Source organism: Vitis vinifera, chromosome 1, assembly GCF_030704535.1.
Source record: "Vitis vinifera cultivar Pinot Noir 40024 chromosome 1, ASM3070453v1".
Lineage (NCBI taxonomy): Eukaryota > Viridiplantae > Streptophyta > Magnoliopsida > Vitales > Vitaceae > Vitis > Vitis vinifera.
In genome coordinates, this window is record NC_081805.1 from 3,369,504 (window position 1) to 3,512,356 (window position 142,853).

At 35.4% G+C, this 142,853-nt stretch overlaps 12 protein-coding genes, 1 long non-coding RNA gene and 1 pseudogene across 17 annotated transcripts; 7 read left to right on the forward strand and 7 right to left on the reverse strand.

Moving 5' to 3' along the window:
• The first annotated feature begins 2,156 nt into the window (after positions 1–2,156).
• Positions 2,157–3,045, forward strand: LOC100266460 (uncharacterized). Its single transcript, XM_003631171.4, has one exon. The coding sequence runs from the start codon at positions 2,331–2,333 to the stop codon at positions 2,826–2,828; it is 498 nt and encodes a 165-aa protein (XP_003631219.1). The 5' UTR covers positions 2,157–2,330; the 3' UTR covers positions 2,829–3,045.
• A 1,144-nt stretch (positions 3,046–4,189) lies between these two features.
• Positions 4,190–5,791, forward strand: LOC104877915 (uncharacterized). Its single transcript, XR_784888.3, has 3 exons — positions 4,190–5,105; positions 5,191–5,315; positions 5,398–5,791. It is a non-coding gene; the product is annotated as an uncharacterized LOC104877915 (long non-coding RNA).
• Positions 5,792–10,528: 4,737 nt separating this feature from the next.
• Positions 10,529–11,730, reverse strand: LOC100245810 (zinc finger protein 6-like). The gene has a single exon (XM_002283587.5). It carries the CDS (start codon positions 11,452–11,454, stop codon positions 10,672–10,674), a length of 783 nt encoding a protein of 260 aa, XP_002283623.2. The 5' UTR covers positions 11,455–11,730; the 3' UTR covers positions 10,529–10,671.
• Positions 11,731–17,462: 5,732 nt separating this feature from the next.
• LOC100252578 (chaperone protein dnaJ 15-like) lies at positions 17,463–29,886 on the reverse strand. 2 transcript variants are annotated; one of them, XM_059738396.1, is made up of 12 exons: positions 29,740–29,886; positions 29,021–29,229; positions 28,356–28,479; positions 24,513–24,595; positions 24,329–24,440; positions 24,146–24,250; positions 23,948–23,998; positions 19,238–19,327; positions 19,043–19,151; positions 18,790–18,938; positions 18,637–18,690; positions 17,463–18,092 (listed from the first exon to the last, which is right to left on the reverse strand). In XM_059738396.1, the coding sequence occupies exons 2-12, from the start codon at positions 29,143–29,145 to the stop codon at positions 17,847–17,849; spliced, it is 1,248 nt and encodes a 415-aa protein (XP_059594379.1). In that variant the 5' UTR covers positions 29,146–29,229; positions 29,740–29,886; the 3' UTR covers positions 17,463–17,846. The 2 variants fall into 2 exon arrangements, with proteins under 2 accessions (XP_059594379.1, XP_002283449.1); XM_002283413.4 differs by lacking the exon at positions 29,740–29,886 and adding an exon at positions 29,418–29,545.
• A 217-nt stretch (positions 29,887–30,103) lies between these two features.
• LOC100261252 (rust resistance kinase Lr10) lies at positions 30,104–35,149 on the reverse strand. The gene is made up of 3 exons (XM_059738380.1): positions 32,520–35,149; positions 31,795–31,826; positions 30,104–31,452 (listed from the first exon to the last, which is right to left on the reverse strand). The coding sequence occupies exons 1-3, from the start codon at positions 33,431–33,433 to the stop codon at positions 30,287–30,289; spliced, it is 2,112 nt and encodes a 703-aa protein (XP_059594363.1). The 5' UTR covers positions 33,434–35,149; the 3' UTR covers positions 30,104–30,286.
• Positions 35,150–35,208: 59 nt separating this feature from the next.
• LOC100852497 (rust resistance kinase Lr10-like) lies at positions 35,209–38,159 on the reverse strand (annotated as a pseudogene).
• Positions 38,160–38,783: 624 nt separating this feature from the next.
• LOC100255880 (zinc finger protein BRUTUS) lies at positions 38,784–61,519 on the reverse strand. Its single transcript, XM_002279499.5, has 14 exons — positions 60,983–61,519; positions 59,375–59,584; positions 56,988–57,182; positions 56,545–56,894; positions 55,905–56,130; positions 55,480–55,648; positions 54,142–55,371; positions 53,788–53,959; positions 53,485–53,706; positions 53,271–53,408; positions 44,141–44,375; positions 43,957–44,016; positions 39,417–39,488; positions 38,784–39,325 (listed from the first exon to the last, which is right to left on the reverse strand). The coding sequence occupies exons 1-14, from the start codon at positions 61,274–61,276 to the stop codon at positions 39,185–39,187; spliced, it is 3,714 nt and encodes a 1,237-aa protein (XP_002279535.1). The 5' UTR covers positions 61,277–61,519; the 3' UTR covers positions 38,784–39,184.
• Positions 61,520–73,544: 12,025 nt separating this feature from the next.
• LOC100247470 (uncharacterized) lies at positions 73,545–101,534 on the forward strand. Of its 3 annotated transcripts, XM_002282910.5 has the most exons (13): positions 73,547–73,909; positions 74,156–74,303; positions 75,877–76,031; positions 81,211–81,393; positions 81,746–81,821; positions 83,301–83,378; positions 84,177–84,262; positions 86,023–86,096; positions 87,001–87,046; positions 98,934–99,043; positions 99,410–99,584; positions 100,832–100,912; positions 101,137–101,252. In XM_002282910.5, the coding sequence occupies exons 1-12, from the start codon at positions 73,649–73,651 to the stop codon at positions 100,904–100,906; spliced, it is 1,467 nt and encodes a 488-aa protein (XP_002282946.1). In that variant the 5' UTR covers positions 73,547–73,648; the 3' UTR covers positions 100,907–100,912; positions 101,137–101,252. The 3 variants fall into 3 exon arrangements, with proteins under 3 accessions (XP_059594395.1, XP_010645055.1, XP_002282946.1); XM_010646753.3 differs by lacking the exon at positions 100,832–100,912 and having other exon boundaries at positions 73,546–73,909; positions 101,137–101,534; XM_059738412.1 differs by lacking the exons at positions 87,001–87,046; positions 98,934–99,043; positions 100,832–100,912 and having other exon boundaries at positions 73,545–73,909; positions 101,137–101,534.
• Positions 101,535–101,645: 111 nt separating this feature from the next.
• On the forward strand, positions 101,646–103,870 carry LOC100250702 (glycosyltransferase BC10). Its single transcript, XM_002279515.4, has 2 exons — positions 101,646–102,846; positions 102,922–103,870. The coding sequence occupies exons 1-2, from the start codon at positions 102,208–102,210 to the stop codon at positions 103,564–103,566; spliced, it is 1,284 nt and encodes a 427-aa protein (XP_002279551.2). The 5' UTR covers positions 101,646–102,207; the 3' UTR covers positions 103,567–103,870.
• Positions 103,871–107,852: 3,982 nt separating this feature from the next.
• Positions 107,853–110,410, forward strand: LOC100245576 (glycosyltransferase BC10). Its single transcript, XM_010646511.3, has 2 exons — positions 107,853–108,948; positions 109,599–110,410. Exons 1-2 carry the CDS (start codon positions 108,376–108,378, stop codon positions 110,241–110,243), a joined length of 1,218 nt encoding a protein of 405 aa, XP_010644813.1. The 5' UTR covers positions 107,853–108,375; the 3' UTR covers positions 110,244–110,410.
• A 958-nt stretch (positions 110,411–111,368) lies between these two features.
• LOC100267893 (probable leucine-rich repeat receptor-like protein kinase At1g68400) lies at positions 111,369–114,266 on the reverse strand. Its single transcript, XM_002279544.4, has 2 exons — positions 112,788–114,266; positions 111,369–112,292 (listed from the first exon to the last, which is right to left on the reverse strand). The coding sequence occupies exons 1-2, from the start codon at positions 114,136–114,138 to the stop codon at positions 111,628–111,630; spliced, it is 2,016 nt and encodes a 671-aa protein (XP_002279580.1). The 5' UTR covers positions 114,139–114,266; the 3' UTR covers positions 111,369–111,627.
• A 5,225-nt stretch (positions 114,267–119,491) lies between these two features.
• LOC100262743 (delta(7)-sterol-C5(6)-desaturase) lies at positions 119,492–121,637 on the forward strand. The gene is made up of 3 exons (XM_002279566.4): positions 119,492–119,761; positions 120,089–120,394; positions 121,202–121,637. Exons 1-3 carry the CDS (start codon positions 119,500–119,502, stop codon positions 121,492–121,494), a joined length of 861 nt encoding a protein of 286 aa, XP_002279602.4. The 5' UTR covers positions 119,492–119,499; the 3' UTR covers positions 121,495–121,637.
• A 12,494-nt stretch (positions 121,638–134,131) lies between these two features.
• On the forward strand, positions 134,132–136,539 carry LOC100257622 (delta(7)-sterol-C5(6)-desaturase). 2 transcript variants are annotated; one of them, XM_010646295.3, is made up of 3 exons: positions 134,132–134,858; positions 135,293–135,601; positions 136,015–136,539. In XM_010646295.3, the coding sequence occupies exons 1-3, from the start codon at positions 134,642–134,644 to the stop codon at positions 136,305–136,307; spliced, it is 819 nt and encodes a 272-aa protein (XP_010644597.1). In that variant the 5' UTR covers positions 134,132–134,641; the 3' UTR covers positions 136,308–136,539. The 2 variants fall into 2 exon arrangements, with proteins under 2 accessions (XP_010644597.1, XP_002279615.1); XM_002279579.4 differs by having other exon boundaries at positions 134,135–134,858; positions 135,296–135,601.
• Positions 136,540–137,429: 890 nt separating this feature from the next.
• On the reverse strand, positions 137,430–141,005 carry LOC100247375 (LEAF RUST 10 DISEASE-RESISTANCE LOCUS RECEPTOR-LIKE PROTEIN KINASE-like 2.1). The gene is made up of 3 exons (XM_002279598.5): positions 140,144–141,005; positions 139,589–139,624; positions 137,430–138,665 (listed from the first exon to the last, which is right to left on the reverse strand). Exons 1-3 carry the CDS (start codon positions 141,000–141,002, stop codon positions 137,581–137,583), a joined length of 1,980 nt encoding a protein of 659 aa, XP_002279634.4. The 5' UTR covers positions 141,003–141,005; the 3' UTR covers positions 137,430–137,580.
• Between the last annotated feature and the right edge of the window lie 1,848 nt (positions 141,006–142,853).

Sequence of the window (142,853 nt, forward strand, 5' to 3'; positions counted from 1 at the left end):
TTTTAGAAACAAAACTTTAAAAGTTTATTTTAGTCATGTACATGAAAATTGACATTAAAAAGAAATTGATTTATATAAACATCAAATGTGGGACGGTTGACATGGTGTTCAACTATTCAGTATTATGTTAGCTAGACTTAATGAGTGTATGATAAACCAATTTAATAACTTAAAGCAACTTAATAATTTAATTTAAGTAATTAAGTAAATTAAGTATGCTTAGTAAAATAACTTAATGATATGACTTCAAGTAAAAAATAATTTTAAGTAATAAGTAAAGATAATTAACTTATTATGAAATTCATATCTTTTTATCTCATATGTCTTAATTACTTGCACGATTTCTTTTAATATTTTCGATATTCTCTATCACTCAACTTTCCTTATCATAATTATAATTTATGAGAATAAATACGTCAAATGTGATAATTTAAAATATGTTTCAAATTAATTTTACAAACAATCTCAATACTTAAAAATCAAAATTAAATAATAAGTTTTAAGTTAATAACTTTACAAGAATAATTTAATTTATAACCAATTTAAATAATTAAATAATAAATATTAAGTTTTACCATTATAGAGTTAAAAAAGGTTGAAACGGTAAGCGTGAAAAATGTTATACATTTTCTACCAAGTGAATGCTCTTGATTTCATGTATTTTCATATGATGAAAGCCCTTGTATCACCCTATCCCGGCTGCTCAATTATCCACACTCCTTTTTCAAATTTTAATCATCTCTTGAGAGACGTGGTCGAATGGCTACAAATCTTGGATGAGGCCAAGAGGGGGCGGTGGCCAAAATTGATTGGCCCAACTAATGGATAGAGAAAAGGGCTTCCCATGATTTTTAATAGTTTTAACTCTTTATGATTATTGACCAGAGGAGCAACGCCGTTTCTAAATTCCAAGCTCAAACTTCATAAGGTGGGGTTACATACGGACGGCTGGGGCCAAGTGTACAATAAACAAGCGGTGGGGAGCATAGCATATGATCATGGCCGCCATACCCATCATAGAAATTACTGAAATACATATATGATGATTTAATGATGTGCCTTTTGATTGATTGATTCCTGGGTTTTCTTTTACTAAAAATTTGATTGATGCCTCAGTTTCTTCAACAGCCCATTAAAGCATCTCACGAAAAATGTAAAAACTGAAAGTTCATTTCCTTACCCAAAAGAGCAGAATGATTAAAGACGAAGAAAACCCCTAGCCTTTTGGGCCAATTCCATGTAGCACGTGCCAACTGCCCAAACACCACCTCCGTACACAAAGAATACAACGCTATGAATAATGTACGTACCTTCAAATTAGGTTAAAGAATTTTATAGCTATTGTATTGCTGCAAAACCCTTCTAAATGTGGTCCTTCTTTGACTATTCGGGTGATTAGTCAATCTTTTTTTAAGTATTACATCCTTTATTGATGAATGTTTTGGTTATTTAGGGAAAGGATCTTCATATCTCTTGTACGTTTTCTTCGTTTATACATTTTTCAAACCAAATCTTGATTTATAGAATTAATCAACATTCCTTTAGAAAAATAACATATCAAGAGTCAGAAGTGAAAAATTGCATAACGCTTATAATTAATTGATTAGATTTGTGTTCAACAATGTATGACTAACCTTTTTTTTATACTTTCTGTTAATGTGATAGAACAGAGTTTTCCTTTAGGATTTGTTTTTCATACATGTCCTATTGTCGCTCTCGATATTCATGCCACATGATTCGTATTGGCGATCGAACAACTTCTTCCCGATGATCTATCTTGGAGTTTTTGATCGGTTAGGATGAACTTTTAGATAATTAAAGGTTCAAGCAAAAACTTGAGGACTTCTTGACCAAAATACGATATTTGGCCGATACTATATCCAACCGATGCTACATCAGAGTACCATTTTTCGGTAGAATCTAACACCTCCTAGGAGACAGCTATTGTAGTGAAATCTACCATAATAATAATAATAATAAAAAAAAAAAAAAAAGAAAAAAAGAAAAAAGAAAAAGTGAAGAGCAACAAAATTTGAATGACCCACTCGTTCAAACTTGAAACCAAAGGAGGAAGGAAACCCACGCCCAACGGCTACCTGCAGGTTCCCCATATAATAAGTTAGGTCCAGAACGCCACCGACCATACCCTTTTTACAGCTTGGCTTAGCTCCTCTCCACCACTAAGACCAGATGCTACTTTTTGTTCCATTAAATCCCCCTCCCTCACATACAGAACCCCTACCTAAACCCCATCTAACCTTTCTGCAACTGCATCAGAATTACTCTACCCAATTGTTCCTATTTCCTTTTCACCCATTTTTCCAGGAAAAATGCCCAAAAAGAGGTCGCCTATTTTCCAGAAAGTTTCAAATCTGCTGAGAATCTCCATTTTCGTTGGCAAAATGGGAAAGCCCATAAGTTCAAATCTGATCGTCTTTCTCAGGAAATCAAGAAAGCCCAAGGATTTCAAGCTTCTCAAGCATTACAACTATGGCAACACCGAAGAATACCAGTTCTCTCCTTCCAGCACTCCTCTCTTTCAGTACCGCGGGAAGACACTCAAGAATGGCGGTGCTCGAGACATGTGTTCCATGTTCTTTCTGTGTAGATGTTTGGGTAGCTTCAGAGCTGACCCAGGAGATGGAGACTATGCATTGGAGGCTCTCCCAGCTGTGGAAGATGCAAATGCAGGTGAATCGTGGGGACCGTTGGATTGGGGTGATGAAGAAGACTCGGTTGATCAGAGGGCTGAGAGGTTCATCGAAAGGTTCTACGAAGAAATGAGAATGCAGAGACAGGATTCAGCTTTGCAAATCACAGCCCAATAAAATGCTTGACATGGGAATCTACTTCATTTTTCCGATACTAGCTGTTGTCTTTTTAAATTGAAATTTTATTTTATTTATTGTTCTCCTTCCACAACCGTTTTTAAAGACCGTGGAGATAGGCTTAATAATTTTTTAATTGATTTGTTGTACTTTACTTGATGCTCTTGTATTAGTCTAATCCAAAGTTCATATTCTAATATATGTTCAACGTATTGAAGTCTATTAAATATGTATTTCCCCCTGCAATTGATCACGTTTGTTTGAATTTTTGGACGTGATTAGAAATTTAGAACCATCGGTTCATGGTTTCAGAGCGAGGGTGCCCCACCCAATGAACAAGCAGACAATGGAGAAGATAAAATGGCAGTCAGTTGTTTTGTTCACATGGATCACCTTATCATAAATTACCCACTTTATGCCCATTTCATAATCAACATTTATTAAACAAAATTGTCAATTAACCATTATATGGTTAGAAGCTATAGAGACAATTTCTAATTCTATTGTATCATCGGAGTTATGTTACAATATAATTTTTATTTTTCTGTAATTGTTACCATTTGCAAAAATAAATTTATATTATTATAATATCACCTCAAATTTTAATTATTCAAGACTTGATATTGTGTGAAAAAAGTTAGTAAATTAATAAATGTCGAGACCCATCTAACCAGAAATTATATAAAATATATTTTATTATAGATTTATATTATACATAAAAAGAAGTTATAAAGTTTGAAAGAAAATTTGAAGGAAATAAAATAGATAGAAAAATTAGGAAGACAAAAAAAATAAAGAATAAAAAATAAATTTAAAGTTAATAAATTAATTTTATATATTATTTCAAAATTTTTTCACTTATTTAATTCTTTTATATAAAGATCAAACAATTTAACATAGCAATATTTTGACATGAATTTTGTGTCCAGCATATATTTCATGATTCTTCTCTTCTTTCCTAATTTTTTGGTTTAAACTTTAAGGTGATTATTGGTGATATCTCAGTTGATTTTGCTATGTTTTATTTCCAAGATGCTTAATTTGTGGTGGCTGATATCTTGATTTTGCCCAACTAGCTGTTTTTACCAAGAATATCTTCATGACATGACTGATCTTCAAGGTCTGTCTCCCTCCCTCCTGCCCATCAGCTACATGTTTCTGATCTTATGGACCAGAGCAAGGCCATGATAGCTCAGGTTTTCTTCATTCTACTATATCTATATCACAGCATGGAAGCTGGTGAAGGGGTTGCTATTGGTTCACAATTTGCCTTATTTCGTATTCTTCTTTGCAAAGCCCAGTAAACCAAGTCGGGACAGCCCATGGGCCCTGAAGGACCAGGATGTCACATGGGCTGCAGAGCTACAAGGGCACATTATCTGACCCTCAAATTTAATCATATAATAATGTATATGAACTGTTATTATTGCAATCTCTTATGACACTATGTTGCCATGTGGTAGATCAATACATTGGCTCCTCTCCTTAACCAGTTGACGAGTTCACATCCATTTCTGTTATTTCTGCTGGATTCACATCCATCTTTTTCCACGGAGAGTAACTTGGTTTGTTGCCCTCCTTGATTTTGGGCTCAGTTGGTTTGTGAATTTTTCTGCAGAACCAATCAATCTAACTGGGTTCCCCCACTTTCCAAGAAATTCCTGGAATCATTCTGATTGAATCAATATTTATTGCTTCTTGGTTTTTTCTCAATGAATCATTCTGGTTGAATATATATATATATATTTTGCAGTTGGCTTGGGTCCTACTGTTACTTCTCATATACGAATCAACTTGACCTCTGGGTGTTCTATCATTAGCCTTTTGGTTATTCTAGAAAAAAAAATGATTAAAATTTCCTGGAAATTGTTGATTGGGGTTTAATGGCATTTTCCTGCATTGATCTGGTGCGGTTGTCCCAAAACTCCCTTCCACTGTGCTATAAATTTACGTACAAGCATAGAAATAGCAAGTTAGCAACCAATACCATTCACAGATGTTCTAAGTTTATTTCTATTCTGATCTCCTTTCTGGTTGTTAAGACCTTAGGAGACTGTGAAGATGCCTTATCACCATTTCGAGAAGGAAGCCTCAAGGAGGAAACAGAGCCAAATAGCCAAACTGCTGAGATCACTCCTGCTACACTAGACTGCAATCAATATGCTACAAATTGATTTCCAAACAAAAATTTCTGATGACTTACACACTTCACATATTGGGAATGCTGCTGTTCAAGAGGCCCTGAGATCTATAAATAGTTATCTGAACAAACTCAAGGTATGCATTCTGAAGGGGCTCCAACATGGGGTTCTGTCTCTGCTATGGAAATAACATAAGCTCATCTTTTTGTTATTTTTTCTAGAAAAAGCAGCAGAAGCAACAACAATGAGCAGCGACCCAGTCCTTAATTGAAATAGAAAACGAAGTCAAGGAGGTTCTGAATGTTCTGGAATTGTTGTTGACTTTGGCCTATTATGAGATGATGAGGTTTTCAGTTTGCCATGTTCAAATCTAAAGACAAATCTTGTGTTGGATGAAATTCATTGAGTACAAATATGGCATTTTTCAGGGAAAAGGTTTTGCAGCACTTGAAAGATAAGGTATTCAAGAGAGGAGGTGGTGAAAGATAATGTGTTCCATCTTATTGAAGAGAGAGCACTAGCAAGGATAAACAAGGATTTCTTGAAGGGTTGGCTGCTGAGGGCATTGCACTCATGGATGTAGGCAAGGCAAAAATCTAGGGGGCCTTCTGTTCCAGTTGAACAAGAAAAGCAGGCACAATCCTCTTTAGCTTAATGGTGGGCAACCTTATTCCAGATCTAACTCGATACTTTCCACTGAAGTACGGTTTGATTCTAAAATTTCTTGTTTGAGACTAAAAATTCTATACAAGTTTTCATCTAGATGCTAACTTATGTTGACATATGGGAGATTTTCAGTTCTTATAACCCTGTCAAGCTGTGATCAAGAAGTAGGACCTGCTTCTCTACTTGTGAAGCAGTTTATTGTACAGGGTTGAGTAATTCAAATCAAGACTTCTAAGTCGTAAAACCATTTACTTACTTCTTTACTTCTACTTCCATGACAGGATTCAGAATGTACCAGAAAATAGGTCTTGTTAAGTGAAGTAATTTTTTTAATGCTTCTGCCAAGCAAATTGATTTAGGCTCTTTGGGCTGGTTCGTAATTGAATCCTTGTTTACATTATTTTCCCCCTTTATCAGGCGCTTTAATCCTAATCTAGTACAACTGTTATACCTAACTTTGCCAAAGCATTAACCACCCTGTTGGCTTATCCTAACATGCCTACAGGTGGCTTTCTCAAAATTTTAATTTTTTTTAAAAATATTATAGTAATAACTGATGCACTAGGCCAGAAATAGTTAAAACTTATATGGGATTATCTTCTGAGTCATTCTCCACTTCCAGGAATTTGATTTCTTAGCTGACAGATTTACCTGGCAATTCCTTCCACAACAAAAATGAACACGTTACCAGTGTATTTTGCTCCTGCCATTAGGATTCTTCCATCAAATGCCTGCCTTGCGGATAATGGATCACAATCTTTAGTTTTTCCAGAATAATTTGGATGTTGAATAAGATACATGATCTGATAATTTAACACTGAAAATCAGTCTCTATTCAACTCTTGCGTCATCTTTGATGAGTTAAACGGGCAGGTGTGCAATGACGTGGGAGCTTCTCTATCAGAAGCCAATTCTATAGTTACGCTTGGAACAGCCGACAACTCCATGACCATAAACAAGTCCAAGCAACTGCTGCATTCACATGATGGGCAGGACTTAAAAACCATGGGGGTCACACAGTATGTGGAGCTTTTTCATTCAAATTTTACCCGAACTTAAGAGTCCCGATTTCGCTTTCAAGTTCAGTTTCAATACCTGTGGAAAGTCTCATGTCAATCATGATAGGTGATCCCAATAATCTGAGATGATTGCCTAGTGCCAACAAAGAAATATAGGAGTGAAGTGAAGGACCCCACTATGCCCCTTTGGGGCCATCCAAAAAACATTGTGGCGCCTTATCCAAGTTTGGGTTGTCCTTGTTTCACCTCTGTCTGGTGTAGAACCCATGACACCCAAAGTATTTACCCCACTGGGAGTTTCCGCTAAAAAAGAAAAAAAGAAAAAAAAAAAAAGGAGGGACGGAGAAGTGAAGCTGCATTTTATTTGTTCATTCGAGTTTCATTTTAGAACAGTTTTGTTGGGCCCACAAGCAGCCTGGGCGTGATAACCCAGTTATAATGGGTTTGGGCTAAAAGAGAAGGAAAAGTCCAAATCATTTGAACAAAGCTCACTACAACTATCTGGGGTCCATTTCATATGTGGGCTTGCTTCCGCAGAGCTGCTTGAGATTTCCAAACGGTGCCAAACGGCTCAAGCCGGGTGGCTTGAACATCATTTGGGTGATAGAAAATGGAGTGACTCTGTTTTCCCAAACATAAAATACTTTAATATCTGGATGATGTATAATTATTGAATTCAAACACCTTGAAGTAGATACACGGATATGGTACAATTTTAATGAAAACAAAAAGGAGTGGGACCATGGGGGGAGTTGGAAACTAGGTTATTGGGCCCCAGAATCCCACCTTGCTTCTTTTATTTGGTCGGACCTTATGTCAGGGGATGAGTGATGGTCCAGTTTTGGTTGGACTTTTGTGGGTTTCCTCAAGAAAAAGGTTACTATGACAGTGCTCTTTGGTTTTTCTTTAGGGTCATGGATAACTTTTTGTCCATATCCTAGAGTTTTTAATGCGTAATATGTGGAGTACAGAGTGGTGTATGGTAAAATTGGAACTCCAATGAGTAACCATTAAGTTAAACCACTGATAAGTCATATGCAATTTTCCTGATCCATCTAATTGAAGGATGGTGCCTACACAAAAAGGTTGAGCCTGAGGACCCACTATAACCCCTAAACTGAAGGGATCTTGAGAAAAATTTGGGGACTTTTTGAAGTTCACCTGCCTTCTTCATTGCAGTTGGTTGAAAGCTTCTGTAGACATGAAGCTTAGCACTGCACATAGGCTACACACTGAAAAAGGAGGGCTTGTGTAGGGATTTTCAGATTCCTTAAAAAGGGGATGGGGTTGGAGAATCGTCCTTACAAAAAGTGCACATTACATCTGTAAAGAATGACAGGAGAGAGCCCCAAGTGAAAGATATTAATGGGAAAAGCTAGCTCTGTCATGGGTACCCTTGAGCTCTCCAACTCATGTGCTGGGCTCTTCCTTTGATAAAGCTCCGAGCTGGTCACAATCTAGCACAATAGATCAGTGTCCTAACAACTAAGCTGCCTCACTGTAGGGCAGCTACATCCTCTCCAATTGAATTTCAGATACGTGGAGAACAAATAGGATTGAAAGCAGCCTGGAGTTGTGAATTGCCATGGCATCACCCACTTCTCCTTCCTGAAATGGGATTGACCAATGGCGGCAAAGGCTACACCTACATATATGCAACAATAAGAATTCATTGGCATAGGCACCAATACAACCTTGATGGTAAAGAGTCCTTCAATATTATCAGCAAAAGGGACCATCACATCAGCCTATCCTGCGGATCCATCCATGCAATCTAATTGGACAATTCTAAAGCGCGGGTTTCTTCTTTAAATTAGTACAAGCCATGTATATTTGCTTACTTCTTTAATTTATTCTTGATAGTGAAGCCATAACCAATTGGGAGGCTTACAGATACGTCTCCTGAAGGGTTGCCAAACTCAATTTTGTTCCTATACATGGGCAATCAACAAGTGGATGCCTTGAGTTTGGGGTGATGCTATGTTTCCAAATAGTTTCATCAATTTACCTCTCCCCCAATCAATGCTTGACTACTTTTAATCTCGTATTTGGAAAAAATTCCTTGAAGTTTGCTGTGAGAACAAAGTAGCATGGTCCCCTCAGGCAGGTTGCTGTCTCACCCAATAGGGTTTGAACACACAGAAGCAGAGAGCTTCCATGGAAACCCACTGGATCATAGTGGTTGTGCCCTGAGTGCATGTGGGTTGTTTGTTTTTTTTTTAGTTTTTTTTTATGCATAGATGGGAACTTCGCTGGAGGGGTGGAGGGTGACTCCACCAGTGCCCAAGTGGAGAGAGAGGGAAGAAAACGAATTAAGTGGCTGTCCGCATCAGTTTATTGCATTGATGAAGGAAGATATTGGGTCCCAAACCACAGCTAGTATTTTGTTCTAGGCAAAAGTTGTGGGAACAGGTTTGATTTTCTCACTTGTGCCTCACCAAACAATAAGAGATATTTTGTAATACCCCATATGTCAAAAGGCTCTAAAGAAAGAAGAAACTTTTTCAAGTGCACAAGTTTTCAAATCTATGATCATTGCTTGCACACATGACCCACCCTCCCTCCTCTATTTCTTTCTATAACTCCAGATCAACCCAATCATCCAATTTTCAACAAACAAAAAAGAGGGAAAATAGAGGGACACTATCCAATCTAAACCTCTTGTATTTTATTCCCTGCCTCCACCGTCATTCGACCCCACTGGAGCCATCATTAATATTCTTGTATCATTAATAAGTATTCTAGGCCTTTTGATTTAAGAGGCCAACCTTGGCCCTGGGCACCCATGAGGTCACTTAAGAGCTGCCCATAGCGCCGACCTCTATTTATATATATTCACACACCCACACACCCATTGGGGCTGCACTTTGCACCGAAAAAAGGATGCCCATTTGAGGGTGCCATCTGCCCTTTTGACCGTTTCAAGCTTTTCTTTTTCTTTATCATTATTATTTTTTTTTAAAAAAGGAAAACATATGCATTAGGTGCAATTGGCATGCATTATCTTATCTTCGTGCTTACACGTAAGCTTTGTTCTGCACACAAAACTCTAGTTGCTGAACACTTCAGAGCCCCGCAATTCTGAGATGAATCCATTTCCCATTCTAGATGTCCAGCTGATTTTATGCATATATATAAATGTTTGGACAGCAACCTATTAAACACTGAGAATATGCCGTTGAAGTTACGGGGGGAAGACATTGAAAGATGGTAGAACTTGACTCAAACATCTGTCATCCAATGAGACTAGCGATTTCAAACTTAGGGGAATTGTTTTGCATGTGATAGGCCCCACATGTCATCACCCTCTAGTCAAGCCCGGAGGGTGATTAGAAGGGACCGAACCAATTATATCAAGGGGGTTTTGGTTGGAGTTTTCCACACTTCAATTTCTGCAATGAAATCTCACCTTCCAAACTTAAAAGGGAAATTGTCTTTTGCTTCCACTTACAAGTCTAGCTACTTCTTTATACTCTTTAAATTTCTTATTATTTGGTGTTAGTGTTCCAAAAATGAGGTGGAGGCCCCACATTCATTTGGACATTTTAGTTTGATTTCGGATGAGATAATTATTAATGGTAACCAGCCCACATCATGCTGGTTTAAGTGGAAGCAGTTCGATAGATCTAGGCTTGTGAGATTTGGTTTACCATTTTTATGGCAATCCCAATAGTATGACTAGAAAAATGCTTTGAAGGGTTTGCAAAATTATACATTTTGATTTTTAGAAGCATGCACTTTAAGTTATTTTATTTTGTCTCACTAACCTAAGTTACCTAACCAATCTCTCTTTATATCAACTTTAATAATGGAGCCATAATCGTGTCATCCCAATTTTGTATGTTTTTTTTGTTGAAGTGTTAGGAAAATGGAATGAAGGAAGAAAAAAAAAATTAATAAATAGATTTGAAAATTTACATGATCTGGCTGGGGAAATAAACATCAGCTTTTGAGTTAAGTCCAGTGGAGCCAGGAGAACAAAGCAGAGCCATATAACTAAAGAAGCCAAGCCAAAAGTCAAGGCGCAGCTGGGGCGAGGCTAAGATGCAAATCCAAGCCGAATGCATCATCAAAAGTGGGGCCACCGTCGCCTCTAGAGAACCTGCTCAATGAAGGCGCATCCACTCTTCCATGAGCTCTAGACTGTGGAGCCGACGTCGTTAGTGTTGACTCCCCGACACCGCCGGCATACGATAGCGTAGCGGCACCTCTCCCACTAGATGAAGGGAATACACACCCGTGAGACACGTGGAACGGCGGCGGCCCACGTGGAACGTACACCCAGGAAGCCGACTGCGGCGCCGCCCCCGCCGGAACCACCACAGGCCCCGCCGGAGCCAGGAGATGGGGGGGCGGCGCGAACGCAGATATCATGGGGTTTCGGATGTAGGAAGTGGCGGCGTTTCGGGTGGCTTGCATTTGAGCGCGCTTGAGCTGCTGTCTCTCTTTCTTGTGAGCGTTTTGGTGACCACCTAATGCTTGTGAGTTGGCAAATTCACGGCAACAGTACTGGCACTCGTATTTCCGGTCACCAGTTGCTGGAAAACCCCCTGATTCTGGTGACCCAGATGGAGTTTTGGATGACTCTACGTCTTCGTCCTCTGATACGTTAAAGCCAAAGATCTTTAAGCGTCCATTTGTGGGAGCACTGGTTGCTTTAGCTTGGTAGTCGATTTCTGCCATGAGAGAGAGATGGGTTATGCAGAAAAAAAAATCAGAGCAAGCAGAAGGGAGAGTGAGAGAAAGAGAGAGAGAGAGAGAGAGAGAGTTGTGAATCGGTGTGTAAGAGAGTTGCTGCATGTGTGAGGGTATTTATACAAGATTATAAAAAAGGGGAGGGTTCGTAATTTTGTGTACACTAGAGAGAGAGAGAATAATATGAGAGAGAGAGAGAGAGAGATGGTTGCGGACATCCCAAGGAGAAGAAAGTGTGTAATTGGGAACACGACCCAAGAACACTCGGGGACCCAAAGGATTGCACTTGTCTCGGCAACCTCCTCCATTTTCTCTTTTTCAAGTACCTTCAAATTACGACAATATCCTTGCAATTAAACAAATAATAAACCCCATTACTTGATTATTACATTTATGGGTGGAAGTATTATTCATTTCTCCTCCATTTTGTCCCTTTTTTTTTTCTTTAATCAACTTTGAGATGAGGAATGTGATGCATGTGAATGTTGGATGGTGGTTGAACTATCAAATGATTGAGTTTCCTAATTCCTGCACTGTTTTGAGCAAACTTCATCATTTAATTTCATACTAAATGACACTTCCACAGTTTCACATAGCTCCCATCAAATATTCCATGCCCACCCCCATTGAATTTGTGGACCTAATTATCATTATGGCCTGGAAGAATCTTGTATCTCACACTCCATCCCCACTCTTTCATCTATCGTCTCCTAACTCACAACTCCCATGGACATGAGGTCCTCCATCGTTACCAAGCATTCCGGCATTCAGTTCCATATACTTGCCAAAAACCTTTGAAATTTTTGTTGACTGGAGCTGTTCTCTCAGTTGTTGTCCTTGCATGCATCTAGATACCATTCAGCTCTCACAGCATGGAATCTGAACTGGATTGGAATTTAGCCACAACACGAGAAACTTACATTAAAACCACTGGGTTAGAAAACGAGATGGCAAACAATAAAGCAAGTTGTTTTGTTCCTAGTTGAAATTATTATGAATCCAAAGCTAGCAACCCCATCATGCGGTTCAAATACCAGGTTTCGATCAATGTCTTGGACCACCTGCTTTTTCCTCATGGAGAGGCAAAAAAAATATGGTACAGCCTCCAATCCAAAATTCATAAAACTGTATCATCACTTCAAACAGCGTTTGCCCACAAAAGTCCCCACAAAACCAGTAAGAGGCAGGCGCAGGTCCTTATTTACTCCAACTGTGACTGCCCTCACTTACATATGGCCAAAAGTACTGGCTACAAGGAATCATGGATAACACAAAATTTTTCTCTTTAATTACAACAATTTGGTTACTATAGTAATTTCAAGACCTGAAATTCAGATGTAGTGGAACGAGCCCCAAGGAGCTACCGTGAAGCCCATGTCTCTGTTACCTGACTCAGACTGCCATCACAGCCGCTAGAAAATGCCCAAAGCCTCCAAACCTTCTTACATTCACTATCCTCACAGTCCTCTGAGTCTAAACTTAATTTAATATATCTTTTGAGCTTGAAGCTAGCTGTTCCATGGATCCATGTCTTTTTCTGGCATATACTTCTCACACTCCTCGCTGCCCAGGCTTAATCTCAGGAGCCGACACCACCCACCACCAATCTCTCTCTCACTGTCTGAAGAAAATGGGCAAAAAAATAAAAAAAAAAGTCAAAACATGAATCCATGCATGCAAATCCTTGAAAGCTTCCATGTTCTTCACAAGATTATCTACGTAACCACATCTAAACCTAGATACGCTGTACATCTAAGACCATCAGTCCCACTAATCACTTGACCATGTCCCACGTGTCACAATCGCATCCATTGCGCATATCCAGAAGGAGATACGCGTGTTTCACATTACAAATAACCTTTTTCCCTTTTTTTTTGTTTGGTTTTTGGTGATATATATAATGGGAAGCTGGGTTGTCTGAAAGGGGCATGAATGTTCAGGTGTTACAAACTAAGGGTGGACCCACCCATTACGTGTTGATGATGAATAATTGTTTAGGATGTTTGCGTGATTGACGTTGAAATCTATAATAATATGGTTTTCTTTCAAACCACAAGATCTCTCCGAATCTTACTAACTACAAAGCAGGAGAGAGAGAGAGAGAGAGAGTGAGAGAGAGAGAGAAAGAGGGTGATCACTTATAAAGCATATATATAATGTATCATTCAAAAGCTCTTTCCAAAGTCTTCACCACAACTCCAAACATGACCCACCCTGTTTCCTTCTTTCTCTATTCAAAAACACCTCCTCTCACTTGGTCAAATTTTCCCATATAAGAAAAATCTCATCCCCATGATTTGATTGTCTTTTGAAGAAAGCTTACATTCTTTTCGACCGTTGGATATGATGATGATTCATGATTACTACGATAAAAGATGAATAAATTAATTTAAGGTGGGTACTGCAGGAAGGTGGTGATTAGCCATCCCTAATTGCATAATATCATGATCTGGTTAATCTAAAGTCAAACCTAGTTAACACGTATAATTAACGAATCTGACAGGCGTGGATTATTTTTTTCCTCCCGCTCTCCTTTTTTTCGCCAAAATCTTCTGATAGGTAGATTCTGAGTCCATGACATGAAATAATGGTCACAAAGATTAGGATCCTTAAGTTTAGAAATGGTCTATTTTTTTTTTTTTTTCCTTAACCCAACCACCTTTTTGCTTTATTGTGTGGATCCAATGATTTTTGTCTTTGGGTCTTTCTACGTCTTGGGAAGGTTAGAAACTGGGGTTGGGCCACTATCACCCACTATGGGGCTCAAGGAGTCGGTCTCACTCAATAAAGAAATGTATTGAAGTGACCTTCTCAAATAAATGTGAGTAGTCATACTCATAAAGGTTAAGAGTTCACATAGAGTTGTTGGGACTAGTTGAGCCAAGTGAAACTTGTACTAATTCTTGGCTTCACCTGGTCTTTCAAGGGTTTTTCATCTGTAGGTAGGGTCCAATGAATCAAGAAATGGCATCGTGACCACGGTGGCCCAGAAAGTAGGGTACCCCGCGAACAAACACCTTGGACGCTATGAAAGTTGAAAAGAAACCCTAGTTAACTTAGGTTTTCTTTGGGACCAGCAAACCCTATGCGCTTTGAATATTTCTGGGGTTTTGGTAGCCGTAGTCCTGTAATGAAAAAGAAAACCAAACCTATTCAAATTTTAAACATATATATATACACACAAGTAGAAACATGGTAGGGTGCAGGGGCTGGAGCAACGGCTCATGATCAGTTTGAGAGAGAGAGAGTCTGTGGGGAAGAATATAGCGAATTGAAAGAGGGGTTTCGCCATTGATGTAGGGCAAGACATGTGAGGTTGCATCAAGTTGGGGGTGATGGGTCTCACTGGTTGAACAATCTTTGGCAGCAGTGGCGCACATTGAGGCAGCTAGGGACCACATGTACAAGTTTTGAAGCACTGGCTCCACATGGACAGGCCTCTCTATCTCTCTCTTTCAATTGAAGTGTAGTAGGGGATGGAGTTGTACAACCAATCACACTTTTCCAAGCTCGTTGATTCATCAACAACTGTCCTCTTAATAATGGTGGAGGTTTTTTTTTTTTTTTTTTTTTTTAAATAAAAATTTTCTCCCCTTGTTGTAATGGTTTCCACCATCGAATATAAAACACTTTTAGGGGACCCTAATCATGCTTTCCTTTGTTGTTGATTGAAGTGATGCCGATATTATCGTTTTAAGATCGCCCAAATCGAGAGTTGGCCCACCAAGTTGTGCTTATCAAGGACAATTCAACCAATCAGGCTTTAAAAATAAATATAACATAAGATTATTTCAGACATGATCCTATCATAATAGAACTCCATTAGCTTTCTAATCATCTTTGTTTCTTTTCGCAACCATTACTTTGGAAGGATCCAAAAAGGATAAAAAGATAACCCAATGTGACTTAGTTTTCAAGTTGAAATCCCTTTTATGGATATGTTCAAAGCATTTTTAAGCAATCTAAAAGTCCAAACAATGTGGGTATGACTCAATAAGCCTCTCCATGTATTCCAAGTGACACTACCTACTACTTTTAAAATAAAAAGGTAGGGGTTGGGTGGAGTTAGCTTTAAGTCATGTGAAGTGACCCTCTCTCTCACACCCCCCATAAAATAATTTAGTAAATATTAAGTACATTATTTAACATGGGAGCTAACCCTAGATTGCAGTCTAGAATGTCTAGATTTTTAAAAGCATTTGCAATGAATTCCCATCAAGCTTTTTTGAGTTTAAAATAAACCAATAGAAGTCCCGTGAATTAGGTTGTGAGTCGTGAGTTGTGGGTTGTGAGGAGGGGAGATTTGGTCAATCAATGAGACAAAATAAATGTGCTTGGGTTGCCAATAAAGTAGACACTTAGACGGCTACACTTACACCACATAACATGAAACACATCTACATTCAATGGGAGACATCTGCACATGCCAAGCTTTAAATATTATGCAGAGGATTCTATATTTACAATTATAGAATTGGGTTCCCTTAGGTACATGACGGAAGGGGTTTTTTTTTTCCTTTCTTTGCCACGTGGAGCGGGTGGTTCAATTTCCCACTTCACACCACCACTCCTTTTCGTGCCACGTGTTGGACTGCTTTCTTCCACGTCAGCCTAGCCTCTCATGTATTTTTTTAAGCTTTTGTGCCTCAACAAAGGAAGCAAACGAAAATGGGTTCCCTTTTGTCACCTTTCTTAAGTGCAATTGGCTTATCATGTGGGAGGGAGGTGCCCGCAAACTCAGCTGCCACATGTTAAAAACAATGGCACAACTGATTCTCATACCTATACTCTCTGATTCTACGGGGGGAATCCATCTTTAATACAATATTAATACAACTCCAACTTGGCCATGAGGAAAAGGGGTTGGGCATTTTCCTAATCTGCATGATATGCTTTTATTTTAAGAAAGAGGTAGCCTTGATTAAGGTAGCCAACCTCTGAATTCTAGAGGTGTTGGTCACTGAAAAGGAAAAAGAAAATCCTAGCAGATGCAAAATGATCTTAGACTTAACCATAAAAATGTGGGGTTCAACAGAGGTCAAGCCAATAAAAGAAATGATGTAGTTCAAGTAAACCAAGTCATCTTCTTTTTTTATATTTTAAAGATGAATTGGTGGGTCTACTGTTTTGGCTAAACTGGTCCCTGAACAGATGGCCTAAGATGGAGTTTTCTAGACTACTAGGAAAACTATTATTGCAAGTTTATTTATTTATTATCTTTCTACAGCTATGTCTTCTGTCAGTGTGCAAACCAATCAAATTGGTGATCATGGAGATTATACACAGTGGGTCAGGAAGACCTTAAACCTGAGTTGATAGATAATGGGACCTCGTACACATCTTCTTTCTTCTTTTGATTGAAATGGAAACTTACGTGGGAAATTTCTAATTAACAGCTGTTTTTTGGATGCGTGGTCATGTGTATATGGAAAATGGATGGGTAGGGCCATCAGATTCAGTCAAGTTTGCAGCCAATAATCTCTTCGCAGCAACCAACTTCTACTGGTGGGCCAAAGCCTCCTCGTCTGGTTTGAAATCTTAATGAAAACCACCTTGCTTTCAGATCCATATAAGGTTAAAGAATGATAATATATCATCGTTCCGTGATTGGGTCGAAGTCTGTGCCTAGGGTAGGATTGTGATGGCAAAATTGTTCTCAGTATTGATGGAAATAAATTATTATTATCACAATAACATTAAAGCATTATCAATATTAGAATATACTGATCAGTGGAATATCAAACAGGTAATGGCAACGTCCCTGTCCATGCTCTACACGGCGCGACGCGTTTGGTGGTCCTTAATTGTTACAACCAAGGGCAGAAAGCAGAAACCATGTCCAACAAATATCCATTTATTCAATCAGATCAACCAAATATAAATCAAATGAGAACAATTAGATCAGGGATTCAGGGGGAATTCATAATAATCACAACCCAACCTACCTGCATTGCCTAGAGATTTAAAGAGGGGGTTTCACAGAACAATTGCGCGACAATAAAACCTTCACATGAGTGTTCGTCCTCATCCAAATATTTGAGGGAATTTTACAGTATTTCTTCATCATCAGGTTCTTTTGACCAAATGAGATTCAAGATGTCCTTGCCAGCAGATAAGGTTCCTTTGTTCAGCGAACAAAGAAAAAAGTGTCGAATTCGTTCTTATAACAACCAAACCAATGGATCTTTTATTACAGTTTCAAAACACTATATGCTTGGGTTGCTACATTAACTCCGCAGATGAGGACCAAATCTATGAGTGTGAAGATGACTGTACGAATACAAATACACATACCTTAAAATTTTGTGATGTCTAGTAGGGACTGTACTGTAACATGCCACACTGAACAAGCTAGGAAAACCCCGGGAGGAAGAAACGAATGAAACAAGGTATACAAGGGGAGCCTTGAAGCAGCAAGCTGGTGGCCAACGCATTTCAGTGTAAGAATGGAAAACTAAAACCATTCAAATAATACAAATCCATCACAACACTCCTTGTCAACCAGACTTTTTATCAGATCCCTTCAGGTTGAGATTGAACCATTTCTTTTTGCTTGATTTATCCTTTCCTTCCGAGCTTACATCTTCCCCTGGACTCTCAACCTTCAAATCATCATTAGGAATTTTACTACTACTTCCATTACTCATATTACTACCACTTCCACTAATAATACTATTATTAGCTGTCTTGGTTACGGTGAATGAACAGTGGATACTGTCCCGCTGTTTCAGCAGCTCATCTACCTGTTTTCCACAAGCACAATAACAAGGGGTTAGAGAAACAAACAAGATGTTAATCCATAAATATTGTCAGAATAAAATGAGATGGGACCAGATAAGTGGCACATAAATTGTTTAACAAGCAGAAAATGGAAAAAGAGAGAATAGTGAGGGCAGATGATGTGCGGGAGTTTTTGCCAATTTTTCATCCATTTGTGGAGCATAAATATTCAACTTTAGATCCATAATTTAAAAAGGATTAAAAATAAAAAGGAAGGGAGAACATAGAGAGTCACAATGATTTTATAACATAGGAGGGGGAGGAACATAAAAGTTACTATGATTTTATAAAATAGGAAACTTTCTGCTGGACGGTCTGATCAGTTGCCTGCAGTTGCTTAGTTCAGAAAGAATTTATAGGCAGCCAATCCACTATGTGGATACATGCTATTGGATCCTCAACCATATCTCATCTATAGCAACTGCATGAAACCATCTACGCAATAAACTGGTGGTAATTCAGAATATCCACATTATACTTGCTAGGTTATGAACAAACAAAACATACACACTGCTTTTCCTGGCCGTATCTGTTGGTCACTTCTTGAAAGCGTGCCAATGCCTGCAAATCATCACAAAAAGTAATATAAGAACCCAAAAAGAAAGCCAGATATAACCAAAAACCAAAAGTAATCCTCATCAAGAAAACAACAAGCAACACCTTTCTGTATTCTGTCTCAAATTGGCGTAGCTCAGTTCTCTTCCTTAAAATCTGGGCCTCAATATCCTTAAGCTTCTCAGTTGTATCCTCATATGACTTAGCACAAAGTGCCTCAATTGTATAAGAAGCAGTTTTAAAAAAATTATCCCCTGATCAAAATCCAGTAAAAGTCAACAAAATATGCAAGCAATTTCCATTAAATCATTAGCCTCATAAATCAGAAGTACAAAGGGATTTAGTAAAAAGTTCCGACCATAAACAGCGAATATGTGAGTGCCAGCTTTTAGTTCTGAGACCTCACAAGGTTGAAGACCTTCCAACCTTTTGAAGAAAGCAGCTTCAGGGTCCTTAGCCATCGCTAACTGCACCATCACAAAAATGAATTCATCACTTATTAAAGCTGTGATGACCAAAGATGAGAACTACAGAAATAACGGAACTCACATACCGCATTCAAAGTTGAATCCATTCTGTACACTTGAAAATGTAAGAAATACATCCCTGCAGATGTCACCTTGCCAGTTTTCTCACTATCTTCCTGAAGACAGGAACAACAATCAATTGATTACATGCATGAGTTCCATAACTCCAAAACCTTGACAGAAAAGACTTGGAGGTGTTAGCACATAGATTTTATTGACTCAACCAAAAGGTCAAAGAGCACGTCCAATAAAATAAACAATTCCTTAATCCAGTAAGAAGCAGTGCACAAATCCTAAATTGGAAACTAACAACTATATCACCCGCACCTCATTCTTCTCTACCAAACAAACGACAATGGCACTTCATGAACATCAAAAATCAACAAAAATTAGCAAAAAAATCATTGGAAAATCATGAAAAAATGTATAACTGAACAACACCTTTATTTATTTTGTGTAAGGATGTGACATCCTTGAGCAACCAGCTGCTTATAAATGGTTCTTTATTCTATATTACCAAAAGCAAAACAAGAAAAAAAGAGGGAAAAAAAATCCTTCTCAACAAACACATGCTAAAACTGTAATCATCGTCATGGGTAACTTGACCAACATTTTTACAAGCAGTAAGCAGGCTCAGATGCAGGAGAAGGAAGTACTTGTTTCTCATAAGCTTCAAAGGTTTAGAACCTGAAGGAAGAGATATGAATTAACCATGTAAGAGAGGGCATCAATTTCCTAATTTACTACTACCCTTGCCCTTTTTAAGAGAGTCCATATCCAAAGTTTCAATTCATCCTATTCAGAACTTTGTCCAACCAATTAAAAAAAAATGCAAGATATTGCAAGCTAACTTTTAGCTTGCAAAGCTTCACATTCTGGAATGAAAGTGTACTGCCTTTTTTATCACATGATCTGGATTATGAACCATTAATCTCATATGAAACTCTGAATACCACCTTCTAAGTAGGTAGAAGCTTTAGCCTTATTGATATGGAACCTTCTGGATATTTCTAATTTGGTCCGAGAATTTAATCAATCAGACAACACCATCAAGCCCAAACACCTTCAATCTGGAATTAGCATTGTTAGTCCACTCTACATTGTTAGCCCATTACAACTTAAAGTTATCCTAATATGCATTGTTGGTCATTACCTAAAGCATCATTTGAAGATCTCCCCACAATTTATATAAGTAATTTTTATTTCTTTATTAATAATACTAATAATCAAAATATTCAAAATTTTATAAATAAATAGTATTACATTTTCAAACCCAAGATTTAATTTTTTTTTTAATTAAATTTTTTTTAATTAAATTTTTTTGTTTCACAAAGTAAGTAATATGAAAAATAAAATAAAATTTCAAAATACAAAAGCAAAATAGAAGAGAATAGATGAGAAAAAAAAATTATTAAATCTCATGCATAAAAGATATGAAAAAAGGGTGGATATGTCATCTCACCTTTTATTTTATCTCATTCTCAACCAACCATAAAAATGAATAAGAGGTGAGATAACATATTGTATCCCATTGTTAACCAAACATGGGTTATCCCATTTATATATAGCACACCAAACAGAGCCTAAGGGTCTAGTTGAGTCTTAGCAGTTTTAACTCTTTTAGTTGATGTAAATAATGCAACTACTAAATAGCCCTTGGCCTTATCTTTCACAAGAAAATCTTGAGCCACATCAGGAAAAAAAACCAAGAGGGGAGGCAAATGTCTCCTGAATGATTGAAGAAAAAAAAAATACAAAAGCGGAAAGGACAAAAATAAATATTTTTTTAAAAAGGGGTCTCTAATGTGGCAACTATGGATGAAAAAATCCGGATATATTGCTGATTTTTCGTTGATATATTTGGGTATCGAGCAGGCCTGACATGATATGTGGAAGGATATTTCCTTGGACCGAAATTTCCAATTCCATCTGCATTTATTGTGGATTTTTCGATGACATATTGATATTATGTCGACATTTCGGTAACATTGCTGATTAAATCGATGCAACATCAACACCATTTCTTTAAAAATTTAAGTAGTCAAAATTCAAGCCTAACAAAGAAATTCCACTCATAGCCCAATTGAGAAAGCCCACTCAACCCACCATATGTTGTGGCTCATCATGGCAGGTTCCTCAATAAATTCACTATTTTTCCCCTTCCCACTTCGAATGTGGGATAGCTTCTTAAGCTAAGAGAAATAAAATTAAAGAGCACCAATCACCACGACGCCAAGGATTGAACCTGGGTTGCTACTGCATGAGCTTGGTTAGCTGGAACCACTAGACCATCTCTCTTATTGTGTAATATATACACATGCAAATCTATATATATATATATATATATAATTTAATTAAAATAAAATTATTATAAATATATCAATTTTAATAATCTTACTATGTTTTCTATATAATATTTAAATATAAAACAAATACAAATTTATAAATAAAATTATCAAAGTTTTTAGATAAAAAAACCTTATTTCAAACTTAATTTATTATAATTTTAAATTTAATGTGTTTTTAAATTCAGTATGTTATTACAAAATGTCACAAAATATATTATACATACTGAATTAAACTTTAATGTATATCAGCAATTTAATGTGCTTTCCAAACATCTCATAAACCTTTTAGGGCAACACAAGGTGATTCTGACATATTTATTATTGCTTCTAATTGAAACATAGCAACACCAATGTGGATGCACATTTGTCGTGTCAGAGCTATGATAAGGGAATGAGAGAATTTTATAGAGACCTCAGACCACTGCATGTCACAATAATCTGATGTGGAATATGAAAAAAGTTTTCTTAAATGGTGGAATTGTGGGAAAACATTGTCTAGTAATCAAGAATAAAATTGTGCCCAATATAAACCACAGGAAGATTATTCAGGGTAGAATCATATCTTACTTCTTTTTTAACCTTGGGAAGAAAAAATTCAAAAAAGTCTCTCATTTATGCATTTTAAAGAAATGAAGGAGGGTAGTGTCCCCCACCCCACTTCTAAATGGAATCACACTCCCCTCAGATACTCAATTTAACTTTTTGATTAGTGCTCTTTAAGAAATTCAGATCAAACAGATATTGGGGACATTTTTACAGACCATTTAGAAGAAACAAAGTTGGCTTTCTCTAATATGAAAGGTTTCAGAAATGATGCAAAGGAAGAAGCTCTTGGCCTTAAAGATGCTAATGGTATGGGCTCTGAAGATTCTAGTGGATGCTTTGGACAACACTTGGTTGCTTTGAAGTCAATATATAGTATGAGAGGGTAGAGAGGCTTCCTAAAATGATTTACATATAAATGGGTTCCAACATGTGCAACAAAAGGGCTGAAGCTTAAAGGGAATTTTGATGCTCGAGAAATTTAGGGGGAATTTTTACTTCCCTTGAATGTCAGATCTCTCCATAGGTTTGAGGTGTCCATTTCCCCTTGTCATGGATTTGTTTATTTGTATATCTTGCTTGAATAACTCCTGCATTCCTCTTTCTCTTTTCAATAGATCTTCATTGTTTTAGAAGATGACGGTCTTATTAATTTAATGGACAGCTGGAAATGGACACTTTCAAGAGTGGCTTAGTATCAATTTTAGGTTCCATGGCAACTAGTGATGGAAGGCTAGAGTAACAACATAGGAAGTGAAAAATATTGGAGGGGTGTGGATTAAAAGATGGGCCTAAAATTTGAGTTGATTTGATTTTGAAACCATGATATGACAAGCATTGATTGTTCATTTCAGGGCTTGTTTAAGAAGATGGCAATATAAACATTTTTTGCACCAACCAGAAATTAATGATAGGAATTCAGTAGCAGACTACAAGAGAGGTAGGAGGGTTCTGATACAGTACAGAGGGAACAACAGGGAAGGGATTGGAAAAGCTCCAGTGCTCTCTCAACTATAGAGGGAGGCAAGAGAGAGTGAAAGAAGTAACTCTGGTTAGAAGGAGAAGGGTCAGAACAATTCCCCCAGGAATCTTCTAACATTATCACAGATCTTGAACAAGATGGAGAGCTTGACATAATGGCATGACAAAAACCTAGGGTTTCAAAATCATGGCATGACAAAGACCGTTTGATTCCTAGAAGAAATGCTCAATCTAGGCTAGAAATCATGTTACAGGCATCTTGCCCTCTTTAAAGTGTGCAACATGACACAACAAAACATGTAAAACCAAGAGAGTACCAAGAGTGTTTGCACCAAGCATATTTTTACGCTATCATCAGCAATAAATAAAACTACTACGTTTTTTATACTGATAAAGTAGCATAATCATATAGACTTACTTTTTTTTCTCCCCCTTTCTGATAACATAATCATATAAATTCTTTTTTTTTTTGTTGATAGGTAAATTTTTTTGTCCACATTGGCAGTTGAACCTAGAACCTCCCACAAATCCTTCCCAACCCTTAACCACTTGAGCCAAGCCTCAAGGACCATAATCATATAGACTAATCAACTGGGTTTTCAAAATGAATAAATTTCTAGTTTACTAGATTTTATATTGGTCTAGCTAATGAAAAGGGGGTTTGGTTAGAAAGGATTGGTTCTATGGAATCAGAACATCACCAAAACAAAATATGTATTCATCTACTCTTTAACATTTTCTCATACAAGTAATCCAGATCAATTACAACATTCACTATGAACACAACAAGTAGCAGGTAACTGTCAGAACTCAGAGAAGTGTGAGAGGGTAAAACATTAGAGAAAAGAGAGCAATGTATCATACCTGTAAAGCTAAGCCATAACCACCATTGGCATCTTGTTCAAAATAAAGTAGCTGAAAAGTTGGGTCAATGAACATGAAATTTTGTTAAAAAATGCTTACAGTTAAAAAAACAAATTGAAGGAGAAGTGACGGGGAATGTGAGTTTGTTTGTTGGAAATAATGTCATGTGTCAATGAAAGCTTCTGTATATAGATATACCTTAAATTTGCTTTGTGAAGATGAAGTAACTCTAACTACAATCCCTGCTTGGGCTTGTTCCTCATTTATTGTTACGCCAAAGAAGTGGGCACATTGTTTGTCTACCTGCAGGGGTATGTAAATAAGTGGAAGGAATACACCTTAAATAGTAGGAACCCAAATGGATGCAAACCAGGCAAGCACCTTTCCACTGACTGATGTTCCAACTGGAAGTGGTCTGACTGTGACAGTTCCATTTAAAGCTTCTTCAAGAACATTTGCAGAAACTGTAGTCTTAATAGGGACACCCAGCTTGCTAAACAAGTACAACAGAAGATTAAAAGGGGCTAGATATTAGCAAAGACAAAAGCTTCAACTAAAATATCACCTGAATAATGCTGCAAACATTGTATTGACAGTTCCAAGGTTGGACAAGTCAATTTCCATGTCCATGCTATCAGAATCCAGAGCCTGAAATTTTATCATCAAATGTCACAATCAGAAGAAAGAAAAAAAGACTTTTATTTCATAAATAAAGAATAAAACACCAATCTGTCCAGGGTTACCCATCGAACATCTGCCAAAGTTTAACTTTACTGAATCTACTAAAGGGGGCAACCAGTCAATCATTGCCTTCTTTTTCAAACTCAAGCACTCTTCCAAACTAGCATTAAAATACAATGGAACATTTGCTAAAGGCTTGGTAACTGACACCCATAGGGAAGAGAAAAAGAAAATTGAGTCCCAAATGGCATTCACTAATCTCCATCTATCCTCGAAAGTCCATGCATTCCTCTCCAACCAAGATGAGGAAAGACTAAGAGATCTTTATAGAAGGAGCTCATAGAGAAATGTCTTGAGGGAGTCAATGGCCAAACTCTTTGATCTGAAAGGAAGGTGATATATACACACGAAGCAGGGATAAAAGAAGGCTAGTTAGTTCCTCGATCTTTGAATAAAAAAGGTTTCGACAAAAATTGAAATTCCAGATAAATGGACTGATCTACAACAAAGGAAACAAATGTAATTCTAGTCCTTGGAACTTTGAAAAGGTGTGACCACCTAATTATAAGTTTGGCATCCTAGCCATTGGAGTGTAATCCATAGATACTTAGAATGACCTCTATGCAAAAAAGTGTTGCTCTCTAGGAATCCTCCACAACCACTTACCTAGAAGGGCCTTATTCGTCAAGAAGATCTTCCCTAACCCGAATCCTCCTTCCCTTTTGATTTGCACTCAAGATCCCACCCGACTAGGTGATCTTTTTTCCTTCCCCCAAAACTTGACCAAAGAAAGTCTCTTTGCAATTTCTCATTCCTATAAACCATTTTAATGGAACCTTAAAAATTGAAAGGAAAAAAGTGGGATAAGTGAAACAAGATTGCACAAGGGTTATTCTACCTCCCAAGGATAGAAAGCTTTCTTCCAACTATCTAAACAACAAGAAATCCTATCTAATACTGGATCCCAAAAAGTTCCTCTAGGATTTCCCCTTAAAGAGATGCTTAAATAGGATTAGAGACTCTAAATTCCAATATTCCTCACTCAAATTAATGCCCACCAAAGAGCTTATTTCTATATTAATGCGTCCAAATACTCATAAGATGAGCTTAAGGCTTTGCAACTCCTCACAATTGGCTTTTAAGAAAACAATTGTATCATCTACAAACTTAGGAAGAGACACACTAGTCCTATCCTTCCCTAACAAAAAACCTTCCAAAACACCATGCTCTTCAACTCTAACAACCATCTTAATCAAAACATTTGTGGCAATGGTGAAGAGAAAAGGGGATAGAGGGCACCCTTGTCCTAGACCTCTAGAGCCCTTAAAACATCCTTTGATCCATTCACTAGAATGGCAAAACTAGCTAAAGATAAACACCCACAAATCTACAGCTCCCACTTTAGGCTAAAACCTTTCCTCTCTAAAGCATGATCCAAGAAATCCCAATTCACATGGTCACAAGCCTTTTTGAAAATCTATCTTGAAGACAGCTCCTGATTTTTTAGAACATCTCTCATCTACCAGTTCATTTGCCACTAAGACCAATGAATGGTCCCAGGCAAGACCTTTAAAATGCAGTAAGAAAGCACTTTTGCTATGAACTTAGACATGCTAGTCGTCAAACTTATGGTCTAAAACCAGCAACTATTGATATATGATTTCTCTTGGGGACTAAAGCTATAAAAGTAGTATTGGTGCTCTTATTTATGACTTCGTTGTTGTAGGATTCTGAGAAAACCTTCAACATATCTTCCTTAATGGTGACCTAACATTCAAGGCTAAGGTAAAACCATCAGGACATGAAGCTTTTTCATTGTTGATCTGAAGAATAGCTCATCAATTCTCCTTCTGTAAAAGAATATTCTAATCAACTGGCACACTTCTCAGAAATTAGAGACCAATCCAATCCTTCTATCATGCAATTCAATCCTTCACTCCTCATAAATACTTGCTAATTACCAGTGGCATTTCAATTACATCTCAATGAAAGCTCCCATTTAACAGTTACATGAAGAGCTAAAACAACACTTATGCATGGCAACTCACAAAATATAAAATCATTTTTTAATAAATTGAAAAGTCAGATTTTAGAGCACCAATTTAGAATTTAAGGATGAAAAACCATCCCAAATGACAGACACAACCAATAGTTAACTGTAGCAAACAAACCAATAATAAAATTGGAATAACCAAAACATCAGCAAATGACCTTTGATCCCTAAACCAAATAACATAAATATAGGTTGATAGAAATGCAAGGACAGCAGTCCAGCAAATTATTTTCCAGTTCGGACAGCCCCATTGATTTTATATCTTTATTTTGTGTCTTTTTTTTAGAAAAAGTACAACCATAATAAGTAGCACTTCATGTGTCTTGCAAACCCTGCTCTATCATGCCAGTTTGTTGGAAACCTTGTAAGAATTGAAGTATGAGATTCTCAATTTCTCGTGCCCCGCCCAGTGCATCCTTTCAAGCTCTTAACTAGTACTAGATCAGTCCTTCTCATTGGTGCTGTCATATTTCCTCTTTGAATGGATGTAAGTTTATCAGGGTCACTAGCTAATATCATAGTTAGAATCCCTTATTATTTTCAATGAGGCTGCATTATGTTAATATAATTGGAATCCTACAATAGACAAGTAGGATACAATGGAATCTAGTTTTTTCAGTTCAACAGAATATGAATTCCAAATCAGATCCAGTTTTACAAAGCCAAATGCAACCTAAATGTTTTTGTCTCTATGTTTAGGTTTGGAAGCCAGCAGAATTTAAATTAACACTCAAAAGCTTGGGAACTAGTGTTTTGCTAGAAAAAGTGTAATTCCAATGAAGGACATGGTCATCAACCCAAGATCATTCCTACAAGAATTGGCAACAATACTTTAGTTTGCTGAATGTCAACCAACAAAGTTCAGAGTCCTCATAGTGACAAGTTTTGATCTCTATCTACTAACCCCTCAATGTGATTTCTTTTGGCATCTTGAGTTCAAAAGTGACATCAAAGGCACAAGTTATCCGTACCATATCTGGTAATTCTAACCACTATTCTAGAGAATCTAGACAATTACCTCAATTTTCTTCCAAATCAACTGTGTTTGTAGTACTTTCTTTATCAAAGGAGGACCATAAGGATTAAAAGGTGCCCAAGTTCCTTGTCAGAGACATGAAACATTTAGTTCTCATGCAATTAGGCATTTTGAAAGGAAGTGTATGTTTCAGTGTGATGAGATTATACTTAGACAACCCTCCTCTTGGAAAGGTATAAAAACAGCTAATTAAAGGTGCCCTCTTCATGGGGCAAGAAAATAAGCTAGTAAAGCCCACATATATAAGATAAGAAAGTGACCCCCCCTTTTTACACTATATGAACTAGAAGGCTATAACGGCAAAAAAGAATTTGATAACCAAAACTGTAAGAAATAGAAGGCCCTGACTCAACCTCTAAGGATAACTCAATGTGTCACTAATCCTACATGTATCAACACCAAGTCTGAACTATAAATAAAGTTAGCATGAACTTAGGTATCAATACCAAGTATGCAACACCCGCCCCTGCCTTTTTTGTGACAATAATACTCCATGGAACCTCATTCTTCGTTCCCACCAAAGCAAACGTTTTCAGGAAATTATATAATACTGAAAATGAATCCAAATTGAGGTAATTACACTAACATGAAACTCTTTAAAACAACATCTAGAGAAAAAAGAGAAATAAGCAAAGCACCTCAAACCCTGCACTGTCATATTGTCTTCTTTTCTCTGGGTCAGATAAGATGTTATAAGAATATGCAACCTCCTTGAAAAGTTCTGATGCTTCAGGATTACTGGCGTTTTTGTCAGGATGATACCTGTCCAACATTTGGATTAAGTAATGCAAAAAATGTATCTATTAACCCTTAGAAATTCTGTTTTGTACACCCTCCATTCCAGATTTTTTCCGCTTTTCAAACAAGAAAAAACAAGTAACAGCAATGACGACTCACAAACAATTGTAATCTGCATGTAACATTTAAGCCCAAAACATATTCACACCCAATGATACCCCATCTTTTACCAAAAGGATAGACACAACACAATTAACTATCAATTCATGGATGCCTTATTCAAACCATATCATTACTGCCATGGGTCCAACAAAGCTACATTCCCTTCCCTATATTACACTTATTTGAAGTTTTCCCATCCAAAAAATGCAACATCGCCACATCAAAATTCCATTCTTGAAAAACCTATTTTTCATAATTGACATGAACAATACTCTCATTCAGCTAAAATTAAGCTGTAAACCATTTCAGTTGAGCATATTATACAATCGCAGGAATTAACAAAACCAATTAAAAGATGGCATCAAAATGGGGAAAATTGCATCGAACTGGAAATGGAACTCACTTAAGAGCAAGCTTTCTGTAAGCAGTCTTAATTTCCTGATCTGTTGAATCTCTGGATACGCTCAACACCTCATACGGGTCCCGACGAACTGCTGGTGCCGAAGGCCCTTCCAACTTCGAACCCATCCCACCTCTCCCGCTTTCTCTCTCTCACCTTCGATCCTCACAATAGCATCCGCCCAATCCCCTCCACGAATCGAAAATCCAAATCTACCACACACAGAATTCAAACACGAAATAATGAGAAAAAAATAATAATAATCCAAAACGAACAATCAATACTTTGACGAAATGCACAACATTCAAAGCGTTGGATCACTCCTTTTCTCGGGAAAATGAGAAGGAAATACTATAAAGAAACAAACAACGGAGTCAAGAGATTCAGAAAAAGGAAAAACCTCCAAGATCTAAATCTCAGGCACCAGATTTTACCCTAACCGACCCTCTAGGGTTTTCAACTCTCCCTCCCCTTCTTCTTCGTCACCTCCCCGTGACGACAGAACCGTAATTTCATCAATAAGAAAATATGTTTATATATTTTATATTATATATTTTTCGTTGCCTTTAATTTCTCTTTATTTCTTTTCTTCTCAAAAAAAAATCTATTTATATATTTTGATATAATTTTTTTTGCCTTCAATTTAAGAATAAAATAAAATAAAATAAAATAAAACCTGAAAAACTAAAGTAATAAATTGATCATGAGAATGGCTTGATTACCTGGAAAAGAGACGGATAAAAGCTGGGAGACGTATTTGGTTCAGGGGCTTAGCTGTTTCCAAGTCTAACGCGCTGCGTTTTGGAATGTGGTGCGGTGGTTACACTTGAGAATAGCGTGATGATGTAAATCATTTGGCATTTATGGTCAATATGGAGAGAGAATTTTTCATGAAAAATTAGCCATTTAAAGAAATAAATTATCTGCTGACCAATTAGGATTAAAATGTTGTTATAATGATTTTATGATTTGTATCCACTTTTGTGCCACCTGGGATTAATTATTCTTGAATGTTAAAGTGGTCTAAAGTTTTGAATGGTTAGTACTAATTTTTTTTGAAAAATTCAACTGAAAAAACAAAAAAAATTGTTACTTCTTCAATTGATCACTATTAAACCCTCTTATTTAAGTCTTTAAGTGTCGTCTACAATCATGAATGGCCCTGTCCTTGACCGTCATTGATAACATTATGCGAATGTGTAATATATGAATATGGATCTCATCGAGTCATTCCACCTCCCTTCGCTTTCTTCCCCTGTATGTGGACCGTCACCCCTGACTTTGAGAACTCTCAAACAAGGGAAGTGAGGCACCTGTATCACTTTCAGAGTAGGTAATTTCCTGCTCAAAATGGGCAGGAGAAGATGAAGAGAAAAAGGGCTTTGGAGGCATTTGAATGGCTTCCGCACTTCCATTTAGCATTTCCACTACTCTTGCCATTGAGGGACGATCTCTAGGATCCATTTGGATGCACCATGAACCCACCATAATCATCTTCTTTGCTATGCCCACTTCCTCTTCTGCTACGGAAAAGATGGGCTCCTCCATCCCCTCCTCTTCCATGACCTTGTCATGAATCCAATCAGGAAAGTATGATTCACTTGAGGCCATCATTTTTGATACAACATGCTTCTTCCCACCAACCATGTCTAATAGGAGCATTCCATAGCTGTAAACATCGGACTTGTGAGAAGGACTCCCAACGTTTCTCATGAAAATCTCAGGAGCTATATACCCAATGGTTCCCCTTGCGCAGGTCACTGAGACAGCACTTCGATCTCGAGAGTATACCTTTGCCAATCCAAAATCTGAAATTTTGGGATTCAAGTTGTGGTCTAGCAGGATATTTTGAGGTTTTATATCAAGATGCAAGATTCGTGATTCACAACCGTTGTGCAGGTACTCTATACCATGTGCTACTCCGATGGCGATTTCAAGAAGCCTCGCCAAACCTAGTGAGAGTCTCGCCCCCTCTTTGGACATCAAGTCCCCCAGTGATCCATTGGGCATGTACTCATAGATAAGAGCTTGTTTTGAGCCGTCCCAACAGAAACCCAACAAGCGTATGACGTTAACATGGTGAATCCTACCAATGCTGGCTACTTCATTAACGAAATCGTGGCTAATTTCATGGTTGGACTTCTCCAGCATCTTCATGGCAATTAGGCGACCATCCAGCATTTTTCCCAAGTAGACGTTGCCAAACCCTCCTTGGCCTAACTTATCTTTGAAGCCACTGCTCATCTTCTTCATGTCATTGTATGAATAGTTGGTCAATACGGCTGATTGATATTCCTTAATGAACTGCTCTGCATTTCTTCCACCTCCCACAGTTTGGGTCTTTCTTGAATAGGATTTCTTGATTCTCTTCTTGAATTCGAAAATGGACAGCACAACAGCCGCGACTACAATGAAAGAGCCCCCAGCCGCAACACCTACACATCTCAAGATCAGTGAAAAGCACGAGGAAATAGATGCATAATAGAAGGTCCAAAACAGCCTTTGATCAAGTTTGAAAATGATGAGTAATGGGAATGATATCTGATTGGCAAAAATGTTTCATGAAGAACAACATTGTTAAGATTCCTGCAAACAACGGCAGCTCACTAGAATTCAATTGATGATGAGTACGAGTACTCAAGTTGTCATAATTTTTCCAAACTAAATAAAGTAGGATCTAATTCTAACTGATATTATTATAGCTTTAGATAGGAGTCAGTTTTCCGATTAATATAGATCAACATTTTTGTCAAGTTGGTATAAGAATGAGCTCACACCTACAATAAGCTTCCGTTGGGATTGTTGGTGCCTGCACGCAAGGTCAGGGGAAAAGGCATATTAATAAACATTCTCACAAGAGAGAAGGGAAATGATAACCACATCTGAAGAAATTGCGATATAATGCCCACCAGTTGACCATTTCTCAGGGTTGAGAAATGACATCATTGAAAGAAGCAATAATATCAGCTAATTCCCAAATGCATATCTGTATGAGCCATAAGTAATCTTGTTGTAATGTTCAACCAATGTTGAATATACAAATGCAATTTTTGTGAGATGAAGAGGACTAAGGTTTGGTGATGGAAAATTAACAACTGCTACCTTGAAATTAAGGATACTTCAACTTGACTCTCAAAACATTGCCTATACTCTAAATGGGGACTCCTTTAATTCGGCTATGTTTTATGGAGTTGAAACGAGGCTAACACGTCAATGGAACAAGTGAAAACAAAATGTTAATAATGGACTAGGGTGGTACAAATACTAGAAAAGATTTGAAGTGAACAATTAAAGGAACCTTGCTACTTAGGGAGGGGTGAATAAGAGTAGCCACGGTTTTTATCTAGTCTCTGCAAAGCAAACTGCAGTTCACCTGGGAACGCCACGGCAGTTAGGAAAGTGTTAGTGAAGTCTAATACTCAGAAAAAATTATTGGTCATGGCTCCATGCTAGGCGGCCGCCACCATATATGACCAGCAATAGGGAGGAAATGAATTGTTACCGGAGTTGTTGGCAGTGGCCGGCTTCACAGAAACAATCTACTTTCCCCAATATGCTATCATACCCACATCGTCCACCCTTGTTCTTGCAACTCTCGCAAACGCCAAAACTGGACCACTGTAATGGAAACCCATCACGCAACACGTGAAGCAGCTGCTCCAGCTCCATGTGCGCCTTCAGCACCATCCTATTCTCACCGTCGCTGCTATTCAACAACCCATACCTAGTCAAGCTAGCACGAGATACAGGCAACGACACTAACCCACAACCGCTCGGGATCAGCACTGGGCTGAGTGGAGGCGAGTCGAGTCGACTCTCATTCCCACGAACCTCCCGCAAAAGGTGTAGCGCGTACCCCTCTTGACAATTATAAGTGAAATTATTCACGAGTGTATCGAGAAAATCCTGGGGAAGAGGTAGCCGAGTGGAACACTGAAAGAATGTGAGGTCGACGCCCCAGGAGGGAAGCTTGAGCGGTGCAACAGCATTGGTGGGGATGGAGAGGTTCCCAAGGGAAACACAAGAGCCGGAGCTCAGATCGTTGATTAGCGGGTGGTCCACCACGGTGATGAAGTTTGAGGATTGCTGTTCATGGTGTGGTGATAGATAGAGTTGTTTGACTTGGTAAAATCTATCGGAGAGCATGAGGCGGGGATTGGAAGATGATTCGCAGAAGATTTGGTATCCGGGAAGGCCGCAGTCCCGTGGGCCAAAGCCAAAATCTGCACCTAGGGAGAAGGGAAAGCTGAAGGTGATGTTGCCGCAATCGAAGGGCTTGCAGAGATTGTAGTAGGAAGTGTCGCTCTGTGAATGGATGAGTGTGAGAAATGTGGATATGAAGAAGATGAGGAATGGTAGAGATGTGATCTCCATTGTTGGAATTGGACTGGAGTTTCTTGGGATGTAATTCAACATTTTAAGGTCTTCCTGCCCAGATACTCCATCCTTTTCCACTCGTGAGCCAGCAAGTTTGACAAAAGGCAGGGACTCGCCAGTGCGGCGAACTAAAAACAAAATTTAAGATTACGCTGAAATAAAATTTAAGATTCAAAAAGCATAATAACAAAAAATAAATATGTTCTTAAAAACAGTTATCAGTAACTTATTTAAGCTAAAATAAAATTTAAGTTACAAAAACACAATCAAAATCATGTTGATAACCCCTCCACCCACAATTTTCCAAAAGAAATTTTTGACTTGATCACCTTGATTTGCACCTCCATTAATTTGTGCCCACATAAATTGATAAATAAATAAAAAGAACCCATTAAAAGACCCCCTCATAAACAAGAAAAATGGGAAAGTAACCAAAGGAGACTTTTCCGTTGTCTAGAGTGTTTGGTATCCATCTTTCACTAGCTTTATTTGACTGAGAGAAAGATATTTGCTTTAGATCAAATAAGGCCAAAAGAAAAGTCATAAAATAATGATTGTTCTATTTCTACATTATCGTGTAGGTTAAAATTTAATCAAGTTTTAAATAGGAGGAAAGGTAAAATCGTTTTCCCTTATTAACATGATTTTCTCTTATCTATAAATTGGTTAAAACAAGAATCTATATATTTTTTTTATCCTTATTCTGTAACAAAGTTGTATTAAAATTTTTATTTACAACAAATTAAGATCAAACCAACGGTGGAAAATTTTGAGGAAACCAAAGTTCAAGAATTTATCTAAAGTCATGTTAGAGAATTCTTAAAATAAGTCAAGTGAATGGTTCAAAGTCAATGTTGCAAAAAATGTTTATTGAAGGTTGAATGTAAATATGATGCAAATATTTGTACCAAGTTAGATATAAATATGATTTTGAAAAGAAAAAAAAAAGAAAATTAAAGATAAGAGAAGCACAAAGACACCACAAAAGGGATTTTAATTGAATTGGAGTCATTGTGATATATTAGGCATGCACTTTATGAATTTGGAATAAGCCCTTATACACTAATGAGTTTTGAAGATGGAAATGTTAAAAGCATCTAAATGATGTGATTCTAATATTCTTGATAAACAAGAGAGTCGATCATAACATAAAGTAAGAATTTAAAAGATCACTAACATAGATCTAAGATTAAAAATGATGGATGCTTTTTATATTTAAGTTTATTCAAAAGTCAAGTTTCTAATAGATACAAATCATAAAAATAAAAAATAAAAAACAAATTCAAATAAAAGACATTGCATATCTACTTGATCCTAAGGTATGAAGGAAGTCAATCTATATTACTAAAAGCACTTGCATATATGACATTTGTATCATGGAAGGATTCTATGGAGAGATAGAAAAATGGTTTTTTTTTTTAATTAATGAGATAAAAAAGTAGGTCCTTTTAATTAATCTAGGTTATTAAAAGAAAAAATAATAAGATCAAGGAGTATCTAATTAAAAACTATTCTAAAAATATAATAGATATAAAGAAGAATAAGACATACCAACCGAAATAAAGTTTTGAGTCAAAAGATATTAAAAATAAGCAATTGCCTGAAATTATTTCAGAGCATTAAGATTGGTATTTAAGTTCTATTTCTCATGTTACTTTTTTTTTATTATTATATATCAAATTGATTTTCTCTTAGTTATAAATATTACTAAATTCGCATTGGTTTGTATTTTTCGGCGACTTTATCCATCTTCTTGTTGCACAATTGTTGACATCATAATATATAATATACATATGGTATTGACTCTTGATCAATAAAGAAAATCATTTTATGAATATCATTTGTAAGAATCTCCATCTTCCTCCTTTAGATTTCCTCTGTATTTGCAACAACTAATTATACATGAGATCTGTCCTCTTGGATGACGAGGGAAGTGGAATCGCTATCACTTTTAGAGTAAGTAATTTCTTGCTCAAAATCTTCACGAGGAGGAGAAAAGAAGAAGGGTTTGGGTGGCGTTTGAATGGCCTCCACACTCCCATTTAACATTTCCACTACTCTCGTCATTGAGGGCCGATCTCTAGGATCCACTTGGATGCACCATAAACCCACCACAACCATCTTCTTTGCTATGCCTACTTCCTCTTCTACTATTGAATCAATAGCCTCCATCTCCTCCTCTTCCATGAGCTTATCATAAATCCAATCAGGAAAGTACTTTTCACTTGAGGTGCTCATTTCTGGTGGCACATGCTTCTTCCCACCAACCATGTCTAATAGCAGCATTCCATAGCTATAAACATCTGATTTGTGAGAAGGATTTCCTAAATTTCTCATGAAAATCTCCGGAGCTATATAACCAATGGTTCCCCTTGCATTTGTCATTGAGATGGCGCTTCGATCTCGAGAGTACAATTTTGCCAATCCAAAATCTGAAATTTTGGGATTCAAATTCTGGTCTAGCAAAACATTTTGAGGTTTTATATCAAGATGCAAGATTCGTGACTCACAACCAAAGTGCAGGTATTCTATTCCATGTGCAACTCCTATGGCAATTTCAAGAAGCCTTGCCAACCCTAATGAAAGACTTACCCCATCTTGGGATAGGAAGTCCCCTAGTGATCCATTGGGCATGTACTCGTATACGAGAGCTTGTTTTCCGCCGTCCCAACAGAAACCCAATAAGCGTATGACATTAAGATGGTGAATCCTACCGATGGTGACTACTTCATTCACGAAATTCTGGTTCATATCATGGTTGGACCTCTCCAGAATTTTGATGGCAATTAGGCGACCATCTGGCATTTTGCCCTTGTAGACATTGCCGAAACCTCCTTCACCTAACTTGTCTTTGAAGCCACCGGACATCTTCTTAAGATCATGGTATGAATACTTGGTCAATATGGTTGATTGATACTCTTTAATGAACTGCTGGGCATTTCTTCCATCTTCTGTGCTTCGGCGGTTCTTTCTAAAATTGAATGCCCTGAAGAATGGAGAGGTTCCCTTTTTGTATTTGAAAATGAGAAAGAAGATTACAGTGACCAAAATAACAGAGCTCCCACTTGCAACACCTGTACATCAGTCAAAAATTAATCAAAGAGAGGCATATGGAAGAATCAAGAATCAGGTCTGAAGGTAATCAGGAGAGAAGTGAGAAAAAAAAAATAGTAGTCTCACCCAAGAACTACATTGTCAAGATTTTGACAAGGTTCCTATTTTGTTATGAAAAAGGGGTTCTGGGTATGACCGGAACAACCACTTCTCACAGGGTACCGGCCCGTCCATTTAAACAAAAATGAATTTTGGAACAGGGATCCTAAGAGTTGAAGAGTTCCACAAACAGCTTCTACTAGAATTAGATATTAACCAAGACTCAGTTTGCCTCATTTTTTCCCAAGTATAACTGATATTACAGCTTTAGGTGTGGTTTCCTGTTCAACATATATCTTTACTTTTCATGTTTGTATGGGAATGAATCCATACCTACAATAAGCTTCCATTTGGACCGTTTGTGCCTGCAGATGAAGGAAAAGCATATGTCAATGAACATCATGAGAACCTACTTGAGAAATTAAGAAGATTAGAAGTTCAACCACATGGTCAGAAGTTGTGATAATGGCTAAAAAGTTATGAGTTCCCATGTAATCAAGGTCAGCAAGTGACAATGTTCTTAAATAAGAAGTCAGACCAAACAACAGTTATAGTTTATAGTTCTCTGAATCAGTTTTTTATCTCTTTCCACATCCCCACTTTTCCTTTTCCTCCTACTTTTCTCTCAAACTTCCCAATATTCAAATCAAGCGTCAATAGACTTAATTAGAAACCAAAGGAAAAGAACTTACAAGACTTGTTGGCAGCTACCGGTTCTACAGAAACAAACAACCTCCCTCGAGCTAATATCATATCCACAGCGTCCACCCTTGCTCTTACAACTCTCACAAACGCCTACAGTGGGCCACTCCAAGGGAAACCCTTCTCGCAACACAGGAATCAGTTCGCTTGCTTCGAAAGACGGGTTCAGCAAAATCCCATTCTCCCCACCGCTGCTATTCAAAAACGTGCGAGATACCGGCAACGAAAAAAACTGACAACCAGTAGGGGGGGGGGGGGCAGCACCGGGCTGAGACGAGGAGGGTCGAATTGAGTATCATTCCAACGAACCTCCCGCGCAAGATGAAGCTTATCCCCGTCTTGGCAGGTGTAAGAGAAATTATTTAATAGTGTAGAGAGAAACTGCTGCTGCTGGGAGAGAGAAAGTCCCGAGGGGCAGCGATAGAGCGTGAGGTTGACGCCCCACGAAGGAAGCGTGAGAGGAGCAACATCAAAGGTGGAAATGGAAAGGTTTCGTAGGGACTCGCATGAGCGGGAGCTCAGATCTGTGATGAGCTGGTGATCAACCACGGTGATGGAATTGAAATCTGCTGAGAGGGAGAGCTGTTTCACCGAGTAAAGTCTACCAGAGAGCTCGATGGCAGGGCCAGAGTCGCAGGCAATTTGGTAGCGAGGGAGGCCGCAGTCGAGTGGACCAAGACCGAATTCTGAGGTGGGGGAGAAGGGGAAGCTGAAGGTGATATTGCCGCATGGGAAGGGCTTGCATAGATCGTAGTAGTCTGAAGTCTTATTTTGTGAACAGATATGGTTTGGGAAGGTGGCTACGAGGAAGATGATGGATACCATAGATACCTTCCCCATTTTTACATTCGATGTTGTTTTTCCTCCCACATACACATTTTCATGTCTCGGCGACCCCGAAGACTTTTCCCACTTTCATATTATTTTATTATTTTATTATTTAAAGCACGTTTGGCAAAATTCTCCCTCAAAAATAAATATTCATTTTCTATAAATAATTAACTTTTCTAAGTCTATCTCATTAATATTGAAAATTGAAACATAGAGAGTGTTTAACAAAGTTTACTATTTTTTATTTAATAATTTAAATTGACTTATAAAGTAAATTATTATAATGTTTTATACTCAAAGCTACATGTTGGTATAGACAAAAATGTGTCATGACTGTGAATACTGACCGGTCAATCTATTTGACCTATAATGGCCACTTGAAAGAAGCAATTATTGCTAATGATTGATTAAATAGTTGAATAAAGAATCACTAGTTGGTTGATATCCAAACTTGTTTTCTTGTGTCAAAATTTAAATAAATAAAAATCATATTAATTTGTTTTTTTATTGACAAATAATTAAGACAATTTTCTAAATTGGCCTCGAATGATGGAGAAAAAGTATTTGGGATTACAAGGAGTTCACATGGTGCTATCACTTGCATGATTCCTTGCAGCTGAAATGGGCACAACAGTCATTGATTGTTCTACCATCTTAAGTCAATAACAAACAGTATACGGAATCTCAAGAATAGAACTACTCATCATCCAATGCAAGCATAATATTGAAATTAGGTGAGGAGCAACTCACCACAAGAAGATAAGTGACAGAAATTGCTGAAAAACAAAACAGATTACCTATAAAACCACTTGGGTAGTAATTTCCTGTTCAATACAGGCATAATTCTGTCTTCAATTCCTCTATGGTTTCCCCAGCAATGTTTTGTTTCTGGATGAAAAAATTAGCCACCAAGAAGTAATATGCAGGATGACCAGCTTCATTCATTGGTAATGGTGATGACAATATTGACAAAAATTTTCCAAAATTTTTGGAATATTTGAATTGACTACTGTAATGGCAGGTGATTTACAAAGCCATGTATAGGTGTGTAGGCACAAAGATATTTACACGCCCAAATCAACTGCAAAGAGGCCAGATTGCCCCCTAGTTTGATGTTGAGCAGTCCAAATTTGTCGAGTCAACCTTGATTACCCTGGTATTATAAGATCCACAAAACCTGCATTTGTGGTACAGCCAGTGAAAAGGCGAGGTTCCCTTCTTACCACAGTCATTGCACAGTACGTCCTGATTACCAAAATTAGAGGTCATTTAATATTCAGTAGACAAAAACAAAGGAATCAATGAGTTTAAAGTATATGTAAAATGGTTTGTTTACCTGACAGCGATCCCTGTATTCTTCAGGAAGCGCCTCAGAAGCTAATAATGCATCAAGCATACCAAAGTAAACCTGAATAGGATATGAAAACAGGAACCTTAATGAAAAATCCAGACCTATCATTTTAATCTCTTCTGATAATAAAAGATAATACCAGCTACGGCACAAGGACCTTCACCCTGGAAAAGCATGAGTTTTTTTTATTTTATTTTATTGTTTCTTTTTTTTCATAGAGTGCAAAACATAAAGTGGGCATAAAGTCTGATGCTGACTGACTAGAAAGAGGCAAAAAGCCAAGCAAACTTTGGCTGGACCAGGTTAATATTCATGTTTCCAGTATTCAACTATCCATTAAGTCAGACATCAGAATTTTCAAGGGTGGAAAATGTGAATCAAACTGATTGAATTTGAATCCTGACTCTTTTGAATAGACTCAATTTGGTTTAGGTTCCATGCTTGGAGTGGGTGACCAACTGAACGAACTGGAATCAAACCAGCAATGTCCAGCTTGTACCAAGTATCTAAGGTGAGTTTTAAGAATCAAATATGATTTAAGATTGTTACAAACAATGACCAGCCCTCAACCTGATGTCAACCTCTATGTATCAACACCAAATTTACGAAAACTAGTTGCTGGACTCATTGCAGCTCGGTTAAGGATTTAGTATATTGCATGTGGAGGCAAGGCAACATCACAACTCAGTCCTACTGGACCACATACCTATGTGATTATCACTATGACTACATGGTTGCATATGATCCCACCAAACCACAAATCAAGTAAACATGCTTCCTAGGACATGGCACCACAACTTGACAATCTATGGACATGTTGTACAATGACCAAAAACAAAATGGCATTCAAAGCAAGGTCATCAATATGAAGAGGGAAAAATTATGATCAGGGTCCATTGCACCCTATATTTAAATCAATGGAAACAATATGCTAACAGCAGCTTGGTAGCTTGGGTCCCACCAGATAATATCCTAACGAAACCATCAAACACTGTGGCACAAGATTCTAGAAAAACCATGCATCAAGGGAACATGGCAAACTGAAACACTGCCAAAAGACATGTCAAAGCAATGTGATAACATGGTTGTGTCATGTCATACATTGAAACAAGGTAATGTCTATACTACATAAAGTACAATACCCCATTTGGTATCCCTACCTTGGGATAACCTAACAGCAGCATGGTAGCTTGGTTCCTACAGGATAATATCTTAAGGAAACCAACAAACGTTGTAGCACAAGGTTCTAGTAAAACCATGCATCAAGGGAACATGGCAAACCAAAACACTACCAAAATACATGTTAAAGCAACCAGATAACATGGCCATGTCATGTCACACATCAAAACAAGGTAATGTTTATCTACACTACATAAAGTCAAGACCCCATATGGTATCAATACCTTGGGATGTATCTTATAAAATTATTCCCTTCTTGCATATTGGCACAAAAGCAGTTAAGCAGAGTAAATACAGCATACTAAACAGTGCATTCATCTGCAAAATTAGTTAGGCCATTTTCTGTTTCCAACTTTGAAAGGCCCTCTCATGCAAAAAGTTGGTTAAGTTCATTAAAAATAAAATAATAAAATCATTTTGTTCGTTTGGTCAAACGATATCTCATTTTTGTTCTCTCTCTTTTTTTTTTTTTTGATAAGTAAGAGTATTATATATGAAAAGGCACTAAAATGGCAACTTAAGATGACCAAGAAAGAGACACTCACCCCCTTACAGCTGAAACAAAAAAACTGTCCAACAAGATATACAAAAAACAACCCTTCCCTCAACAGGAACCCATCCAATCAATGAAATCAATTGGCATCGAAGGACCATCTTTTATAAACAATTTAGACTCCGACCAAAGTAAATATACAAAAAACGCTTTCAGCTTTTGCATGGACAGCGCACTGCCTTTAAAGGCAATTATGTTCCTTGTCTTCCAAATTAACCAAAACAAACATAAAGGGCCCACATTCCAAATTGTCCTACGCTTCTTACCCAAAAAAGACCCTTTCCACCCCAAAAGGGTTTTCCATAACCGAGGAAGGAAACACCCAATACACTCCAAACAAAGTAAAGAACAGCTTCCATACTTCCCTTGTCTTTTCACAATGGAGAATAAGATGGTCTATGGACTCCTCATGCACTTGGCACAAATAACATCTATTTGCTAAAGCCCAACCCCTCTTCTGAACTTGGTCCAAAGTTAGAACTTTTCCCCATGACGCACTTCCCTAGCAACAAAGCTTAATTTTGGTTGTACACTAAAATTATCTTCATTGGGAAACACCTAGTTGAATCCGGCTCTAAGGCTTTGAAAGAGACTTTACCAAAAATTTTCCATCCTTCGATTCTGTCCACCTCACCCGATCTTCCTCATCCACAATCACTCTCTTCCCATTCAAACACAACAAGTTTTCCACCTCATCCAACTCTCAATCATTAAAAGGCCTAGAGAAACGAGGGTTCCAACTCCCCACCTCCTTTTCCTCACTATCTGGAACAAACCAAACATTTTTCACCCAAGCCTCTTTGGAAGTAGCTAAGGCAAATAAGGACGGAAAATATTCGCATAAAGGTGTAGTTTCACACCACTTGTCCTTCCAGAAACTCACCCTCTACCCATTTCCCACCACAAAAGAAATTCTAAAGCTAACAAGGCACCCAAACTTCCTAATTTCTTTCCACAAGCCTACACCATATCCCTCCCTAACTTCTTGAGAACACCACCCACCACATTCCTCCCCATATTTCCCCCTTATTACTTGATTTCAAAATACCTCTTTTTCATTTGCATAGTGTCAACTTCATTTACCAAGGAGAGTCTTATTGAGTGTAGCAAGGCTCTTCACCCCCAACTCCCCTTTTCTTTTATCTAGGCAAACTATCATCCACCTTACTAAATGAGGTTTTCTCTCTAGAGCCCCACCTCCCTACAAAAAATCCCTTTGAATCTACTTCAATCTCATTCTAACCACTCTTGGCAAATGGAGAATAGACATAAAATAAATTGGCAAACTAGAAAAAATGTTTCGTATCAAGGTGATTCCCCGGGCCTTAGAGATATATTGACGCTTCCACATCGCCAATCTCTTATAGAATCTTTCCTCAATTCCATCCTAAACTACCACAGATTTAAAAAGAGCACCCAACGGCATCCCTAAATAAGTGAATAGAAGACTTCCCACCTTACAACCAATTTCTGCAACCAGATCTTCCACATTTTCCACCCTTCCCACCAGAATCAGCTCACTTTTATCCATATTAACTCTCAGTCCAGAGATTGCCTCAAACCACATCAACAACCACCATAAGAACATCATCTGCTCCTCCCACGCCTCACAGAAAATCAGAGTATCATCAACAAATAGCAAGTGGGAAACCTTCACCCCTTCATCCCCTTTACCCCGCAATTGGCAGGATGATAAAAAGCCTCCACATACTTCTCTCTTTAGAAGAAAGCTAAGGGCTTCTATTGCAATCACAAACAGGTAAGGCGAAAGCGGATCTCTCTGCCTTAGGCTCCTAGAGCTTTGAAAGAAACCGGAGAGGGTTCCGTTAATCAAAACAAAAAAACTAGTTGCGGATAAACACCATTTAATCCACCTTAACCACTTCTCCCCAAACCCCATTTTCTCCATAACTAGAAGCAAAAATGACCACTCAACATGGTCATAAGCTTTCTCAATGTCTAGCTTGTTCTTTTTTATGTCTCCACTTTCTAAAACCATTGCCCTTTATACTCCCACCAACGTTGTTAGCTAGTGTGGGGAATCTGTATCATTATGTACACCAACTTATTCTCTCTTTGTGGATACCTTCATTAATGACCTCATTTCTTAAAAAGACAACATAATAAAATAATCACATTAGAACTAATTCATTATACCTCCTTGTTCCCTTTATCATCTATCTTTCCAACTACTATGAACAATAACTATGTTGAGAAAGTATCTTTTTCACATTTTTATGTCATAAACCCTATTTGTAATGAAAGTTGTACAAGGTTGTATTCCAAAGAAGCAACTGCCTGAATGTGAACCAAATTTGTATCACAAGAGAAGCAACTTGTATTTGGGTCCTATCATCCATGAAAACTTAGCTTGTTGAATCATAATGAAGTTTGGAAATCTGCAGCCCTAAAAGTTTTTATTGTGTAAACAGAGTAATCTGCTTGAAGGTCCCTTCTTAGTAGTTCAGACTTAAGCCATCTAAATGCACATTGAAATTTTCTTCCTTTTTAATCATGAACATGAGATATACCTCGACATTTTGGGGTGAAGTTGGGGTAGATTCATCAGTAGAAATCACCAAAAGTATAAAGAAGATGAAAAGTTCAACATAAAATTATAAAACTACTTCATTTTAAATACATGTCAACCAGACAATGGCTAATTTAAACACTATGAAAATAACAGTAAATAATTTCAATTTAGTGCCATGTCCAACTGCCTTGTGCTGAATACAGAATAGCATTATAAATGAGCATAAAAGCTAAAAAGAAAGGGGAAAGGATTTTTCTTACTGCCATATCTCCCAAGGATTTGCTACAAATTGGACAAATATAGTGACTGCAAGTGTATGCCTGACACAATGAAAGAGGAAGAGGATTTAGTAACAATAGTTCCACTAAACATTTTTTCCTTATAACAAGGCAACAGAAGGAAAAATGAAAAAAATAAGCAAACTAGAATCAAATAAAGGGAGACCTGGAAGCAAGCTGAATGCATGAAATGGCCACAAGGAAGAGCTCGTACAACCGCACTTGATGAGAACATGTCATCACAGCAGATGGGGCAGTTTGTTTCTAAGCCTTTCTCCCGGCACTTGTGGTCAGCCAACTTCATGGCCAGACAACAATTGCATGTCATGCAATGAAAGAAGTCAACACCAAGTCCCTTCCCAACACGGCACAAGTTGCAAAATGGGCAATGATAAACTGTCCTGAAGTGACAAGTGGAGTCAAAAAGTTTAAAAATAAGATATCAAGAAATCTTACTTCCAAAGAAGTTATATCCACATAGTTATCAGATAATTGAAGTTGCAAGCAATTGAAACTAAATATTAAATTCATCAGAGCTTCCAGATTTTCCTCAATAGTAAGAACCGAAATTAGTACTGGTTGGATACCCATTATTCTTTGTTTATAACAGGTTTTTTTGTGAAGCAAGCAGGCCACAAGAATGTTAAGGCATTTTACTTCAAGGGGAAAGCAAAGCAAAGTGTGAGGTGAGAGGATTGGAATAAAACTATGATACCCCAATTCTTTAACTGTATTCAGTATACCATGTCAATACAATACAACATGGGAGTGCATATAGGATCTTCATTGGAGCCCTTGAGGCCCGGCTCAAGTGGTAAAGGGATGGGGGTTTGTGTGAGGTTTGAGGTTCACGTCCCAATGGGGACAAAATTTACCTATAAAAAAAAAAGGGGATCTTCATTGGATACACTTATTTTGCTTCAAAAATGGCTATTTGATTTTTAATTAATTTTTCCCCCGACTTCATTATTACATAGTTACATTGAAGAAATAGAAGAGTTTGCCAAAATTGAATTTATATAAGAATATTTCAGAATAAGAGAGAAATGAAATGAAGTCTTAATCAAGAATAACATTACTTTTTTTTTTTTTCTTTATTATGTTCTATCCAACTAATAGTATCATTATTGAGATCCTCTTCAACTTGCGGAGTTGTATCTTAAAATTTTGGGGTGTGAAGGAACAAGAACTTAGGCACCTACCTACACTAACACCTTGATGGGGAATGATATTCCACAAAAATAGCTTTAATAATCTTAGTATTTCATAGTCTTAATTGGAGTCTTTCTTTTTCTTTTTTTTTTAAATAAGCAAATCATACAATTTTTTATAAACAAGCACCAAAGAGATGATGCACCATAGTACACAAGGCATATACAATGAGCACCAAAGGTCTTTTTGTTACAATGAGCACAAAGTAGCAATCAACTAGATGCAATAGTAAATGGATGATAATACATGTAATCTCACAACCTTAGAAGGGGCACCAACACTCTAGTTGCCATGAGATGGTTGTAGGTACCTCCTTGCAGTAATTGGAAAAAGAAGCAAAAGACATCCATTAGAGTGGCACTAGCCTCTACAACTAACAGGCATCTAGCAGAACATCTTAAGGCACTAGCATTGGCAATAGGAAGCAATGTAACAGTAGTAGGACCACAAATGACATGGCTTCTGAGAATTTATCCATTAGTAACACATCCTGTGCATCATAATGGTCATATGGTGTATGTCAGTAAATCCATAATATGAAACTGGTTCAAATCGACTGGTATTCAGTGTGTAAATCAAAAGGGTTGGGTTGGCCAGGACAGGAGCATTGATTAGGTCTCTTTTGGAAGAAAAAGTTCATCTAATATTGGAGCAATGAGATGTTCTTTTTGTAAATTCCCATGTGGTACTAAGGTATAGGTCTACTTAGCATATTGGAGGTTTCAATCATATTTTTTAATCAGCTGCTTGTATTTTAGGGAGGATTCCTCATCCTTCTTATGTGTTTCTTTATCCATAGTTAATACATTTTTGTTTCTGATGATAAAGAATAATAATAATATGAAACTAGTTATCACAATCTTATTGTGAATATATGAAAAATTAAAAACAAAAAATGACAAAGTCAAGCCGTCTAGTTCTTCCTTTTTCTTCTTCAACAAAGTAAAATAGAAATGAGTATGCTAGCAATTCATGTTATACACCCTCAAAAGAAGTTCCTTTAGTACAAATATAAAAGGATAAGTATGCATTTATTCACTAATAAAAAATATTACAAAATGAAACAACATTGGCAAGCGCATATCTAGTATAAGTTGCTAAATATGCAAAGTCATCATTCCTAAAAAAGGAGGGATAGAAGAACTAAAACATTTTAGGCATATCAGCTTAATTGGAGGATCATATAAAGTTGTGGCAAAAGTCTTAGCAAACAAATTAAAGAAGGTAGTAAGAAAAGTGATTTCTAAGTTTCAAAACGTTTTTGTTTAAGGCAAACAAATTTTAAACGTGGCTTTGATAACAATTGAAGAGCTTGAGTGGAAGGGTGGTGTGCATATTGGATATTGAAAAAGCCTATAATTATGTAAAATGGAATTTTCTATTGTCGGTATTAGAAAGAAAAGGTTTTGGCCAAGGATGGATTTATTGTATAAGATTTTGCATCTCTATGGAGAGATTTTCTATGTTAGTCAATGAATCTCCAACTTTCTTTTTCCAAAGTTTTGGGGCTTGAAACAAGGTGATCCCCTCTCGTCGTATCTTTTTGAGTTGTTGATGAAGGCTCAAAGCTACTTTCTTTCTAAGGCAGAGGAAGGAGGTTTCATCTCAGATTTTAAGGTGACAAGACATGTGGAGAGGTTATGGAGATTATTCATGTACTTTTTGTTGATGACACGTTTGTTTCTATGAGGCTTCCACAAAGCAAATAACTTATTTCAGGTGGTCTCTTTTCTAGTTTGAGGCAGTATCAAGGTTGAGCATCATCAACTTGGAGAAAAAGTGAGTTAATCCTAGGAAGTGAGATCCTTAATTTGGCCGACTTAGGCTACTTGATAGATTGCGGGATTAGAAAATTGCCTTCTATCTATCTAAGCCTCCCATTGAGTGCTCCCTTTAAGGCTTCTTCAAATTGGAATGTCAAAGCGGAGGGATTTCTTAAGAAGTTGGCTTTTTGAAAATGTTAGCATCTTTTTTTTTTTATTGGAAACGACACAAAGATATATTGATAGAAAAAGAAGTACAATAAGAAGGATGAGAAATCCTCCCGCCAAAGACAACTAAATTACAGGAAAATACACAGAAAACAAACAAACTCTCTATAAAGGACCAATCCTTATGGAGTACACACCGCTAACCAATCAAGTTGAATCACATTAAGGGGAGTCCCCTTAAATGCCTTGGAACAGAAAGCCCAAAGAGAAGCAAGGAAAACAATAGGGTCCCAAAAAAACTCTAAATTCATTGCTTTATCCTCGAAAATCCTCGCGTTTGTTTCCCACCACACAACCCGAATTAGAGCGATGCTCGCAGCTTGCCACAAAACTATCCCCCTCTTAGAAGTACCAAAACCTTTAAATTTGATGGACATCATGTCAGATATGCTCCTCGGGGGAACCCAATCCATCTTAGCTAACTGAAATAACCTGTGCCACAACCCAATCGTCAAGGAACAATAAAGAAAAAGATGATCTACTGATTCCCCATGCTTCATGCACAAAATACAAATATCAGGACTAAGGGCTTTGTAGGGTCTTCTCACTTGTAACATGTCATTAGTATTCACCTTCTTATGTGCCACTAACCAGCCAAAGGACTTCACTTTGAAAGGAACTTGAGAATTCCAAACGAACTTTGAAAGGAAGTCCTAAGGAGATCCAGAAAATTGAGATAATGTTAGAAAGAAGGATTTGACTGAAAAAAGCCCTGAAGAGGATAATGGCCAAAATCTGGCATCTGGGACCTAAGGAGATAGATGCAATTCATCAAGTGACTGCATGAGGCCTTCTAAGTCCTCTATCTCAGAATCTAACAGGTTACGACGGAAATTTAAATTTCAAGAGAAAGGACGAGTAGGACTGAGAACTGAAGAAATAGGAATGTTTTTATAAACGACTACTCTAAATAGTCTTGGATATTGGGTTCCCAAAGGTTGGTCCCTCCACCACAAATCTTCCCAGAAACGAATTCTTTCCCCGTTTCCTACCACATACCAAGTAAACAAAGAAAACTCCTGAAAGACTTGTGCAATAGCCTTCCAAGGACAGCGATGTGACCATCTTACTAAAGTGTAAGCATCCCAACCATTGGAGTGTGAACCATAAATGCTTAAAATGACCTGATGCCAAAGAGTTGAACCCTCTCTAGGATACCTCCACAACCATTTCCCTAGAAGAGCGAGATTCCTCAAAGAAATATTCTCAAAACCCAAACCCCCTATTACCTTTGGTTTGCACACAACATCCCACCTCACTAAATGATCTCTTTTGCCTTCCCCAATCCCTGACCATAAAAAATCCCTTTGCAACCTCTCGATTTTTGCAGCCACTGAAGCAGGTAGCTTAAATAAGGAAAGGAAGTAACATGGCATATGGGTAAGGCAAGATTGGATAAGAGTTATCCTCCCCCCGAAGGATAAGTAGGCCTTTTGCCACCCATCTAATCTACTTGAGATTCTCTCAATCACTAGATCCCAAAAGCCACACGCCTTAGGGTTTCCACCCAAAGGAAGACCCAGATAGAGTATAGGCTAATCGGACGCCTTGCAATCAAGCATCTTAGCCAATCTTGAAAGATGAGCCTGATCAAGATTGATGCCATAAATACTACTCTTGTCAAGGTTGACCTTAAGCCCAGAAATGTGCCCAAACACTAACAAAAGACTCTTGAGAGTCTGCAACTCTTCCTCCCTTGTGTTAGAAAAGAAGATGGTATCATCAGCAAATTGCAAATGGGACACCCTAGTTCTGTTTCTACCCACCCTGAAACCCTCCAACATATTCTTTCCTTTGCTCTCATAAGCATCCTACTCAGTACATCTGAGACTAAAGTAAACAAAAAATTGGATAAAGGGTCACCTTGTCTTAATCCTCTCGATGCCTTAACCCACCCTTTAACGCTACCATTCACCAAAATTGCATAAGATACCGAGGATAAACATCCACACATCCATTTCCTCCATCTAGGACTGAACCCCTTCTTCTCTAACACATGATCCAAAAAATCCCACTTCACGTGATCGTAGGCCTTTTCAAAGTCTATTTTGAAGACGACACCTTTCTCCCCTGATCGTCTTCTCTCGTCCACTATCTCATTCGCTATAAGAACCGCATCCAATATTTGTCTCCCTTGAACAAAAGCGCCTTGAGTATAGTGGATGGTCTCATGTAGAACCCCTCTTAGACGCCCTGAGAGCACCTTGGCTATTATCTTGTAGAGACTAGTGATCAAACTAATGGGTCTAAAATCTGATATTTTCTTTGTCAAACTCTTTTTGGGTAATAGAACAATGAAAGAGGCATTAGTGCTTTGATTGATAATTCCACTCCTAAATTCTACGAACACTCTCACCAAATCCTCCTTAATTACATCCCAACAGTCTTGGAATACTGCAATAGTAAAGCCATCAGGCCCCGGAGCCTTGTCCCTATCCAGCTAAAAAATGGCCTTAGAAATCTCTTCTTCAATGAAGGGGGAATCCAACCTTAACGCGCTCTCTTCCGAAATAGGGGACCAATCTAATCCTTCAACACCCCAAGACTCTCCTGTAGGGCTCGCGTAAAGCTTTTCAAAAGTAAAGTAAGATCTCCTCTGTGATACTCTCGGCATTCTTCAACACTAAACCCCTCTCATTCTCCAACTCCTTGATATATTTCCTATTTCGCCAGCCATTAGCCACTTTATGATAAAACTTAGAGTTGTAATCCCCTTCCTTAACCCATTTCATCCTAGCTTTTTGTCTCCAATGGATTTCCTCCCTCAAAATTAATTCCTCTAACTCCCCTTTTCTTGAGGCTCTTTGACTTAACAATTCAAAAGTGAGACCCCCTACCTGCTCAATGGTATCAAAGTTAGCTAAATCATTGAGGATACTTTTTTTCTTTTCATTAAGCTCTCCAAAATAAAACTTATTCTTAGTATCTTTTTAAGGGTGGAAGATTAACATTTTTAAAGAATTCTTTGTTGAGCTTATCTATTTGCTTCATATCCCTCCTTCTCATCCCAAAAAAGGTGAGTTTAAGATTGGAAAAGATTCAAAGGGACTTCCTTTTAAGGGGTAGTGCTTTGGAGACGAAATCTCATTTAGTTAAGTAGTCGTCTATTTGCATGGACAAAAGTAGGGGTGTGTTAGGTATCAAAAATTTGTCTATGCTCAATAAGGCCCCTTCTTGGAAAATGGTGTTAGAGATTTGTTACAAAGAGGGGTAGTTTCTGGAGATGGCAGATATCAACTAAGTTTGGTAAAAGGATGTGTGTGTGTGTGTGTTTGTGTGTTGTTCTTGTGAAGGGAAGGGTAGGTATGAGGTGGGGTTGTGGAAAGCCATGAAGAGAGGATGGATTTCAAGCCAGGACCAAATTTGAAGTAGGTGATGGTAGGAGGATTAGGTTGTGGCATGACCAATGATGTGGCTATTCTTCTCTAAAAGCCTTGTTTCATGCTTTGTACTCCATTGCCAATTCTAAGGATGCTTGGACAGCAAAAGTTTGGAAGTAGGTGGGAGGTGTTCGATCTTGGAGCCTTTGTTTTTTCATCAATGTTCAAAATTGGGAGGTAGAAATTGTTGAATCTTTATTTAGTAGATCCAAAACATGATGGTTAAAAGAGTGTGAGAACAAGCTACTTTAGAAATTAAATAGGGATGAAAATCCTCTATAAAATCCCACTAAAGTTCTTTGGAGTCGATTTCTAGATATCCTTTTCCAGGTTCTCAGACCCTCCAAAGGTGAGTTTCTTTGTTTGGGAAGGAGAAAAATTATTACATTAGACCCACTAAGGAGGGGAGGAAGGGTTATAGTTATGTAGTGTCATTTGTGCAAAAGCAACAAACTAATCATATTCTTATTCATTATGGAGCAGCTCATGGTATTTGGTACCTATTACTCTCACTCTTTATTATGTTATAGTTGTTGCCTCATATGGTGAAAGATGTCTTGCTAGGATGCCATGAGGTTTTTTGGGGAAAACACATAGAAAATCTTGGAGGTTAGCCCCATTTTGTTAATTATTGATAATTTGGTACAAGAGAAACCAAAGAACTTTTGAAGGCATGAAAAAATAAATTCAATTGTTAAAGGATTCTTTTGTTCAAACATTGTTTTCTTGGTTCAGATTTAGTAAGGGAGTGGAATTAAGAAGTCTAGGTTTGGCAGGCTCCTCCAAAGGTGGGTTTCTTTGTTTGGACAAAAAATTCAGGCATTAGACCAGACAAGGAGAAGAGGAAAGGCTATAAATAACTGGTGTTGTTTGCGCAAGAGCAATGAGGAATTGACCAATTATATTCTATTCATTGCAGGGTACCTTTTAATATATATATATATAGACAAGTACAAAGTATATGAGAGAACAGTGCCCAACAAAAAGTGATACATCCAATGTACACAAGAGGATAATCTTTGGTACCTATTATTCTCACTCTTTAATGTGTTACAGATGTTGTCTTATGCGGTGAAATTTGTCTTGCTATGATGGCATGGGAATTTTTTGGGGAAAAGGCACAAAAACACTTGGATCTTGGTCCTGTTATGTTTGATATGGACAATTTGGAAAAAGAGAAATAAAAGAATTTCTAAAGGCCCTGAGAAATCAATTCAATTGTTAAAGGATTCTTTAATTCAAACATTCTTTTCTTGGTTCAGATTTTGTGTTGGAGTGGAATGCTCATCCCTTTATGATTATGTGGATTGGATGAGGTCACACTAGTGTATTTCCTTTTTTTGTTTCTTGCCCTTTGACAACCTCTATATCATTCCTATGTTCTTAGATTCTGTCCCCTATTTGATTGACATTTTTAATAAATTGTTCTTTTGCCCATCAAAAGAGAAAAAAGAAAACAGCTATCCTCTTAGTAGGGTTTGTGTCCAAAATGCCAATGGATAAAAATTATCATCTAATGAAACGACACTAGCAATCATATATCTATCATATATTTTTAAATATGCAGCATCATCTCCTTAGTGAGGCTCTTCTCAAAAAGGCCAATTTTCTTCATATGTTGTGTTTTGTTTTTTGGGAGTTGTAAAAAGATTCTAAACAAATGACGACATGAATATTGCCCCCTTTGTGTTTTAGTGCATTTGGAAAGATTGAAATTATAGGATTTTTTTAAGGCGTGAAACATTTCTTAGAATTAAACAATGTCTTCTTAAACTCTTCATCTGTTTGGCCAAAGGGTCCACCAAAGGTTAGAAATTGAATTTTCTTTATTCTGCATATAGCATGAGAAATATAGGCATGGTTCTGACCTTCAGTGTTTTACTTTCTTTGCTTTTAAGCTTTTTCTGGCATGTGCTTCTCCTCATATTTCCTGGGGATTGGGATGCATCCCCCTTTTGTTAGGCTCATTTTTTAGTATATCTATTGGTCAACTACATAAAAAATTATGTTTTTTGGGGGGATGGGTGCATAATCATGTACTTGCACCTAGGATTGTGCTACTTGCATCCACAAGTCCAATTCCTGCTTAGGTTAACAAGCACCATTTTTTATTAACTTCAAATCCATTTTGATGTGTTCATTACTTTATATCATCTAATACATTGAAGCTAGAAATAAGTTGTTTGTCTTGTAGGACATGGAAACCTACTGCCCCCTTTAAGGCCACTCTGCTTGAATCCACTTTTTCTATTAGTTTCAAGAGTGTATGAAATGCATCCTTGTTAATTTTTTTGATAGTTGTTATTGTGTCCATTAGTTTATAAAATATAATGTTTTGAAGCTAAAAACTGGTATATGCTTATAATGTTCGCAAATGGTCGATATTATTATTGAATCAACTTCATAAATTAGTAACCATGCACACAAAATCAAGCACAATCAAGCATGGGCACACACACCTACCCATACACAGGCACACAAATACAAGCCGCATAACCTTGTATAGATATTATAGCAAAGCCCTGGTTTCCATGTCACAGCAGGCACCCATACCCTTATTTATTCCATTAATTTAAAATAAGCTCAAATTTAAATATTCTGTTCATCTTTATACCGGATATTCTGAATTCCAGTAAACTTTATACTTATAAAATATTTGCATCAATAAATACTAAGTACAGCAAAAGAGAAGTTCCAATGAAAGTTCTTTTACCTCTCATCATCAAAAAATTTGCAGATGCTGCAATAATATTTTGCCATCAACAATCCACCACAGGAAGGTGTTGTGCAAATTGGTCCAATAGGCTGGATTCTTAGGCAGAACATACACATCATTTCAGATGTAGCCTTCCTGCAAAAAAAATTAATATAACACGAATAAGTAAATATTATATATATATAAGCAAAAGGAGTTTCCATAAAGTTACCTATCCATTGAATGATCGCTGACTTTATCATGGCAAAACCTGCAAGCAAACAACTTGCCACAGCATGAAGCACGGAGTTTGCAGTTCCTCTTGTAATGCTCACACCCAAATATTTGCTTATCTGGATCTCGAAATGATGGAATGCATCCAAGCACATTCTCACCATTTGAAGTTTCAACTGTCCTTGCTTGAGGTAACTTTTGCTGAGCAGCTATCCAGCGACTAAGAAAACCCATATGTTGATAAGAATATGAAGCAAATAGAAGCCAACTAGGATTAAATACATAAATAACAGGAACAAACCTTGTCATAAGATTTTGAATAAGATAATCTTTTCTCCTTGGATCAAGAGTTGAATCCCGAGAAACTTTTCTTATCTCTGATTCAAGCTCATTTTCATTCATCCGAAAAATATCTTTCCAGCCAGGCTTGAAAGTATGATCACTGTGGTCCAGGCTTTCATGAACATTGATGCCTAAAAGTGAAATTTTCACAATGAATGAACATCAAATATTTGCATGATACAAGAAGCAAGGGTCAAGTCAACAAGCCTGAATTTATTTCAACTCTGCAGCAAGTTGCAATATGAACCAGAACCACACAAGTGAAACATGAATAAGTACACAATTGCAGCACTAAAAAAGGCATGGCACAAACCTTGTGAAATCTTATTTTCTGATGTAAAGGCCAGTGGAGATGCAGCAGCAGTTCCTTCCCACCATTCATTAAGCCACTCACTAAACATTGTGTTCTTTGTTGCCTGCTTCCATGTGTCCATCATTTTGTTCTGCTCTTCCTCAGTAAGAACAGATGTAACCCATGGCAACATCGATTGGAGCACCTCTGCACCTGTAGTACCAATAATACGGCCAACAATTTTGTCTTGTTCCTCCACAGAAAAATGTTTGTCAAACAATGGCCAAAGCTCAAGTTCTTCCCTGTAAACATGTTGATCCAGTGTCACTCTAATGGATTTGCACATGCCCTGAAGCTTTGTAGCAAGTTCATTGTACTTTCTGATACTGTCATTATGATGAGAAGAATCTAGATTAATTCTAGTTGACTCTTCAGGCATATTTGCACTGTTCAAACTCTCATGAAGCAGAGTAAGGTCAGAGAGCACAGATGAAATGTCTTCAAATAGTTTTTCTTCCTGCTTGTGGTCCAAAGTGTAAGAGTGGCTAACATTATGAAGAGTCTCTCTAGATTCTAATGCTGGGAAGACAATATCATCCTCAGCATTACTGTGAGCCCTATATAAGCCCCATAACAAACGAAACCTACCACTGAACTGCCTAAGGAAAGTATCATTACAATCATTAAGTCTCCCAGATTCAACATCCAAATACTCCAAATCTTTGCGGATGGCTTTATGAAATTTGAATATGTTATCAATAGGTCGCGTCGCACTCCCAATATCAGGAGAGCTTACATCTGTTTCCCAATTAAAAAGACTGGAGTTGAGGGAAGGAGCACAAGGAATAAAAGATAAGGAGCGCAAAGATTTTGCTGAAGCAAGAGAACCCGTTCCTAGATTACTGTTATTCACTCCTAACTCAGGGACACAGCAAGACTGATTACTACAAGCTAATTTCTGTATGTTTACAGTTCTTCTAGGGTCACAAGCATTACTGTCTTCCCATGAAGTACAGTTTCCACGCTTAACTGGCCTTTCATCATCATCCAAGTGATCTGATGTAGAATTTTCCTTAGCAGAAAACAAAGGGGTGCATGCACAAAAAGACTGATCAGGATCTCCTGTGGTTGTGGTCAGTATTTTGGCAAGACAGCAACCAACTGCACCAGAAGACAAGCATGCATCCCTAGAGCGGCCTTTGCATGCCCAGCCAGAAAAAAGTGTAACAAGTGCATTATCTGAAGCTGGAGCTGCATCAGAATATTACGCATAAGTAGCCAGCAAGAGAAGACCATAATTTCTTTAGATAAATTAGCAACACGTTGTAATAAACCAAAAGCTGAGAATTGATAGAGAACCTGCCAAATGCATATTTTGAAGAAAAGACCTTGCTGCTTCTTCATCAAGGGATCCAACCAACCATGGCAGGACACACTCAATCAATCTTAAGGGCATCACACATAGGCTTTGATACAGAAGTTCACGCTGTCTTTTGGGGCTAAAATGCTTTCGAGCAAGTGGAAGAACCTACAAATGCAACATGCCAGGTAAACATTCTTAAGGGACAACAAAGTGATGTCTGCCTTGCAAGTTTCAATGCTGATTAAAATAGATATGATAAAAACCAGAAAATAGGCAATTGCATGTTCCAGCCCATAGGCAGAACAAGCTCCCACTAATATGCTATCCAGCAATGGTTGACTCATGTATAATTAATAGAAGGATGTGTCTTTGGTAAGACTTGATACTAGCCATCAATTTATTTCTTCAGCAAAATCCTAACCTGAACTTCTTCATTGTGAAAGTGCTTCTGTATCGTATCCATTATTTGATCAGCCTGTGAGCATAACTTTGTATAAAATTCAGCAGAAGATGAGTTGGCTCCGGCACTTTGTATGCTTTCTATCAAGCACCTAAGTTTATCAAATTGGCTTTCTTCTTCTGCATGCTCCTGGGCAAAAGAGAGTTCTGCATCTACGGCAGGGAATATAACTTTGTCTTCAGCAATACTGCAGTCAGATTGACAAAGAAGCACATTTCACAACATAGAAACAAAACACGACTAAAAAAACTGGGACACAATGATCTCCATCATGCCCTATTACCCTTTACTACAGGAAAAAATAATCATAATAGAGAGCTGTGTAGTCACTTTGATAAGGAGGAAATTTCAGGTAGGACAACAGGCTTCAAGGACTAAATTATTATAAATTTTGGAGCAACATCAGGTTGAAATCCATTCTTCATGTTCAAGCCAAGGGCTTTGAGGAGGTCCGATTTTTCATAGTTGATTTCCCTTCCCAAGGGTCTAAGTACATTAACCAATCCACTGTTGAAGTTTAGGATGCAGCATTATATTCAGACGAAACCATGTTTGCCAGAAAAAACTACTTCAAATAAAAATGTAGAGAAGAGTACAATACCTGTGAAAAATACAAACTTCTGCAATAAACAACAGCCTCTTGTTGAAAGCAGATAAATCAGAGAAATCTCCAAAAAGTTGTATCTTCCTTGCTGCCTCTGCTATATCATTCAACTCTCTTTTTATTGCTTTATGCCAATGCAATATTTCATCTATTGGACATGCCAGAGTTGAAGCAGTTGTAACATTATTGGGCTCCAAATATTTCCTTTTACCAGTTTTCAAAGATTCACATGCACATTGCCAGTTCTTAGTTCGACTGATTAAGGTTCTGGCCCCAGAATCAGGACCTCTGTCATTAGGATTATCTTCACAACTTTTCTGAATATTTTCCATCCAGGTGAAAATAACCTTCATTCAACCCGAGTAGAAAGTCAACCAAAAATTTCAATAGAAGTCCATCACAAAACATAATCCATAAATACAATTAAACAAAACATTTACCTGTTGAAGAAGCTTCTCTTCTGGGACTATCTTGCACAAGCATTTATGCATATCTTGATGTTCATCAGATGAAATAGAGGAAGAAAGCCACGGAAGGAACTCTGCCATCATATTAACAGGAATGCTGCACAGAAACTGCCAAATCAATGATGCCTGCTCTTCAAAAGAAAACTTCTCAATCAGCAAGGGGAACACCTGCCACAATTGAAAGAAAGATGGTGACCTAGATATAAATTTTCACTCTGAATATCAAACTATGGTTGGGGAAGTATAAAGGCTAACTTGAGAGACATGAGCTTCATCACATGAATTGTCTGAAAGATAGAGACCAATGTAACATAAAAGAGCATCACATGTGACCAGAGAACACTATTGCTGCCTGAGAATACGTGTGTGTGTGTGTGTGTGTGTGTTTGTGTATTATCAGATATGCCTCACAATATATATATATATATATATATATATATATATATATTTTGATAGGCAAACAGGAAAAAACAAGTATTAAAGGTGCCTAAAAGGAGGAGTAGCAAAGTACACACGAAGTATACAAAAAATGCCTACAAGTGTCCAGGAACGTGCCTCACAATATTCTTTTGGAAGAATGTCAAACATTTCTTAAAGCTAGCATTTCAGCCAGCATTATTCCTGGAAAGCTCTAATGGCGTTTCCATCAAATGATGAGCATTAGAGACTTGTTTATCTCAATTTTAAAAGAAACCTATTAAGCTGGAACTGGATATGCAGGAGAACATGGGTGCTCCTCTTTAATAACATGAATGACATCTAGAGATGAAGAGTCTCAAAAACCAGGAGATTCAATTCCATGTTCAATTGGACCAGTTCATAAAACACCGTATGGATAAAGCACATGACTTTTTTCATATGACATATATGAAACAACTGAGGAAGATCCCTATTCTTAACTACAATTATTCTTGAAGCCTATGCCAGAGAAAAGTGGGAGTCCACCAAGGGAACAATGACCACCATGGATCAGCTTCCAAATGGTTCAATCCTTCCTTCTCTCAACCGACAAAGTAGATACCACCATGAATTATCAATATGTTTGAGCAAAAGAAACAGCCAAAGAGTCAAATGCCAGAAATATCCCAGCAGTCAATGTGCTGAAGCCTAGTGCCACCACAACACAATCTTATTGCCATTATAAGCACCACTTAAAAATTAAGATCAAAAGAACAATAAGAAAGGAAAATAATGAAAAAATAAAATAAAAAGAACTATAGATTATCATTTTGACAACTAATTCATATGGAGATATTTGATAGATTTAGAGGGTGTTAGGTAAAATTTAATATTTATCACTTAATGACTTAAGTAGACTTCAAATTAAATTATTCTTAAGTTGTTGCTTAAAACTTATTACTTGATTTTAACTTTAAGTATTAAGATTGTTTGATAAAGTTAACTTAAAAATTATTCTAAATCGTTTTTTTTCTAATGAGTGAAGCAAAAGTATATTATAAGCAAAGACGCCAAAACAACGTTCCAAAGTACATGGGGGGTGTATACAACAAATGCTTAAAAGCGCAAAAAAGGAAAAGGACCAAACAAAAACTACGTCGTCCTCAAAAAAAATCCACAAAATCTACAGCCGAAGAAGGACCAAAAAATAAAAACAACCTAGACCAATCCCAAAGATTACAAAGGAAAGTGTGTTTTAGTCCTTGAATGGACCATTCCTCATTCTAGAAAGCTCTTCTATTTCTTTCCTTCCAAACAATCCAAAATAAGCAAAGAGGAGCTACCTACCACACCTTTTTCCATCATTTACCAACAAAAGAACCATGTCACCCTAAAAGCATGTCTCTAACAAAAGAAGGAAGCGTCCAAAGCACACCAAACACGGAGAACACAAGATTCCATAACACTCTTAGTTTTAATTAATATTTATAATCATTTGTTTTAACTAATATTTATTTTCATTAATCTTAAGTAGTAAATTTGTTTGTAAAATATTCATATTTAAAGTATAGTAGATACATAAGATAACCGCAAAATATTTACTATAAAAAATAAGTCATGGATGTGAAGACATGGTTCTAAATATATTCTCATTAGATGTGGGCAAATGCAGCAAAAAAAAATTGAGATTAAGAATAAGTTAACCAATTTGACTTCATGCTTAAAGTTATTTTTAAATTTTAGTTGTAATATTAAGTTATTTTACCAAATATGCTTAATCTACTTAATAACTTAAATTAAATTATTACGTTACATTAAACCATTAAGTTGATTTGCTAAATACCGTCTTAGTTCCAACTTAATTTTAACTCTAATGTAATAATACTGGGAAAACTATGTTCCATGCCATGATTTGAAGAAAACTCAAAGCTGCACATCACAAAAACAAAACAAATCAATACTTGTTCCTCTTCCTTGGACATGTGCTGACTAATTGAAGTTTGAAGAGCTCCGGTGCATAAGGCTAACTCTCTCCGATAGCTTTCTTCGTTTTGAGTTTTTGAATTCAACAGCTCGAATAGTTGATCAAAAAGGGCACTTTCTCCCTCATGTTCAAGGGAGTAAGTCCGTGCAACATTCTTCACACGTCTATCAAGAGCTGGAAATATGACCTGCAGTTCCAAAGGAATACTCTTAGATCATGTCCACGTTTGCTTATAGTTTAAGAACAAAAGAAATGGACTGTTATCATCATTAACCACTGGATTTAAGGATGTTAGCATGTATCTCACTGATGGACTCACCATTCTTTGATCCATTAGTGAGTGAATACCCAACCAATCAAGATTCAAGACAATAATTTTTAGATCACCTCTCTCAAAGCCCATATACTTTGCCAGAAACACACAACCGCTTTTACATATGTCACACATCTCCAATTTTCCGGAGGTGGACAAACTATCTAACGCAACCCTTCATTCCATTTTATTATCATTTTTGAAATATCTTAAGACAGACTAAGCCCCAAGCATAAATAACAAGACAAGATACTTGGTTTCAAATTATTAGTTCTTGCCAATTACTTATTACTGCAAGAGTTAGCTTAATATGAAACTTTTCATTAGGCCTTTCCAGATTATTTCAACTTTTTTTTCTTTTGGTATGTACAAGTTTCAACTGTATCAATATTTCAGTATGCCAGGTTTCCAAGAATTAATGTGTTAAAACACAGAACATATCAATGATAACAACTTAGCCAAATATACCATCTTAAACAACCACTCAACAGAAAATTAACATAATAAACAATGTAAAATAAACAGAAAACAAATTCTCCAAGAAAAAGAAAAAAAAAATGAAGGATATATAGTGACGCAATAATCTGTGCCAATAAAAGTAGAGGTTGCCCATTTTACTATAATCCAGATCGTTCGTATGACAGCAATATGGTAAAACATGGGTATAAAGAATATAAATATGATTATTTATATGATAGTTAAGGTCATACCAAACCAATTTTTTTCTGAAGAGTAGTTGCAAGTTGGGACCTGTTCATAATTAGGCCCCAGTAGGACCAAATTCGAAAGTTTTCCATGCTAGCTAAGCTTACGTGATAAATGTAATGTATAACAAAAGATAAAACCAAGGCAATGTGATAGTTAAGGTGCTACCAAAACAAAACCGGAGGTAACTGTCTACCAAAGCAATGCGAAATTTTCACAGTAGACTGCAAACGACGCATCAAAATAATACTGAACTTCAAGATCAATAGGCAATTTAACAGGAGAAGTATGAAACAAGTCTACCTAGAAGTTCAAGTTCCTACCAATCCCTATGAGGAAAAGGTGAATAAACACAATTTTCTCAACCAGAAAAATATTTGATATGATTCCCCTTTTTTAGTTTTCCAAACGAAACAAGAGGAAAAGGGACAGAAGATTTGGTAATCCAGGAAAAGAATCACAAAGAACAAAAAATTCTAAAACTGAATCAGAGAGAAATGCCACAAACATCCAAAATTTCAATCTCAATCAGATTCAACACTGCAAAAGAAATAAGAACGAGCCCACCTCGTCCTCAGCATTACAGTGGTGCTTGTAGATTGCGCGAAAAAAGTGGTAGCGTTCCAACAAAGGATTAATATCACTGTCCTGATTAGTAGCAAAATCCATGGCCGCACGATGCAGGCCATCGAGCTCCGAACGGATGGCCTTGTGGAAGAACAAGAAGATGAGAATAGGAGACTTGAGAGCTGAGCTCTTCAAGCAACTCTTCGAAGGAGAAGAATCCATTTGGTTGGCAGGCCCCGCCATCAGACCCAAACCTCCATCTCTATGTTGAAGCCCTGTCAATGGCGTCGCCATTTTATAGACGGCAAACAGTCCAAAAAAGAGGCCAGCAGATCCTTAGTCTCGAAACCCTAGGTTTTCCAAATCCACGAGATTTTCATTTCTGTGCGCTCCTCTCTCTCTCTCTCTCTCTGGAACTGAACCGGGGAGAACGAACGAAACTCAGAGGCCTCAATGCGGTAGATAGAAAAGGGGAAACAAGTTAATTTTTCTAGCAGCGACACGTGGCGGTAACCGGCATGGTGGAACGTTGGCAAAGTCACATTCTGTGAACGGAGGCAACTAGAAGTAAGGGATCCCGTGCCGCGTGTGAGAAGCACGTGAGAGTGGAGATCCAGCACGGACTTATCCCTGGTGTTTTTGGAGCCTTGGTGCGCTGGTCTGTCCACGTAAGCATCCACCGGATTGGGGTGATTCGGAAGACTGATGACATGTGATGGCTGATTTGGTGACGTTGACACATAGTGAGGACATTGTGATAATTTTAGAATCCAATTTATTCAAAATGGTCTAATAAACGAGATTGACACAAAACGTATGACAGCAATTTGTTCAATCATCTCATTAACTCTAGCCGGGCAAGTGGAAAAGTGGCTATTAAACGGAACCAGGAACGAAGCTAATCAAAACAAATTCCGTTCGAAAAAATATTTTAAAAATTTAGGATTGAAATTTTCTTTTCAAAAGAGTCGTTTCAAGATAAATTAAAAATTTTATTTTGAGAAGATAATTATTTGATTTTTCTCATTTATGGATTAAAAATATTTTTTTAATTGTCATCTTTTTAAAAACATCATGATTTTAAAATATGTTATTATATACAAATATTATTGTTTTATTTGAAAAATGTTTTTAAAAATAATTCTAAAAAATCGTAGTTTAAAAATAGTGTGTAAAAATTGTTTTTTAATATTTTATAAAATACAATTCTATTTAAAAACCTAAAATATTATTAATATGTTTTTTATATTTTTAAAAACAACCTTTATATTTGTTTTTTTAATTTTAATCAAACCTAAAAAACGAGTGAAAAATACTACATAAAAGTTGAAAGATGTTTTCTAAAAATATCTTGTTTTCCTTTTTGTAAGTTGAAAATTATTTTATGTTTTTAAGAGCATAAAATTATTTTTTATTTTTGTTTTAAAAAATAATTATCAAATTGACTTATTTTTCTATTTTAGCTCATTACATCAAATAACGTGCATGTGGTTGATGCTATTTTTAACTTTGTTTTTGAAATTAAATTCTTAAGAAAATAACATAAAAAATGGGAAATTCAATTTTACTTTTTATCTTCAAATATAAAAGTAAAAGAAAAAAGGTGTATAATAAAATAAAATAATTAAAAAAACATAATTATGCCTTTTATATTCCAATTAATAAAATAAAATAAGGATTATTTTGGTCAAAAAGGGTCAAGATATTCCAAAGTAACTCCGGCTAACTCAAGTGGTTAAAAATATCTTTTATTTTATTTTGTAAAAAACATTTTAATATATATTCCTTGTTCACACTCCTTGATCCATGTTTTTTCGTATGTTAATTGTATTCTTTATATTATAGTCACATTTTCTATACGTTTAGTAGATCATAATTTTTACATAGTATATTATTTTTATTTTATTTTATTTTATCTACTAAGTAATTTTAGTTTACCAATAACTTTTAAGCTTATTCTTTGATTTTTGAAAAATTATCGAAGTAAACAGGTGATAAGGAGTCTTTTCTCTTTACTTTAATTATTTGGGATTTATAACTTATTCGAGGCGAAAAATAAATATTTCCTTATTAAAAATCTAACTCCATGTCTTTGGATTTTTTATCCTAATCCAATTTGCCTATCCCATCTCCTCCTCCAATATTAGAAATTTTGCTAATAATATCCATTATAGGATTCTCATCTTTAGTTAGTATATTAATAGAGAAATTCTCAATTCTTGACATAATGCATATACAAATATCGTTTATACAAACGTAGGGTTAATCATTTGATGAGACATTTCAAATAGTGAATTTCTTCCATTTGACTTTAAAAATATTTGTTCAATTTTATTTTATCTTATTTTATATTATTCATATTTTGTTTCATTGATGAAGTGACCTATGGTCTCGATAAGAAAATGATTTTATTTATTGCTAACATTAGGAAATGAAATAATTAAGAATCTTAAGTAACTAGCCAAGCTGCAAAAGTAGCTAAAGTGATTATAAATCCCATGAATAAAATGGGTCCCACAACAAGCCATTTATTTCTAATTTTCGATTAAAAAAATTTTGATCTAAAAATATGAAAGAAAATAGTTTATACACTAATATTTGTCATAAAATGGTCCAACCATAAATGAGAAGTTATACAATTCAACTTCAACATAATCAGTCTAATATAGTTGACCTCTTTTAGGTACTTTAATATGTCTCTTAAGCCATTCATAATTAATTTTACCAATTTTAGTCTTTATAGTACATTTATTACTATAGTATCCTATTTTTACACAATTATAACATATATATATATATATATATATATATATATGCTTTTTTTTGTCCTTTTAATCCACCTAACCTTTTGTACATGCTCGCTTGTTCCTTCAAATAAATTTCTTCTATAAGCTTCGAAAATTTTATTCTTTTAGCTTCTTTCCTTTATATAGCTTTATATAGGGAGCATACCTATTAATATTACTTTTCCACTTTCTTTTATTCTCATTCTCTAAGGTAATGTACTCATATTATTCAAAGATTTTTCGCATAACTTTTTCCTTAGTTGTCTTTTCCTTCCTTAATTGGATTTTATTCCAATTGTGGATTTTAAGACAGATTTTAATATCTTTTTGAAGTTATCTCCCACGTGTTTATCTTTCATATAGAATTTTTTTTTTCCTTACATTTCTCTCTCTTTTCTGTATATATTTAAAAGGTATTTAGTAAAACTTAATATTTATTACTTAATGACTTAAATTAATTTAAGTTAAATGATACTTAAGTCATTGATTTAAAGCTTATTACTTAATTTTTACTTTAAGTATTAAGATTGTTTAATAAAATAAACTTAAAACTTATTTTAAATTATCAAATCAACATATTTATTCTTATAAATTACCATTAGTATAAATGAAGTCGAGTAATAGTAAACTCTATGGAGTAACAAAGGAGATAACAGAGGTAAGTAGAGCAAATGAAGGCAAAAAAATAAAAATAAAACGAAGATGCGAATATAAAAATAAAAATAATTATTTTTATTTATTATTTAAAGTTATTTTTTACTTTAAGTTATACCATTTAATTGTTTTATTAAATATACTTAATGACTTAAATTAAGTAATTGTTCCAAAAGCTATTGAATTGCTGCTATATTATTTTATGTGACCTATTTTTCTAAGGTTATGTTTGGTTGACAATACATATTAAGAAAAAAAAAATACTAAAAAATTGATTTTTTTATATTTAGTTTCATTAAAAATATATATATAATTAAATTTAATTAAAAATTTGTAAATTTTTTAAATAAAATGAATTCAAATTACTATATAAAAATAATATATTCACTTTAAGTTTGTTTTTCTTAATCTTTTTTCACTTTTTCTCCCTTTCTATTTTTTTTTCCTCTTGTATTCTCCCTCAAATTTTTTTTGTGTTTTTTATTCTCAAATATATTTAATTATCGAAATATATTAATTTTTAAAATTTTTGACATTGAGTTTGTTTGTCATACACCCCCAACTTTCTTTCATGAAAATTATAGTAAATGTAAAAATAATAAAAATAAAATAAAATAAAATTATAAGGTGTGTGAAATTTGACTGTCGGTGCCGTGTTTATAATTGGCAAGAATAGAGGGGGTAGAATGATAATTTTGGGGCGATCCAGGTTGGATAGATGAAAGAGATGGAGATAAGCCATTAAATAAATTTGCAGGGTGTGCTAATTGCCAGCAGGCACGAGATATGTCCGTGCTGTCACGAGTAAATTCTCCCTTAGCTTGGGAGATCCTCATCCAATCCATGGGACCATGGTCCATGCAACTGTGACCTTGACGGCTGCTCCTAATTAGATTACGAATTGCGAATTGCGAATTGCGATGGGTTGTCCTCTTCTACTGGGCTACTGGTTACGCTACACAAAACAGTGACGCATTCAGCTTATTAGAAATATACTTCTCTATTGCGCTCTGAAACAGGGCCAGTCTTCTGCCATGTGGCAAAATTCTTTATTCTTCTTCGCTCGTCCTTAAGATGATAACTTTAAAAGTGGAACACGGCACTTAGCAGTCAAGCTTGGCTGGCCATTCATGACTATGGTGTAAATGCTAAAGCAAATATAAATATGCTCAAAACTTTAATAATATATATCAAATATGAAATTAAAGAAAAATCGAAAACCTCTAATCATTGGTGGTTTGAGAATCCAAAAATCAAATTTGATATGATTAAGGTGCATCTAAATCCTTAGCCAATCTCAAATGAACCTAACCACAAAATCTCTATTCATATTCATCATAAAATCAATGTCATAATTTATGGTTGTTAACGATGATAAAAAAGAAAAACTGAATTAACGGAAATCTTAAATATTATGGATCAGATATTGGGACACATTCAAGAAAGTCTAGTATTATTCTCAAAATTGATGAAAGATTATCGATCAGATTTCTGTATCATTTAGGAAAATCTAACATAAGGCTCAGGTGACGTTGATAGTCGAATGAGTTTGAGGCACGGTAGCAGGACATGGGCGCTGGTGGGGTGGGGTCGAGCCGGCCGTGAATGCCATCGCTGTCTTCTTTGGAATCTGCTTTCTCCTTTTAATAATCGATCAGGATTTGGAAACAAATGTTACGGTGGGCAGCAGACAGTGTATCTGGAAAGCCAGTCCACAGAATAGACGCATTCCCCATCGGCACTTGTATCCTGATTAACATTTCACATTCTCTTTAAGAGCTTTGGTGGATAATAATCGAGCAAGTGAGGGTTGCCACTTGAGTCAATTTCGTGGCAAGTAATCAGCCATCAATCCCATTCCCACGCCAAGGTTGACTGACAAGATGGCACTAGGGGACAACCCATGTTTAACAACATTAAATCATACAAAAATTTGGACCCAAGATTAATTGAATAGAGCGGAAAGGGTTGTTTGGGAGATTCCAAGTATGGATCGATTGACTCCATTAATGCCCAGCCTCTGGACCCACCCCATGAAGATAAAATTAGTTCAAATATTAGAAAATCAAACATACCCTTACTACATTGAATTATTTTTAGCATTCAAGTCTACCTTCCCTTTTAAAAAACAGAGTAGGTTCTTCAACAGTTTCCATTCACCTAACTCGTTTGTATATTTATTTAGCTTTCACATTCATTCCCCCTTATAGTTTACCTTAAACTTTATATAGTCAAGAATTAAATACATTAATAAATCCAACAACTAGAGAATCGAATCAAAAACAGGATTCTCGTTACAGGACGCATCACATAATGAATGGACTTTCAGGAAAATTAAATTGAATGAATAAAAGACACATGGGTTTATCAGATGGAATTAAGTCATTGCTAGTTTTAAAAACACTTTCTTGAACACCATGTTGGCATAGGCGGTTGAAGAATATCTCAAGCCCCATGCCATGCCTGTGACGTTGGCAGTGACAAGTCAAGAATTGTTACAGGTACATCGATGTTGAAATGTCAATAACTAGAAAATATAATAATTCAAGATTTTATGTACAAACCTTAATGTTTATAATAAATCACTGGAGTGTAATTTGTTGACCATTATTGGTACCGTAGATATGATCTAGAGGGTATTTATTTTTTTTTTGGTCTTTGCTTAAAATAATTTATTTTCAGAATTTAGGTTATTTGTTTTTTTATTTTTTTATGACTTATTATAAACTTTTTACTAAATAAAAAAAGTTAAAATATGTAACCTTTTTTAAATAAAAAAATAATATATTGATTTTTCTTTACTTTTTAATACTTAATAGAAATAAAATATTATAAAAACAAATAATATAATATTTAATACTATTAAACATTAAGGTTCTATTTAAAATTAAGTAAAAAAACAAACATCATCTTAATCTTTTGTGCCTCAGCCCATAAACATGTCTATAATTAAAACGGATATAATTAGAGTAAAATGATAAAAAAAAAGAAAGTAATATGATATGCCACGTGGGATGAATTTTTTTTCTTTCTAATATATATAAATTCTTTTATAATTATATATGTGTTTTAATGGTTTGAAATTCCATATTTAATTATTATTTTAATATAATTTAATAATATTTTGCTTTTATTTTTTTAAAAAAATAACATTTACCACTCTTAGATTTTAAAAAATAATTAAGATATTGCAAACTAAATTGTAAATAAACACCTTAGGTCATGTTTGAAATAGTGAAATAGAGAATAAGAATATAAATTTTTAAGTATTTTTAGTTTTAATGGTATTTTTAATTTTTTAAAATTATTATTTTATTGTTGTTCAGTATTTATGTTTATTTTTGGAGAGAAAAAAAAACCCAAATCAAGTATCATGTAAAAAAAAAATTCATGTGTTATCGGGATAATAAATAAAAAGGTTATTTGAAGAAATAATTATGTAATTTATGAAAAAATGTATATATTTTAAAAAATATTTAAATTAATAAAAATAAAATTAATTTATAAAATTTGAGGTTCTCTTTTCAAGAGAGAGAGAGAGAGTGAAGTTCTTTTTTCAAGAGAGAGAAGAAAAACTAAACCAATAGTTATTTTCTTAATTATCTAATTTATGAAAAAAAATTATATATTTTAAAATATTTTTAAATTAATAAAAATAAAATTAATTTATAAAATTTGAGGCTCTTTTTTCAAGAGAGTGAGATTCTCTTTTTAAGAGAGAGAGAAGAAAAGGTAAACCAATAATTATACACCCACAACAAAACATCATGAGCATCCATGACAAGAAAATGGGGGCATCTTCCCTTTAATGATTCAAGGTTGTTGCCCTGCTTGCCAGTCATATCCTAAGGTAGTATATAGGAATCCAAGGATAGTTAAGCTTGAAAATAATTTTAAAAAACAAATTTTTAAAATAGATTTTGAAAACTGTTTTAAAAAACAGTTATCAAATTCAACCTAACTTTCCATGTTTGTTAAATTACTCGTGTTCTGTAACAGGACCTACAAGAATAACACAGCAATAAAAGGAAGATGATTATAGGAACTGGCATGAGACTATGAGCCACTTCATTCCATTATTCTGCTAGATTTTGTTAAAAGATTTACCATATGGCAGCTTTACTAAAGTTCACAACACCAATAGAACTCAGAAGCCTCTGATAACGTTGAACCTAAAGAAATCTAAAAAAGTGAAAAAAATAAAATAAAAATCTCTTTAGTAGATTCACAAGGTAGCCATTTGTTTACCGGCACAACAGATTACTTAGTGGGTGAGTGAGGACTGCAAATATTTTCAAATAAAAAAATGGGTGAGTGTGGCATGCTTGTGCTTGCCAAACATTCCTCAATTAAAAATTTTACAATTCCAACTATGGGTAATCCATTAGAGATTCAAGTTGCCACCAATATTTGTTGAGATGAACTCGTCATTTTCTCAACTTTTTGATTTGTATTGGGTTGAACATGTCCCTTTTGAATGAGTAATTTTCTACAACTATGATAAGTTAATGAGCGTATTGAAGATAGATGGAATCCCACATCCGCATGACTTGAATGAGTGGACAACGATCTCCGTATAGAAAGGGTGTGTCCACTAACCATAATTCCATTACTTAAAAAAAAAAACCTCCAATGGCATCCACGTCTATCCTCTATATTATAATGTTATGGACCAAGTTCATGGTTAGTGGGAGAGACTTCTAAACCTCCTATATGATCCTAAAAGCCAAATTCTCTTTTCCCAATCTTATCCACAAAACCCCATAAATGTATATTTGATATTGAAGGAACTAGAATTCATGACGTATGTCTAAGTGTAATGTATAATGTGATGAATAGATTCACCCTCGAGAGGTCGACCCTTATTATCGTTGCATTCGATTTGACACTCATTTATTTAGGTGATTGAGAGTAAGTCATTTGTCTTTTATTCCTTCTCTTGCAAGCTAGATAGGTGTCTAAATTTTTTTCCTTTGTTCGGTTTCATGCAAAAAAAGAACGCATACCTATCACGATCTTATTTCACAAGGATGTGTATAGAATTAAAATATTTTCATCACGTGGAGACTATTAATAGATACTTTTCAATGGTATTCACAATCTCAAGAGGGAAGTCTAGATGTCAAAGATCCATTGAGGTTCCCCTTGCTATATGGTAGCCCTAAACTTGGTTAAGCATGAGTTTTGATGATAACAAAATAAAACTTGGATCATTTAATTTTAAGTGTGATAGATAAAAAGATTTCCTTTGATTAATCAATAAGAAATTGCATAAAGTTACATAGTTCAATACTATAATGTTAATGAGGAAAACAAGAGAATGTTCTTTTCAAGATTAATTTTAGGACCTTAAAATTGTAAAGTTGAGGTCCACTAAGCTAAAATGCATGAAAATTATATAAGACATCAAACATTTCTATTTTTGATTGAAAACTCATCAAATTAAACCTTAATTGTTTGAAAATTTTCAAAAATTTGATAAAGTACTTTTCACATGAAAACCAACTTTAATAATTGCAATTCATGCTTAAAAGGAAAAATCTACTAAGGTTCCCTTCCTTGACTTGAGGCGAACCATATCCTTTTCCTCCTTAGAATTGATAGGGGAATGAAGAGTTACAAAGCACTAAAGTTGTGCTAGACTAAAATTCAATAAAATACATTTCACATGAAAACCAATTTTAATAATGGTAATTCGTGCTTAATTTTTTTTTAAAAATTGACTAAAGTTCCTTGATCCCCTTCTCAACCTGGGGTGGACCATATCATCTTTTTTTCTTGGAAATGATAGGGGAACAAAAAATTGTGAAGCACCAAAGTTGTGCTAAGTTATGCTTGACCCTAAGTAAGACCCACTTTTGGAGAGTTGAAAGGACTTAGGGAACCAATTCACAATGGTTGTCCTTTGTGTCATGATAGGGCAAAAGAAGGAGATTAAGCACTAGAAGTTTCCCCATCATTTTTTTTTCTTTTTATCCCTTATTAGAAAAAAGGTTTCATTCTCGTTATTGCTCCTAAAGTTCTCGATATGGTTCAAGAGTCAAGGCATGTCTCCCTACTGCTCAGATTCAAGTTCAAGTTAGGGTCGGTCTTTTAAGTAGATTTTTTTTTTTTTTTTTGGCATTTTTCAAAGCTCACCCCTCTCGTTTTTCCCATTTGTCTCAATCAACCACTTTATCATTTTCTCCATTTATTCCCCATCTGCCTTGTTGTACCTTAGGAGATTTAATAGTGACAATCCAATCCTAAAAAGAAATTTCTTAGGTCGACATTTAGGAATATTATATGCTGTACAATATGATAGATTATCCATTTTTGAATACTTTCAATAGCAACCAAGTTTTCAAACTTCATTTCATTGGCTAGGTTGTCAAAGACCATGTTAAGTTTATCAAAATCCATCCTATCCATATAGTAGACTATATTGCTCTATTCATTGAAGCAAAGGTTTGGATGTTGAGACTAAGTCATTGTTGCCATCTATCCATCCTCTCGTAGGACAACTATGTATCTCAATTTTCATCTTTTATTTAAAATTTAAAGTAGAACTGACATTTATTTAACTAGTATTATACTTCACAAAGTCTTGTATTATGATATCTCATATTGGATAGGGGAAAAAGGTTCTTGACGCTATATATATATATATATATATATATATATATATATATATATATATATATATATACGAACTCCTCTTAATTGCATAGACATATTTTAAAATCATGAGGGCCTATTAGGCTTAGAGAGCATGTTGTATAAATGACATCAAAGTCGATTCTCAACTTCGTTGTAAGAGTTTGTTTGACCCTATAATCTTATGAGACACAACAATGATATTGTATTTGCATGGAGAGAGAGGAGATAAGAGAGTTATTATGATATCCAACTTTGAAAAGAGGAAAAAGTTCTTGAGATTATATATATATGAGCTCATTTTAACCATGTAAACATGTTTTCAAACTTGAAGACTCTCTGAATTAGAGTGGACAATATCTATACAATTGGGAGTGAGTCATCACACATGTAGAATTAAGAAACTACCGTTGTGTGTAGAATTAAAAAACTACCATCAAATGAGGGCCATGGGTAGACACGTGTTAATAGTATTCATCGTCTTAGAGGGAAGGTTCTTGTATGAAGGTCCTACCATCGTATATGTAAGGTTAGCTTAAGGCCAACACAAGACACATCTATTATCTTGAACCTTCATTTTCTTTATCATTCCTCTATTTTTCTTATTTTACAACTTTAGACCATGTTTGTTATGAGAAATGAAAATGAATATTTTGTTTCCATTCCTATCTCTCATTGAATAATAATGAATTTGATAATTTCAATTCTTGTGTTTGAATATAAATAAGAATAGAAGGTTGAAATGATTATTTATTTTTATTTCAATGTTTGGTAAGGAATATGAATAAAAGAAAAAAAAACGATAATAATACTCTTATATATAGTTTAGAATAATTTTTTATTTTTATTTTAAAAGAACATTGTTTATGAGTTTTTTTTTGCCTAAATAATAAGATTAAGAAAAATAGTATTTGCTTAATAAATAAAAATTAATTACAAAAATCGATAAAAACACGATAAAATATAATAGTAACATTACTTTTAAGATATTATAGATCATTTCTTATAATAAAGGAATCAAAATAACACATTTTGTAAATCACTGAAATATCATTTATGAATGACATTTTATTCTTATCAAAATAATTTTGTCATTGTCGTTTAAATTATCCAAACATAAGAATAAATGAGAAAAGAAATGAGATCTTCATTCTCGCTCTTCATTCCACCATACCATACATGACCTTATTGCTAAGTGATAAGTTTTCCATATCTAGTATTCCCCTTTGCTTACAAGTTATAAGAAGCGTGAGCTAGTTGATGGACGGATTGTTAACAATTTGCCAGTAGAGTTGTAGAACGAAGATTTGGAAAGGAGGGTTTATTGGAAGATTCTTCTCCAACGTTGGCTTAATAAAATTCCTTTACCTCATATAGGGATGGGTAAATGAGTTTTAAAACTAATGGACAACATGGAGCACTGGCTTCTCAACAATATTTTCCTCCTCAGGCCTGATTGCAAAACTGGGTGGTAATTCTAGAGTAAAAACATGCAGGTGATCAGACAACATGGAGCAAGTGTGGTACACCTTTGAGATCATTGGGAAGCAAGTGAGACCAAGTGGGATAACACCAAATTGGCTGTGTACTGCCACCCAACCTCACTATGGTGCGTGTGGCCTGTGATTCTACATCCACTTGGGTAAGGTAGGACAAATTTATGTAATGGACCACCATCTTACATCATCTTCTGGTGGCCCTTTTCTTGGAACTATTCCAAACATGGAAGGTGCTCATGGACAACTACACCAACTTGCTTCTTGTGACTTTTCAGGCAAATTGATCACATTAAAAAGAAATCCTGGATTTAATTTATGAAAAAGGCTTCATAGGTAAGCCTTGAGTTTATGAAAAAGAAATGAATTTAGGGGGTGTTTGGTAAAATTTAATATTTATTATTTAATGATTTAAGTTGATTTTAAGTTAAATTATACTTAAATTATTAACTTAAAATTTATTACTTAATTCTTACTTTAAATATTAAGATTGTTTAATAAGATTAATTTAAAACTTATTCTAAATCATTAAATTGATATATTTATCTTTATAAATTATAATTAAAGTAAAAGATGTTAAGTAATAATAGAGGTTGTGGAATAGAAAAAAGAGATGATGAAGGAAATTATGATAAATAAAGATAAAAATGTATACCATTAAGTTATATTACTAGCCATATTTAATAACTTAAATTAAATTATTAAATCACTTTAAGTTATTAAATTGATTTACCAAATACCTTATTGATTTTCATTTAAAATGAGAATATATATATAATAAATTAATAAAGTTGAGATTTTTATTAATCTAGAATGGTGGCGGCCTTTTGTTGGAAGCCCAAATAATTTTGTCGGCTTTGTTAGGCCTAGGTGTATGCTGATTTGTTGTTCTGGGCCACTCGAGAAGCCCAAGTTGGGCCCAAAAGCTTACACCACTCCAACTGAAGGATGTTGCACACTTTTTGTGGGGTCCGCCATAGGGAACATTGTTCAACGGTCACATTTAAATTCCCACGAAATTAAAACCCCAAAAAGATTCGACGCAAACGCTTCTTCCTCAACACCAAATCCCCTAATTCCGTACTTGAATCTCAATGGCAATCCACAAGCTTGCGGCGATCATCAAGAACCCTTTAAATGAGGACGAGTTTCTTCTCGTAAAAGAGTCGCCGCCGCCGAAATTCGGGGAAGAAGAGTATGATTCCTACTTTGATTCTGATCTCTGGGACTTGCCCTCCACGCAACTGAATTTACTAGAAGGAGAATCGCAGTGTGGAGTTTCTGTTGAAGGCGCGGAATCCGTTCTAGACAAGATTGATTTGACAAAATTTGATCTCAATCTGGCACTCAATCAGGTAGCTTTGATTACCGAGTTCAAATTTACTGAAAAATATATGTTTTTTGAGATGGAAAATTGCGATTTGGTTTCAATTATGCACAAATTCAACTTAACTTCGCCCCTACCAGGATCTTTCAGCTCTCTGACTTTACCTAAATGTATTTTCACAGCCTCAATTCTACTATTTATTTATTTTTTAATGTTATTTTATTTCCTTTTTAAATTTATTTTTCTTATTTATTATATATATGCAATTTGAAAGGTTTTGGCTCGAGTGGGTTATGGAATGCACGGTGGGGTACAGTGGCGTCTGTGGAAGTATGCGGAGGAAGCTGAATTTGGGCCAGGAGATCCAGTTCATACGGTCTTCATTACTGGGAAACTGGTATCAGTGGATGACAATTTACAAGGTTCGGTCAGGCCAACATTAATAATGTTTCCGTAATTCTTAGAATATGGGCTTTTGAAAACAATATTCATGCTAAAACTAGCAAGTTCCTATTTGGTTCTCCATTACAACTAGTAAAAGGACTGGACAACGTACATACATAGGGTGGTCCCATTTTCTCACGCAATGGGAATGCTTGATTCCTTTTTGTTTTGGTTGGAGAGAGAGTTGCAGGCAATAACCAAATTTTATAAGCTAAGATGAGCATATGCATAAAGGTTTCCAGGCTTTCACACAGTTGTTTACTGTAATTCTCTCATAAACAAAGTTGTGTTTTGCTTTTAAAATAAGGCATGTTTGATATGTGGTCGTCACAATCTTGAACAAGATTTTCCTCCAAACTTCTAATGCTAACAATTGGGTAGTTATCTTCTAAGTTTACTTCTTTGTTTATTTAAAAAAAAATTATTTTTATCTTTTTAAAAGTTATTTTTTTAAATTTCTAAATTTCTTTAATATATAAACTGGTTAGGAGGAGGGAATCTTATATAATTTCTTGGGGTTCATGGTGATGACTTTATCAAATTTGTAGGCCTTTCTATATCACATGAAAACTCTTTTAATCCCACAACTTAAAAAACCAGGATGGATAGCTGCTATGTAGGAGGATATTTTAGTTGATATTTTGACTTGGGATAAAGAGCATATGATTGAATTTGTCATTTCCTTGGCAATTGGGGCAGTTGGATGAATGATCATTTACATTTCATACCTTATGTGCCTTTACTGGTTACTGCTGGATTAAATACCATTAACTATAATAAATTAAGTTATTTGCTGTTCAAATACAAAGATTTATAAGAGAAATTACTTAATTCAAGTTTGACAACATCAATGGTAAATCATGGTAAATTTGTTATTTCCATTAGCCATTTAGAATCCTGTGAAACTATATTCATATTTTATAGTTGTTTTTTGAAATTGAAAATTGATTAGCATGCTATGTCACAGTACTGTATCTGTCAGTATTTTCTTGACATTGTTAGGTGCATTGCCTCTGTGCAACATGGCTGTTTACTGTTCCATTCTTGTGCAGATTTAATGTTTTTCTATCAACCAGTGGGTGCAATTTATAAATATTTCTAACCAGTTTATGTGTCTGTCATACTAGTATCTTGTCTTTGATTAATACGTAATGTATCATTTTTGTATTTGAAACTAAGAAAAACTTTTGCTAAGTCTTGCAGTAATATAAAGAGCAATTTATGGTTACAGTCATACATGCTGGTGCATTTTCATTAGGCCATGCTCAAGACTGAGTGCTTTGCAATTTGAAGTATAAGTTGTTATGTAAAGAACTTGTGGTAATATATATAGTAAATTGTACTTTTTAAGACTTAACTTGCAGAAGATAGTAATTATTTATTGCATTTACAATAAATTTTGTCTCTAGTGACCAATTTATGTATCCTCTTGGTTTATTTTGATGGAAAGATTATCGACCTACTTCTGCAATGCAAATGTAGCCTTTTACAAATTTGAATCTCATTTGGCTTTGGAAGGCCATGCAACTAATCTTGGAAATGCTTATGTAGGACCGTGTAAGTGGATGTCAATTCAACATTGCCTGACCTGGCTTCTAGATGTGAAACCAAGTTGTGGTCGTGTGGGACCTTTGGTAGTTATTGGTCTTCTAAATGACTCAATGCAATCTACAAAGTGGAAAGTACCGCCCACTTTGTGTTATCAGGTTTGCTACCTTCTACTTTGTGTTTTTTACTTCTTTAGTGAAAATTCTAGTTAAAACTACAAGGCAAGATGTGTTCTCAACGATTAGGGCTACAATGTAAAGGTCTAATTAGGAGCAATTATATGAAAGTATTACTTCTAGTGACTTGAAAGTTTTAAAGTAGCATTTGGGGTCTGTACTATATTCTTTATCTCTACGTTTTCTTTTCTATTTCAGATAGAAAGTGTGTCATGACTCAGATTTCAAGCAACTTAAATCCCAATGCATGATCATAGCTAAAGGTTTGATCCTAAGGGTTGAGTGTCCATGCTGGCAATCAATGATTTAACCTAGCATTTAATTAATTTTAAGTTTCTCAATAATTGTTGTTTCTTGGCATTTATGTGAGCCAGTTCAGGTCAAATAATGACCCAAAAAAGGGTTAACGGAGGTCTCAAAGGGTCTATGGGGATCCCAAGTGGTATTTGGGTAAAAGAGGGCAAATAGGCTTCTTGGGGTGGGGCACGCAGGGGGTGGTCATACTGCTGTTGTTGTTGTTTGCACCAAGGTGTAACTCTATAGTGAAATCAAAATTGTTAGCCTAGTGGCGACCTTGACAACTCATCCAAAAACACTTTTGATGGAGTTAACGATGTTAAATTACGTACTTATACTCGAGATTAAAATGTTTTCCTACCAGCATGCTATCCATAACAAACACATCCAAGAGACCAACATCATTCTCCTATCTTGCTTTAGGCAAAATCTTATATCCAACCATTTGGTGCAAAATCATAGCTCTGGAAGACAAGTATTTAGAATGCAACTTGAGAATGTCCATCATCTTAGGGTCATCACAAAGTCCCCTGCATGCCTTAAGTGGCTCAAATCCCCAACCATGTATTTTACTTAAATACATTATCTTCCCCAAATGGAATTCCTAGGATCTTATACAATTCAATAGGAGAAAAATAAGATTTTGTTTCCTTTCACAAAACTGGCAACTTGGTCTCTAGTGCAATTTTAGGCTCTCACATAGTAAATTTCAAACCAACCAAGGATGAAAATATAAGTTTTTATGGATATATTGGTCCTTTGATTTTACAGATATATCGAGATATACTAGGAAATATTGGTGGAAATTTTAATACAAAATATTGGTGAGGTAAAAATTGATCAAAACTCATGGAAATATTTGAAAAAGTTTCAAAAAATGATATAAGAAATAATAATAGATATATTGAGGTTGTTTTGTTGAATAAATTGATATATGTATGATATAATCTGTGATATTCAACAATAATGTTCATAACTTGAAGCATATTTTATATACATCTCTCTAATTTGGATGTATTTAATGACATTGAAGAAATAATGATACATGTATAAGTATTTTTTATTAAAATGTTGATAATTTTATTTATTTTGTATTAGTTATTATACAAAAAACATAATAATTAAAATCAATTAATTTATAATAATTTGATAATAATTTATTTATGATATCTATATACATAAAAAACATATATTAATTTATAAACGTATAATTTATAGTATGTATACATGTATATATATTATGAGATATTTATAATATAAATGTATAAATATTAAAATATTTATATTTAGGAAATCTATATAATGTTTATAATCTAATATATATAAGCATATGCCCATTAATTATCAAAATGAAAGTTGGGTGGCATGACATCTCCTTTGTAAGCGTGAGGTCTTGGGTTCAAACCCTTGCCTCCACAAGCACTTATAATTTGAATTTTGTAAGGTTGACATGCAATCCTACATTGGAATTGAACAACACCCAAAATGGGTATTTAAATTGAGCAACGGCTCTCTTGTGACATCTGCATGGATCGTGGGCTAAGCTGCATGTGGGTGGGTAATGTGGGTTGAAACTGGGCCCAAATTGGGAATTTTGGAAAAAAAAATAGAAGATCAACATTGATGATGTGACATCGATTTATTGGCACATGACCCGAAATATCTGGAAAATATTGCTCTATTGGTGATAAATCGACAAAAAATTGCCGGTCTTGTGGAAATATTGCCCTATCGAAATATTTGGCATATATATCTACCAAAGGCTGCTGGCATCCGAAATTTCGGCGATATGTCCCAAAATTTTCATCCGTGAAACCAACCATCAAACCCAAAATATCTAAGTTTAGAAAAATCCACATTTCTACCATGCATCACTACCTTACTTTCAAACCTTACTTTCAAAACTTCTATAAAAAGCAGTAATATGCTCTACATTCACTAAGAATGGAGTATTATAGCTAGCCTTATTTCTGCCTTGATCAACATTAATTGCAAAATTCTAGATAATGCTAGTGAGTTGGAATGCTCCTTCTCCTAGGTTAGTTGGTTAACTAATTATGCCACAAACGAGTTAACTAAGCAAGGAACAATTGATTAAATGTTAATCAATTTTGCTGGAAAGAGACAAATTGCTTATCTCATATTGATTTGGATGGTTAAAACATAAATGATTTTTTTTTTCAAGAAAATGTAGGACTTTGGAGACTGTTACTTGATTTATTTTTATTCCCTTTTTTTGGGCCTCTACTATTGCAGTTTTTGAGGATTCTTATCTAAGTGTTTTAAAACTTGATTGGAACTCGATATGCAAGTCAATGAGGTTGGATGGATAGTTGTTTCCAATATGGAGTTTGCCTTCAATAGTTTCATTAAGTTCAATTTTGATGCATGTGCTTTGAGTAACCCAAGTTAGTTGGGGATTGGAGGTGTGACTCGAGATCATAGTGGTACAGTCTTGCAATCTATTTTAGAACTGGTTGGAAAGGATTCACCATCGAGATAGAGATTTTAGCTCTTTTCGATTGTTTGCTACAAGTTACGGCTCCTTGTCTTTTTAACTTATGGTGGAAGTAATTTTTGGCTTTGTGATATCTTAGGTATCTAAATAGGAGAGAGGTTCTTGGAAGAATGATTGGTGGCTCCACCAAATTCTAGATATTGTTAATAGCTAGGATTCTTCTTTCTCTTTGTCTCCTTGTTTTTCTAATCATGCAATCGATCAACTAGCAAAACAAGGAGCCAGGCAGCAAGCTTCTTTTATAGGGGATTTTTAACCCCTTGAGAGTGTAGAGCTGCTCCAACTTGTTCATATTCATGATATATTCTTGTCTTCTTGTTCTTTTCAAGATTTTGTTTTTTGATAGGCAAGAGAGCAATACATTAAAAAGCTAAAATAAATTCAAGAAATTCATTCTCTTTTATATTTTTTTATCAACTTTTGTATACTTTGAAAGGATTTCTCGTCATTCATTTGGTGGCTCCACCAAATTCTAGATATTGTTAATAGCTAGGATTCTTCTTTCTCTTTGTCTCCTTGTTTTTCTAATCATGCAATCGATCAACTAGCAAAACAAGGAGCCAGGCAGCAAGCTTCTTTTATAGGGGATTTTTAACCCCTTGAGAGTGTAGAGCTGCTCCAACTTGTTCATATTCATGATATATTCTTGTCTTCTTGTTCTTTTCAAGATTTTGTTTTTTGATAGGCAAGAGAGCAATACATTAAAAAGCTAAAATAAATTCAAGAAATTCATTCTCTTTTATATTTTTTTATCAACTTTTGTATACTTTGAAAGGATTTCTCGTCATTCATTTGGTGGCTCCACCAAATTCTAGATATTGTTAATAGCTAGGATTCTTCTTTCTCTTTGTCTCCTTGTTTTTCTAATCATGCAATCGATCAACTAGCAAAACAAGGAGCCAGGCAGCAAGCTTCTTTTATAGGGGATTTTTAACCCCTTGAGAGTGTAGAGCTGCTCCAACTTGTTCATATTCATGATATATTCTTGTCTTCTTGTTCTTTTCAAGATTTTGTTTTTTGATAGGCAAGAGAGCAATACATTAAAAAGCTAAAATAAATTCAAGAAATTCATTCTCTTTTATATTTTTTTATCAACTTTTGTATACTTTGAAAGGATTTCTCGTCATTCATTTGGTGGCTCCACCAAATTCTAGATATTGTTAATAGCTAGGATTCTTCTTTCTCTTTGTCTCCTTGTTTTTCTAATCATGCAATCGATCAACTAGCAAAACAAGGAGCCAGGCAGCAAGCTTCTTTTATAGGGGATTTTTAACCCCTTGAGAGTGTAGAGCTGCTCCAACTTGTTCATATTCATGATATATTCTTGTCTTCTTGTTCTTTTCAAGATTTTGTTTTTTGATAGGCAAGAGAGCAATACATTAAAAAGCTAAAATAAATTCAAGAAATTCATTCTCTTTTATATTTTTTTATCAACTTTTGTATACTTTGAAAGGATTTCTCGTCATTCATTTGGTGGCTCCACCAAATTCTAGATATTGTTAATAGCTAGGATTCTTCTTTCTCTTTGTCTCCTTGTTTTTCTAATCATGCAATCGATCAACTAGCAAAACAAGGAGCCAGGCAGCAAGCTTCTTTTATAGGGGATTTTTAACCCCTTGAGAGTGTAGAGCTGCTCCAACTTGTTCATATTCATGATATATTCTTGTCTTCTTGTTCTTTTCAAGATTTTGTTTTTTGATAGGCAAGAGAGCAATACATTAAAAAGCTAAAATAAATTCAAGAAATTCATTCTCTTTTATATTTTTTTATCAACTTTTGTATACTTTGAAAGGATTTCTCGTCATTCATTTGTACTTAAAAATTCATATTAATAAATTAGTTTATTCTTGACAAAAAATAATGATTAAATATTAGGTTGACTCTTTGACTATCAGGTGGACACTTAAATTGTTAGGGTCAAATCTTTTGACTTTGGGATTATTGCCAGGTTTTGGGTTGCTCGGAACAGCATTTGTTTTACCCTTGATAACCCCTTTTATTATTTTCTGCTTAAAACCCAGTTGTATATTTGTGAACTTCTTTTCCTTTTAGTTAGGAAACAACATAAACATGATGTACCATTTAGTTGTAAAAGCTTAATTAGAAGTTCTCATTCCTGAAGTTGCTTGCAACACATGCCTTGAGTCTTTAGTGTTTGAGTACTTTCTCATATGTACAAGTGTCTTTCCCATACTTATTCAGCTGCTGTTGTCTACATTTGATGGTATTACCGAAACATAATATTTAAGTTTCTTCTCTGTTTTAAAAGAATCATTGAGATTATATAGTTGTTGCACATTGCGTCTGGTCAATATTCTAATGCTGAACTAATGTTGTCATTTTTAGGAGTACCCTCCTGGTGTTGTACTTGTGCCTATGGGAAGTAGAACTGGCAAGCCATTTCACACCACAAACTTAGTTGTATTTGCACCACATAATCTCCCCAATGACTGTGGAGATAATAATTTTGTTGCTTACGGAGATGCACTGATCGTGGATCCAGGATGCCGATCTGAATTCCATAAAGAGGTAATATTGAGCTTTTCTGTTGATGCCCTTGACAAATAATTTTCTTTTTGAGCATTCTTTTTAATATGGAAATAGACTCACTCCCTTAAAGGCCTTAGTCACGTCATGAATCTGTGGAGTACTCCTGCATCTCCCTGACTAAGAATTGCTTCTTCTTCTTCTTCTTCTCCTTCTTTTTTTTTTTTTTGAATTATTTATTTATTTATTTTTATATTTAAATAATAAATATAAATTAGGAATCAATATTTTTCATTTTCTGCTATTTAATCTCAAAATTTTGATATGTATTAATTTTTCATTATCTTCTTTTGTTAGTTCTATGCCATTCTTACACTGATCTTCATGTAATCAGCTTGGGGGAATTATTGCTGCTTTGCCAAGAAAGTTGGTTGTGTTTGTTACCCATCACCACCATGATCATGTTGATGGTAAGTTTAAGTATTTGAATTGAAACTAAGAGATGTTTTCTCTCTCTCTCTCTCTCTCTCTCTCTTATTTATTTATTTATTTTACTTTGCATTTGTTCATTTGCTATTTTATTCATTTATTTATTTTAACCTTTGTATATATTAAATTTATTTGGATGATTTAATATTTGATCACTATAGTGGGATGTAGTTTAGTTTTGCTTACCTGGGGGCTAACAAAGCTGTTTGCCCCTACTGGGTTATGAATGTAGATCACTCATAAGTTAGAAGGTAGATCTAGGAGTTTTTGGAGAACTGCACTGGACAGGCTGGCTGAGCAGTGAAAACTGGAGATTGCTGTTGCTTGTTGCTGCTGAAGGTTGACCACCGATTACTGTTCGATTAGTTTAAATTTAGAATGGATTCCCATCAGGGAAAAAATGTTACCTATCAAAAGAAGAGAAAAATGTCTACAAAAATTCTTTTTATATGTATAAAATGATTAAAGGATCTACAATGTTCTTGATTGTCAGTATGTTTTTTAATTAATGATTGCAGCATTCTCTGAAATTATTTAAATCCAGCCTGTTGAAGTAAACTTGGAAACAGTCCCTTCCACATTGAACCTCTGCTCTGTTTTCTGCTCTTCTATTCTGGTAATTGCCAGATAAATGCTATTCTGGTCTTAATCCTCTGGCCCTACACTCGTAAAATATTCTTTGTAGAGTTCTCTATTGCATGAAAGGAAGTTCCATAGCCTTTCTCTTTAGTTTCAGGGCTTTGTCTGCTTCATACTGCTATAATCCTTCCAGTATCCATATGAGGATTTTTCCTGCTCTTGCTTCCACTTTGCGTATAATTCCAGCAGTTCAAAGGTTGATCTTTCTCTCAACTGTTTGCCGACCGAGTCAGAAATACACTCCTACCATCCTGTGTATGAAGGTAATTTCACATAAGTAGGTTGACACATATTGGCAAGGAAAGGCTGAGAATGCCATTGTTATGTACTATTGGTATTACGCCAATTGAACTTAAGAATACTTCTAATACACTTAAAAATACATGTAAATTTATTCATAAACACACAAATGGTCTGAAGGCACTCTGGAGGTGAGGAGTTATGTTCCCCTCAGACATCTGGGACATCTCTGTATTTTACACAGCATGGAATTCTCCTCATTTTAACTCATAGAATCTTGTTTCATAAGCAATGAAAGCTCACTTGTTATTCTCACAGAAGTTGACAATTTTCATATTATGATGGTCTTCATTACCACTTGATACTGCCACATGACAGAACACAAGGAGAGAAATGAACTACTAAAATTTCAATTTCCGTTCTTAAATTATAAAATATTCAAAATATCACTTCCTTTTCTCTTTTTCCCTCTCATTGTAACACCATTGCTGTAATTGTCTTCCAAAGATTTAATTTATGCATTTTATTTATTTGAACAAGTTATATATTGGCTATAATCTTCTGTTTGATGTTTGATTCAGGTCTTTCAATCATCCAAAAGTACAATCCTGATGCCACTCTCTTGGCACATAAAAATACCATGTGTCGCATTGGAAAAGGTCATGATTGTTCCCATTTGGGTCTCCATTCTTTATAATATGGCTGAGATGATATACCTTTTTACGATTTGTTGTTTGGGTTTCCTAATTCATATGATGAATTGGCATTTTTGATATAAATATATCATCTATTGAATGATGGTTACAAATATCAAGTTCTCTTTTTTCTCAATTTGTCTTAAGTACATGTGATGGAAGTAGCATTTTATTGTATGTATAATTAATGCTCGTTTGTGACAACTTTCTTGATTTTGCTGTTAGTTAGAAGATGAAGCTGAAGCCAAAGCCATAATTTTAAAAGAGGGCAATATTGGTATATGAGAATTTCAGTAAACATTAGATGACTTCAAGCTTAAGCCTAAAAAGACTTCCACAAGAAGCAGCAGTCTCATTGCTCCCATATTAAACTATTTTTTAAGTCATAAGCTTTTTTGAACTCCTCTAGAATGTCTTCTTGAGCTTAAAATAAAATGTTTCGGTTTCTTGGAAATCAATCTAAGCAATGATTTAGAATCTAGTGCTGACATTGGACATTATTGTTTCAGCTTAGAACGGGATGCATCATTCAATACCTGACATGATACTGATGATGCTATAAATGTTTAAAACTGCAAGTGTTATTTGGTATATTACAACCTTCTAGTTGAAGAATTTATGGGTGACTCTAAATTATTGCTTTACAGAGACATTATTGTTTTAGGCTTTATTTGTTTTTGCTGGAACAAAAAAGAGAAATCTCTTTCATCAAGTTCATCTAACTTTTATCGGTTAACTTACTGTGATATTATATGATTCCAGGTGACTGGTCCCTTGGCTATACCTCAGTTTCAGGCAATGAAGAAATTTGCATTGGTGGTCAGCGGTTGCATGTCATTTTTGCTCCGGTATTTTACATTGTCATTATTGTTCCTTTCAAATATATAGTTCTGGCATGAAGAAATCATGTTCTACTTCAGATACTTTAATACTTTGTTGTTAGAAGTTTAAGTGATGATGTATATCATGGATGAAAATTCGAAAAGAAAACATATATTTTGAATTGTATGAGTAAGGGATTTGATACCTCCAAATGTAGGTTTCATGACTTTCACCCCCCTCTTGATTTGATTCTGCAAGAACATAGGTATTTTTGGATCCAAGGTGACAAATTGGATTACAAACCTATTGTTGGAAACTGTAGGTTGAATTTAGCTGCATATAATCTTAAAAATGGAAGTGGCTTGTAGTCTTGAGGTTTTGACTGAAATATCATAGAAGTCTATAGCTCTAATATTATTTGTTCAGTGGGAGAGTTTTTGTGAGATTGACTAGAAATTGTGCAAGATTTTGAACCATGGTCCCACTTAGTCTGAAATTCCCCTCCTCCCCCCCCCCCTCCCTAACATCTCTAGTGCTTTCATTGATTTGGTGACAGTTGGAGGGAAATCTGAAGGAGGGATCTTTCTCATGGACTACAGCTGGGTTGATGGATTGAAAATGTGCATCAAACCTCCAAGCTTTTTTGTGATTGGTCTGCCTAATTAAATTGAAAGGGAATATATTAATACATAAGAAACCTAATAAATTCCAATGAGTGAGAAAAATGAGCCAGAGCCAACTGAGGTGGTTTAGTGATGTACAAAGCAGATCGATGAAGGCAATAGTTTGGAGAGTAGATATGTAAAACAATTTGAGTAGCTTGAACTTAGCTTCATCTCCACTCATTTGAGCTTCTTCAATGAACTAAACAAGTGGGAGCACCTATCAGGGTTATCAGCTTGTCTGGAAAGCAAGCTGAGCTTGAGTGACCTCATAGTCAGTTTGAATGACCTCATGTGTTTTGTTACCAACTGTGACTCCGCCTTCTTATAAGCATGAGTGCCCTAATAATGTTATTCCATGTGCACACCAAGCAGGTAACAGGCAGCTTGCTTTATAATAAAATACAAATGAATTATCTGTGAAAGTTTCATGGTGCTGTTGTTACCCTAGAACAAGAAGTTCTTGGCTTATTCATGTGATCATTGCATTATCCATTCTTTAACATGATAGTTACCTGTTTAACAAGCCTAGTTGAGCCTGAGCTTGGTCTTGTCCATTGAAGCTTGATCCAAGCCTGAGCTAGGGCAAAAATTCTGCACCCAAGCTGAGCTTGAATGCCAGATGCTCTGGTTGGCTTTGCATGTCCAAGTGTGCTCTAATGTAGGCTGAAAATTCTATGGGAGCAGGTGAATGACTGACAAGAATATGGATGTAAGTAGCAGGAGAAGAGTAATAGTTCACAAATAAACAAGAACATGCTTTTAAATTGTGTGGATTTGTGGCATAAACGAAATCCCAAAAGATAGGTAAAGCTTATCCAATGGGATTGACTGGTAGGAGCAAGTGAATGTAGGGGGTGTCTAGAAAGCACGTCTGGAAGATATGACGCTTTTCATGCATGGTATTTCAGGTGTACATATATTTAGAGTACTATAAATTGGAGATTTCATGTAGGATGGTAAAAGATGACTCCACAATTCATGTAAAATATTCCAATAAATAAGCTGACATATGGCAATGGGTATCTTTTGGATTATTTGCCTTCACACGTATGAAATTTGTATCTTATTTGAGGGTTGAAATACTTCTTTGTTGTTGAATCTAACTTTTTTTCCTAATCCAGGGGCATACAGATGGCCACATGGCATTGCTTCATATCAAGACTAACTCATTGATTGTTGGAGATCACTGTGTGGGGTAAGATTCTGTAGAGGAAGAGACTTTGTATGATATATCAAGTAGCATTCTTATCTCTATAACTATATGAAGGGCAAGGGACTATATCCCATTCTGACACTGAGTTCAGTCAGCCTACAAATTAGTAGTGCATCAAACTGAGCAAAACAAGGGGAAAGGGCAAAAATTGGGAAATGCATGGATATGTAAAATAATAACTGTTTTGCACATAAGCTAATGGATTATTGCATACAAGTTATTGCTTGAAATAATTCTCTATAAACCTAAGCTTATGAATTAAATTTTGTTTGGGCATTCCTTAAAAGGAACTAAAAACCTTCGGTTAGAAGAAGAAATGAACTTATTTTGAAGTCTTTGTTTTGGGCCTGAAATTTGTTCTGGTTAATGTATAAGGCAATCTAGGCATAAGGCAAAATTTAAGGCGTGTAGCATGTGCCTCATGGGAACCTCAATCTCCTCAATCCATCGAGTATGAGGCTTATGGGGTCTGGGACTTTTTGTTTGAGCCTCATGCTCATGTTTCACATGTTCTTAAAATTATGAATCCAATATGGTGTGATGACAAAATTTTGTGTGCATCATCTATTAAATAGTTGAAGTTTTTATCATTTAGGACAATGAATGCATTGTACAAATTGGGTCGATTTTTAAGTCTTCGTAGTTTTGGGAAAAGGTTTAGATAAAAAAATGTCAGTCAAGGAATTGTGGCTAGTTTCTCACCTTTTTTTTTTACCTTTAGCAAAAAATTTAGGAAAAAGAAAGTCAAGGAATTTTGGTTAGTTTTTCACCTTTTTTACCTTTATCTTCTTTTTTCAATTCTTATTCATTATTCTAGGCATGTTCTCTCTCTTTCTTCTTTTCTTCCAGAAACTACTCTGCTAATGAGTCTGCAGGTTTCTTTCAGTCATGGAAGTGCCATTTTGGACGTTACTTCTGGTGGAAATATGACTGTAAGTGTACTTCACAGTTCTAATGACTTCGTAACTTTTCCAAGTTCTAATTATAGAATGTTAGTATGAACTGGAATTGTTGCTTTGTCACAAAATTCCATATATGCTCTCTCTTGATATTTCAGCATTCTACATCAGTATTATATTACTATTTTTTTTTTTGATAAGTAAAGATAATTTCATAAATAAAGAGATGCCAAAAAAGTGACTCAAGGTATACAAACCTATACACCCACCACTAGAAAGGCTAAAAAAAGAAAGAGACCCAAAACCAACTGGCCTAAAAAATTATATTACTATTTTATTACTTTAACCACACTCTGGCCAAATTTGCAGTTGCAGCTAGATGCTTCCTTGGTGGTATTCCTATGAACATTAGATTTTGAATGCCTATAAGTAAATTTTAACTCAAATAAGCCTTAATCTACTTGAGATTGGTTACATGAGTCCTTTCAATAAGAAAAATATTTTGTTCTCGACTCTTGTGTTTTGTTAGTTAAAAGAAGAGTATTTCCATTTGCTATTGATTAATAATCCAGGGTCTTTTTCTAGGGCTGGAACTCACATTTATAATCTGACAAATGAAAATTAGGATTGTTTTTTCTTTTTTGGTTCTTTATTAAGTTCATATTTGGTTCGTAGAATGCAAGAATGAGAATGAGATTGTAATGATTCCTATTCCTAGCATTCCCATGTTTAGTATGTACAAACCCACAAAGCATGGGTTATGGAGTCCTAGCATTCTCATGATCTGGGAATTGGAGTCATAATAATTTATAATTACCTATGCATTTTGAAACTATCATCCATACTTTTCATTCCTGCTTTTGTTTATCATGGTTGCATAATTATCTGAAAAATTATTTTTTGGATTAAGATTAATCTTACTTCTTTTTCCTTTTTTTGAAGGAAAACATTAGAACTTAGGCTTTCTAAACATTTTTTTTTGTGACTTGAACAAAACATAGTTAAATATTTTCATTCATTTTGTGAAATTAATGCCTTTTTTTTTTATTAAGAATATGAATATTAAAATCCTCATCCCAAATTAACAATTCTAACAAGAAAAATATGAAGATAACAAGAAACAAAAAGAACTACTATAACTTTTTTTTTTTTGAGACCTATATATTTATTTATTGTGTTTTAAGTGTTGAAGTCCATAGTGTTACTCTTATCTAATCCAAGATATTATCTCTTCTTAAATGGCTTTGATACCATTCTCACACAGATATTAGATATTCAACATAGAAATTCAAGATATGGATGTATAAACAAAATATATAAAAACAAAGAGAAAATAAAAGATAGAAGAAATATCTTACATTCAAGCTGAAAAAAAGGTTGATACAAGCTCACACTAAGAACATTAAGACACTCAAACATTCCAAACACTCAGACACTTATGCTGAACTTTTGAAGCACTCAAATGAAAACTAAGAAATGTGATGTTCCTTCAACAACCAACCTCCCTTTATATAGAGAGAATACAATAATTATGGGGGTCTACCAAGATGATAAGATAAAGGAAGAATCAACATGAATTTTGTCCTATTTTATATGAGCTGTAATACTTTGGTAGAGTTGTCCAACTTCACGTGAATAAAGTTGAACTGCACCAAAGGCAATCCTTATCTTATTTGTCTAAGGAAGAGGGGGTGGGGTGGTCCTGTGAAATTAGGGATGGGTATGGAGTTGGGCTTTGGAAATCTATAAGGAAGGAGTGGAACATTTTCGTTTGTAGTTCTTCCTTTGTGGTAGGTAATGGGAGGAGGGTGAAGTTTTGAAAGGATAAATGGTGTGGGGATGAGCCATTGTGTGTTTCCTTTCTTTCTTTATATGCCCTAACTGTTTCAAAAGAGACATGGGAGAGAGGTCATTGGAATCCTTGTTTCTCAAGACCTTTGAATGATTGGGAAGTGGTTGAAGTTGAGGATTTATTTTCAAGGTTGCAAGGAAAGGTGTGCGGAGGAAGACAGGATGGTGTGGATGAACTTGAGCAACAATAAGTTCTCTGTTAAGCATTTATATGCTACATTGGAACTAGGAGTTTTGATTTCATTTTCAAAAAGTGTAGTTTGGAATTTGTGGGTGCCGTCTAAAGTTAACTTTTTTGCATGGGAGGCTACTATGGGAAAGGTTTTGACTATAGATCAACTTCAAAAAAGAGGATGGTCTTTGGTCAATAGATGTTTTCTTTGCAAAGAAGAGGAAGAATCCATAGATCACACTCTCCTCCATTGTTTGAAGGTTAGGATCCTTTGGTAGTTGTTGTTTGATCTGTTCGGTATCCATTGGGTACAAACTACTATTGTTAAGGAGGCTCTTTTTGGGTGACACCATTCTTTTATGGGAAAGAAATGTAACATGATTTGGAGAACAACTCCTTTATGTATTTTTTGGAGGGTTTGAAAGGAAAGGAATCATGACCCATAATGAGGAGCATTCAACTCAATTTTTGAAGACTTCCTTTCTTAGAAATTTGTTTATTTGGGTAAAGATGTACATAGAGACAGATTCTCTGTCTGTATTTGATTTTGTAGAGTGGTAAGGATTTTGTTAAGATAGGATGTTGTTTCTAGTGTTCTTTTCTTGTTTTTCATGCTTCTAGGTGCTATTTGTATATGTCCCATGTACTTTGGTGAGTCCTTTTGGCGCTTTATATATTTTATCCACTCTTTGCTTATAAAAAAAGACCATGTGAATTCTAACAAAGCAAATTTTGCTTTAAAGGTTCTTTCGGATAACAAGAACTTGAGAAAAATCTCCACCATAGATGTCATCTAAATTTACTGTGGATCCAGATGTGGACTGATTGTCAGATAGGGCAAATAACATCTTTTCTTTATACTCTTGATTACTTAAACCTTTACCTTTTTCTTTCATTAAATAAAGAAGGTTCTTGTCCATTTGCAGATGAGTCAATTAGCCTCATCTTAGGTTCAATGATGGCTGCATTAAAAACTGAAGGGCAGTTTGGCATAAATCATTGTTTGATTTTATGTAGTGTTTTACTTTTGAAGTTTAGATATTGCTGATTCCTTTTACTATGACAAACTTATTTTGCTCATTTTCTACATGAAGACTCTCCTCTAAAAACAAACAAATTGTTTCTATAGCAGGTATAGAGGATCATCTCCAATACACAAGAAAATTATTTCTTTAAGAAATTCTGCATTAAGACCCTCCACTAAAATGAAAATTATCTTTAATCAATACATAAAATGTACAAAATGAAGGAGCATTATGGCTTCTTCTGGTTCTTAGAAAAGCTATTTCAGACTAGCAATAAAGTTTATCCAAATGTTCAAAGAGCTACTAGCTTAAACGTTACAGAAACTGAAAATAATAGGTTTAAAGTGATTTCTTCAGTCTGTTTGCCTCCCACTACCATTGAAATCACAAGTTGTTGTAGAGCAGTGCCCCACAAATTGGTATCCAATGAGGTTTGCCAATGCAGCAACGGTAGACTCAATAATCATGTTATTGAGTAAAATAATTATACAAATCTATATATTGGTATTATTAGAATATTTTCTGTGAAGTTGAAGTGACGTAATTGAAGAAAAACTAGTCATTCGGTTTCACATGCTGCAAATACATGTTTGGGTGGACGCTGAAGGAACAATGCCGGTAACTTCCCCTGGGGTTAAGTGTTGGTTTGGTGTTGAGTTGAAGACGTTTGAGATTAGCATAGAGGAGTACAAAGGAAAAGTGCGTGGGAAGATCTGTGAAAGAGGTCCCAAGTTCTCTTCATGGATTAGATTCGGAGGGAAAGGTTTGTCTCTGCTGCTAGAAGAGGTTGGGTCATGTTGTGAGCTAAAAGAAAGATTTCATTTCAGAAAGTTTTGGTCAGAAGGAGATAGAAACTACAGTCTGGAACTCTGTAGTAATAGAGCAGGGAGATTCTTGTTTTGTGTTGTAAGAGATGCGGAGAACAAAAGATTCTTTTTAGCTTTCCCTGAAGGAAGAGGGCTTGTCGGAGGCTGGAAAATTCTCGTTAGCAAATTGAGAAGTTTGGGAGTCTCTCCCCTTCAGTGGAAAGGAGCTTTGTTGGAAAACCCCAATCCATCTCAAGCTTCGCCTAGCAGAAGTGTGGAAAAAAAAAAACCAATTGGACAGAGACACATCATTTCTTCGGGATTGCTCTGCGCTTCGTGATGCCGTCTGGCTAGAAATTGAGAAAGAAATACTCGATAGAAATGAGGAGCTACTGGGCAGGTGTCTGGTGGGCATTTGGCAGGGAGACTCTGGCCACCTCCTTGACCTCGTTTCCTTCGGATCGTGGGCGAAAAACTCTTGGTTCTTGGAAGGGAATCTTTGGCTGTCTAACGTGAGAGAAAATCTTTTGCTTTTGGAGTTTGAATTTGCGGATGAAGCAGAGAGGGTGTCTAAATCAGGGGCGAGACGCTTCAGAGGAAGAAGTTTCTGCCTAGAAAAATGGAAGCCATAGATTTGGATGTTTGAAGGGAGACGGAGGGGGAGCGCGCCTTGTGTTAGTCAAAATTTTGGGCCTCCCTCTGCATCTTTGGGGAAGAAGACTCTTCAAGAGGTTTGGAGACTCTTGTGGGAGATTTGTGGTTGTGGATGAAAACACAGCCGAGCGCCGAAACCTCAAGTGGGCCAGAGTCCTCATCGAAACCAGAGATTGGCAGCACCCAAGTTCGCTGCAGGTAGTTGCTGGCCCCTCTTGTTTCGCTCTGCAACTCTGGTGGGAAAAAGAGCCTTGCATCTCCACTATGCTCCCCTCCCGCGGGTTCGGTGCAAGGAAGCTTAGGGAAGACGAGGTGGCCCCTTCACGCTTTGAGGGGAGCATGGGCACTCTACCTTCTTCTTGAGCCTCTTCGCAGCCTGAAAAGCTGCCCCCGCCAGTCTTGGGGAGTGGTGCCCCTGCCTCGGACAAGAGCGTTGCAGTTGCTTCCCTTTCCTATGCTTGCGAAGTGGAGATGGGCTAGCGTCTAGATGCCAAGGCCTAATCGGGCTCGTTTTGTGTCAATACCTTTGGGCCTGGGCCTGGGGAAGGCCCACGTCTTTGTCTTTCTGGGGAACCCTTTTAAGCCCATTGTCCCTGTCCCTTCCAACGACTTAGGGCAAGAAAGCCCTAGTTGCTTGCCGTGTCTGAGGAAAGGAACCCCTGCATCGACTCCTGCCACCGTTGGGACCCCTCAGATGGAAGCATCACCGCCTGTAGCTGAGTTCCCCCCCGTCGAAGCACACAATCCTCAAGGTAAGCTTTCTTTACCTTCGATCTCCTTGAGAGGGGAGTCATCATCTTCTTCTACTCCATTATGGGATAGGGGTTTGAGAGGGAAATGGGATCCTTCTCTGGTCTTGTGGAATCGATGCTAAGGGAGGCGGAAGCATCGCTAAATCCTCTGTCCATGATGCTCAGAGATGGGTCGATAGTGCTTCTGACTGAAACCCCAAGTCCTGATATGGAAAAAAATGTGGCGACGCAGAGAGATCTGTCGGTTGTTCCCTCTTGTGAAGAAGGATGGTCGGAAGAGGAGCTTTCCAAACTATTTCACTTTAGTAAAGTCTTGGGAATGCTTGTCGAAGGACATGAAGTCGAAATTCTGGCCTTGCTTAAGAAATTGAAGCTGAGAACTGGAAGTAGCACCCTTTGCAAGAGACGGAAGAAGAAAAAATCTTGCACCACCCGTTTCGAAAGAGAGTTAAAAAGATTGGAATGCTCAGTTAGTTGTGGGGGGACATCAGGGATAACTAAAAAATCTGGTCAGAGCTCATGAGAATTGATTCCAGTTGATTAATGAGAATTAAAATTCTCTGTTGGAATGTTTGAGGACTTAATGATTTTGAGAAAAGAAAGTTGATCAAGGGTGTGGTGAGGAATTAGAAATCAGATTTGGTTTGCCTTTTGGAGACAAAGGTGAAAGAAATGTCTCTGCAAATGGTAAAAAATGTGGGAGTAGGAAGATTTCTTAATTGGGCTTTAGTGGATGCTAGGGGTGCGGCAGGAGACCTCCTTCTCTTTTGGGACAATAGAGTCTTGGAGAATTTGGAGGTTGAAAGTGGGGGTGGGGGGGTGGGGTACTCCATCTTTGTCCGTTTTAGAAATTGTGCTGATGATTTCTCTTGGATTTTCTATGGAGTGTACGGGCCAGTGATTGGTAGCGAGAAGGAAGATTTTTGAGAGGAGTTAGGAGCCATTTGTGGCCTTTGGGAGGACCCTTGGTGCATAGGAGGGGACTTTAATGCTATAAGATTCCCAGAAGAAAGAAGGAATGCCCCTAGACTCACAGCTGAAATGAGGAGATTTTCAGAGATGATAGGGGAGTTGGGGTTGAGGGATTTTCCCCTGGCTGGAGGTCCTTTCACTTGGATAGGGGGTTTGAATTCTCAAGTTGTTTCTAGATTGGACCGCTTCCTGATTTCGGACCAATGGGAGGACCACTTTTCTGCCATCACACAATTTGCCCTTCCTCGTCTGGTTTCTAATCACAGTCCCATAGTCCTAGAAGTTGGAGACTTCTCTTCAGGCAAAACCCCCTTTCGTTTTGAAAATATGTGGCTGAAAATTGATGGTTTCAAAGACCTAGTAAGAAGCTGGTGGAATGGTTATTCTGTTGAAGGCTATAACAGCCACTGCATTGCTGAGAAACTCAAAGTGCTAAACAAGGAGGTGGTAGGCAACGTCTCATTCAATAGAGTAGAGGCCTTCTCCTGCCTGCAGCGTTGGGAGACCAAGGAGAATGAGAACTCTCTTTCTCCTGGAGAAGCGGAGGCTAAAAATCTGGCTCTTGAGGACTATAAGAAATGGGCTCTTTTGGAATAAACTTCTTGGAGACAGAAGTCAAGAGAAATCTGGTTAAGAGAAGGTGATAAAAATACCAAGTATTTCCACAAAATGGCCAATGCTAGAGCAAGGAGGAATTTTCTGTCTAAAATTAGAGTGAATGAGGTGTCTGTCTCTTCTATTGATGAAATTAAAGTGAATGGGAGACAGATTCTAGACGTTGTTCTAATTGCTAGCGAGACCCTTGATTTTAGATTGAAAGACAACACGTCGGGCCTCCTTCTTAAGATGGATATTGAGAAGGCTTTCGACCATGTCAATTGGGACTTTTTTGTGGATGTGATGACCAAGATGGGATTTGGGCATAGATGGATTAATTGGATGAAATGGTGCTGCTCTACGGCTACCTTCTCGATTCTCATCAATGGGAGCCCTGCGGGCTTCTTTCGTAGCTCTAGGGGATTGAGACAGGGCGACCCTCTTTCCTCCTATCTTTTCCTTTTTGCCATGGAAGCTCTTAGCCAACTATTGTCAAGTGTAAGAAATGAGGGTTTTATTTCCAGTTTCAAAGTGGGAGGAAGAGAAAGAGAGGGGCTGATTGTGTCCCATCTTTTGTTTGCCAATGACACCTTGATTTTCTGTGATGCCGATGCAGATCAGTTACATTATCTTAGTTGGACATTCATGTGGTTTGAGGCGATTTCAAGATTAAAAGTTAATTTGAGCAAAACTGAGGCCATCCCAGTGGGGGAAGACATTCTTATGGAGACTCTTGCCTCGGTCTTGGGATGTAAGATTGGGAGTTTACCTACCTCCTACCTGGGTTTCCCCCTTGGAGCCCCTTACAAATCCACTAGGGTGTGGGATGTAGTGGAAGAAAGATTCAGGAAAAGGTTGTCTCTTTGGAAAATGCAATACCTCTCCAAAGGTGGCCGACTTACCTTGTTAAAAAGCACCCTCTCTAGCCTCCTAACCTACTTTCTTTCTCTCTTTTTTATTCCCAAGAGAGTGTGTACAAGGCTTGAAAAGATCCAAAGGGATTTCTTATGGGGCGGAGGCGCCTTAGAGAATAGACCTCACTTGGTGAGTTGGAAGGTTATTTGTGCCGCTAAAAAGGATGGAGGCTTGGGCATTCGCAGTTTAGCTATTTTTAACAAGGCCCTTCTTGGGAAGTGGTTGTGGAGATTTGCTAATGAGAACGAGTCCCTATGGAAGCAAATTATCTCTAGAAAGTACGACCTTCAAGATGGGGGATGGTGCTCCAAAGGTGTAAGAGACTGTTATGGGGTGGGGGTTTGGAAGACCATAAAAAATGGTTGGGAGAACTTTTGAACTCACTCCCGCTTCATCGTAGGGAAGGACACTAGAGTGAAGTTTTGGAAGGACTTGTGGTATGAAAATCAATCTCTGGAAGATGCTTTCCCCATTTTGTTTAATTTATCCATCAACAAAGAAGGCTGGGTTGCTGAGGCTTGGGAGGAAGATGGAGTTGGGAGTAGCTGGGGGCTTCGTTTTAATAGACACCTAAATGATTGGGAGGTGGGGGAAGTACTAAAGTGAAGTTTTGGAAGGACTTGTGGTATGAAAATCAATCTCTGGAAGATGCTTTCCCTATTTTGTTTAATCTATCCATCAACAAAGAAGGCTGGGTTACTGAGGCTTGGGAGGAAGATGGAGTTGGGAGTAGCTGGGGGCTTCGTTTTAATAGACACCTAAATGATTGGGAGGTGGGGGAAGTAAAAAACTTGTTAAACAAACTTCATCCTTTGACTATTAGAAGAGGTGTGGATGATTTGTTCCAATGGAAAGAGAACAAGAATGGAATCTTTTCAGTTAAGTCTTTTTGTAGCTGACTCTCAAGGGGCATTAGACTTCCCTTCCCAGCTAGAACTATTTGGACACCTTGGGTTCTAATTAGGGCTAGCTTCTTTGGTTGGGAGGCGGCTTGGAGTAGGCTGCTCACCATCGACCAAATGAAGAGATTTGGATGGAGCATCCCCAACAGGTGCTATTTGTGTAAAAATGAGGAGGAAACCATAGATCATCTTCTTTTGTTTTGTGAGAAGGCCAAAATGTTATGGCTTATGATCTTCTTCCTTTTTGGGGTGCAATGGGTGATGCACTACTCTGTGAGAAGGAACCTCCTAGGATGGCATGGTTCCTTTGTGGGCAAGAAAAGGGAGAAAGCTTGGAGAGCTGCCCTCCTTTACTTGATGTGGACCATTTGGAAAGAAAGGAATAGGAAGACCTTCGATGAGGTTGAGAGGAATGACCAAGAAATTAAATCCATTTTTTTGTACACTTTTGTGGATTGGGTTAGGGTGTATATAGAGGAACACACTTTCTCTTTGATAGATTTTGTAGATTGGTTAGCTATCAAGTAAGGGTCAGACTTGTTTGTCCTTATGCCTTTTGCACCTTTGTATCTTGGTATACTCTGTGTATACCCTTTCTTTAGCCTCTTTGGCTTTTAATAAATTTCTTTTACCTATCACACAAAAAAAAAAAAAAAAAAAAAATTCTATCCTTAGGCAGACAATTATCAAGGATTGAAAGTCTCTTAAAGGCTAGTAAGCCGCTGATAGCCTAAGAATCCAACACAATATGTCCATGTCCGAAGTAGGTTCTTTTTTTTTTCTAGACAAAAGCTTGTATTAAGAAGTGCCAAAAAAAGGGGGCGCACCCAACGTATACAGGAAGTATACACAAAAAAACAACCCAGGCACCAAAAAGGAAAGAAGAAACCTAGAAAAGAGCAAGGCTAGCCACAATAAAGAGACTCCAGAAAATTCAGATGAGAGGGGATCTCCAAATCTAGCAACTGTTTGGACCACTCCACAAGGGATCTGAAAAAGAGAATCCTTAGCCTTTGGTCCGACAATTCTTCGTCTTCAAAGATCCTTTGGTTGCACTCTCCCCAAATACACCAAAATAAGCAAATCGGAGCTAGCCGCCAAACTGCTCTTTTTCTTCACACATAGAAGTGAAACTTGCTTTTCTAAAACCTTTGCCTGAAATCAAAAGAAGAAAGTATAAGCTGAAAAAGGAGAATGGCGAGCTTCTGGTATAGTTAATAAAAAGAATAGAAAAATAAGACATTGCTGATAAAGGAAAAACAACACAGGTCAATGTCCTCCAAGAAGCTGAGGCAATCAATTTAGATGAACAGCTCTAACAAATGGTTGGTGAATCTTATCTTCAGCCATCGTCTATCAGTAAGATTCAGTAGGAAAGCAAAAAAGGGCTTATCGTCCTTGTCTCTCTCTTGTAAATCTGCGGTTAAAAAGAGATCCCCTATAAATGGTCTAATAGAGTATCAAATTATCATAGTCTTAAAACAAACACTCATTTATGCTCAGGCATCAAAGCTTAATGGGAATTCAAATAGAAGCACGGTGGGAACAATAGTATTAGGGTTTGTAGGTAATCTTCAAGGATGGTGGAATCATATCCTCACGGAGCAATATTGAATGGAAATTTTTTTTTATAGTAAAAACCACATTCATATCTGTCATAGATATGACTGGGCAAATAGAGCAAAAGCTTTGGATTGAGAAAGATGCAGTAAATAAGCTGATTTATTATATTATAAAACATTTTATTGGAGATGCTAATGTGCATCTAGGTATAAGCTATGATCAGCTAAATAATTTAAAATGTCCAACCATGTCTCATTTTAAATGGTACAAAGATGGTTTCTTCACCAAGGTTTTCGCAAGAGCCAACTGTAACCCTGATTATTGGAAATAGAGATTCATTGACGGGATTCCCATGTTAGTTGTAGAAAGAGTCAAAATTAAGCTCTGAGAAAGGCATGGAGGAAGAATTCCATGTGAAAGTATACATATTCGAAGAATTTTTCCTTGAATATGGAGGAACGATTCCATAGCCTCAGAAAATATTAAAGTTAGTCTTGATATTTGCAATTGGAAAAAAATCTAAAAGCAATTAAGAAAAGAAAAGCCAGACAAGTCTAAAGCTATGGGAGACTTTTGCCAACAATATGGCTATAGTGCCCTAACAGTTGAAAATCAATCCAAAAGTAATAGGTCTACTCCTTATAAAAAGGAATTTTCATTATTTTTTTTTTCTCAAAAACCCAATAAGCCTCTACAAAAGGTTAAAAGAATTTAGAGACCCAAACAAGTGCTAATTTGTTACAAATGTGGCAAAAGGGGGCATAATAGTAATAAATGCACTTCAAAAGCCAAGATTAATGAAATCAATGATGAAGGGCTTAAGCAGGAATTAATGGCCACCTTCATCAATGAAACTAAAAGTGAATGAGAAGACAAATATTTTGAAGAAATTACTTCAGACTCAGAAAATCCTTAAGATGAAATAGCACATCAATCAATAAATAAGTGACATTAACAGGAACAAATAAAACTAAATTAGTGAGGCTAAATAATAGTCAACATGGAAATGCTGATGAAGGTGCGCATGATTGGTTAGAACTGTCTTCTAAATTTTGGTTATGAATGAAAAAAAACCCAAATTAGTGAGGCTAAATAATAAACAAGGAGGAGCCACTATGAGGAGCAGATTTTGTCATTGGGATGCACTTTTCTACCCTGCACAATATTATTTCTTTCCACACAACTAGATGACTCCAAAAACTGATGCTGACATTGTAAAAATATGGAAAGTAATGATCAAATAGATGGGTAAAGACATGGAAATAAAATGATCAAATAGATTGGTTCAGTGCTACTTTGTGGTGCTCACCGCCTCTTCCTCCCTTTCAAGAATGTTGAGAGGAGATCAGGGTAAAAAGTTCCAAAATCACTCTTTACATAAGTAGGTAGTCAGATGGCTGGGTGGAGGGAAGTGGTGTGTTTTCTGGACTTTTAAATCATCAAGTGGAATAATTCTAGCAATTGTCATATCTAACATAGTTTAGGAAATAATTTCTTAACATTTGTCTTAGAAATTTGTATAATCCCTGTTTATAAAAATGGCAGAAGGCAAAATTACTTTGCATAACAATAAAGCATATAATTAATCATATGGTGAAGAATACAATGGAGTATTTTCTTCTGTGATATCATTTGAGCCTATGCATGCTTTTAGACGTAGTTTATATTTTCAACAATCTCAGATTTTGCAAAAATTCAATTGTTAATGCAGGAATACTTCCAAACAACTTACAAGTTTTTGGAGCTCTCCCCACATATTTTAGTCCCCATGCATGGGAGAGTTAATATGTGGCCAAAGCACATGCTTTGTCAGTATCTCAAGTATGAAACAGCTCTCTTTCCTCCCTTCCCATCACAGTACAAAGTATCTCTTTTGATCTCACTTTTGGCTTAATTGATCATAGGAGATTCACCTATCACATCATCTTAGAGAATAATTCATTTGAGGAATTTGCCTGGGATTTCTTTTAATTCTCAATGCCCAAGAAACATTATACTAACAAGGTTGATTAGCTAGTTGTTTTAGCTCATAAATAATTGGTTTACAACATTTATGTTTGTTTACCAACCATTGAAGTCAGGCCCAGCATTTACAGTTTCAATATAACTTGGTCTTCTTGCATCTAATCATACGTGATATGATAAACAATGATCAAACAATTAATGCATCATCGTTCTTACTTCCAGGAATCGAAGAAATAGGGAGTCAACCATCTTAAAAGCCATAGAAAATGGAGCGCAATCACTGTTTGACATTGTTGCATATACATATGCTAATGTTGATCGCAGTTTCTGGATTCCTGCTGCATCAAATGTGAGGCTTCACGTGGATCATCTGGCCTGTCAAGATAAATTACCAAAGGTAGAATTTGCTTATGCCATGGGTAATCTGTCAAGGCATATTAGCATGCATACAAATCTTTGTTTCCATTTCTAAATGCTAGAGAGATGGTGGCACATGTGACACCTGTGCAGTCACATCATAAAAGACTCGTTTGGAAAGAGACTATGGATAAGTTGTTTGCAATTTTGAAAATTGTTGAAGAGAAAAATGGGGTTAATTCCCCAGAATGGAACAGGTATTTAGCCTGACCAATATTATATATAACTAGAGACATGTAAATAATCAGGGTGTTCAAACAAAAACTATATAAACTTTATACAATACTAGTGATGCAAAATTTATTTAAGGAAGAACCTGCCTAAAGAATAACAAAGATATTAACTAGCCATTTTTCCCATTTTCAAGTTTCTCCCTTCAAGAAATTACATTTAAATGTGTACTACTGAACTGCTTATCCTAACAGATCCTAAGAGAAGTGTGACTAGAAGTATTGCATTTAAATATGTCAAAGGAGTGATTTTCAATATATTGTTTTCTGAATCAATGTTTGGCAATAATTTGCAAATGTGATTTCACATGTAAAATAAGGACGAACCCTGAAGTAGGTTATTTGAATTTTACATTTACATCTCAACCACTGTAGTTAATAAAAAAAAAAAACAAGCAGACATCTGGTACCATAATAGAAAGCAAGCAGGGTAAAGCTACAAAAGCTATTGACAAATCTGATTTTTTGTTACACATTACATGTCCTTGATAAAGGGTGTTTTTCTCATGAAATACAATTGAGAGGTCAGTTTTATTTCATAAGATTTATCAAAACAAAGTTACCTCCACATAGCCTTGTTATGGCCATTACTGTAATTTCTTATGCCTCAGGAAAGGAGGTTTTGGTCATGTTCTGTCATATTTTCGTGAAAATTTAAAGTCTTATATCTAAATGTTTTGTGTGGAACTGTAAAAACATTGTTTGTTATGAAATGCTTATTGACCACCTTGCTTGGCAATCCAATCATAGCGGAGGCCACCTTAAAATAATATTTGCCTGCTCTATAGATTTTTCTTAAGAAGTTTTGTAGTGACATGCCCTTGTCTCAAAATAATTGAAGGGTCTTTAGACTCTGAAATCGCCACTTTCAAATAAGTAGAAATTGCCCTATCAGATTGGTCACATCTACTCTTATTTTGTTGAAGTGGAGGCATACATGTTAATGACACATTCCTTATCTATGTCAACTTCTAACTGTCCCTCTGAGAGTGTCCAGGACTTCTCTTTGGAAACTTTCAATTGTAGCTGGGTTTCATTTGCTGAACAAGTGGGTAAACATGATCCCAAGTGAGGGAAGGTACTTGCACGTTCACCACCTACATTTTTTTAGGGCGGACCACTTTCCTGGCATTTTTCCTCAGAGAATGTATATGTCATAGGCAAATATGATCAAATAATTTCTGTATCTTCTTTATATATAAAAGAGTATCGTTTTGCTGAGAATAATTAGGTGCTTGTAATTTATGTTTTTCATTTCATGTGGGGCTGACTGACCTAAAGCTTTTTGCCTTGTACCTGTAGGAATTTTCTATTCATAAGTTCCAGAAAACTTGCAGGCTGCATTTCCTATCCCGATGGATATGGGCATACCTCAACAGTGGTTTTCCATTAAAGGATCAGAAGCTAAGAATAACCAAAATGATTATTGCTATAGGGGTGGCTGGCTTTGCTGTGTTGTACTCGATTAAAAACATGGGTTCAAATAAGTCTAGCAGCTAAAGAGTGAATAACATTCAGATCAGGATACCTTTTAATTATGTTTGAAAAATTAATTATCTTTCCTTCTAGGAGAGATATTATGTTGTAATAATGGCAATACTTATGCTTTTGCAACGGTCTAGCTATCCTTGTGCTACAAAGGAATATGAACTAATAGGAAAGTGTGCATCATCAAGAAAGTTAATTATGATTGCCCTAAAGAGACCTGCATATTTTGTGCCTTGTTCTGCATTCTTCTCCCAGCTCTGAAATTCTTGACCATGAACAATTTGAGGGTGCCTATGATGGTTCTCAGTTTATTGGGTTCTTACTTCTCGGTTAAGGTTTGATGGAACTTGGTTGGTGAAGATCTGACCTTTTTTTTCCCCCTCTTATTGTCATTAATAATATATTTTTCCTCTTTTATTCTTCAGCTCATCATTCTACCAGATGACACCCCCATCTCTGCTGTGGAACCCAGGACACATGTACAACACGCCCAAGTGCATTCATGTAGAACGCATGATATTCATGATAGCCCCTGCATCTCTCGTGCATGTGCGCGTGCAAATCACATCATTCATTCACCCCATCTGCCATTTACCTTGAAACGTCCCACTGGCAATTACAGAACTTCACACTCCTCAGCTTCCCTTGGCAGAATGTTCTCTAAGCCCTATATTTCTTTAACAGAATGTTCTTTTCCCTAAGCAAAATGCCTAGCTTCTACCTCACACATACTACCACTGCGTTTTCCATGTGCATTTCCCCTTCTCCTTTCTCCAATTGGAACGTTTTAGGCCCACCCCAGTACTCATTTCTGGGCCTAACACCACCCTGTCTCACTTCATTGCTTTAAAGGAACCCATGGTTACGTTTTTGCATTAGTGAAGAATGCCAATTTCTCACTCTTACATTAAGGCACACAAAGAGATGAAGCAGTGCAGGTTCACCTTGTTTGTCAAAGAACTGTCAATACGCATTAGAAGGGAGGTTAGAGAAGGGAGTTTTCAGATCACAACTACTATAGTCTTCTGTTTGTCAGTAGCATTTTTTGTGGTCATTCTGGGAATGTTCATCAATGATCATGTTAGGAAGTTCATAGTCTCAGAGGAATTCTACTTACCTCAACTCACTAAATTTTCTCAGCTGTCACCTTGGTCTCCATATTCACAGTTTCTATGCAACACTTCCTTGTTTTCTTCTCCTACCTTGCCGCCGTTGAATTCCTCAACTAGTAGTAGAGCATTGAGAGATTTGATAGCTCCCAAGGAACTATGGCATTCCATGAACGATAAAGAGCTGATGTGGCGAGCATCAATGGTTCCTCATTTTGTGGATTACCCATATGATCGGACCCCAAAAGTGGCATTCATGTTTTTAAGCAGGGGAAGATTGCCATTGGCATCACTTTGGGAGAAGTTCTTCAAAGGTCATGCAGGGCTATACTCAATTTACCTCCATACTTCACCAGAATTCAACACTGAGATGCCAGAATCCTCGGTGTTTTACAAGCGCAGAATACCAAGCAAGGTTAGAATATTTTCCACAGCATTTCAAATTATATATTTGACAAGATGAATCTCATTCCTTTGGATGTTTTTGCAGTCAGTTGACTGGGGAAAGGCAACAATGGTGGATGCTGAGAGGCGCCTGCTAGCGAATGCCCTCCTTGACTTCTCCAATGAGAGATTTGTTCTACTCTCAGAGACATGCATTCCTTTATTCAACTTCACCACCATCTACAAATACCTCATCAACTCTAACCACAGCTTTGTCAGCTCTTTTGATGATCCTAGACACATCGGCCGTGGCCGTTACAACAAACGAATGTTTCCAACTGTGACATTGCCTGATTGGCGCAAAGGGTCCCAATGGTTTGAAGTCCACCGGAAGCTCGCCATTGAGATAGTGTCAGATGTGACATACTACCCCATCTTTCAAGAACATTGCAGGCCTCCTTGTTACATGGATGAACACTACTTAGCAACTCTTGTGAATAAGCTCCGCCCAGACCTGAACTCAAATAGGAGCATCACTTGGGTTGATTGGTCCAGGGGTGGCTCACACCCAACAAAGTTTGTGAGGAAGGATGTTTCAGAAGCGTTTCTGAATCAGGCAAGACATGGGTTTAATTGTTCTTATAATAGTGGTTTGAGCTCTATTTGCTTCCTTTTTGCCAGGAAATTTCATCCTAGCACTCTAGAGCCTTTGCTAAGGATAGCTCCCTCACTGCTTGGTTTTGACCCCTAGAATATGTTTATTCATGAGGCAATGATTTAAGTTGAGTTGCTAAAGCACTTCCTCAGGCTTATGCCAACAAGCTACATGGGTCATGAGAACAATCCTATTCTACCAGGATTCAGGATGGTGCCTACCTTTTCTACTCTTCTTTGCCTTTCCAATCTATAGGTAAATTAAAATATTATGGAACACAATTTGTGACAAGTCCTGTAACATGGCCTGGTTTTAAAAAAAATGCCTTGATAGTAGGATATATATAAAATGAAAGAACTAGCAATGGACCTCTACTTGCATGCACAGAAATTGAAACACATTCTCTAGTTCATAAGGTGTGTGATGATTCTTTGATCCTCATAATTGAAGAACCTGCAAAACCTAAAACCAGATGGAGAAGAAATAACAAAGAAATCATTTTGTAAGAACAGGCAAAAAAAGAAAAAGAAAAAAGAATAGGTGAATAATATATACCAACATAACAATACGTATCAATATAGCTTTAGGCTGAGACACCTTGCTTTCTGGACACAAAAATTTATATTGCAGAAAGTAATTTGGTGAGGGTTAATTGCCATGGAGATCATCAGAGAGTAGTTTCTTTGGAGGTCATGGATAAATGGCTTGAGTTTCTTAATCTGAAATCAAAATGGTCCTTTACAGATTTCTTCTAAGATTTGTTGAGCTCGTTCGAAAGATTTGAAAAAGTTTTTGATCTTCCTTAAAGAGCTCTCCTACGAAACTCTTTTGATTATGTTTTAAAAGCTTGGATTGAGTTCTATTTATAGTGTTTTAAGTTTTATCTTTTCAATTTTTAATTAGTCACAATTAATTTAATTTGAGTGTAAGCAAAATTATAAAAGATTAAATTTTCCCCTTTGAATATGAGTGAATCAGTTTTTTGAACTTGAATTTTTGCTTTAATGAAGTTTATAAATATAATCTGAGTGGTACTAAAATCTCATCTTATTTGAATTTTTTCTTTAAGAAATCAACAATTTTTATAGGCCAGGAATAATATGCAATTTAGGTTTTATATTGAATTAATTGATTAAAAGGGATAAAGAGATCCCATATTTATAATCTTCTTCATTTTTTGTCTTAAAAAGTGACATATTTTTTTTACATAAATGCCCCTAACATATTAATTATTTAAATGTATTTTTTTAAATATATATTTTTATAAGAAAAAAATAAGGACATTTTTATTCAAAACTAGTATTTTTAGGTTTAAAAAAAGTTGAAAGTTAGATTTACAAAATGAGGGCATGGACTTGGAAACCCCCTATTTGCCAATAGAAATGTTAGCCGATTTCTATACCAGATATATCGTATAACCCTTTTAGTGTGTTAATGGAATATGATAGAACATTCATATTGCCCTCTGATAGGAATATAACTTTAAAAGAATTATTTTGATTTAACCATCTATTTCTCGACTTACCTACTTGAATTGTCTATTTTGAATGTCAACTAATCATATAATATCCCTAATTTTTTATTTCATCATTTTTAATCAAATAACCCTTTTATATTTTAACTTTTAAGAAACATCGTCACTTTTCAACTTTTACCTATAATAGTTGAAATACATCCTTAGACTTCACATTGTCATTGGTTAAACATTCAATAACAACTTGCTTGAATCAACCAAAACTTTGACTCGTGAATAACTTGTATCCATTTCTTACATTAAAATTATTTTTTTCTTGTTTCAAACCATAACAGAGTGTAGAGGTTCAAAAACAGTTATAGTCAAATTTGATATCACATCTCACACCTCATCATTAGTGATGCTTTTGTCACTACTATTGTCATTTTCAAGTTCTTCAATATATATTTTCTTTCTTTTATTTTTAAATTATTATTTATATCTTTTAGGTTCAATTATAAGAAAAAAATGAGGACATTTTGTTTAAAACAAGTATTTTTAGGTTTAAAAAAAGTTGAAAGTTAGATTTACAAAATAAGGGCATGGACTTGGAAACCCCCTATTTGTCAATAGAAATGTTGGCCGACTTTCACGCCAGATATATCGTATAATCTTTTTAGTGTGTTGATGAAACATGATAGAACATTCATATTGCCCTCTGATAAGAATATAACTTTAAAAAGAATTATTTTGATTCAATCATCTCTCTCTCTCGACTTACCTACTTGAATTGTTTATTTTGAATATCAACTAATCACATGATATCCCCAATTTTTTATTTCATCATTTTTAATCAAATAACCCTCTTATATTTTAACTTTTAAGAAACATCGTCATTTTTCAACTTTTACTTATAATAATTGAAATATATTTGTAGACTTCACATTGTCATTGGTTAAACATTCAATAATAACTTGCTTGAATCAACCAAATTTTGATAACTTGTATCCATTTCTTACATGAAAAATAATTTTTTTTTCTTGTTTCAAACTATAATAGAGTGTAGAGGTTAAAAAACAATTATAGTCAAATTTGATATCAGACCTCATACCTCACAATTAGTGATGCTTTTGTCACGCGCGACTATTGTCATTTTCAAGTTCTTCAATATATATTTTCTCTCTTCTATTTTTATATTATACTTTATATCTCGTGCTTAATTAATTGTTCGAAAGCTTTTAGCTTAATGTATTGCGATATACGATGAAGTTTTCAATGGATTTCTTGGACGGAAATTTCAATGATAGGAACTTTGGAGAATTTTTCTTTGTAATCAAGATTTAAATTCCTGCACTTGTTGACGTAGTTCCTTGTTTTGTTGTGGAGTATTAATGAGTTCAAACATGCTGACAATTGAACGAGTATCATAGAAGAGACCGAGTAAATCTTTTTCCAAGTTTAAAAATAGCTTCAAGACTTGTTCATCGGTCAAATAAAGAGCCAACAAATTACTACTACTGAAAGGTCTCTTTATATTCCATCGTTATTACATGCTTTCACAGAGTGAGGTACATGTTACTTCATAGATTGTCTTCAGGAGTAATATTATCTTGATTGCAGTGTCGAGAGGGTGATGAAGATATATTTGTAGGCCGAGGAAGAAAGCCCAGTGGCAGCAGAGCTGAAATGGAGAGAAACCTGCCGCTGGACTGCACAGCGCTCACTGCGCTGACCCAAAATTAACTAGAAAATAGCGCTATTTCAGAAACTAGAGCGTGCCCCAAGTTTTGGTTGCAATAGCGTGAGGCTGATGGAGATATATCCATAGATCAAGCAAGAAGGCCCAACGCCAAGTTGCAGAGAATAGCTGAAATGGACATAAACCTGCCACGGGACTCCACATTTCTCATTCTGCTGACCCAAATTTCACTAGTAGACAGCAGTATTTCAGAAACTAGGGCGTACCTCTAGAAAATGGGACAGAGTGGAACAAGTGTGTTCTGATACAATATGCTCATAAAATGATTGATCAAATATGTGGATTTAGCCCACTATTATATTTGATGGATCAGACTCAACCAGGGGAGGAGAGTCGACTGTATTTTGGGTCGAGAGGGGAAGTGCTGGTTCATGTACAAAGTCAACCCAATGACAAAATATCTGATTGGTGGGTCCTTCATGAATAGCTGAGTCGTGTCCTGGTTCCTTCCCTTCTAACTAAATTGTTTGAGACACTAAAACAACGAGGACGTCTTTTGCCCCCAGAGCCACCAAAATAGACCAAACTTCAAACCTGGGGGCTGAGGTAATCCTCTTGAAAGGTGGTTGATGTTAGCTTGTTTCAGTTTTAATCATATGATAATCCTGCTCAATTACACGATTGATAAACATGTCTGAGAACCATATAATTGATTCCGCTCATTCTCTTTCTTAATTAATTGCATGACATGCATGCCACTCAATTTTGTAAGTTGACTACTCTTTATGGGTTGGCTTTTCCAACCCCATATAAATCAACACTGGAAAACACTTGATTTTCCTTTTAATAATTTGTACTAACGGGAGATTCAGAATCTTAGTTTGAAAGGAAAAACGATGATCCACGTTGCTTGGTACAGACTTCTAGATGGTACAAGGTTTTCATTCGCATGAATTGAACATCCATGGCCTTGTAGCTAGGCTGCTGCTTTGTGGACCTTTCACCTCTGGGGCTTTTCAACGTTCCTGTTGGACAAGGAATTGATCCATCCCTAATTCACGCATTGATGTAAGTATTCTAAGGTCCGAACAACGCGTACGTGTAGCTTGAAATCTAGCAAACAGCATTTGCGGGAGTGACACGGAATTGAGGGACCAAAGTGGCTGCTTTTATCATCTCTACCATTCATACGAGGCTCACGAGGAACAGTTCAAAACAGTGTTTCGAAGAAGCCAAGCTGCCTGAGAAGAGAAAAGTCTGACTCAAATAGTCTACACAGCTGTCAGCATGCCAATCTAGAATGCGTATATAAAAGGCGTCAAGGACTTGATGTCTCTCACCCTGTATATATTATTTATCTCTAGCTCCCTCCCATGATTCTGGTTTCTCATCCTTGAGCTTGCCTTTCTCCATCTCTCCTTGATTCTCAAACTCCATAATACTGGGTCGGAATTGGTCAGTATTTAGATTTCATTGATTTAATTATAATTTTCTCCTATTGTTCTCTGTTTTATTGTTTCTAATTATAAGATCACTGATTGATCTGTAAGAATTCTACTTCAAAATCTTGCCTTTTCTTGTAAACCAAAGCTTCTGTAGTTCTAGCTAAAAAGGCCAGAAATTAAGATTAAAAAAAGAAGAAAGGAAGAAAAAAGAATTCTGAAGTTTTTCAACTGGCATCTTTAATCCTCTGAAACAAGTGTTTTGATCGATTAAGAGATAAGAATCTCTCCCTCTTGTTTCTCTCTGAACAATGAAGAGTCAAAACCAAAATTCACTGGCCACAACTATCAATCTCCTTGGTTCACGATGGAATCCTCTCCATCTCTTTTCTTGTTTCTTCTTCTTTGCATTTGGTCTAACCTTTGGAATCATACTCAGTTTCAATCTCAAAAACTTCTCATTTAATCTCCAAGTCACTCAATCATCCCCCTCCCCATCAGCATCAGCATCAGCACCACCCCCATCCCCACTGGTTTCCCCATTGCCAGCATCAACCTATCCCACAAATGAAACTTCAAAAGCCGGCCGTCGCATAGGACTGAGCGAATATATGAAGCCGCCTAATGCTATGCACGACATGGATGATGAGGAGTTGCCATGGAGGGCTTCAATGGCTCCTCAGATTCGTGAGTTTCCATTCAAAAGAGTTCCCAAGGTTGCTTTCATGTTCTTGACCAAGGGGCCGTTACCACTGGCTCCTCTGTGGGAGTTGTTCTTCAAAGGGCATGAAGGGCTCTACTCAATTTATGTGCACTCACATCCATCATTCAACGAAACCGAGCCGGAAAATTCAGTGTTTCATGATCGAAGAATTCCCAGTAAGGTTAGTTGGTTGCATAGTTTCTTACTTATTCTCTATAATTTCGTGTACGCATTCCAATCATGCCTGTTACTCGGTAGCATAGACAATGAAACTGAAAGCGAATTAACAACAACACGCATAGCCCTCCACCTTTTGCTATACGGCGGCTATCGACCACGAGGAGAAAGGCATTTAGAGCTACCTAAAACATATGAGCTAACCATGAAGTTGGCTTCAAATAGATTAATACCTTTCTGGTATGACACATAATGACTGGCTTCTCCATTTGACTCTGATAGAGAAGAGAAGACTGATCTGTTTCTTTTTTCCCTTCAAAAAAGTACTTGAAGCTGGTCACGGTGTTGATGGTCTTTTGATCATCATGGAACAGTGTGATCTTCAGCAATTCATAAATTGGAGTAGCATTTAATGGAGTGGGTCCATGAGACCCAAAATGAAGGCACTGCGTATTTACTGTTATATAAAAGTAGATGGCTCCTTATACTCTTGGCAACAAACCTACCCTTGTGATCAAATATTTAGTTATTTACCCTTTCTGTGGGGAAATTTAGCTTGCTTGATCTCTTGGTTCTTGTGCAAATCATTTTATTTTCTTTGTCATCTGCCACAGAGTTCTAATTGATGTTCTTCATGATCTTGCAACATTGCAGGAAGTTCAATGGGGAAAGTTTAACATGATTGAAGCTGAACGCCGTCTACTAGCCAATGCTCTCCTTGATTTCTCAAACTACCATTTTGTTCTCCTCTCAGAATCATGCATACCCCTCTTCAATTTCTCAACCATCTACTCTTACCTCATGAACTCCACACGAAATTATGTACAGACCTATGATTTCCCTGGTCCAGTTGGCCGTGGCCGATACAAAGAGCAAATGTATCCAACAATCACAATTGAACAATGGAGAAAGGGGTCCCAGTGGTTTGCGGTGGATCGAAATCTAGCCACGGAAATAATCTCTGACCAAACTTATTTTCCCATATTCCAAAAGCACTGCAAGTCTTCATGCTATGCTGATGAACACTACTTGCCAACATTTGTGGGTATAAAATTTTGGGAGAGGAGTGCAAATCGAAGCTTGACTTGGGTTGATTGGTCAAGGGGTGGGGCTCACCCAGCTAGGTTCATGAGGTGGGACGTGACCATTGAGTCTTTGAAGAGGTTGAGGAGTGAGGGTAGATGTGACTACAATGGGAAGAGCACCAATATCTGTTTCTTGTTTGCAAGGAAGGTCATGCCAAGCGCTTTGGAGAGGCTGTTGAGGTTTGCACCTAAGGTCATGCACTTCAATTCTTAGGTCCATTTTCATTATTTATTTGTAACACTTTAGGGCATAACAACAAAAATGCCCAAAATTTAATCTGTGCATATTTATTATTTTATTTGAACTGTAAACAATCACATTGTTTTGATTATAGAGTAGTTTTATTCATAATAGAAATGGGCCAAAAATGCAAATTGGAGTACGATTTTGGTTCTGCTAATTTGCAATTTTAGATGTTCATCCATCAAATTTGATGCCATTTAGCAGCCCAATATCGAACTACATGCTTAAGTTTCCTAATTAAAGCCATTCAACCAGGTTCAAGCAGGTAAAGCATTGTATAGGATGGAAAGCATCTTGATTTGCTTCAATAACCACAACAATTATCATGATTAAGTTTTTGTTTTTTTTGCTTTTTTTCATTTTGTTTTTTTTCTTATTGTTGAATTTGATCCTGGGATCATGATAGTGAGGAACAAAATGATTAGATTCATAGCAAAAATGGTAAGATTTTTAGACCGTTGGAGAAAAGAAGGGAAATGCTTAGAACAAAAGAGTTGGTGAACCCCGTGAGCCAATAAATAATTTACAATTTCTTTATTTTTTTTACCTGATATAAAATGCAGTATGACTTTAATGAATTAGTACTTTTAATGTGAAATTTATAAAAATCGCAATGGGGGCCCAACCGAGTTGACCAAACTTACGGTCAAAGGCAGATAAAACTACGAGCTCAGGTAGCTAGAGACAGACAAAAATCTGGCTACCAACCAGGCAGGGGCACGAGCATATGGGTTCTCTCCCATATAATACGTATCTGTGTTTTGAATTTAATTTTTGGGTGGAAGAATGTGAAATTTCTTTTAAATTCATGATAAACAGAGTGGATTGAAGGAGATCCACATGCTGTATAGGTCTAATCAACGTATATTTGGCAAGATTCTGTCTCAAATGAGAACGAAAGTGGGCATGATTTCAATGTTGTGTCTCAGTGGTAGATGCACAAAGATAAGATAGTACTTCAGAGACACTGTGCCATTTGGAAAGTTGTTACACACACTGTCAGTTCACAAGGTCACTGTGAGTCTGTGAGTAGGGCCGTGGTTGAAGACACTGGAGGCCATCACCAACCTCCAGCAAGGGGTTCAATCATTCCTCTTTTCAATCCTTTGGTGACATTTCTTTTGCAAAAATGTCCTAAATTTAAGCCACCTTGCTTGACAAAAATACAAATCCTCACAAACTTATCCCTGTAAGAATCCTCCCACACCCATTCGGTGAACAACCGAGAGAGAGCCCTGTGGATCAGGGCTAATTAACTAATGAACACAATAGAGAAAAAACTGATTTCCAAGGGGAAAAAGAAAAAAAAATTCCTAATTTACATGACTACCATAGAAGCAACAAACATTATGGATCACTGGCTCACTCCGCATGTGTCCTCTGAAACGGAGGGTGAGTCCGACACGGAGTCGAAGGTTTCATGGGAGGGGGACACCTCCACCCCACGTATCTCCTCGATCATTTTCACCACGTAGCTCATCTTGGGTCGTTGATCTGGTGAAGGGGTAGTGCACGCCATTGCAATCTGCAACAGTCCAACCATCTCCTCCTCGATATCCTTGTACCTCATCAGCTCCAAATCAAACACCTCCGCTGTCCATTCCTCTCTCACCACCGACTGCACCCACCGTGGAAGATCCACCACTCCTCCGTACCCAGACCCAGGCCCACCGTTCTCCATCACGGAAGGGCACTTTCCTGTGAGCAGCTCCAGCAGAAGCACCCCAAAAGAATACACATCAGACTTCTGGGAGCCCTTTCGGCCGTCCAATATTTCAGGGGCACGGTAGCCATTTGATCTGGGTGCAGCCGTTGAAGAGGCAAAGACGGAGAGACCAAAGTCGGAAACTCGTGCGCTACCACATTTATCAAGGAGGATGTTTGTGGACTTGATGTTACCGTGGGTGAGTTTAAGCGTCTTGCATGAGTTGTGAATAAAGGCCAGTCCTCGCGCCGCTCCGGCTGCAATCTTCAACCTCGTGGTCCAGTCCAGAGGCGTTCTTCCGGGTCCACGGTTCCCTGTCGAGGAAAATGCATAATTACGCTTAATTAAGTGTGTTCAAGATGAAACTAAAAATTTACAAACCTTGACAATATATATAAATCATGGCTGAAAAGCGCAACAGATTGTATGATGAAGCAATAACAAGAGGGAGGGCAATGATACAGGGCATCTGGCTCATGGTAAGGGCAGTTGAGAAAAGAACAAAAAGAAAATAAAGACACGAAAATGGAATACGCAGAGCAGGGTCTGAGCATCCTACAGTAATCCCAATTCCCAAATCAGAAATTAAGATGCTGTGTCTTTTCCTGGAGTCTCTTTTTGTGTAATTGATGACTGGGAAAGGTACCAAACAACTGTAATGGGACCCCACTCATCAACCAATTTCATTTTTATCTCACGCCTCAGGTGGCCAACCTGCCACTTTTTTCTCATGAATCAGAACGTCCAGATTAGCTGAAGAAAAAAACCTTGGTTTATTGGTTCTGGAATCAAACAGGGTGATAACTTACCGTGAAGAAGCCAAAATAGACTGCCATTAGGCATGTAATCATAGACCAGCAACTTCTCGTCTCTGGCAAAATAATAGGCCCTCAAATTAACGACGTTAGGGTGCCGTAACCGTCCCAGCACCTCCATATGCTGCTCGAACTCACGTTTCCCTCCAACGTGAGCGTCCTTGAGTCGTTTAACGGCGACGACATTGCCGTCGTCGAGAACGGCTTTGTAGGCAGTTCCGAAGCCTCCTTTGCCCAGCATCTCAGCGGAGGCTCGAAGCAAGTCTTCCAGCTCGAACCGCTTCACGCCTTCGAAGAACACCATTCGACCCCTCTCGTACCCAGCTTGGGCTGGATATGGGCTGGATGAGTACACAATTTTTTCCCCCTCGAGGATTTGCGAGCTCTTGCCGTCTCTCATTTTTCCAGCGTAATTTCGCCAGAAGTAGCAGTAGAGAAGGAGAGAGACTATTGCGAGGACCAAAATGTCGCCGAGTATGATGGCGATCATGGCCACTGGACTTACTTTTCCTGTGGCACCGTGGCGAGTATTTTGTGGCTGGATTGGCGTTGTGGATATCGGTATTGAGCTCGGCGAGGAGGCAACTATTGCTGGATTTCCGCCAGGAATCACCGGCGATGCGATTGCGCCACCGGATCCAGGTTTCGTTGGGTCGCCCGCGACGTTCTTGCATGTTGGCATGGGAGATCCACAGAGAACCGCATTTCGGTCAAAGGCGGACACAGGGAACGCGGAAAGAGTTTTCGGTATATCACCGGCGAGGCGGTTTCCGGAGACGTTGAAGTCCTGCAGATTCGGGAGATTCAAACCTGTAATGCTGCCGGAAAACCGGTTTTCTTCCAGACGCAGAGTAAGAATATGTGCCAAGTGGTTGACTGTCTCCGGAATCTGGCCCGATAAGTTGTTGTGAGACAAATCGAGACGGTACAGCCGGAAAAGAGACGTGACGGAAGCGGGAAACTCCCCCGAGAACTCATTGTAAGAAAGAAAAAGCAGCTTCAGAGCAGTGAGGTTGGAGAGATTCGGAATAGGGCCAGAGAGGCGGTTTCGCTTGAGACTCAGAACTCGAAGTTGAGTGAGAGATGCAAGGGGCTGGAAACTGCCTTGCAGGTCGAGACCCTCGAGCACGAGGCGAGACACTCTGTTCTGGAGACAGGAAACGCCGTACCAGCTGCACGGATTAACCGTTACGTTCCAGGTAGTGAGCTTGTTAGCAGCATCGGCAGTTTCTTTGAACGCCATCAAAGCTTCCAAATCAGAACTCGTAGAAGCGTGGAGTAGAAAGAAATGGAGGATGAAGAGAGCAAAAGCAAAATGCAAGCTGGTGAGAGTGGGTTTCGCCATTGTCGCCCTGCAACTGGAGAGAGAGAGAGAGAGAGAGAGAGGCAGAATGTCCACTGGAGAGACTGAGAAAGAGCGTTTTAGGGTGGGGACATTTAGCGAAAGCACGGAGGCGTGGGTGGAAACGTAATTAATGGGAAAATGAGGGACGGGTACCGATAATAAATGCTGGTAATATTCTATGTGGGTTGGGTGGAATTGGAAGGACTGAAAAGCATGTAACGTGTGCCCTTGGGCCGTGGGGGTATCACCCGATCCAACCTCGTCCGCATCAACCCTTTTCTCTATACCTTCTCATTTCATCTACACCGCTCGATCGCTCGATCGCTCGATCGCAGGAATCAAGGGCGAAGACTTCGTCAACGGTAGGTCTGATGCTAATTTAAGATACATCATACAAACAACAGATTCGAGACACGTGCCTTCAAACACATGCGAAAGGCCTGAATTGTCCTTAACAAAAATAGCATTCCGTACTCACACGATCTTCTGACACGCGTGCACTACACACTTCACTAACAGTAAAAAATAAAATTACTACGGTTTCATTGACCAGAACAACCCTAATGAATCACCAGAATTACCCCGAGATGAAACAGCTAACGTGAGGATTAAATGAAGAGGAGTAGGGGCAATTCTACGATAAAAGCGAAAGGGCTTCTGTGTGGGGCAGCGAAGAAGACGAATAAAGCGTTGATCTTGGTTTCTCGAAGTTGTCGAGAGCTTTTGCTTTTGCTTTGATCGTTTGCATAAGACCAGTCATCTCTTGCTGCCCGCTTTTTCTGGCAAGGAGTTGTTGTAGGGTGTATCTCCGATGCACCTTAAGAAGAATGAAACCCACTCTCGAAGCACTTACGAGCATCCGGGTGGTATTGGGTCAAAAGCTCGCAATTGTTGATTATGGCGAATATAGAAGAGCGTATTGGTTGGATTGAATATTAAAAGCATACAATATTGCGGATGGTGTTAGATGATGGCTTTATCTTTTATCCCAATCTTCTTTCTTCGATGTGTAAATTGCATTAAGATTCCAAAAGCGATTCCCAATGCAATGAGCAAAGAAATATTAAAACACAAATTTCCTTTTGACCTTGGAGCCTTTGTCTCCAACTCAAATTTTGGCGCTCGATGCGGCGCCCCCAAGATGGGCTCAGCCGGACCACCAACTTCAATCAGGAGCGTTAGCTTTTAGTGCACTGGTCCCACTTCAATTCATCGATCGGTGCCTTCGGTGGCGGAGCAGCCATCGTCTTGTTTCGTACATGCATTTTCACTATATCTACTTATAGTGCTTTTAACTGAAAAATATTTATTTATTAATTTGAACTGAGGTGAAGATTTAGTAGAAAAAATATTGAATTTAATAATATTTATTTTTTGATTAAATAAAAAAAGTCAAAATATTTAAATTTTTTTTATTAAAAGAAAATATTAATTAATAAAAATTTCAAACATTTTGCATATTATAAAGCAACCATTAAAAAAGCCATCTTTATTTATTGATAATTATTATAAAAATAACAAATGGAAAAAAAATTGTTTAACATGATTTTATTTACGTCGACTTTTGCTAGTGGGCGTGACGACATGCTACGGACAAAAAATTGTCTTTATGTATATAAAATTTCTTTCATTGCAGAAGGGAGACCCTATAATGTGCATGTAACATGAATCATTTGTTGGAGCCCATTATAAAATTATTGAAAATAAGCAAATTATTTGCCAATTCCTATTGAATATTATTTTATAGTCCTATTTTTGGGAAAGCCAGTAATTGCCAAAAAAAGATTTATATGTTGAGTCATGGGCAAACTATGGAGACTCGGCCAAGCCCAATATCTGCCCACTACACCCGAACCTGAACTCAGCCCATGTAATCATGGTTCATTTTTTCTCCTCGTTAGCAAATGACATGTTCTCTTGACCTCTTAACTGAATCCCATACCTTCAAGGAAGACTATGCTTTCCCATTCTATACCTTCAATGAGCAGGGTGTGTATCAATATGATCTGTTATTATGTTTTGCTTAGCATATTGTCGATTTTATTACATTGCTTAAGAAGAAAAAGTCTACAGAAAAAAGAAGGTAACCTAATGTGCGGGTGGCAGCAAATGTGTTATGCTGTGTCCATTATTTGCCAAATTCATCTTAAATAATCTGTTGGGTGGGTTTTTAGTCCAATTAATCCATAAGGACTGGGTTTCTTAAAGTCCATATGTGGGTTGTTCTTTCTGGGGACAGCTTAAGCGCATTTGTGGGTGTTGCTGTTTTAGAAAGAATAATTGCTGATGTCTAAGCAAGAAAAAAAAATTTATTGGATGAAGAAACAATCTATTTCGTAGTAATTGTAGGAGGTGTTTATAACATTTCTAACATTTGAAAACTTTTATCATAAAAAGTTTTTTTCAAGTGTTAAAAAGTTTAGAAATACTTCCCAAAATGACTATCAAACAAATCTTATGAGATGAAATGATGGTTTTTCTATCTTAATGTATTGACAAATTCCACTAACTTCGTGTCATAGAGATATAGTAAGACCATTGTATGTCCCTTAATTGTTGATAATGGAAGGAATTTTCTTTTCTGAGTTCTTTTTAAATATATTTTGAGTTTTTTTTTTCGTATTATTTTATTGTAGATGTTGTTGGTTCATTATTACTTTCATTGTTGGGTTGCTGTTGTGTAAATATTTGCATTGCGTAAGTTTTATGGTTCCATCTATGCTTAGCTATTCCCCAATAAGTACTCAACTATCTCTAATGCATAAATGGTATTAGAGTTGTGATTGCTTTGGAGTGTTTTTTAGAGGGATGGAAATCTAAGGAAGCTCCACCTCCATGATAAAACTTAACAATTCAAATTGGTTTATGTTAAATTTATGATAGAAGATTTTATCACCATCAAAAGGTCTTACCTTAGAAGGTGAACAAGTACTAGTCTCTAGAAGGTGAAGTAGTTTAGCCAAGGATACCTATGATGCAAAATGGAAAAAGATGAATAAGAAAGTAGGTCTCTACAATAGATAATGGATTGATACAAGTTCCCGCTAGAAGAAGTTAGGGTCAATATTTGAACATAAAATTACAAGGAATAATTTTTTTTTTCCTAAAGAAGTCGATGAAAATGAAACTAAAAGAGGGGACTTCAATGGTTGATCACTTCAATATTTTCCGAAGTGTGACAAATCAAAACACTACTATGCAATGGTGTTTGATTATGAGGTATAGGATTCCTTCTTGTTATGTTCATTGCTAGATAGTTGAGAGATTTTTATTGTAGCTATTGATAACGTTATTCCAAATAATACATTGTTTATAAAGGTTGTGAAGAACAATCTATTTAATAAAGAGACAAGAAGAGGGACTTTAAGTATAAATGTATATATAGTACACAAACTGTGTTGTAGAAGATAGAGAAAAAAATTAAAGGACAAAAAACTCATGACAAGTCTAAGGGAATGTTTAAATTTAAAGAGGGGTACATGAAAAAGAGAATTGTCATATGTGGAAAGGGAATAAAAGTAGAGTAAGAAAAAAGAAGATGATAAAATATGACAATTACACCATTCAAAAGTAATAAAGCCTTGGTTGTTTTTTGAGTGTCTAGATATAAATAATTAGAGAGTTGAGTGAATAGTAGGCACTCTTGTTTTCTAGCTACAAAATTGGAGACTTTGATGGTTAAGATGAGTATTTCTAATTACTCTAAGATTATAGGAATGACTAATGTGTCCTAAGACCAATGTGGGATGTAGGTATATGTGGTTTTGCATCGGACAATAGGGAATATAAAAGCCACTTCAGTGGTGAACGGTGGAAGCTTATAAAGGGTTCCTTTGTAGTTGCCAAAGAAAAAGTGTATTGCATTTTATACAAAACCCAAGGAGAGGTTTATAAGGAAGTTGAATCTTGTAGAGAAGGCCTCTTTGGGGGTATGATGTAAGAGGCTAGGTCATACTAATAAAAGAGGATGTCAAGTTTAGGCAAGGAATTCTTCACTACCTTGGCCAAAAATGATTCTTTATATCTATATGATCACAAGATTTCTCCAATAGCATTCAAAAGGACGTTGGCGAAGCTAAAGTTGATGTACTTAGCTGATTTTTAAAGCAAAAATATCTCCTCACATCTTTCCTCCTATTTTCCCCACTTTCTTTACCATGACCAAATCAAATCCCAAATTCTGATCATTTTCGCCTTTGATTTCCTTATGATTTGTCAACCCTCTCATTTTACAAACAAGATAAAATTAGATCAAGTAATTTTGATTTAGAAAAATTTCTCATTTCTTAAACTTTCAACAAAAACATTTGAATTCACTTTTATTTGCAAAAAAACAAATTAGCCTCAAATAACTAAAAGTATTGCTTGGTATTTGTTTAATAAGTCATTGATCTTGCTTAGCATTTGTTCAATTACTCAAGTTTCTTAAATTTTAAGCTAATTACTATTAAAATAAAGGTTTATATATATATATATATATATATATATATATATGTAAGGGTTAGCGTATGCAAGTGATGTGTAAAAAACAAATTTGGTATAGAACTTTGATTCTATAAAAATATATTTTTAAAACCTTAAGATTGTATTTGATTTTTGAAAAATTTAAAAGAAAATGTAAGAGAAGGAAAATAAAGATGAAAAATAGAAGGAAATAAAAAAAATAAAGGAAGATATAATATAAATTTAAAATTAATAAATTAATTTTATATGTTTTAAAAATAAATTTAAAACTAATAAATTATTTTTGAATTAAATAATTTAAAAATACACATATTTTTAACTAATTTTAATTATATTTGATTTACTTTATATATATATATTATCATAAAACCAAACATTAAAAAAAATATTTTTTATATATATATATATATTTTCTTTATTTAGTCTAACTGAAAAACTAATTATTGAATGAGGTTTTTTTTCTCTAATAGCACAAGCCCATCATCCAAGTGTGACGTACAATATTTAAGTGTACATCTATCATTTCCTGAAAAACTTGCTTAACACCACATTCATCTCCTGGATTTATGGACTCAATTGCTATATTACTTATATATTAAGATATCATCCCAATAAATTATGGACTCAAATGTATCCTTCGTCATATGAAAAGTTAAAATACCCAGATGAATCAGTTAAATGATACATCCCAACATGGTCAACGTTTTTTTTTTTTTTTCCAATTCTAGGAATGCGCAATTATATGATGGGTTGTTCTATGGTACCCACTCTTCATTTTGGGGGTACCTACCCACATTGGGCGGTCCGGATTGAACCACCTTCATCCAATGGCCAAAAATGTTTTTTCGGTAGGTACCGAAGTGGTACCATAGAATTTTCCTTATCTGATTTATAAAGATGTCTCTTCCTCACCAAAGCTTTGTGTCCAGTTTTCCTTCACAAATGGAAGAATACTTGCAGCTTTTCAAGAGTGAAACCGATTTCTACAACCAAATTGTGCTAGGAAGTCTGTTGCCTGAAAACATATGGAGATCTCTACCTCATGTTTGCAGGACATGGTTGAGAAACTATGTTGCAGGAGTCTTAGTTTACTCCATTACTGGGTTTTTGTGGTGTTTCTACATTTACTACCTCAAACGGGATGTTTATATTCGTGGAGGTATGCGTTCTATGTTCTATGTTTGTACTTTTTGTTGCTGTTTCATTTGCTTTTTTCATATGAATGATGCTTGTAGCACAGCATCATTTAGTTGTGTATTTCATTTGCTTGAGAGTTAGGCCATCCCTAATTTTAGCTCAATACTTGAAGGAGAATAGTGGTAGAGCAGCTCTGAATAATTAAGGTGATGGATGGCAGTCTTGCTATGTTCATGATAGTGGAAGCTTATGGCATTTTTTTTTCAAATGCGTGCTTGTTCCAATAGTGCTTAGCGTTGTTTCATTAGGGAATGGCATGTCTTCTTGAGCTCTTAATTAAATGTTGCAGATGCCATACCTTCAATGAAGACTATGGTTTTGCACGTCAAAGCTTCCATGAGGAGTTTGCCCTGGTTTGCTGCTCTCCCAACATTTTCAGAGTATGCAGTCGAAAATGGGTGGACAAAGTGCTTTTCAAGAATAAGTGAAGTTGGCTGGTTTGCCTACTTGGTGTACATCATGGCATATATTGTTTTTGTGGAGTTCGTAACATATTGGATTCACAGAAAGTTGCATGACATAAAACCCTTGTACAAGTATCTTCATGTACAGCATCACAGTTACAACAAGCAGCACAAACTTTCTCCTCTTGCTGGTAAATTCTTCCTACTCTTGCTTATTGGAGGTCTTCCAAGTTATATTCCATTTTCAGCTTTCCAGAGGTCATTTGAAACAAGGATATCGTCTATTTTCCTGTCCACTCGGCATGGGTTAAAGAAAAATACTTGCCATTTGCTTCCGTGATCATAGACCTAATCTATGTGATCAAATTTTTTAAATCAAAGATTCCTCCCTCATCAATTGTCATTTTCGAGAAGTAAACTATTAAAATATATGAATAGAAGAGCCTACTCTAGGGGAAGCTCCAACTCCAAGTGAGTCTCTAAAATCGTGCGGGATAAGCAAATGGGATAGGATATAAAAGTCTGAATCTCATTTATCTTTCGATAATTGAATAGAATAAGGGGTGGCTGGTGAGGTTTGTGTGTGTGTTTTCATACCTCTTTTGTATAGAATTTAATATCCTAAATTATAAATCGTAAGTACTCTCATCTTGTCTCCCACTTTCCTTCATTTTATAATTAACACACAGGGAAAAAAAAAAAAATCTCATATAGAAAATGATTAAAGAAAATGTTAATATATGATAATATAAATACATGCTATGATTTAATATTTTTATTCTATATAGAACGATTTTATATATTTAAAACCATATGATATATATATTTTACAATGTGGTATACATAATATTGAATAAAATAGGATACATTATACGACATAAGATATATATTTTAATTATATGTGGACTCATACATATGTGTATATACTAATAATTAATTTTAAAATAATGTTTTGCATTAATTGTGGTATCCTACTTAAATATATCCTTTTGTGTCAGGCATGGCTCTTCATCCTTTGGACGGTCTAGCTCAGGGGGCACCCCATACGATAGCACTCTTCCTAGTGCCAACCCATTTAACAACCCACCTTACTATTTCATTCTTCGGGGCCATATGGACTGCAAACATTCATGACTGCATTGACGAGAAGCTGTGGCCGATAATGGGAGGGGGTTATCATATGATACATCATTTGTCAAACCGCCATAACTATGGTCTTTACACGATATGGATGGATTGGATGTTCGGAACTCTCTCTCATCCTATGTCCGATGGAACCAAGCCAAACTGAGGAACTTGCCCAGCTTTCTCTCTTGCATGTGAATTTCTATTGCCCATCTTCCCCTCATGCTTGTCAACTTCTGTTGTGTGCATTGACATGTTGTCTTGATACACATTGTGGCTTGTTTATAAGACTTGTGGGGTTGTTTAAAATTTTCATCTTGATGCAACACAAATTGGATCTTCCCTTCACTTGATCATTAGCGCCCCCCACCCAAAAAAAAAAAACCGAATTTCAACCAAAATTGATCCATTTAATTTGGACGTTTCATTAACTACCCTTTTATGCACCAATGTGATCAATGCACTACCAACAGCACCAAAACACTCAAAATTTTAAAATTAATATAAATTTAAGGCTATCTTTAAGAAATGTTTTCAAAACCCGTTCTAAAATATAGTTTTCAAAAATAATTTTTGAAAACTGTTGTACGATGTTTTCTAAAATATTTTTAATTTGTTTTTTATGTTTAAAAAATATTTTTTAAATGTAGTACTTTATTTTTAATTATTTTTTTATATAATTATTTTTAATAGTCTTAAAATATAAATGAAAATAATTAAAAAATTGTTATCTGAAAACATCATGTTTTTTGTGTTTAAAAATAAAAAACTATCTTTTATTTTTTGTTGCCAAACTTGTTATTTATTTATTTATTTTTAAATTATTATCATTATTATTATTATTATTATTATTATTATTATTTATCCTGGAAAACAAAAAAACCATTTTAAAACAAAATTAGTAAGTAGGGTCTTAAATTTTGAATCTTAAAAACTAAGGTGGTGATTGTTATTTTTGCTTTGAATATGAATGCAATTGAATTTGACTTAAATATAATAGTTAAATATTATTAAATATTTACATTGTTTAATTATTTTTTATTAATATTTGAATATCGTTAAATATTATAGTATCATTTAAATTCGGTTCATTTTTTCCTTCTTCTATTTTTAAGACCAAAAAATGATACTAGGTGTCTTTCCTATATAAAGTGGAATTTTTTTTTTTTTTTTGAGATTTATCTTAAAAAGATAATTACTTTTAAAAACTATTTAAAAAAATGAGGTATTAAAAAAATTTTACTACCTCAAATTTTAAAAGTAGTTTTAAAAAAGTTTAAGTGTGGACCCCATGCTTTCCCACTCGATGGCGTTTTTTTTATTTATTTGGTGAAAATTTGATTTTTTGAAAAAAAAAAATATATATTTGGAGTCGCCACTTATTTTTGTTTTATTTTTTAAGAAAAAAACAAAATAAGAAAAAAAAACCCTAAGTGTGAGCTGTAGCACTCCTGTAAGCTCGTATACATATGGTCTCTACTAAACAAATTAAGAGAATTATTGCAATTAACTAATTAATTATAAATACCAAGAAAAATAATTAAGCAAATGAGTATCTACAAGTCATAGTGAAAATCAATATACAAAAAAATAATAATAATGAAATCTAATTACAAAAATATACAAAATAAATACTAAGAAAATTATGCAAAATGATTTATTGAACTAAAAAAAATATTAAAAAAAATAGATTTCAAAAAATTTAAAAGGATTTTATTAAAAATGATTTTGAATTAATGATTTCAATTTATTTATTTACAAAAAAGAATCAATTTATTTTCTCAATTTCATTTGTATTTAATTTTCAAAAAAGTTATTTACACTTATTATAGCAAAAGAATTTATTACAAGATTTCAATTCGGATACAAAAATTATTTTTACTTGCTTTTACTAGAAAATAATGAATTTTTACAATTTTATTTACAAAAGTATTTTGATTCATTTTCATTTAAAAAAATTGATTTATAAAAATTATTTAAAAAGACATAACTTTATTTGCAAAAAAAATTTAATTTAAAAAAAAAGAAAGATTTAAATTCTCTTTTTCTAAAAAATAATTTTAATCCCATTTTAATTAAAGAAAAAAAATCATTTTAAAAAACATTTTTTGGATAATTTTATTAAAAATTAATTTTTGGAACAACTTTATTTACAAACACAATTTTTGAACAATTTTTATTAAACAAAGAAATTTTTGGACAATTTTATTAAAAACAAATTTTCAAATTCTATTAAAAACAATTCTTTTGGATTTTTCTCAATGCATTTTTCTGATTTTTTTATAAATAAAAAAACTTTCTTTTATTAAAAGGAATATTTTAAAATTATCATTTTATTAAAAATATTTACTGAATTCTTCATCTCATTTAAACAAAATTTATAGTTTGTTCGATGTTCAATTTTTTATACACTCAATAAATATATACAAACGAATATTTACAAGAACTAATAAAAATAAAACCAAATAAAAATGAGAAATAATATATGTACCCAAATAAACTTACAACAAACTCAATGACTTCTGACAACTTTTTCAATCTCACTTTCTTCCATAAAATTTCATGCTTCACATGTCATTAATTCGTACTCAGCCAACAGAATTGTAGAATAGGTCTATACAAAAGCAAAATAGCATAAATATAAATGTTCAAATATGTACAAAATCCCAAACAAAATTTAAACCCAAATTCAAATTTCAAATTAGTCCCATAAATTTCGCTAATTAAAATGAGCTCAAATTACTATAGGTCTTAGCTCAAAACATCCAAATTAATAACAAAAAATACAAACACAATCAACCAAATCTAAAATTGGATAAATTGAAATAAATTATACTAGGCCTAAATTTAATATTACATAATCTAAGCCTAATTTAATATACATTACAATTGTTCCATGTCCAAATTAAATAGTTCAAATTGGCCAAGCTCATATTAAATATTCAAATCATCCAACAAATCTCACCCACTTGGTGAACCTAAAATTTATATCAATTAACAAACCCACATCAATAATATACATGGGCAAAGGAAATAATACCTCAAGTCCAATCCAATAAACCCAAATAAATAACCAATTAATAAGTCCACATTAATAATATATATAGCCCAATGAAATAATATATCAAGCCCAATCTAATAAACTCAAACAAATAACCAGTTAATAAGCTCATATTAATAATATATATAACCAAAGGAAATAACATATCAAGCCTAATCTAATAAACCCAAACAAATAACCAATTAACAAGCCAACATTAATAATACACATGGTCAAAGAAAATAATATCTCAAGCTCAGTCCAATAAACCCAAATAAATAAACAATTAACAAGCCCACATTAATAATATATATAGCCAAAGTAAATAATATATCAAACCCAATCCAATAAGCCCAAATAAATAACAAATTAACAAGCTCACATTAATAATATATATAACCAAAGGAAATAATATATCAAGCCTAATCTAATAAGCCCAAATAAATAACCAATTAACAAGCTAACATTAATAATACACATGGTCAAAGGAAATAATATTTCAAGCCCAATTTAATAAGCCCAAACAAATAACCAATTAACAAGTACACATTAATGATATAGCCAAAGGAAATAATATATTAAGCTCAATCCAATAAGCCCAAACAAATAACTCACGATTAATAGGCCCAAATCCAAATCAATTATTATGCAAACAAAAAATAAAAAATAAAATAAAGCAAAAAGGAAATTTACCCATTTTTAAAAAAAACTATGGATGGCCCATAGTCGGCAATGGTGGGGTGGCTGGCCGGCGGTAGTTGGCCAGTAGTGGCCGACCGGTAGTGGTGGTGAGGGTGGCGGAGAGAGAGAGGAAAAAGATGAGAAAGAGAAAATGGAAGGAAAAAAACCAAAAAAATAAAAAAATAAATAAATAAAATGTGGAGAAAAAATTGAAAGGAAAAGAAGAGAGGAGAGAGTGGGGAACTCAGGAAAGTGATAGTGGGTATTTAGAGGGAGAAAAACCAAAAAGAAAAAGAAAAATGAGAAAGAAAAAAATCTAGGCCTCGGTCGTCTGGAGAAAATGGAGAGAATGGAGGGCCCGACCAACCAACCATGAGAGTTAGGGGGGAGACAGAAAAAAGAAAAGAAAAACAATGGGGAACAAAAATGGAGAAGGAAAAATATGGGGTCGGCCTATGTGGGAGTTTGGGGAGAGAATAAAAAGGAAAAATGGAAGAGAGGAAAAAAAAAAATGGAGATGGCGGGACTAGGAGTGGGGAGTTATATAGAGAGGGAGTGAATGGAGGGGGAAGGGGAAAAAAAAAAATGGGGGACCGGCCGTGTGTGGGTAAGGGGAGAGGGAAAGAGTATGAGAAAAGTTGGGGAAAAAAAGGGGAAAAAAAAATAAAAAAATAAAAATCAAATAAAAAAGAAGAGATGGGTGGTGGTCGGTGACATGGGAGGGGATAGAGGAAGTGGGTAGGGTAGGTGGGGAATGTAAGAAGGGAGAGGAGAGAGGAGAGAGAAAAGAAAAAGAAATAATAAAATATATAATAATAATAATAATAATAAAATAAAGTAATAGTAATAAAATAAAATAAATAAAATAATAAAAATTAATAATTAAATGGTGAATGAGCAAAAAAAAATTATATGTGATTAGAATTTAAAATTTAAGGATAAAATTGAATTCAAAATTAATATAAAAATAAAGTTGGAACAAATTTTGGGTTTATAATAAGTTAAACTCATATATTTATATAAGAATTACTATATTCCATATAGAAGGTATGTAATTTCCTAATTTTAGAAATATAAAAATAGAAAGTGTATTAAAATGAACACTAAATTATTTGTTTTTATTAATGTATAAATACTAGTAACTGTTAATCTATTTATGTTTATATATTAAAAAAATTGATAAAATTAATTATTTCATTTTTTATATTAATTTTAAAAGTAGTTTTTAAAAAGTATAAGTTAAACTCATATATTTATATAAGAATTACTATATTTAAGGTATGTAATTTTCTAATTTTAGAAATATAAAAATAGAAAGTGTATTAAAATGAACACTAAATTATTTGTTTTTATTAATGTCTAAATACTAGTAACTGTTAATCTATTTATGTTTATGTATTAAAAAATTGATAAAATTAATTATTTCATTTTTTATATTAATTTATAAACTAATACTTTGAAAGAAAATAATAACTTCACATATTTCAAAATATCATAATTTATTAACATAGTAATTATTTTAAATAATTAATTATGTAATTAGTAAGAAATTAGTAATTGGAAAATAAGTAGTTTTAATTACGACTAGTTGTCAAAAAAATGTTAGAAAAGTTTTAAGTTAAAACTTGTTTTTATGTGGTATAATTTTAGTTTTATGTATTTGTGATTGAAATATGTGTTCCATTGATGAGACTAATTCATTAATTTTTGAATTTTTAAAATTAATTGAAATTGTTGATTTCAATAGATATTTACATGAGTGCATGTGGATCATATTTTGAGTTCTAATTAAAAAACTTTTATTGAGATTAATGATTGTTAGTTTATTTTGATTTTTTTATATGGTATGAAGTTGAACTTTTAAAATTTATTGTAAATTTATTTCTAACTTAATTTCATAATTTTAATATTTAAAGTTAATGAATTATTTTGATATATTACTTCAAACTCATTTAATTATTGAATATAAATATTAAATAATTTAAAATATATAACTTTTTAATTAATTTTAATTTTATTTTATATTTTTATAAGATAATTAATAATAAAAAAATTATTATTTTTAAATATTTTTCTTCTTACTACTTTTCGGAAACATAACCTTAAAAAATGGAGAAAGTAGAACAAAGCAATATCGTATTTAGAAAGAAGGAATTGAAGTCCTATCTTTTTCATAAACTTTACTAAAATCGAAGAAGCAACAGTGACTTGGAAGAGCCAAGCATCGAGAAGCTCTGGAGTCGGTCACCGTCGTTGCCGCCTCTTTGCACCAATCAAAGTTGTTGCTGCCCTCACGACCTTTACTACATTACCACCATGAACTACCCTTCATTATCCATAAATAGGAGCTTTGTCCCTATTTGCTTGACACATTTATTTAGGCTTCCATCAAGGCTTTGGAGTGTCAAGTGATAAGAATTTCAAAAGGAATTATGATTTGGTCTTCGTCTTGCATTTGAATATTAACATTTTTTCTAGATAGTCAATAAATATTTTTATAAATATAAACCATTGAAACTTTGTTAGATACAAACTTTCTGTCTTGGACAATATTTGTTAAACTAATAAGACATGTATCTTAATACATCGTAAATTAAAATCATTTCTTCTATTAAAATTCTCAAAGTCAAACTTCATCACTATTCTAAGTCTAACAATCTTAACTCTAATGCTAGTTTATTTTGAAAATACATAAAGTGCATAACGATTTATATGGTATGTACTAATGCCTACATTGATGGATGAAAAAGAAGAATTTTTACTATATCATAAAGAATATTGTAAAGGATATTTATTTTTTTCTTATTTTTTATATTTACATGGGTTAAATGTACTTTATCTTTTAAACATTTGATGTGTTTTATACTTTATTCTTTTACATTCAAAATTTAACACTTTACCTTTTAAATTTATTGAAAAAGCAATATTTTAACACCCCCAAACTTATTAAAACATCAATAAATATCATCTTAAATTAAAAAAAATGAAATTAAAAAAAAATAAAATATTTATTTTTTAAGTTCAAAGTTGTAATACTTCATAATTATATGTGAAAATCATGAATAAACATATAAACATCTCCTTAAAATAAAAAATCAAAATTGACAACTGTCATATTTTGAAGGTGTTTGGAAAATTTCACAATAAGACTATCAATTTATGATTAATTTTATCCAAGTTTCAACTTTCAACTAATGTTCAAATTAAAGTGTGAGAAAAAGCAATTCATTTTATAATTTTATAAAAGTTTTGTAATTGAGAGGGTTAAGTATTGCTTTTTAACAAATTTGAAAACAAAGTGTTGAATTTTGAATGAAAAGGGATAAAATGTAAAACAAGTGAAAGATTTAAAAGAATAAAATGTATTTAACCCGATCTACATTTTGAATTGTTGCCTCTTTGGCCAAGTGTTTCCCAATGTTTTTCAAATTTCTATGTATTACTTATAATCTTCATAAGTTTATCTTCATCTTTAACTATTTTTTATCATAACATAGAATATTTATAAGATATTTCTTATAACATAGAAATATTTCTAATAAATTTCCTAAGAAAATTCTAATGACATGTCATAGAACCTTAATTTTATCATTGAAAGCGTAACACGGTTGCAATTAGAATTATGCTTTTGAAAATAATAAAGAATTATTTTTAAGGATAAAATTTAATTTGTGAAAATTTTTAAATTTATTCTCAATGAAAATGTTGTGCATTTATATATAATACAAAAGCTTTTAAAATATTTCATATGTTTTCGAGTTTTTCTCATGCGACTCCATGACTAGATACAAATCACTTAAATTTGTTATAAAAAAAACCCATTCTCAAAATAAATTCTTAAAAATATATTTTTAATAAAAAATGTATTAAATGTATTTTTTTTAAATAGAAAACTATTATTTGTTATAAACAGTTTTGGGGATCAGTTTTTAAACCCCCCCTGAAATTCTTCAAACCCTAATGTGGTAGTAATGTAGCAGTACTGAATACTGGGTGGGGGCATTGGGTTATTTGTTGTACACATCACATCAACCTCTAAAAATAATTTTTTTTGGGTTCATGGACTAACAGCAGAGTGTCAGGTGCACCGTGGGACTTTTCTCAATAGTACAGTAATTTAAAAAAGTTATTCTTAAATTACTGTAGTGGGAGAAGTTATTACAAATATAGGGTAGTTTTTGCCACATAGGAGAGAGGAGAGATGAGAGAGGGTGAGAGAGAGGAGAGATGAGAGAGGGTGAACGGTAAAATTTTTTAAAAAAGGGAACTCGTCTCTTCAAGAGACGAGTTCCATGAAAAAAATATATATATAATTTAAAAAAAATTCTCAAATCAAATTAAAAAAAGACAATTATTCAAGGAAACTTGTCTCTTCAAGAGACGAGTTCCCATTAAAAAAAATATATATATATATTTTAAAAATTCACAAATTAAAAAAAAAAAAAATTGGAACTAAAGGGAACTCGTCTGAAGAGATGAGTTCCCATGGGAAAAAAAATCCTAAATGGAACTCGTCTCTTCAAGAGACGAGTTCCCTGGGAAAAAAAAATATTTTTTTTAAAAAATATATTTTTTATTTTAAAAAATCCCAAATTAAAAAAAAAAAAAAAACACAATTCCAAAGGGAACTCGTCTCTTGAAGAGACGAGTTCCCATGTAAAAAAAATATATTTTTTAAAAAAATATATATATTTAAAAAAAAAAAATTTCCTAAAGGGAACTCGTCTCTTGAAGATATTTAGGAAAAAAAATAATTTTTTTTAAAAATATATTTTTTAAAAATATATTTTTTATTTTAAAAAATCCCAAATTAAAAAAAAAAAAACACAATTCCAAAGGGAACTCTGATTTTTTTTTTTTTTTAAATATATATATATTTTTTAAAAATTTATTTTTTTTACATGGGAACTCGTCTCTTGAAGAGACGAGTTCTCTTTAGGAATTTTGAGGAATTGTTTTTTTTTTTTTTTTTTTTTTTAAATATATATATTTAAATTTTTTTTTTTTTTTTTTTACATGGAACTCGTCTCTTGAAGAGACGAGTTCCTTTGGAATTGTGGTTTTTTTTTTTTTTTTTTAATTTGGGATTTTTTAAAATAAAAAATATATTTTTTAAAAAAATTATTTTTTTTCCTAAAGGGAACTTTGAATTTTTTTTTTAAATATATATATTTTTTTTAAAAAAATATTTTTTTTACATGGGAACTCGTCTCTTGAAGAGACGAGTTCCCTTTAGGAATTTTGAGGAATTGTTTTTTTTTTTTTTTTTTTTTAATATATATATTTAAAAAAAATATATTTTTTTTACATGGAACTCGTCTCTTGAAGAGACGAGTTCCTTTGGAATTGTGGTTTTTTTTTTTTTTTTTTTTTAATTTGGGATTTTTTAAAATAAAAAATATATTTTTAAAAAAAATTATTTTTTTTCCTAAAGGGAACTTTGAATTTTTTTTTTTAAATATATATATTTTTTTAAAAAAAATATTTTTTTTACATGGGAACTCGTCTCTTGAAGAGACGAGTTCCCTTTAGGAATTTTGAGGAATTGTTTTTTTTTTTTTTTTAATATATATATTTAAAAAAAATATTTTTTTTTTACATGGAACTCGTCTCTTCAAGAGACGAGTTCCTTTGGAATTGTGTTTTTTTTTTTTTTTTTTTTTTTTTAATTTGGGATTTTTTTAAAAAAAATATATATTTTAAAAAAAATATATTTTTTTTCCTAAAGGGAACTCGTCTCTTCAAGAGACGAGTTCCCTTTACTAATTTTTTTTTTTTTTTAAGTATATATATTTTTTTTAAAAAAATATTTTTTTTACATGGAACTTGGGAACTCGTCTCTTGAAGAGACAAGTTCCTTTAGGAATTTTGAGGAATTTTTTTTTTTTTTTTTAATTTGGGATTTTTTAAAATAAAAAATATATTTTTAAAAAAAATTATTTTTTTTCCTAAAGGGAACTCTGAATTTTTTTTACATGGGAACTCGTCTCTTCAAGAGACGAGTTCCCTTTAGGAATTTTGAGGAATTGTTTTTTTTTTTTTTAATATATATATTTAAAAAAAATATTTTTTTTTTTACATGGAACTCGTCTCTTCAAGAGACGAGTTCCTTTGGAATTGTGTTTTTTTTTTTTTTTTTTTTTTTTTTTTTTTTTTAATTTGGGATTTTTTAAAATAAAAAATTATTTTTTTTCCTAAAGGGAACTCTGAATTTTTTTTTTTAAATATATATATATTTTTAAAAAAATATTTTTTTTAATGGGAACTCGTCTCTTGAAGAGACGAGTTTCCTTGAATAATTGTTTTTTTTTAATTTGATTTGAGAATTTTTTTTAAATTATATATATATATTTTTTTCATGGAACTCGTCTCTTCAAGAGACGAGTTCCCTTTTTTAAAAAATTTTACCGTTCACCCTCTCTCCTCTCTCCTCTCTCTCACCCTCTCTCCTCTCTCCTCTCTCCTATGTGGCAAAAACTACCCTATATTTGTAATAACTTCTTCCACTACAGTAATTTAAGAATAACTTTTTTAAATTACTGTACTATTGAGAAAAGTCCGTGCACCGTGCAGCTGCCCGTGCTTTGGATCCTTCTGGCAAAGGGCATCCTATCAAGAGCCAACCCACTTCTCAACTCACATGATTCTTCTGTTCTTGGACGTCACATGCACTGCAAACATTGATGATTGCATCCAATTAGCTGCAGAATTGTGGCCTGTAACGGGAGCCGGTTACCAAAGCATGCATCGTCTTCCAAACCTCCACTATGGTCATCACACTACATGGATGGACTGCCAGGACTGGACGTTCCCAACTCTATGCGACCCTCTGTCGGTGGGGATTCTGAAAAAATTACAATATTTTTAAAACATATATATTTTTTATAATACGAAAATTGAAAACTTATTCTAAAATTTAGGTTTTTTTGGCAATAAATAAGAAATATTTTTTTAAAAAAATAACTTTATTTTTGGTGTTGAATTTAAATTTTTTTCTATGAATTTAATTTTTTTTCTATTAAAAGACAACTTTAAAATTTTAAAATTTGAAATTAAGGAAATAAAGATATGTAGATTAAACGAGATTCCAATAACATACCGATTAACTAATTTTTTTAAAAACTTAAATTTTTAACATTTACATTGATAATGTATATCATATATTCTAATACAAAATGCATTAGTTTGCCTGACTCGAGTGACATCTTAACCCATGTCAAACTCATCAACCATGTTAGACTCATCAATCACATTAGCCTCCTCCGTCTCCTACCCATTGGTGAACTTCTATTGTGTGTAAAATAGCATGCATGTAAATAATGTTGATTAATATTTGCAAGTACAAATGATTAGTATGGAACATGACCGGGTGTTATGTACTAAACCCTACTCATTGTGAGTTGATGACTCTTTTGATTCTAGATACTAAAGGGTTTTTGATTCTAGATACTAAAGGGTTGAAACAAAGTGATGACTAAACCAAACCCAAAATACAACAATCAAGGAAAAGAAAAAGAAAAGTTTCGATGCTTATTAGATTAAGGTGATTGATGCATGGTAGAACATTATCCTTAAAGAAGATCCACCTTTTCCAGAGATTAATTTTAGTGTAGTAGAAAATTGAAATCTTATCTCCAAGATTCAACAGTCAAGAACTCGCATAAGGTACACTCTTTGGATGAGAAACAATATAGCTCGAAAATGAATGAACTACAACAAGAATAAAGAGTTGCAGTTTGTTGCAGCAATGATGGATGGGTTGCAATAGCTAAGGTTATGGTAGACTACATTGTAGCAAAGATGATATTGTAAGGGGAATCATGTGGAGGCTAAAACAATGATGGATGATTGCACTACAACAAGGATGACATTGTTAAGGGAATCCAATATGGATGCAACAGCTAGGGTTATGGTTGACTACACTGCAACAAGAATGGTATTGTCAAGGGAATCATAATGCATGTGGACAACATGCATATTAGGGTTTTTTTTGGATTGGATCACCTGAAATATCACTAGATAGGCTTGGGCCATGTAGGTGTGCGAGGCTTTCACTTCCCTTTTCACAAGTCTAAGAGGTTATGAAAGTGGATACTATAAAAGTGCAAAAATTTTTGGTCTCTTTCAATGTGATCAGACACCTTTATGCACTTCCACTCTAATACATGCATTCTTTCAAGAAACTCAACTCAATCCAATTGGTAATCTCCACAACATTTTGGTCAATGATGCAAATAAAATTAAAATGGTGAATCTTGGTTTGTAAGAAATTTTCTTATACTAGAGTTGGTGACGGAACCAAAAATGTGCTTCAAGAGGGGCATAAATAAAGGAATTATTTCAAGGAGGGCAAAAAAGGGAGCGACTTAGGTATATAGGGTAGTGAAAATAGTTTCTCTTTTAAGCCTAAGGTCAAGGGTCAAAACCCCTTATTACAATTTTTATTTTTGAGGAGGGGGGCATGTGCCCCTCCCGGTGACTAGAGTCATTTAATGGAAAAATCATGCAACTGTAATCTCAAGAAAATTGTGTAACATTGATTTTAATTGGTCATTATATTATATATGAAGGAAACCAGAATAATAATATATTTTGATCTTAAAAAAATTGCTTTTCTTAACTTTGACCATGTAATAGTTGAATTTGATTTTATTTGAAACAAATGGGGTATTGCCTTTGGAAAAAGAAAGTACCATGGGCAAGATTTTGCTTATCATTAGTTTTATTGACTATTGTTCCAGACATGAATTATTCAATCCTATGCTAATTATTATAATTATAATTATTTTATAAAAAAAATACTTCCTATTTATGGAAATGATGTGTTGTTCCTTGATTTTTTGTTTGTAAAAAGTATAAAATTATAATAACTCATATGGAAGGTAATTACCACTATTTTGTAAGTTTAAAAGTAAAATCTAGAAAATAAAAATTATACTCAACACAAGAGGCAGTAAGTTTATTTTTACACATGTATTGTCAAAATAAAAGTTATTGGAAAGGAAGTGTAATCAAGCATCAAATGACACAATGTTATCAATCACCGACATCTAGTATTGGCTTAGGTTATACAAAAAGTTTCTTAGGCACTACTCAACAGTACCAATTTGGTTGACCCAATCGACCCTTGATCATTTGAAAATTTCAAAAAAGGTACCTAAGTGACTCATTTGATGGATACATCTCAATAATTAACAACATTTAGGGAAAAAAACATGGGATAGGCATGGTGAAAATGTACAAGTTGTATCTAAATTAAAGTCTAGAAAGCCATAATTAACATGATAAGTTTTTTAAAATATTATTGTTGTTTTCAAAAATCTTCCATTTGCAATCTCAAACAACGATATGCTTTAAGGTTGAAGACAAAATTATGAATATTTTACTTTGAATTGAAACAGGAAAAGTGTCCTTTGAAAATTACTAAGCACTGAAAAAGGGGTTTTCAGTATTTGTATTTGTATGACTTTTGGGAGGAATTAGATGCCACATATCATAGAGCGTCCATCGCTTTGTTCACTCTTAATCATTCACTCCTCTGCTTTGACATTTTCCCTTCTTCACCAAATCTGTGTCCGGTTATCCTCAACAAATGGAAGAATACTTGCAGCTTTTCAAGAATGAAACCGATTTCTATAACCAAATTCTGCTGGGAAGTCTGTTGCCTGAAAACATATGGAGATCTCTACCTCATGTTTGCAGGACATGGTTGAGAAACTATGTTGCAGGAGTCTTAATTTACTCCATTACTGGATTTTTGTGGTGTTTCTACATTTACCACCTCAAACGGGATGTTTATATTCGTGGAGGTATGTGTTCTATGTTCTATGTTTTTACTTTTTTTTTTTTAATGAATGATAATGATACTTGCTTGAGAGTTAGGCCAACCATGATTTTAGCTCAGTTGAAGGAGAATAGTGGTAGCACAGCTATGAAGGTGATGGAAGGCAGTGTTGCTGCGTTCATGATAGTGGAAGTGTGAACAGGAGAGGCTATGGTGGAGAAACCATGGAATGTGGTTATCTGTAGTTTTGCTACTTCAAATTTGGTTTTACCGACAGGCCATTTTTAGAAGTGAATTCCAATACCAGAGTATATAGAGGACAACGAGTTTGATTACCGCATAATCCATAACAAAGATTTCCAAGATTTAAAAATGGCTCAAAGCCTATGAAATTTTTGTTTAAATGAACAATTATTCCAATGGAGTAATGACATGTTTTCTTGAGCTTTTTTTATGTAGCAGGTGCCATACCCTCAATGAAGACCATTGTTTTGCACATTAAAGTTACCATGAGGAGCCTGCCCTGGTTCGCTGCTCTCCCAACATTTTCAGAGTATGCAGTTGAAAGAGGGTGGACAAAGTGTTTTTCAAGAATAAGTGAAGTTGGCTGGTTTGCCTACTTGGTGTACATCATGGCGTATATTGCTGTTGTGGAGTTCCTAACATATTGGGCTCACAGAAAGTTGCATGACATCAAACCCCTGTACAAGTATCTTCATGCGCAGCATCACAGTTACAACAAGCAGCACAAAATTTCTCCTTTTGCCGGTAAATTTCTTCCTACTTCTTCTGGGTGTCTTTTAATAATAATAAGTTTAAGCCAAGCAAATGCTACTGCTTCGGACTATAGATGAGCAGGCCAATGGTGGTTACTTGATTCTTCTGTCGACTTTGACAACATACATAACAAGATACTCCTAGCTACTTTTGCCTGTTGGAGGTCTTCCTAGTTACATTGCATTTTAGCTTTCCTGACCCCTCGGCATAGGGAAAATTGATCTCAGCCTGTCCACTCGGCATGGGTTAAAGAAAAATACTTGGTATTTGCTTCTGTGATAGACCTAATACATGGAATCAAAATTTTTAAATCAAAGATTCCTTGTCCTTGTGTCAAAATATGGAGCACCAAAGTCGAGATATATTTTTCTATATATTCTGATAAATACATCGTTTGGTGTCAGGCTTGGCTCTTCATCCTTTGGACGGTATAGCTCAGGGAGGGCCCCATGAGATAGCAATCTTCCTGGTGCCAACCCATTTCACAACTCACCTCACTGTTGTATTCTTGGGGGCCATATGGTCTGCAAATATTCATGACTGCATTGATGAGAAGATGTGGCCGCTAATGGGAGGGGGTTATCATGTAATACATCATTTGTCAAACCGCCATAACTATGGTCTTTACACAATATGGATGGATTGGATGTTTGGAACTCTCTCTCATCCTGTTTCCAACCCAACCAAGCCAAACTGAGGAACTTGCCCGTCCTTCTGTTTTTCAAACTTCTATTGCCCATCTTCCCCTCCTGATTGTGAAATTTTTATTGTATCTCCGTTGAAATGTTTTCTTGATACACATTGGCTTCTCTAGAAGAATTGTATGGTTGTTCAAAATTTTCAGCTTGATGCAACACAAACTTGTTCAAACTGGAATTTCAACCAATATTAATCCTGAATTTCAACATTAATACTTCTCAGATGGGCAACTGATGAATGCACACCAACCCACTAAAATTTTTGGAAACGTGACTGTGAGTCTATTAGAACTGAAAAGACTGAGTTCCCAACCAATCAAATGGCCAGAAAATTCAAACAGAAGTTCAAATCACCCCTTCGTGGATATGTAATGCATATGCATTAATACATCAAATAGTCTTATCTTTGGGGACATTTTCTTTTAAATTTTCAATCACTGGTAGCTTCAAGGAGCTGAGAAAGTAGAAAAAGGCAATATTGTGCTCAGAATCTAACAAAAAGGATTTAACACATGGGGCCTTGAATGTAGTAGTTTCAACTAAGGAAAGATGTCAAATGATGCCTTATGAGCAACAGGAGGAATTGAAGTCCTCTGGTTTTATGAACTTTACCAAGATCAATTAAGCAATCCATGATCTCTCTCACCTGAAAACTGCATTTAGAATTATACTCATATTCTCAGGAACCAAACAGAGGGTATACCAATTGGATTATGAAGTCTATACCTTCGGAGTCCTAGAGCTATGCTTGATCTCTCAACAGTCTGTGGAAACGATTAATTCTTGGATTAATTATTTGTTGTTTGTGAGGACTTAGAAGATAAATTTCCCGTCAATAAAGTGAGTCCAACCACCAGAGTTAAGTGAGTAGCAAAATAACAGAAAATTTTCTTTTCTGCTGTCTCTTAGTTTCCATGCGCAGGCAGAGAACTTTGAACGATAGTTCTGACTTGTTTACTGCAAATATTTCTTTGAGAATTGATCGAGATGAATTAGTTTTGATTTCTTGAAAGGGTCCGCCTAGTCAAATAAGTAGACAACAGGGGATTCACTCTACTCCCACATCATTACTAATTCATCTACATGAACGCAGCATTTAACACATTATTCATCAACAAGAATTGAAGAGCATCAATTATCCCTTACTCATCAAATTTTTTCTTGCTCTCTTTACAATTAGGAGAAGTCTAAATATAAAAAACCAGTAATAAAAAAACAAAAACAAAAACAAAAAAAACGGGAGGGAGGGGGTGTGGAGGGGGAGGGGGATATTCATGATACTGTTGTTGTTGATGAATCTTGCAGTGATCTTGGAGGAGAAAACAAGTAAGGCTTCGGTGGGATTTGCAACGATTGGAGGCTCCCTCCCAACATGTCCAGCACTTGACACATTGGTGGCCGATCTGAGGGTCTTGTTTGTATGCACCACAAGCTCACTATTATCATTTTCCTTGTACACTCCCTCTCGCCATTCATAATCTCCGGCAGTCCGAGATCTTCATCTTCTTCAATGCACTTGTATATGGAATCTGGAAAATATATTTCACTAGTGTGACTACTTCCACCATCAACATCTTTTCTCCCTCCAACCATATCTAAGACCATCATTCCATAACTGTAAACATCGGACTTGTGAGAGACCCCACCAAAAGCTCTAGAAAATACCTCGGGAGCGATATATCCTGGAGTCCCTCTTGTGCCTAACATGGATATGATACTATCTTTCCTGGTACAAAGTTTAGCAAGGCCAAAATCAGAGATCTTTGGGCAAAAATCTTCGCTGAGAAGAATGTTATGAGGCTTTATGTCAAAATGCAGAATTCGTGTATTACAACCACGGTGCAAGTACTCTAATCCTCGGGCTATGCCAACTGCAATTTTATACAATGTTTCCCATCCCAATTGGCAATTTGTCTTTGAATGGTGTCCATTACATATGTACTTCTCAAGAGATCCATTTGGCATAAACTCATAAATCAAAGCTCTTTTTGGACCCTCAAAGCAAAAGCCCCGGAGACTGACAATATTGATGTGGGAAGTCCTGGTGATGCTTGCAACCTCATTGATAAATTCTTCTCCATTACCTTTAGTTTCATTCAAGACCTTCACTGCTACCATTTGGCCATCAAGCAGCTTTCCTTTGTAAACATCACCATATCCTCCTTCACCGATTTTATCTTTGAATGAGTTGGTCATCTTTTTAACATCGGAATGACGATATCTTTTCAGAGCCAGGGATCCATGGTTTCTTAAGAAGGCCTCAATATTTGGTTGGTTCTTTGTTCGTTTGATTGATTTGCAATTCCTCCAAAAGCAGAAGAAGAAAACTACTGCTAACAGAACCCCAATGCCAACAGCTGTAATTCGAGGAAGAAATTTAAGGTCACATAATGGAGGAATAATCACCACATTTAGAATTCGTTTGATAGTGATTATAGGAAGCGTTTCTAACTTTTCTAATACTTCAAATTTTTTTATCAAAAGAGTTGTTTCAAGTCTAAAAAGGTTGGAAATGCTTTCTAAAATCATTATTAAACAAACTCTTAATTTTGCATAAAGTTTAGATTATTTTTATGGAAAAACATTGTTATTTATAGTAACATGAATGCAGATGTTTGCAAGGTGCCATGGGACATATTGTCCAAACACAATATCCCTCTCAATGATGATAGTGTTACAAGCAAAGACTGCTTTAGGTTTGGAGTGAAGTTAAGGGGCACAGAGAATTTTGCTCTAGTAGAGGCATAAATTGATCAGTTGGTAGGAAGGCATCACGGCATTTACAAAACTATGAACTCGAAACAAACTTCCTTTTCAAGAAATATTTGTCTTCTCTGATGGAAAAAGTCATCACTAGTTTGGTACCCTCCAAAATTTTGCTCCCAGCTCATAAACATGTTTAGCCTTAAGCTAATCAAGTTTTAATTAAACACTATTAAGTTTCATGAAAATATAAATATTTTAAAAAACAATGAGGGTTACATTTCCAGAGAAAAGGACGAAGTGTTCAAAGTTCTATTTTTTCATTAATGTGGCAAATTATCTAATACTTGAACTAATTTAAATAATCCAATGTCACAGTATTAATTCGTTGGTCATAAAAATGTAGATTTGGATGAATAAAAATGACTATTTTTAAAGAATTCAAAGTTATGAAACTATTGGAAGGAGACTATTAGGTTTTTTTTTTTTTTTAATAATGCTAATTTGAGGTCATTAAGGCATCCAAATGCAATCAGAATGAATATCTTTATTCTTAATAAATTTTGTTAAAGAGTACCTGGAGCAACTCTTAACTTCATGCCCTTGTCATTCCCTGTAAGAGAAGTCATACAAAGCAAAAATGTTAGTTGAAATAAACTATATTTGACTTTTGAAAAATTTGAAATGAAATGTGGGAGAAAGAAAATAGAGAAAGAACTTACGATGAATGAAAAAATAAAAGAAAATAAAAAATAAATTTAAATATTTTGTTTAACATCATTGTTATTTTTTAGTATTTTCTGAAAACCAAGTATCACCTGAATGATTGAAATGGGGCAAAATTAGAATTTTCATAAATATTAACAAGATACATGCAACGAGGCAATCCAAACCTACTCATCTGAACCTAACATAGATTTGTGCATCAAACAGATCATCACTTTCTCAAATCCCTCAATAAGATAATAGAATAGACAGAGGCTCTACCGTTGGAAGAGAGGAATTCAGTGGTGGGTACGGGACATAACTAGCAGCAGGATTTGTATATGCAGAAAGCGGACAAAGCATGATGAGAGAAGAGAAACTAGAAAAAGAAAAAGTGGAGATTATATTGGAATTTTCTGAAACTTACTAGAAACACAGTACTTAGCATGAGCACGATCGCGGCAGAAACACTTGAAATGGTAGTCAGTGATATTGAATCCACACTTGCCACCACTCTCCTCGCACTTGCTACAGTCGCTCGCTCTCCATTTCAGCATGAACCCTCTTCTCACCAATTCCTCCCCAATTTCATTACTCCCATCATCTGCCTTCTCTTCAAAAGGTGCTTTTACCTCTCTTCCGCACTTCTCGGACGCCAGAACCCAGTTTGAATCTCCCTTAGACATTGCCAGAACCGGACTTGCTCCATCGTCGCCAGAACAATTGATCTTGTAGCGTACTAGATTATCAGGCAATGGAGCTGAACAATTGGATAGAAAGAAAAAGAAGTCGGTGCCATCAGGATGAGAGAGCTCAAATTCTTCATTGGGAAGGAGTAGGTCGCGACCCAAAGGAAGGCAGCCATTTCCTAAGGCGTTTGAGACTCGAAGAGTCTGGTTTTGGTAGAAAATTTGGTGGATGATGTAAGGGTTCTCGGATATGGTGAGAATTGTAGTGTTATGGAGGCAGGAAACGTTGAACCCAAGGTAGCCACAGAGAGGGTCTTGCAGGCCTTCAATATAAAATGGGAAGCCTATATTTAAACCACCGCAGGTTCTGCTCAGGCTGCAGGTCTTGAAGTATGGATCCACGCATAGTGATTTTTCTATGACTAATAATAAAGCAAAAATGGTTGAAATTATAAATGGAGGGGAGGATGACTTGAAGAACATGAACAGGCCGTGAACCATTAGGATACAGATGCAAATACTGGGGAGGATGGATGGTGAATGTGAAAGACCTGTGCCTTTTTGGACTATAATATTCGATAGTCCCCAGCATATCATTCAGACTTCTTACTGGTAAACAATCAAGGGGGTTGACTTGACTTGCTTATAAAATGGCTCTGAACGCCTTCTTTGCGGGGCGGGTCCAATCCAGCTGTTTTAATAGGGCCGGCTGGAGTATTGGATTAGTCTCTGTTTTGAAACAAAATCTAGTTCTTTGATTACACGGGTCTACCAAATTCTTCACATTCCTCTTTGCTTAAAAACTAAAAACTAAATGGATTTACTTCATTTTAGTTTCTGAATTACCTTACAGCACCAACTCACTGTCATTTCCTCCGGCTAATCTTTTCACACAATCAGTTAATTGACTGGGTGCATTCACATTCAGTTGGGTAATCTTGATTTCTTGAGAGGGTTTCCAATCAGGGTGGACTACAGCAAGATTCACGCCGTTGCAACATTAATATTTTCATACATGTGAAGGTAATATCCAATACAATAGAAACTTGCATAAAAGGCAGTGGAGGAGCCAGGGAATTAGTTTAGAGGGGACCAGAGTTATGAATTTATTTCAGATGGCGAAAATAAGAAAATCTGAAACAGATCTAGGGGATTAGTGACGAAGTGGCAGTCATGTAAAAGGCCTGGAGGATCATCAATCATTCATTATTCAGAACTTAAAATCTGGGGAAATTTAAAATATAACAAGAAAAAAATGATCACATATATTTATAGATATCATAGAACACTACTTATAACAACAATGTAATTTTTAGATCCGGTTAAGGGGTTGGCTTGTATACACCATTGATTGGAGCCAAAATATGTGCTCTAATGACACATATTCGATATGATTTGTGCACCAAAGGACATTCAAATCACCCAACTTGACCTAAATCAATGCTAAGACCCTAGCCATGAGTTTAATTTGTACTTTGGAGACTTATCTCAGGTTCAAGGGAAGAAAATGGTGCAAATTGAATGACTTTAGATTTTGAAAGACCAAGAAATGGCTAAATGAGGAAATAAGTGAGTCAAGACTCATGAAACTTAAGGAAAGGCAAGACGAGGATATCATGAGTTTGGAAGATCAGAAATGACCATTATGGAGTAAGAAAGAAGGCAAGAAAGCGTGGGAAATGAGGCATGAAGCAAGATTTAGTTGCATGGAAATTTAGAACTCAAAAATCTAATGACATTATATACTCTGATTTTGAGAACAAATTTAGAGCACTTCATAGAGTCCATTGTATATATACTATATATCGTTTCGAAGTTTGAGAAGTCAGGAGTCCAACGCTTCAAACGGTGTACAAATCAGAACTGAAATGAAGAAGTTATGGCCATTTGAAGACAACTGTACCAAGTTGGAGGGTCATTTCGAAATGATTTCGAAATTCAACTTATGAATTCGAAATCCACTTCGAAATGACACCAATTTCGAATTCACCCACTGCTAGTTTGATGTTTCGCCTTCTCTACCTCGGGAATTATAACTAGAGCACTCCATCCGCCCTAAGTGGACCCCACACGACTAGAAATCACCATTTTATTATTTTTTAATCATTTTTAGGAAATTATTTTGTAATAAGTGGTCAATGAGAGTGCCACATGTTAGGTAATTGATGGTATTATATAAACTCTCTCAATTCTAGGTTTTAGAGATCTTGGATTTTTTTCTAAAGAGTTTGACATTGAAGGTGGAAGAAAACGAGAACTTTGGTTTGTTTTCTTTTTCTTCTTTATTAAATATATTGTTTTTAGTTTCTTTTTATTCAAATTATGGATTTTTACCCTATTATGGATTGTGAACATGACATCACCCCTATGAGAGGCTAAGAACTAACTTGGGGCTTGAAGCATGAAAACCTAAGAGCTAGGAAACCTATAGGAACAATGGATAAATTA

Coding starts and splice junctions, on each gene's coding strand:
- LOC100266460 (XM_003631171.4), top strand. CDS start 2,331: ATGCCCAAAAAGAGGTCGCCTATTTTCCAGAAAGTTTCAAATCTGCTG.
- LOC100245810 (XM_002283587.5), bottom strand. CDS start 11,454: ATGCAGCAACTCTCTTACACACCGATTCACAACTCTCTCTCTCTCTCT.
- LOC100252578 (XM_059738396.1), bottom strand. CDS start 29,145: ATGGGTTCGAAGTTGGAAGGGCCTTCGGCACCAGCAGTTCGTCGGGAC. Junction 24,441..24,512: donor ATGTTTGCAGCATTATTCAG/GTGATATTTTAG, acceptor GTACTTGTTTAG/CAAGCTGGGTGTCCCTATTA. Junction 18,093..18,636: donor ACGGCCAGGAAAAGCAGTGT/GTATGTTTTGTT, acceptor TGTGGAAAACAG/GTAGATGAGCTGCTGAAACA.
- LOC100261252 (XM_059738380.1), bottom strand. CDS start 33,433: ATGTTGAATTACATCCCAAGAAACTCCAGTCCAATTCCAACAATGGAG. Junction 31,827..32,519: donor GGCCACTGCCAACAACTCCG/GTAACAATTCAT, acceptor CCTTGCGTGCAG/GCACCAACAATCCCAACGGA. Junction 31,453..31,794: donor CCAACGGAAGCTTATTGTAG/GTGTGAGCTCAT, acceptor TGAGATGTGTAG/GTGTTGCGGCTGGGGGCTCT.
- LOC100255880 (XM_002279499.5), bottom strand. CDS start 61,276: ATGGCGACGCCATTGACAGGGCTTCAACATAGAGATGGAGGTTTGGGT. Junction 53,707..53,787: donor ATTCAAAATCTTATGACAAG/GTTTGTTCCTGT, acceptor GGGTTTTCTTAG/TCGCTGGATAGCTGCTCAGC. Junction 39,326..39,416: donor AATACAGGGATCGCTGTCAG/GTAAACAAACCA, acceptor TTTGGTAATCAG/GACGTACTGTGCAATGACTG.
- LOC100247470 (XM_010646753.3), top strand. CDS start 73,649: ATGGCAATCCACAAGCTTGCGGCGATCATCAAGAACCCTTTAAATGAG. Junction 76,032..81,210: donor CGCCCACTTTGTGTTATCAG/GTTTGCTACCTT, acceptor TGTCATTTTTAG/GAGTACCCTCCTGGTGTTGT. Junction 83,379..84,176: donor CATGTGTCGCATTGGAAAAG/GTCATGATTGTT, acceptor ATATGATTCCAG/GTGACTGGTCCCTTGGCTAT.
- LOC100250702 (XM_002279515.4), top strand. CDS start 102,208: ATGCCAATTTCTCACTCTTACATTAAGGCACACAAAGAGATGAAGCAG. Junction 102,847..102,921: donor AGCGCAGAATACCAAGCAAG/GTTAGAATATTT, acceptor ATGTTTTTGCAG/TCAGTTGACTGGGGAAAGGC.
- LOC100245576 (XM_010646511.3), top strand. CDS start 108,376: ATGAAGAGTCAAAACCAAAATTCACTGGCCACAACTATCAATCTCCTT. Junction 108,949..109,598: donor ATCGAAGAATTCCCAGTAAG/GTTAGTTGGTTG, acceptor GCAACATTGCAG/GAAGTTCAATGGGGAAAGTT.
- LOC100267893 (XM_002279544.4), bottom strand. CDS start 114,138: ATGGCGAAACCCACTCTCACCAGCTTGCATTTTGCTTTTGCTCTCTTC. Junction 112,293..112,787: donor TCTATTTTGGCTTCTTCACG/GTAAGTTATCAC, acceptor TTTCCTCGACAG/GGAACCGTGGACCCGGAAGA.
- LOC100262743 (XM_002279566.4), top strand. CDS start 119,500: ATGTCTCTTCCTCACCAAAGCTTTGTGTCCAGTTTTCCTTCACAAATG. Junction 119,762..120,088: donor GGATGTTTATATTCGTGGAG/GTATGCGTTCTA, acceptor TAAATGTTGCAG/ATGCCATACCTTCAATGAAG. Junction 120,395..121,201: donor CAAACTTTCTCCTCTTGCTG/GTAAATTCTTCC, acceptor CTTTTGTGTCAG/GCATGGCTCTTCATCCTTTG.
- LOC100257622 (XM_010646295.3), top strand. CDS start 134,642: ATGGAAGAATACTTGCAGCTTTTCAAGAATGAAACCGATTTCTATAAC. Junction 134,859..135,292: donor GGATGTTTATATTCGTGGAG/GTATGTGTTCTA, acceptor TTTTTTATGTAG/CAGGTGCCATACCCTCAATG. Junction 135,602..136,014: donor CAAAATTTCTCCTTTTGCCG/GTAAATTTCTTC, acceptor GTTTGGTGTCAG/GCTTGGCTCTTCATCCTTTG.
- LOC100247375 (XM_002279598.5), bottom strand. CDS start 141,002: ATGATATGCTGGGGACTATCGAATATTATAGTCCAAAAAGGCACAGGT. Junction 139,625..140,143: donor TGCTAAGTACTGTGTTTCTA/GTAAGTTTCAGA, acceptor CTTCTCTTACAG/GGAATGACAAGGGCATGAAG. Junction 138,666..139,588: donor GAAGTTAAGAGTTGCTCCAG/GTACTCTTTAAC, acceptor CTCGAATTACAG/CTGTTGGCATTGGGGTTCTG.